Source organism: Anolis carolinensis, chromosome 1 (assembly GCF_035594765.1).
Source record: "Anolis carolinensis isolate JA03-04 chromosome 1, rAnoCar3.1.pri, whole genome shotgun sequence".
NCBI classification, from domain to species: domain Eukaryota; kingdom Metazoa; phylum Chordata; class Lepidosauria; order Squamata; family Dactyloidae; genus Anolis; species Anolis carolinensis.
In genome coordinates this window covers 350,276,741-350,420,919 of record NC_085841.1, presented here as the reverse complement: position 1 = coordinate 350,420,919, position 144,179 = coordinate 350,276,741, and the positions used below count along the sequence as shown (strand labels likewise).

Sequence of the window (144,179 nt, the reverse complement as noted above, 5' to 3'; positions counted from 1 at the left end):
TCCTCTTCAGACTGTTTCCTTTTCCAATTCAACTCTTTTCTCCACCCTCCAGAGAAACTCTGTGCAAAGTGCCATACTATTTTTTCATTTTAAGTGTTTTAACAACAAATAGAAAACGGAGGAGGAGTCCTTTAGCATTTTACCAGCACCACCTGAGAATGGAAACACGGTAAGAACTTGTCCTCACTTTCTCGATGGGAAGACCGAAGCTGCTAAGGAAATGTTGGAGACCTTTCAAATTCTGGCACTGGATGGATTATTCTGTGTTTAAGGCCACACATTCGGCTCATTCCAGGCTGAACATTTTGGACTGGCTATAAAGAATAAGCCACTTTCCCAACATCTGCAAAACCAAGATCCAAAGTTGTCTTCTTGACATATGTTACTGTGCCGAGAGTGGAAATGGGGTTTGCCATGAACGGGAATTGTTTTGACACAAGAAAGCAGCATTGGCCATTCTTTATAATCCACGTCTATGACACCTTGATTGCTGAAAACAACAATGCCGGAGGAAGCGTGGCATATTCTGCAATGTCCAGCACATTCAAGATGCTTTTCTGTTCACTGTAAGATAAGTTGCCCTTGATGTACAAGATAGAGGACAGATGCTTCTTGCTATAAAAGAGGTGGGAAAACAGTGTCAGAAACATGACAGTAAACTATACTAGTCTATAAACACACACAAAGACAATTGTGTACCAATGCTACTGTAGATAAACATGTTGCCACTTCGTTTATCTTTGTCTTGATAGTAAATTGCAGTACGGGTTCGTAAAGGTTTTCCTTTGACATTAAGTCCAGTCATGTCCAACTCTGGGAGTTGGTGCTCATCTCCATTTCTAAGCCGAAGAGCCGGCATTGTCTGTAGACACCTCCAAGTTCATGTGGCCGGCATGACTGCATGAAGCGCTGTTACCTTCCCGCTGGAGCGGTACCTATTGGTCTACTTATATTTGCATGTTTTCGAACTGCTAGGTTGGCAGAAGTTGGGGCTAACAGCAGGCGCTCGCTCCGCTCTCTGGATTCGAACCTGTGACCTTTCGGTCTACAAGCTCAGCAGCTCAGCGCTTTAACACGCTGAGCCACCAGGGGCTCCAGTACCTAGTTAGGAATTGTATAATTTTAGAAATATGTGTATAGAGAAACTATAAAGGGTGTCCCAAAAGTTGCCATACATAGGGAAAATGGGATATTGTGGCTAAATGTACCTTTATTTACAAAATTTTGCAAAATATTCTCTACCTGTTGTATATCTGAAAGTATAAAATAGTAAATATATTAAAATATAATATAAATATAAAATATAATAAGCTTGTTACTTCTTTTCTATGTATGGAGATGTTTGGTACATCCTATACTTCTTTTTAGATTACTATTATTCTTTTAGTATGCATTCTTGATTCTGTATAAAAGCTAATAATAATATAAAAGAAATATATCAGCAAAATGGAGAGAAAAGACATCACCAGGCCGAGACAGAAGGCAAAACTGGGAGTCTCAAGGTGGATCCACAGTGTAGATTTAATGCAGTTTGACACCATTTAACTGCTATGACTCAATGCTATGGAATCCTGGGAGTTGTAATTCCACAAGGTCTTTAGCCTTGTCTGCCAAAGAGTGCTGCTGCTGCACCAAACTACAACTCCCAATTATCCATAGCAGTGAGCCATGGCAGTGAAAATAATGTCAAACTGCATTAAATCTACAGTGGAGATACACCTTCAGCCTCCTACTAACTTATTTTTTTTAGTGTAATATAAATGGTAATGCATATTGAAAAATACTTCTGAAAGTAACCGTAGCATACAGCAAAAATGAATGAATCAGAAGACAGCCAATTCCTGTTTGGGAAATTTTAGAACTAACGCCAGTGTGTCATGATGGCAGTAGTATGACTGCTGTGCCCAGTATTCTTCATCCTATTCATTGGTATGTTGACTCTTTAATGCAACCAATTAAAGCTCTAATTTAGAATAAATTCCCTGACAAATGTTACATTGGGAACACATTTCCTCTATTGGAATAAGGCATAGCTAATAACCAAGTCCTTCCTTGTCTGCAAATGAAGAAGGAAGTGGTGAACTGCTAAAACAGGAAGCACAGGTTGGTTGAAGAACCTCTGCTTTGAATTTTGTACAGACGATGGGCATGTCATCATACCTACAATAGTAGTCTAACAACATTTTGAGCGTTAAGTGATTCTATCACTGGTGTAAGTGACAGAGCATTGGGTCACAGCCAATGTATAACTACACTTGGCAGGTAGCTTTGTGTTGATGTCTTTCCCCTTACCTGATATCGGGATATTTGTGAGCAAGGGCACCAACTTCAACCATGATGGCATTTATATCTTGGAGCCTGATGATTTCGGCTAGGCTTGGCAATGCAGCATTCAGCCAAGTGGCATTAGACCCCTACCAGGACAAAAAAGGCTTTTTTAAATCATATATCATCCAGATTCCTGAATATTCATAACATATATATTGCACTCTCATCTGTATACACTTGATAGGTGCTCTGAATACAGAATACGGAAGTGGAATAATTCAGAATGCCACTGGGGAAGCATTGTACTCCATTAAATTAATGTAGTTTGATACATTCATGGCTCAATGTTACAGAATCCTGGGAGTTGTAGTTTGGTAAGATACCAGGAGCCCCAGGTGGTACAGTGGGTTAAACCCTTTTGCCCTGCAGGACTGCTGACCGAAAGGTTGGCGGTTTAAATCCGGGGAGCGGGGTGAGCTCCCACCTGTCAGCTCCAGCTTCCCATGCGGGGACACGAGAAAAGCCTCCCACTGGATGATAACACATCTGGGATCCCCTGGGCAACGTCCTTGCACACGGCCAATTCTCTCACACCAGAAGCGACTTGCAGTTTCTCAAGTCGCTCCTGACACACATACAAAAAACCTCAGCACTATTTGGCAAATAAGGTTAAAGATCTTACAAAACTAGAACCCCAATTATGGTAATAATACTGAGCCAAGGCATTTAAAATGGTGCCAAACTGCACTAATTCTACAGTGTAGATGCACCCTTTCCTCAAGGCAAAGTCTTCTCTATTTTAGGCAGAGAAAATATGGCACATCAATGCCACTTTTGGTTAGGTAGTATGATTTGAATTCAGATTTCATTGGCAGGATTTTTATTACTTAGTAAAAGATCCATAATTCACTAGTGATCCATGGAACAGCTGGATTCAAATCATTTTGACATGTGTTTATCCAAAACTCAATCCTGGTCTTCTTGAACCCATCTTTTCGCAAAATCCAGTTCTTTCCCATTGCTGCATCAATCTCCCCATGTTTGTTAGGGATCACATAAGAATGTTTATTTAAACAAAAGTGTATGTGGACATACTTTTGGAATTATTTTTTCAGAATATGCCTTTATAAATGTGTTCTGTCTCATTGTTTACATTCCCAAATGTGTTTCTGGACATCATGTGTATTATGGAAAGCATTTTGGTACGATTTGTCTGCCAACACTTGTATCGAAAAAATCAGCAGTGTAAACTCTGATTGAGGATTACATTCTGGTATTCCCATTGGTTTGAGCAGTGCATATCAGATTAGTTTGCTTCAGGATTTCTGAAGGCAGAATTGCCTACACATCCCAAAACAATGCCTGGGTTTTGCAATGAGATGGACTCATGCTCAACACCTGGGCATCAGCAGGAGGACTTTCCAATGCCACAATTTTCGTTCAGTGATTCCACTTTAAATTCCATGGCTGCATCTGATGAAATCTTTGATTATCCAGTTTGTTGAAGAATTAGCTAGTGACTGCCAAACTCTAGTCCTCCAAGTGTATTAGACTTCAACTCCCAGACGACTCAGTCACCTTAGCCAAAGATCACAGCAGAATAAAATCCTACATTTTCTACTTTGAATTGGAATATATGACAGTATAGACTCAGATAACCCAGCTCGAAGCAGATATTGTGGGATTTTCTGCCTTGATATTCTGGGTCATATGTTGAAGGCCCTTACATGGACTAAAATAAAGGTGATTTCCTAGATGTTTTTGGATTTGTTGTTCTTCTTGATGGATGCTTTCAATTCATTTTTGACCTACAGTGAACGAATTATTTGGCAAAATTTATTTGCTTTGTGGCTCAGAGTATATGACTTGCTAAGGCCCCTTCTACACTGACATATAAAATCCAGATTATCTGCTTTGAAATTGATTATATGGCAGTGTAGAGTCATATAATCCAGGTCAAATAAGGTGGACTATCTGATTAAATTATCTGGATTATATGGCAGTAAAGAAGACACCTCAGAGTGATCCAGTTGGTTTCCAACTTTCCATAGATGACTGGGGATTTGAATCCTGGTCTCTCAAAGTCCCAGAGCAACACCCAACAATCTCAAAAATTGTAGGGTTTTTTGCTTATAACTTCTATCCTATACCTTAGCCAGCATAACCAGTGGTGGGTTATGGGACACGTAATCTAAAATATCTGGAAGGGTTTCATCTTCCACTTCTGGACTAAACAATGTTATACAAAACAAGGCACAGTCTGGTAGCCACAATGGCTGTAAGAAATCTGGTGCTGGTGTCCAAATAAAACACTTTTCCATGCTCTGGATCTAGACGGGTAGTCTATGGCAGTTTATGACAGAGTTTGGTGTAGTTCTACAATATCTGTTGGTCTTCTAAAATATTTTTCATGATTTCATTTGCAACAGCCTTCAAGACAGTTTGCTTTTCATTAGCAATCTTTCACCACAGAGTAATGCTGAGTGGGTTTTCCGAGTTCATTCTTAGTTCATGAAAACCCACGAAGAAGCCACAAAGGTTTGGCCTTTTCATAACATGTTTGAATGCGAGGACATATCTGTGTTGTGCAAGGAAAATTCCTTGGCCTTTGTGGGACACGCTCTATGAAGTTAAGTCTCCTTGGAACTACAGGATTTATGTTATTCCATTGAGTCTGGAAAGGGAACATTTGCAATCAAAATGTTGTCCTATGCTAAACTGCTCTTCAGGATTTCAGCTACACCACCCCATTCTTCTTTCACTCCTAGGTTTCCAGTTCTCTTTCCAATGGAAGGCGATGGAATTTCCTTTACTGAAAGTTATTTAAGATCAGGTTTGATGGCTTTAGACTGGAAATGCTTTAACTGTGGGTTGGACTAGATGACTGTTTAGTTCCTTTCTGAATATGATTCATGCTTCTCACTACTGATGTCCACATACAGTAGACTGAGTCCTCATGAGACTATTGTTTGGAAAACTACTACCCATGCAAAGTTTTCTTCCCTAAACATCTTTTTTGTACTTCCACAGAACTTGGAATTCTTTTGATTTTTCCTTGTGTATGGACAGTATTTTGGCTATTTTAACAACCACACTTGTGCATTTATTCAGGATGTTGCCTTATAATTCTAACCATCCCTTATTGGGAATCTTGAAATACTATAAAATCCAAAATTGTCTACATGGGTAGCTGAGATAGGACACCTTTGTTTTCTGATGGGTTCAGTGTCCACAAGCTTTCTTTCATGCACAACATTATTAAAATATTGTGTGAAATTACCTTTAGGCTAGGTGTGTAAGATGTACATGAAATATAAATGAATTCTGTGTTAAGACTTGGGTCCCATCTCTAAGATATCTCATTATGTATGTATATGAGAATACAGCCATTCCTAGACATGGAAACTTCTGGTCCTAAGCATTTCAGACAAAGAATAATCAATTTGTTCTTACAGCTTGTACTGTCTGTCATAACCAACAGAAAAGAATCCTTCAAACCAGCTTGTACTTGATCTTTTCAACTGGAGATGCCAAGGATTGAACCAGGACGCTTCAGCATATAATTCACTTACTCTATAGCATTAAGTTAAGACTGTTATTTATTTGTGCCTTCAACTTATGGAAACAGTAAGGAGTAACTCATTACGGGGCTCATGGTGTGTGTCCTGCCCAAGATCACCCAATAGGTTTCCATGACTGAGTGAAGAATCCAGCCCTAGTCTCCAGAGTCATAGTCCAAGGCTCAAACCACTACACCACGTTGGCCCTAAATCCATGAGGCAACAATGTAAGTGTTTCGCTTTAACTTCTCAATTACCGGAATATGCACAGAGTCACAGCACATTGCATACAGAAATGCTTCATAGCACCCCAATGGAACATGCAGGCATATTTTTTCCAAATGTCAATAAATCAGTGGTGAGAAATCAGACTTACGTTCAGTATGCAAAACGTTTGCAGAGTGAAAGCATTTTTCTGGACCAAATCAGACAAAGTGATTTGCTGCTCTGGTGACCTCAAGCTGACTTTCTTTTTCAGAAGCCTTGTAATGTGTTCTCGGACCAGGTGAAGGTGTATTTTTTCCATGACAGCCTGTAGCAAAAGAAGCAAGCAGTTAATCCTCACAGATCAAATGACGGGGAAAGGGAGAGAAAAAACACACACATCAGAGTTGTAAAAATGCCAGCTTAAAGACTTTCCTAACATGTTACTACAAAGTGGTTTCTATAGCAAGATAATCTTGAAACTAGACGGAGATCAAATAATCTTTCTCCTTGAAAAGGTTATTCTTTTAGGATAATGTTTTGGGGTAGCAGACAAGGTCAGACAAGCCAGAGCTCTGAAGTAATGGAGTCAGAGTGGAAGTTGGGAGCAATTTTGGGTGGAGTTGAAGTCACAGTCAGTAGAAATGTGCCAACTTCAGCTTCAAGATAAATCCTTGTAGTATTAAGTGACTAGTTTGTTGCATATTTATTTTCAAGGGAATTTAGGAAAGTTTTCTTGTTGAAAATTTAATCAAGTAAATATAGTTCCTGATCTATCCTCTATTCTAAACAGTCTAATGTTCCATGAAGTGGTAATGAAATGCCTTGTATGACAATTTTGTCTGTATGTGCAGACTCATATAATGCAGACTGAACACACATAGAACTGGATCATATGAATCTACACTGTCATCTAGTCCAGTTCAAAGTAGATAATCTGGATTGTATATGGCAGTGTAGAAGGGGCCTATAAGGCAGGAGGAAAAGAGGAAAACTGCATTCCATAGGGACTCTGTCAAGGAAGTCATGGCCCTGAGTTTGAAAGAACTGAATATGCAAGACTTGGAAGTCTCTTGTTCAAAGGGTTACCATAAGTCAAAGTTGATTTTATGGTAGTTAAAAGCAGCTAGTCTTGTTCTTTACTGGAACTGTGATAGAATAAGTCACTCACTCAGAAGAAAGTAACAGATGACCAGTTTGATGCCTGAGAGATAACCTAAACCTATGTCTGAAATGCACAGGTTGGTGAAAAAGTATAGCCCCTTCCACACTGCCCTATATCCCAGGATCTGATCCCAGATTATCTGCTTATACGAGATTATCTTCTTATTCCAGATTGTCTGGCAGTGTAGACTCATATAATCCAGTTCAAATCATATAATCTGGGATTAGATCCTGGTTCATAGGGCAGTGTAGATCCAGCCTATGTCATCCCATGAGGACTGATGGAAAGTTCTGGACTTGCTGACAATTATATGGCAGTGTACAGAGTGTTCATGGCTCTCATTCTACAGAGCAGACAGGCTGCATTTCTTTCAAATTTTGATTCATCAGCATTTTTTCTTGAGTGTGCTGGGAAACTCCTGATTGGAGCTCCAAGGTGACCTTCCTGGATACTGACAAGGCATATGAGATCTGCCTCATCATAGCTACCTCACATCAAGATAAAAGTTAGGAAAGCCCGATGAATCATAAGATGGCATATTGTTTGGGAAGTGAAAAAATAATAATCAACATTAAGAGGATTATGGCAATTATGATCATCAGCAATGAGAAATGTCAGACAGAAACAATAAATTTGCCCCATGAGCAAGTTCCTATTTCTCACCAGTTAAATCACATAAGTAATCTAATTAGCTTGCTGGATTATTTTAAGAATACAAAAGAAGGAAATTCAAACAAACGGCCCTTCACTTGTGAATTTACATAGGCTTTTTTTTGGAACAAGCACAAAGTAGTAGGCTTTCAAAGGAAAAGATACGGCTCCGGTGGCATTACTGAAAGGGCAGTCATAAAGATTCAGCCCAGCCCTTGCTTAGACTTTGAAACTCAAAAACCAAGAAAAACAGATGGAGATGAAAGATAATTTGTCTCTAGTGGTTTGGGAAGCCAAGAAAGAGATGTTGAGTCAAACCAGAAGTTCAGGAGAAAATCTAGTGATATACCTACAGCGTATAATTAATGCAGTTTAACACCACTGTATCTGTTGTGGCCCAATACTATGGAATGCTGGGCTTTGTAGTTAAAGACCTTGTAAAACTACAACTCCCATGATTCCATAGCATCAAGCCATTCATTTAAAGTGGTATCAAACTGCATTAATTCTACAGTGCAGATGCACCCCCATTCAGTAAAAATAAACACGTCTACTTAATCTTATTTTCCTCACATTGTCAGGTATGACCTTTTGCTGAAAATCTAGACTAGAATCCTGTTGGCGACATACAACTGTAAATTCTCTTACACATACAGTTGAATTTTTTCGGCTGTTGTGCAATGGCTGTTTTCAGTTCACTGTTAAATAAAGTTACATCAGTAGGTCTACATTCTATTGTTAGTCTCAGTTGAGAAGATCAATTTGATTTATTCATATGCTGAGTGAATCCGTGGGTGATTTGGTGATTTGAGCAGTTGTGACTAAACAACAGGATCCTAGTTGCATAGCTGTGCATTCTTGAATGGTGCAAAAAAGTGTCAATGCACTACTTTATTTATTGGGATTTCACTAACAGATACAGTAGAGTCTCACTTATCCAACATTCGCTTATCCAACATTCTGGATTATCCAACGCATTTTTGTAATCAATGTTTTCAATACATTGTGATATTTTGGTGCTAAATTCGTAAATACAGTAATTACTACATAGCATTACTGCCTATTGAACTACTTTTTCTGTCAAATTTGTTGTATAACATGATGTTTTGGTGCTTAATTTGTAAAATCATAACCTAATTTGATGTTTAATAGGCTTCTCCTTAATCTCTCTTTATTATCCAACATATTCACTTATCCAATGTTCTGCCGGCCCGTTTATGTTGGATAAGTGAGACTCTACTGTACTGTATTCCCCATTGCACATTGGGACACCAAGAAAACACATGGGTAGACACACATTCAGTTACACAATGTTGGCATTCAGCAAAAGGGTGGTGCAAGGCAATCATCAGGTAACAGAATAAGGACTGATTGACACAACACAGCAAGGCACTAAATGCCTTAGTCCCCAACTTCAGAGAAAGGCAGGGTGTTAAATAAACAGATGGTTTAGATCTTTGACGTCATGAAACTCAGCATCGAAACTCAAGAACATATAATGAGAGATTATGAGCTGTTGCGTGCACTACGACATTCACAAATATTACACCCCATCCTCATCCAACCTAACATTCTTGACCTTTGACCTGCCCCCAAACTGGAGCCAGAGCTGGGAAAAGTTACTTTTCTGAATCATGGCTCTCAATCCCTGTGGTTAGTTATCCTTCAGTTGCTGAAAAAGACTAGCTATCTCAGAAAATGGGTATGTACGTGATGAATACACCCTTGTGGTCAGGGTATGTATTTTTTGTTAATATTGCAAACACAAGTGGAACCTGTTTTTCAAGGGGTCAAGACAGAGGGAAAGTGTAGATATGTGCACGTACATGCATCAACTATTACTATAGAGACAGACACCATTTCATTTCAATTCTCTTATAAACAAACTATCTTTCTCTAGTCTTAGGGTGCCAGAATTCCACCAGAGCTTCTGCTCCAAAGACTAAGACACAGAACAAGGATTCAAACTACAAGTAAATAGACTCCACTTAAATAATAAAAAGAATTTCCTGATGATAACAGATCTTTGGCAATGGAATATTCTGCCCTGGAGTGTGGTGGAGTCTCCTTCTTTGGATGATTTTAAACAGAGGCTGGATGGCCATGTGTCTATTTAAAAATCTTCAAGAGGCTCCACTGCACTTCAAGGAGATGTATTCCACTGCTGAACAGCTCTTACTATTAGGAAGTTCTTCCAAATATTTAGGTGGAATCTCTTTTATATATACACACTTCTGAGCAACCTCTCCTCCTGCCCAGACCACAAAACCAAGACCGGAAATGACTTCAGGTTGATTCCATGTTAATTTTCAAGCTGAAGATGGCACGCAATACAGTCCACTATAAAGGCACGGGGTGATAATTGGGTCTTTGGATTCTGCACATGTGCCCACGCCAAGGAAGCCTTAAAGGGCATGGATTCAGCTCACCTGATAAAGCGGGTCCTTGAGAGTTCTGAATGTAGAAATGTAGCGGCTTGTGGTTGCTATGATCTCATCCATAACATCATCGCAGGAAATCCACTTCTTCTGGGTAAATGTTTTAAAAAGAGGCTGAAAAAAGTTTTGTAAAATTATTAAACAGATTAGACCAGATCTAATGAATTTAAATCAAGAGACTAGATTTCAACTGAACATCCATAGGAACTTAATGACAGTAAACACGGCAATGGAGCCCCCAGTGGCGCAATGGATTAAACCCTTCTGCTGGGAGACTGCCGACTCGAAGGTTGGGTTGCTGACCTGAAGGTTGCCGGTTTGAATACAACCCAGGGAGAGCAAGGATGAGCTCCCTTTGTCAGTTCCAGCTCCAGTCAGGACATGAGAGAAACCTCCCACAAGGATGGTAAAACATCAAACATCCGGGCATCCCCTGTGCAACGTCCTGGCAGACGGCCAATTCTTTCACACCAGAAGTGATTTGCAGTTTCTCAAGTCACTCCTGACATGAAAAAATGCGGCAATGCCCACATGCCCACTCTGCAATGGTTGCTATGTAGACTCAGCTCTGTCCTCTGGCCTAAGGCATGAATAAGCTGGAAATTAGGCTTGTGCAATTTGGCTGGAGGGCGATCCCTTTTGGGTATCAGAATTTTGGTATCCAGATCAATTTTCAGGAAATTGGCTAATAGAAAAATCTGTTTATGGCTAGGCAGCCAAAAGATTTGGGAAGATACGGCTAATTGACGGCAATGGGGAATCTTGACAATAAGAAGAGTTTGGCAATGCATTTAATTACTTGGTTGGGCTTCCTTCTCTGGACATCTTCAGAAAGGGACACATACCTCCTAGGGATGTTTTAGCTAAAGATCCTGCATTAAATGTAAAGATCCATGAAACCCTCTCCAACTCTATGATTCTATGCATGTGCATTGTGCACAGATGTGTATGCATGTATCGTTGTATATGCCATTTCACATGTTGTGTCTCAGTTGAGTTGTGCCATTCAACACAAAGATGGCATAACACAATCAATGCATAATTCCGCACATAGAGATGTATGTTACTTGACCCACTGCAAGTTCTTCACAGTAGACTATGGATAGTTAGACAGGTTACATTTTCCAACAGAGGTGGGTTCAAGGAATATAACAGGGAAGTTGGTATTACTGCAACTTAGCTTTTATCTCAGGCAGCAAAATGTTTTGAACAGAAATAGTTGGCACATTGGGAAGATTACCTCTAGTTGCTGAAACAAGCCTTGAAGGAGCACCGTGAACCCAATATTCTGGATTTCGTTAAGTGTGGTGAAAATCTTTGTTTTGATGTAATCCTGTGCTGATGTTGTGCTTTCTTTAGCATGAGTCCTGAAGTGGGTGAAAAAAACCAGAAAAGACATTGCAGTTTTGTTGTATAATTTTGTTTAAAATGCCTTTTACACTCAACTCACAAATGTCTGCAATGCTAAAATGGAAAATGATACAAATTATTGCCCAGATCCAATGTAGCGATATCTTTACTGAACCAACTAGAAGATACAATGTTTTGATGTGTATTGGATTCTTCATCAGGAAAAATTATTTTAAAGAAAAGTATCATAAAAATATGATAAAGTGTCACTAGGCTCTATGTTGTTTGCTTCAGATGTCAGAGAGAGACTCCAGTTTTTCTCTCTCACTCCAAATGCTTTTTTGGGTACTTAGAACCATATTATTTGACTTTTTGAATACTTGTATTGAAAAAAGTCAATATTATCCTTACCAAAAACTCAAGGAGTTGTTAATGTTTGCAATGATGGTTGCCTCAAAGTAAGGTTGCTGCTTGTTTTCCTTAATGAAACTGTCAAGCTCTTTCTTGTAGCTAGGAGGAGAGAAAGAAGTAGTAAGAATAATTCATACATTCATCCAACAGTCAGAGCTTGCCATAATAGGAAATTCAACAACTTGTTGCCTTACCTTTGCAGAAAAGTTGAGAATTCAGACATAAGTAAGTGTGAAATGTTTTTGCCCAGTTCCAGGGTAATTTCCTCAGCACGCTTTTGTGCTCCATGGATGGCCTAAAACACAAAAATGTAAAAGGATCAGCATTATATCGCCCAAGAACCCAAGACTCATAATTCCATTATTGCCTCTAGAATTGCCTCTAATAGCAAACTGAAGTGGTTGAGTTCAGAGACTGAAAAAAGTACCTTAAAAACAAAAACAAAAACACAGATCCTTGGATCTCACAGCTATAACTTTACCAAGCTTTGCTTTACAGTATATCAGTTTGGAAGTCAAATCTACAAAGTAGTAGTTTTCCAATACAAAAAGAATGTATGCATATTTATATTTTGCTTTGAATATGCAGAAATACATATATTTGCACATTAAAAGAGAAATTAAACCAAAGTCAAACAGCCAGAAAAAATAGAGCAAAATATAAAATAAATAAAATTCAAAAGAAACTGGATGGTAGGCAAGCTATGTAAAAGCATATTTTATTACCTGTATGACATCGATTGACAGTTCACTGTGAAAATAACCATGCAGTTTAACTGGTTCCATTCCTTCCGTCCACCTCAAGGCTTCTACTTTCAGGCACTGAGTCAACCAGCGTTTTAGAGAATCCTTTACAGGGCAAGGAGAAAACCCCAAAGCATAGATTAGCAGCTGAAATTACTATATATACTCATGTATATATGTATGCATAAGTCTAGAAATCTTATCCAAGAAAGAAAACCATTTAGGACCAGAGTAGGGAAAGGCAAGTTAGGTTCATCCTGGGAGAACCTAAAAGAAGCACCAGACCCCTCAACTTTCTCCATTGTGGTGACCCTCTTTGCAGAATATCTCTCAACTTATCCACGGGCCAGATCAAAATCCATAGTTTGGGCCACCAAACAAGCCCCGATTTATACATGAGGTTGACTTATACATGAGTTTATATGGTACATTAAAATCATTGTAATGCAAATAGAAGTCTGTTTGAAGAATCTGGTGGATCAGTGTTGTCATTTACAGTTACAGTAACATAATCTGAATGTGTCTCGTCACAGTTGTCTACACCCACTATGATTCAATATTTGTAGCACCTGCTGTTACCTGAAACAGTCCATCTGGTTTCACTTTAAGGTTTAGACAAACAAGTAGTTTATTTTGCCAGTGAAGGGAGACATCCATTTCGACAACATCCCCTTCACAGTTTCTTGCCCTGTGCTAATTTGATTAAATTACTTGTCAAGTCACAAATGTTTTTAAATTCATATTTTTTATTTTTTGCTATTTTATCATCTACAGTAGAGTCTCACTTATCCAACATTCGCTTATCCAGCATTCTGGATTATCCAACACATTTTTGTAGTCAATGTTTTCAATACATCGTGATATTTTGGTGCTAAATTCGTAAATACAGTAATTACTACATAGCATCACTGCGCATTGAACTACTTTTTCTGTCAAATTTGTTGTATAACATGATGTTTTGGTGCTTAATTTGTAAAATCATAACTTAATTGGATGTTTAATAGACTTCTCCTTAATTTCTCCTTATTATCCAACATATTCGCTCATTCAACGTTCTGCCGGCCCGTTTATGTTGGATAAGTGAGACTCTACTGTACGTTTTTCTATTTTGTTTCTTTTACTTCTTTTCTCTCTCTCTGTTATGATTTGATTCAAGTTCCTTGGAAGTTTTTAAGGCAAACATTTGAAATACTAGTTCAGAAATCCTGCTCGCCCAGTTACTACTAGTGAATGTCTGAGGGAGAGAGAATCAGTAGTTGCTAGCCTTTCGACATTCTTCCAGGCTCATTTGTGAGAAGCTTCTATGTGTTTAGGAGACTAGGTGGCTATGCAAACAATCTCTTGTCATAAACAACAGTCTTTTGTTGGAATGGGTGGAGTTCCCTGTGAGCTTGCAAAATATCATCTCACACCCTAAAATCCTTCTTTCTTCTATAGGAATTTTTGTTTTGCAACCTAAAGATCTTTACTAAAATCTGTATTTTTATAAAGGGGAAGAAACACCAGCCATATTGATTAAATACTGGATATTTAATGACAAAGCTTTTTCCGGTGGCATACGCCGGTTGAGCCCTTTTCTGGCCCACTACCCCTTTTAGGAGCCAACCCAGGATTTTATCAAAGTGTGCTTATTGTTTATTGGTATATGTGATTTTATTTGTTTATGATTTGTTTTTATTGTTGAATTTTATATTGCTTGTTGCCTGGGCTTGGCCCCATGTAAGCCGCCCCAAGTCCCCTCGGGGAGATGGGGCGGGGTATAAATAATAATAATAATAATAATAATAATATAGATGATCCATGGAGCCTGTTGGGTGATGCAGGGCATGGGATGACGGGTTTCCCATGCCCCCCAATGATGGTTGCCGAATTCGCCATGACACTTGGCAATTCTGGCGGCCCGTGTTATGAGGTAGTCAGTATAAATGTGTATGTGAATCTGACTGAACACATTATAAAGTTCTGGTGTAAAGAACAAATAAGTCTCTTACCACTTCGTTAGCCAGGTATGTAGCTTCGAGTTGTTTGATCTGTCTCGGTGGTAAAAGGCTTCCAAGATTGGCTCCTTCCAGCTCTTTCCCTAAATCAGGGTTATGTTTGATTTGACTGAAAAGGCCAAAAAAGAAGATTACAATTCTGTTCAAGATGGCCAATTCCAACTACCTCAGCTATTCCAGTTTCCCAGAGTTTCCAATAGAAACCAGATGTGTAATAAGACTAGCTGTAAAACCACAAAAATACTTGGATCCAGAATGAAAACCACCCAGATTTCATACTTGGGATTTTACACCTCTGGCCTGTTCGCAGCCTTAAAACGCATAGTTGATATTGGCATGTTCTTGTGGGAATTTAAGTACAGTGTTTTGTCTTAGCTGCTGAAACTGGCAGGAAAAGGATTTAAAAAGAATTTTTAAGATAACTAAATGAAAGGCATGAAATCTGATAGAACATTTGAGTTCAAGTAAAGGAAACTGTAAGTATGGATGTTTTAAAGTCAATGGGAAAAATGCTTCCCTTTGAATAATATCTTCATATCCTGCTAGTGTTTGCTTGTTAAAAAGTCACCCAAGTGTGGCAAACTTGTGTTCAGGTGCCATGAAATTAGCCATGCCTTCATGTTGCTGCCAGGCTTTTCTTAATGATTTCCCTTTGAATCAAAATAGGAAGAATTATTTTCACTACCAGGTATTGCTGCAGTGTTAGGCAGAGCAATCAGCAGAACAGCTCTGCACTGACCACTGGAACGTAGCAAACTATTTGTCATTCTTGCTCATTATTATCTATTGGCCAAAATCCTATTAGTATATTTTATCTATGGAGGTGAAGTCTGTACTTCATTCAAGGCTGTAGGAGTGAAGTTGTGTATCTTATGTCATAAGGCATGCAAGTGTGCATACAGAATCATGGGTACATAAGGTGCAAACTGCAAATGCATGCACACTGGGCTGTGGATTCACATGCACAATGTTTCCTTTTAAGATAAGGACCGTGTACCATAATAAATATGTAATTTCACTTTAGGATATTTATGCTATGGCATCCTAATGCAAATATAGCATTTTAAGCTGAAGTGTACTGTGCTTCACTTCTGCGTCAGTTTGTGGGTTGTTGTTGTCATTAGTATTTATACCCTGCTTTTATCTGACTAAGGAGACTCAAAGTGGCTAACATTAAAAACCATAAGACTGTGTGAACTAAACATATAAAAGACTGCATTCCGAACTCAGGAATGCTGTTCTCTTGGCAGAATCCAATTTTGTTATCTGCTCTTCTGACTAAGCAGAGAAAAGGTGGGTGATAAGGAGCTGAGTTACACCAGATCCAAACCTCCTTAACCCCTGGGACACAGCTTCAATGTTGGCACAAAGTTAGATCAAGATGAAGGTGGTCCTAAATAATTTCCAGCATTCCTTGGCTGGTAGAGGTTTGGATTCATCAAATCTCTGGCTGATCTAAGTGGCAGCTCAGTTGGCCCTTGGTCAACTGAGGCCCCTTCTACACTATGCTAAATCCAGGAGGAGGTGGGTTAAAATAACCCGCTTTCTCCTGGATTTGAGTCCCAACCCCTCACCCAAACCCCAGGCTTTCCCCCAGCGGGTGGCCAGATACCATCCTGGATCAACCAAAGGTTAATCCGGGATGGCATCCAGCCACCCCAGGCCCTCATTTGGGCCCCCAAAATTTAGCAGGCAGGCTTGCCAACAGTATAGGTGTCTCCCTACAGTTCTCCTGGGAAATCTCTCTGCCCTACCTCCTGGCACTCCATTTTATCACAGCAGGAAGACTGTAGGGAGAGGCCTGGGCTGCAGGGAAGCCTGTCTGGTAAGTTATGGGGCCAAAATGGGGGGCTGGAAGGGAGGAGGTGGGTGCCATCCCACTCCTCTGGGCATCTGGGAGCCCAAGGAAGCGATATGGCTGTAGGGACTCATCCCTGGGGATGTGGAAGCAGTACCGGTAGTAATTCCCCATAGGCCCAGCACTTCAGCAAACCTGGGCTTTTTAGTAAGGCCCAGATTTGTTGAGGTGTTTAATTAATGCAGAGTGAACGGGTAAAACCTGGGTTACTCCACATTAATTCACTTATACTGGAGGCTGTCTCTGCTAAAAAAGCAAGATAGGTCCCACGTTTTGGGCCTGTCTGGAAGGGCCCTAATATTGCAATTTCACAGTACAATGATCCAGACAAGACTTACAGTAGTATACAGATGAGGACAAGTGACTACTTACTTTGGATAAAAGTTCTGCACCCAGGAGAGGAGAAGATAAGTGTCCTTTTTCCCTAGTTCAAACTGAGCAATAGTCTCCAGCTGAGAAGAGAAACAGTTGTAGTAAAACTCGGCATAAGTGCTACACACTTGAAAATGCTCAGGGTAATGAGGTTTAATATTTTGCACCACTGTGATAAGATCCTTTTTCATTGTGTTCCCCATGTGAAGGAAACTGTTAGCTGTGGTAGAGAGTTTAGCATTCCCATCAAATGGGGGGACTTCCATTCGCTTGTTTACAGATACTTGGACTGAATTCCTCCAGTCCTCTTTCCATTTTCTGGGTCGGGAACAGACAGTTTTCTCCGGTGACTTTTCTTCTGACGCTGATTTCTCATCTTCCTTCACTTGGTCTACGATGGCTCTCACTGCATTCCGCAGCAATTCTGGCTGAGATTGTGCAATGCTGATGGAACACCGTACAATGGTCAGGACTTCTTGCTTCAAAAGCCCAAGCAGGTCTTCGATTTCATTCCAATCATCCATCTTTTCCTCCTCAGTTTTACCCTCTGAGTCACCACCATTAGCTCCTCTTTCCATGACTAGGAGATGTTGACTGGCTTCCATGAATTTTTGCTCCTGAATTAGCAATCTGATTTGGTCAGCTGGTGGAAAAAAGAAGGCCATAATAGAATTTCTTTTAATTCAGATGTTGATTCATTCACTATATATCTCACATTTGCAGCACAATAATTCTCAAAGCAGCTCACATTTTAAGCATCATTTTAAAATATATTATTACAGTAGTAAAACAGACAAACTAAACATAAATCAACAGTAGGATGCAGTGGCCAAAATAGGCAATGAAATTCTAGGATGCAACAGTGCTGTTCTGTCTTGCTTTGGTCTGAATATTGTGTCCAGAATACTGGACTATGGCACAATTCCTAGACTGTTCCTTCCCATTTAACGTATTAGTGCAATTTTCCTCAAGTGGAATAAACATGCAAAAGATTCCTTATCAATGGTTATCTGGCTGGCTAGGTTCTTCTACATGAATGGTGACTCAAACTCAACTTCAACATTCTTTAACAATCCAACTCTGATAAACTTTTAAACTGGTTTCCCACATGAAGAAGGTGTGGCTTTGAACCTACAGCCCTAGTGCACAATGATCAAAGTTGTGAACCACACCAACAGGTGTTTCCTTTCTTGGTTCCTGTTTCAAAACTAATATAACTATGAAATTGGTTGTCTTACTACACATTAAAAAGTCAACTGGTTCCTTGAGATTTCAGTGACTCAAATGCAGAAGGAAGAGTTTTTTGTTGTTGTTGCATAAATTGCCCTTCATAGAAGAAGGAAGGTTATGAAGTCTTTCACATAGTGTGAAATCATGTGCAGTCTGCTCTTTTACCAATAACACATTAGGAGCTTGTGGCTGGGCGTTAGGGCCCTTCCACAATGCCCTTTATTCCAGGATTTATCCCTCTGCATTAATCTGGAATATGAGTCCCCACTGCCAGATAACCTGGGATAAAAAGATAATCTGAGATCGGATCCTGGGATAAAGGAGCAGTGTGGAAGAGCACTTAGTGTTCACAGTATTGCTATGTGCCTTTAAGTTGTTTCCAATTTTACATGACGCTAAGATGAAGCTATCAAAAGTTTCTCCTGGCAAGATTGATTTGGAATGGGTTTACTCTTGCCTTCTTCTTAAACTAAGAGAATTTCAGTTCTTCTCACTTGCTCAACTGGTTTCCATGGTTGAATAGAGATTTGAAACCTGGTCTTCCAGTGTCTTAGCTCAACACTCCAATTATGCCGGCATTTTCTTTCATAGTGAGGCAGCCTTATTTTCAAATTATGAACCATGTCTGAGACTTTAATGCTATAACCCTGGTTCTAACTGCAAGGAGAATATATCCGAGGAGAACAAAATGCTACTACAAATGATCACTCCTTTCATGTCCTTTCTTCTTCCTGAAAACAAGCACGCGGTTTGCCCTATGGCCTGATTACGTATATGATATTGTGCACTTCTTCTGCCTTGTTGCCACAACACTGACTGCTGATGGACACGTGGAAACATATAGTGGAATGACAATGTGACACTGAAGTCATTTGTATTACAGTTCTCTCTAATTTATTCAGCAGGTTAATGATCAGGGCACTGTCAAAAACTGAAAATGGTTGACAAATGAAAGATAAATGCTAAATGGCACCAAGGGTGTGTGTGTGTGTTTGAAAGTGTGAACCAGGGCTTGAACATGTGTTACATGGATATAATTTATGATATGATATGATATTGTTTTATGTATCTCAGTGTTATTTTAATTATGTTTATTTCTTTCTGGACTTTAAGAGAGCTGACTTCCAAAAAATGAAGGAATTACTGAGCGGCATTCCATGGACGCCGATATTAAAAAACAAGGGAGTTAAGGATGGATGGGAGTTTTTCAAAAGTGAAATACTCAAGGCACAAATGCAAACAGTGCCAACAAAGAAGAAAAATAAGACAAGTGCAAAGAAGCCAGAATGGATGTCCAAAGAACTTCTAACTGAGCTAAAGCTCAAAAGTGACATGCACAAGAAGTGGAAAAGGGGAGAAATCACCAAAGAAGAATTCAAACATATAGCCAACACCTGTAGGGAAAAGGTTCGCAAGGCTAAAGCGCAAAATGAGCTCAGGCTTGCCAGGGACATAAAAAACAACAAAAAAGGCTTTTTTGCTTACGTTGGTAGAAAAAGGAAGAAAAGGGAGGCGATAGGGCCATTGCAAGGAGAAGATGGGGTGATGGCGACAGGGGACAGGGAAAAGGCAGAACTACTTAATGCCTTCTTTGCCTCGGTCTTCTCACAAAAAGAAAGCCATCTTCAACCTCAGCAACATGGAATGGACGAAGGATTGGGGGAAATCCAACCCCAAATAGGGAAACAAGTTGTCCAGGAACACCTGGCCACTCTAAACGAATTCAAGTCCCCAGGGCCAGACCAGCTACATCCAAGAATACTGAAGGAACTAGCGGAAGTTATTTCAGAACCACTGGCAATTATCTTCGAGAGTTCTTGGAGAACGGGAGAAGTCCCAGCAGATTGGAGGAGGGCGAATGTGGTCCCTATCTTCAAGAAGGGAAAAAAGAACGACCCAAACAATTACCGTCCGGTCAGCCTCACATCAATACCAGGCAAAATTCTGGAAAAGATCATTAAGGAAGTGGTCTGCGAACACTTAGAAACAAATGCGGTCATTGCTAATAGTCAACACAGATTTACCAAAAACAAGTCATGCCAGACTAATCTGATCTCTTTTTTCGATAGAGTTACGAGTTGGGTCGATACAGGGAATGCCGTGGATGTAGCGTACCTGGATTTCAGTAAGGCCTTCGACAAAGTCCCCCACGACCTTCTGGCAAACAAACTAGTAAAATGTGGGCTAGACAAAACTACGGTTAGGTGGATCTGTAATTGGCTAAGCGAACGAACCCAAAGGGTGCTCACCAATGCATCGTCTTCATCATGGAAAGAAGTGACAAGTGGAGTGCCGCAGGGCTCCGTCCTGGGCCCGGTTCTGTTCAACATCTTTATTAATGACTTAGACGAAGGGTTAGAAGGCACGATCATCAAGTTTGCAGACGAGACAAAACTGGGAGGGATAGCTAACACTCCAGAAGACAGGAGCAGAATTCAAAACGATCTTGACAGACTAGAGAGATGGGCCAAAACTAACAAAATGAAGTTCAACAGGGACAAATGCAAGATACTTCACTTCGGCAGAAAAAATGGAAATCAAAGATACAGAATGGGGGACGCCTGGCTTGACAGCAGTGTGTGCAAAAAAGACCTTGGAGTCCTTGTGGACAACAAGTTAAACATGAGCCAACAATGTGATGCAGCTGCTAAAAAAGCCAATGGGATTCTGGCCTGCATCAATAGGGGTATAGCATCTAGATCCAGGGAAGTTATGCTCCCCCTCTATTCTGCCTTGGTCAGACCACACCTGGAATACTGTGTCCAATTTTGGGCACCACAGTTGAAGGGAGATGTTGACAAGCTGGAAAGCGTCCAGAGGAGGGCGACTAAAATGATTAAGGGTCTGGAGAACAAGCCCTATGAGGAGCGGCTTAAAGAGCTGGGCATGTTTAGCCTGCAGAAGAGAAGGCTGAGAGGAGACATGAGAGCCATGTACAAATACGTGAAGGGAAGTCATAGGGAGGAGGGAGCAAGCTTGTTTTCTGCTGCCCTGCAGACTAGGACACGGAACAATGGCTTCAAACTACAGGAAAGGAGATTCCACCTGAACATCAGGAAGAACTTCCTCACTGTGAGGGCTGTTCGACAGTGGAACTCTCTCCCCGGGGCCGTGGTAGAGGCTCCTTCTTTGGAGGCTTTTAAGCAGAGGCTGGATGGCCATCTGTCGGGGGTGCTTTGAATGCGATTTCCTGCTTCTTAGCAGGGGGTTGGACTGGATGGCCCATGTGGTCTCTTCCAACTCTACTATTCTATGATTCTATGATTCTATGATTCTATGACTTGTCCCCATGTAAGCTGTCCCAAGTCCCTTCTTGGAGATGGAGGCAGGTACAAAAATAAAGGTATTAAAATAAAATAAAGGCAGGTACAAAAATAAAGGCTCGGGCTGTGGCACAGGCTGGAGAGCAGCTGCAATAAATCACTGCAATGAATCAATCTGACCAGGAGGTCATGAGTTCGAGGCCCGCTCGGAGCCATGTTTGTCTTGTCTTTGTTCTATGTTAAAAGGCATTGAATGTTTGCCTATATGTGTAATGTGATCCGCCCTGAGTCCCCTTCGGGGTGAGAAGGGCGGAATATAAATGCTGTAAATAAATAAATAAATAAATAAATATTATTATTATTATTATTATTATTATTATTATTATTATTATTATTATTATTATTTAGATCTTTAAAAAGCAATGCATTGGAAAGTCTAGCATTGAAAGGTGAAAGAATTCTGTTAACTTCAGTTATCAACCTAATATATTTATTTATATTATTATATGCACTGCAAAGCTTGGGAAAGGAATTTAAGGTGGGCACAAGCAGTAGTGGCTAGTGGCGTCCATGTTAACTGGGTGGTGAACATGCTCAGGTCTTGGTCTGAACTTTGAATAAGCAACCCCATATCTAAAATTGGTTCAGCACTTTGATTAAAAATAAAAAAGTAAAACCTAGAATGAATATGAAGCTAAAGTTCTTGGTAATAAGAATAGTTTTACAACTGAACCACCTACCTAGTTTGGATGGGAGAGTCTCCCTTACAAGGGATCTCCAACTGGAAGCAGATGGTCAGAACAGAGCTTAGAAACATTCTTGGGCTACAATTCTTAGAATCCACCTGCCAACATGACTAGTAGATATACTAGGAATTGTAGGCAAAGCATAAAAGCTCCCAAATTAACTTTCCATTTGATTGGGGATGTAAAGAATATTAAAAAAATATTTGGGAAATTGTCAAAAAGCATCTTTTTTATTATTGAGTAATGTAAACTGAGAAGAATACTGGACTGCGAAAAACAATTTCAGTTTCAGATTTATTCTGTGTAAAATTTGCAGACATATATCCTGTGCAGAAAATTCTGTAATTCTGGATTTATTCTGTACAAAATTTGTACAGGCTAATTTACATAGAAAACAACAATCTCTGGGCAGGAAACAAGACTTTGGTGCAAGAAATAAGATTTCTGTATATCTAGTTTTCTGTGCAAAATAACCACATGTAAACTTTTCACAGAATACATCCTGAATTGTGAATAGCATCAAAGGTGTGGTTTTTCAAAGACTTTCTTGCAACAGGAAGAAACTTGCTAAAAGTTCTTATTCCTTCCAGAAGAAACTGAGTGAAGAATTATATTCATAGTTCTGAGTCAGACAAAATTCTCTTTAATCAACACTTTCTATAAATGGATGATTCTAAGATTTGTTTTTGAATTTCAGCTAGTGGACAAATTTATCCAGGAAAAGCTGTTTTTTCTCCATACCTGTAATGGACTGGCTCTCTTCCTTCTGAGGTTCCTTAAATTTGGGTTTTTCTCTGCTTTTCATTCCAGTCATATCAAACAGAGCATTAACAAGTTTTTTCCGGAGTCCTTTATGCTTCTTTTTCATTCCACTGATTTCCAGGGGAGACACCTCAAACTCTTCCGAATCCCGTCCCTGGTTTCCAGATGTCATATTTCCTTTGTGCGGAGAGTCGTCTGTGGAAGATTCAAGTGACACAGAGTCAAGCTCTGATTCAGATGATGTTGATGCTTTGCTCCTGGTATCTTTGTTTTTGTCAGATTTTGGAGGAGGGCTATAGAAAAAAGGCATTGCTTTCATCATTTCCTTTCTCTGATCCTGCAAATCAAATGAAGAAGGATTTGCACTAAGTAAGCAGAAAGATATATAACTGAACAGCCAAAGAGGAGAAAACGTTCCACAAATACACAATACCAAAGCAAGGATATTTTCCTTTAAGAGGGTACTAATTATTACTATTGATAGAAGGATACCTTTTTGATATAGAACACCAATATACAAATTGGTTGTTTGCAGCTGGTTTTGAGGTGTCTGCATAGGCATTCCAAATTGAATTGGATTCCTGTGAACCACAGCCTGGATTGGATTAAATGGTTGGGTGGAAGCAACCCCCAGTCTTAAAACAACCAGGAAACATTAGTTTTCTTTAATTTGCAACCAAAATTCAGTAGTCTGTTTGGAAGGAGAGAGAGGATTTTGTCCATTCTGTTCAAAGAACGGTCTTTGTTGGTGTCAACTGAACTTTGGTCACAGATTTATTGGCGGAGCCTATTTTGAACTTTCCCAGTGAGGGGGGGAAACTAATAAATGATTCAGAGACATGTGGGTAAAGGCAGCCTCGCCAACAGAGTTGTCATTAGACTTGTCTTGGGATAATACTTTGCGTGTGTAGGGAGGGAAAAAACACACTCTTGTTTATTTCAAGAGTTACAAGGAAACAGGAAATCTTGATAGTCATGGGTCCCAGGGGAAGAATACATCTCTTAATGTCATACTAATTGCACTTCTCAAACAATAGTTCTATATTTTTCCGAAGTTCAAAATGTTACTGAAGATTTATGGGCAAGGGATGAAGTGTGTCTTTTCTCAGTCTCCAAGCCAGAATTCCCACATCACACACTTTTGGAGAAACGTTATCCGAGTATTTCATATTGGGTGTTTAATTTTAGAGGGCTAGGCAGTGCACACATCCTTGGAAAACAGCGTGAGTTGATTTAAATCACAACACTTTAACTCTATTTTAAACCATGTCAAGAAGTAGGAAATGCTGGTTTAAATCATTGGAAGAAGCTGATTGTCTCTCAATGGCATCTCACATATTTCTTCAGTTATTGTTCATACTAAATGTATAAATTTGCGATAGTCACAGCAGTCCTAAGATACAGACTAAGAACAGGAACCTCCCCACAACAAAGGCTTGTATTAAATTCCAAGCAAATGCGGAGGCGCCATGTCACTCAGTTGTTACTGAAGCAACAAAATGTTTTTTGACATTTTAAATCCTAACAAGCTTTGTTAGGCATAAACTTTCATGGACTGCAACCAACCATTTCATCAAATATGCATAGTCTTGCTTTAGTTGGGTTGGTTGGGTTGGGATACTTGGGTTGGTTGGGTTGGGATAGTGAGAGCACTGTGGGATGGAAATCAGCCGACACGGGGATAATAAAAATACAAAAAGGACCTGAGATAATGATCACCTTTCATATTTGCAAAGCAAAGTTAGGTAACAGACATTTTTGCAATGAAAAAACCTATTCACTATATATTGACTTTTAGAGCGTAAATAAGGCAATGAGAGGAAACAGTGTTCGACTAAGGTTTCATCTATATTGGAGCATTAAAACAGTTTGACACCACTTTAATTATCATGAATCAATTTTATGTAATCATGGGATTTAGAGTTTTTCAATGCCTTCAGCCTTCTCTGCCAAAGAGCATTGGTATCTCACCCAACTACAACTTCCAAGTTTCCACAACACTGAGCCCCGGGAGTTAAAGTGGTGTCAAACTGCATTAATTTTACAGTGTAGATCACCCTAGGACTCTGGGAAGCAAGGGCTCAAATACTGACTCAGCTTTGGCAAGTCACAAGCCATCTCTATTACATCAGTCACTTAATTTGAGGCTAGTCTGGAGCATTATGCTCCTGATTGGCCCCAAATTAACCATGATTGGGCCAGACCCTCCATGATGCTGTGTCGATGTCCAGCTGATCTAGCCAGGTCAAGAGAGCATCGGGACCACTGGCCTACGCCCTTGTACTCTGGGTCACCGCAGCCACAGAGCTTCAAGCAAGAGCCTGACCACTGCAGGCATGCCTGTTGGCATAATGGGGCACCTATGTAATCAGCATACAAGATGGAATGGCCCCATTTTTCCTGCTGATCACACAGACATCAAAAAATGGGCTCAGCAGATGAGATCTTAACAGCCAAGATCTTCTAGAAACACCATGGCCAGCAAGGATTAGCACAGTGGATCTCAACCTGTGGGCCATGGCCCAGCAGTGCTTTATGTGAACAAAAATTCCGTTTGCAAACCTTTCTCTTTATTTATTTATTTAATTTCCACTCCTTTCCGCAGAGCTGACCATTGCATTGGATAGACCACATCAGTTCTAGATTATTAAATATGATTTTCTGTGAGCGAGCAGGTGGCGACTACTGGATGACATATGTTCTGTATCAGAAACTCGAGCTGATGTGATCTATCCAATGCAATTTTCTGAATCAGCACCCCAAATAACCAAACCAAATTTAAATTTGACCAAAAACTGATTCGTAACCCTTTTGGTACTAATGTTGGAGAGTGGTCCCTGGTCAAGTGGTCCCTGGTCAAAATGGGCCCTGTTCAAGTGGGCTCTGGTCAAAAAAAGGTTGGAAATGTATTAGCAGGATCAATATGAGGCTAACCCAATGCAGGGTGATCTGCATGGACAATGGATCAAACTAAAACAGACCGAATCCAACCAGCTAGATGCCCTAAGGACACTCTGAAGCTGCCTGCACACTCTGGAGTATCTTCCTCCGACTTTGCTTTGTGTGAAGTAAAGTCAGGTTAAGGACTAAAAGCTGTATTATTCTATTGACATTAGCCATGGCATAGGAATTGTCCATTGGTCTCGACTGAAATTCAGGTTTGAGCAAATGAAGAAACCACAGATTGGTACTGGAAAGCATGTATAGCAGGTATGGGCAAACTGGCCCTCCAGATGTTTTGGACTTCAATTCCCACAATTCCTAATAGCCTCAGGCCCTTTCCTTTCCCCCCTCAGCCGCTTAAGCGGCTGAGGGGGAAAAGGAAGGGGTCTGAGGCTGTTAGGAATTGTGGGAGTTGAAGTCCAAAACACCTGGAGGGCCCAAGTTTGCCCATAGCTGATGTATAGAATCTGCTGGCAAAAGAAGAAACAGGTGTTCATGTGCTTAGTTATGGTTGATTTTTATTATTTAAACATTTCTGGTTATCTTGTTTGATTAAAAGATCAGTGAGTTTTGGCCCTTGTAATACTGACATTCTTCAAGGGCTACATGAGAATACAGATCAATACAACAAACAATAAATTAAAACTCAAAGTTTAGGAAAGGGAACACATATTTCTAGTTGTTTACATATAAAAGCTTGGGGAGTAGGAACTGAACATTTCCAAAAGCTTTAAATCAGCTGCTTATTTTACAAACATAGTTTGAGGGGACTTTTCAACCAGTATATTTTAAAATCTATTTCTTGACACAAGAGAGGATTTTCCCCAGGGATATATATTTGACCTTGGTATCTGCACCCAGTTACATCATAACCAAATATGCTGAGCTGTGGGAAAGATTTCCCAACGTTTCTGCATCATACTCTGTCCTTTGCGATGACATTTCAAACAATCCTATTGATCTGGTTTAACCAGAAATATTGAAACAGTATAATCCAGTTTCATTACAACCGATGGGACACGACTACGGTTAGTTCTAACTGGATTGTGCCTTTGGAAGGTGCTTTGCTTTAGTTTTGGATATTTTTTACATTTAAGAGCTTCCCCTCCTTTCTGTTTGTGCTCTGCATGGTGAAAAAGCAGTATTTTTTCAAACTTTAAAACACTGTAAGATGGGAGACCTTCTATTTTAAAGGTTTATGCTGAATTATTTAAAATTAAATCAGGTGCTCTAAATTTATAATTTATTTGAACTGCTTAGTGTCATAATTGTTTTCCAATTAATCTGGTTAATCTGAAGTGTGTTAAACTTGCACTCATAATCTCAGTAAATGATTCAATTGCATTTTGAAGTGGTCTGAATTAGCTGAGACAATCACAGTTCGTCATCTGTCACCCCTACTCTCTCAGCTTCTTTTAAAGTGTTCCAATTTCTCTCTCTTCCTCCCACTTTCCTCACATCATCCTTTATTCAGCTGCTGCAAACTGAGTTCAAAGTACAAAAGCAGATTTTGCCTAGACAGTGTAAGAAACCTCTTAATGGTAAAGATCTAGTTAACAGTGGAGAAGGCTGCCTTGGGAAGTGGCTGGCTCCCTCTTCTTAACTGGAAGCATTTGAGAAAATATTGGCTGGCTATCTCTTAGGAGACTGTAATTGCAAGATTCCTGTGTAAAGCATTAGGGTCGGGGTAGACAATGACTTGGCTTATGTTGTATTCTTCTGTTTTTACAGTCTTCAGTGGTCTTAGACATACAATTAGCTCAGTTCTCACAATATTCAAGTATTGTTGTTGTTGTAAGCACCTTCAATTCAACATTGAGACCAATTCTATTACCAGAGGAAGCTTAGAATGATAGAGTTGGAAGAGACCGCAAGGGCCATCTACTCCAACTCATTCTACCATGCAGGAACACATAATCAAAGCATCCCCTGCAGATAGCCATCCAGACTCTGCTTAGAAACCTCCAGAGAAGGAAACTCCACCACATTTTGAGGCAGCACATTTCTGTCCTGGTTTGCTCTAGAAACAGCCGTAGAACACGAGCAAAAATAACCCAAAAATTACTTCAGCATAATAATAATAATAATAATAATAATAATAATAATAATAATAATGCAAATAGCAGTAAAGGAAACAGAAAGTAGAGTTCAAAAGCAATGCAAGGCCTTATAGCAGATGTGAAACAAAAGTCTTTGGCAACAAGTCTTCACAGCAGACAGGAACAAAGAGTCTTTGGCAAAAGAAGCTTGCAGTATACAGGAAAAAGAGTCTTTGGCAAGAAGTCTTTTGCAAAGCCAACGCTGTAGCACGGAGACTGGAACACAAACACACCAAGTAGGTCAGTTGCTGCCAGCACTGACTACTGGTTTCACTGCTAATTTATAGCTCTGAGCTCCCAGCACAGATGTTTCTGGATGAGGTCTGATTGCTCAGCATTTTTGCTGTGATTCTAGCTGACTTTCTCATTTCTTATTTTGCCCTTCACCAATCTAAAAATGTAGGGATTTGTTGTGTGTCTTCCTCGTCTTCTCCTTCCTCCTCAAATCCCCAAGTGTTGCCTTTTCAGCCTCCTGTTCTACCTCCTCCTCAGAAACAGAAGAGTAGTTCACAACAATTTCACTGCCAGTCAGTTCTTTCCTTCTCTTCTCCCATGTTAACTGAACAAAAGAAATCCATATATACATATTTGCTGTTCTAATGTACTTTTTCTTCTGTATAGCATTGACATTACTAGGATTTTTAATTACCCAATATACTCATGTATAAGTATAGAGATTTTAGTTAAAAAGCAACACAGAAAACATGGTTTGACTTATCAATGGATCAATGTGAGTAGTGTATCTTAAATCTTATCAGTAAAGGAACCACCTCCTTCTCTGACCAGAGTGGTTAGTCCATCTGAAGAGAACCTAAAACAAGCATCAATTTTCTCTTCTTCCTCTGCTATGGCACCACTTGTGGTCTTTTAAAATGCCTGGATGGAGAAGTGGCAGTGGAGGCAAAGGGAATTTGGTTTTCTGAAATGACATTGCTGCTTTCTCTTCTCCATAGAATTATCAACTTATCCATGGATCGTGTAAGTAAAGGTACAGGTTTTGCTCTGACATTAAGTCTAGTCGAGTCCGATTCTGGGGGTTGGTGCTCATCTCCATTTCTAAGTCGAAGAGCCGGTGTTTTCGTAGACACCTCCAAGGTCATGTGGTCGGCATGACTGCATGGAGTGCCGTTACCTTCCCACCAGAGCAGTACCTATTGATATACCCACATTTGCATGTTTTCAAACTGCTAGGTTGGCAGAAGCTGGAGTTAACAGTGGGAGCTCACCCTGTTCCCCGGATTCAAACCACCAACCTTTTGGTCAGCAAATTCAGCTGCTCAGTGATTTAACCCACTGCGTCATGTAGAAAACCAAAATTTTGCCCCAAAAACCTGTACTCGAGTTATGTATGAAGTCAATTTATACTTGAATATATATGGTACGTGGCATGTAGCAACAAGGTTTTGCTGCCTGGAATTACAGGATGCAGTAAAAGATTTTACAGTCGGTTAAAACAGAATTTCTCCTGCCGAGTCACCCTCTCTCCCCCAACAAACTTCCCTTTCAGTTTCAAAATCCAGGAGAGTTGCTTGATCCTAGGGACAAATGCTGCAATACAAGACACAACATGTTGTGTGCTTTATTCCCCATACTATTTCTTCAGAGTTCATGATGCAGAGGCATTTTGCATCATTAGTAATGATTCCTACTTTGCATTTGATTTGTTATGTGTTTTCAAAAGTGACTCTGAATGCTTTCATAGAGGCCTTGTGGCAAGAGGCTAGATGAGAGTGTGATTTCCCAAGGATGGATTTCTATGGTAGGGATTCAAACCCTGGTCTCCCAGAGTTGGAATCCAAAACCCAATCCACTCCACTATGCCGGCCCCCGTGTACTGTACATATCAGTTATAACACCTTTTAGGATATTAACAAGCTGGAACATGTTCAGAGAAGGGCAGCCAAACTGGTCAAAGGTCTGGAAGGCATGCTTTATGAGGAGTGGCTTAGGGAGCTGATGCGTTTAGCCTGGACAAGAGAAAGTTAAGAGGTGATATAAAAGCCATGTTTAAATATTTGAAAGGATGCCATATTGGAGGTGGAAAAAGCTTGTTTTCTGTTGGTTCAAAGACTTAAGACACTGAGTAACAGATTCGAATGACAGAAAAAGAGATTCCACCTAAACATCAGGAAGAACTTAACAAGAACTGTTTGAAAGTGGAACTCACTGCCTTGGAGTATGAACGACTCTCCTTTTTTGGAAGAATTTGAACATAAGGCGGATGACCAGCTGTCAGGACTGCTTTAATTGTGTCTTCCTGCATGGTTTGGGATTAGACAGGATGACCCTTCAACTCCCTTCCAATTCTATGATTCTATCACCCGAAATATCTTGGAGCCAGAACTTGGGAAAAATTACTTCTTTGAACTATAGCTCTTAGAACCCCTCAAACAGTATAAGGCAATATTTTTATAAGGCTTTAATGTGTTACACTTTATTTTGGCGGTCAGACAGATTGGATATGGGGTGATGCAAGAGACTCAAAAGCGCTTGTTATTGTTTGTAAGAAAAGCTCTCCTGCTTTAATGTATAATCACATTAAAAGTGTATGAGAGGCTGCAAGGGATTCAGCTCTACACATTAAAACCCAAACATGCCCTAGACAATACTAAGCAATTATACTCTGGGTAGAAATTCCAAACTGGAAATTTGTTGATCTAACCCTGTGACATTATCCACATAATATCAAAATAAATGTCTTACAAGATTACAGTAATCAGGACCCCTGTGGTATCCGCTGGAGGCAGTGTTTATTTTATCTTGGTTTTGTTTTGCTTGGGGCTCTTTTTAAATTTGGGAGCAGAACAATTAAACTATTGGCTCATTTGAGACGCAGAAGTCTGATGTGGTCTTTTTTTTTTCTGAATGAGCCACCACCACAATCATTGAAGGTAGGAATGTCCTATTATCCAGTGTCACTGACAACACAATGAATTCTGCTCTATAAATTCTCCTGTTCCAATATAAACAAATCATGCACTCTCCTCCATATGTTAAAACACCAGCTGTCCCATGAGATACTTCAAAGATGGGAATCATGTTGTGCTCTAGCTTTCGTTCGATTGCAAATCTCAGCAATCCTAGCCAGTAGGATTGTGCAAAAAGTGCAGATGTCATTGGAACTTGGAAGTTATTCGGATGTCCAGCACTTCCGAAAAGAGTTCCGACGTGCACAGTAAGATAAAGTACAGTAGAATCTCACTTATCCAAAACTCGCTTATCCAACATTCTGGATTATCCAACGCATTTTTGTAGTCAATGTTTTCAATACATCGTGATATTTTGGTGCTAAATTTATAAATTCAGTAATTACTACATAACATTACTGTGTATTGAACTACTTTTTCTGTCAAATTTGTTGTATAACATGTTTTGGTGCTTAATTTGTAAAATCATAACCTAATTTGATGTTTAATAGGCTTTTCCTTAATCTCTCCTTATTATGCAACATATTTGCTTATCCAACATTCTGCCGGCCCATTTACGTTGGATAAGCGAGACTCTACTGTATTATCAAAGTGTTATAATTGTGCAGTATTATCCAAAGATAATGCTTCATATACTGTGGTTTACTGAAGGCTTCTTATGCTTCAAATTTTTAATGTTTAGTGGGCAACGCACAGACGTATTGGAAGGGTTAACACTTTCAAGACATTTGTTTTGCTGACTGTACCCATTTAGAAGATTCCACTTCACTTTCTGTCCCTGTGAAAATGGGATTTTGAAAAATTTGTCTTGTTGTGGAAACAAGGATTGGTGAGAAAGCTTCAGTGGAGACACCTTTTCTCTATAATAACTCTTACAGGAGTGAATTTTCCTTTTTAGGGGTAGATTTATGTCATTTCCTGATGTCTCACCCCCTTTCTTAACTGGGAGTCTTTATACGGTAATTTGGATGTTTGTGAATTGGAGACGGCCTGTATAAACATAGCAATGTACCTCCTATCTCTCCTCTCAGGCCTTGATGTAGCTCCTTTGAAACAGTGGTTTTTCTAACTCTGGTACTCCAGACATTTGGGATCTCCATTCCCAGATTTCGAAAATACCAGCCATATTGCTTGGGATTTCTGGGACCTAAAGTCCAAAATATCTGGAGGACCAGAATCTGACATCCACCATTTTTATATATACCCATGCTTTTCTTTTGGAAGGAGATGCACCTATAGTTGTCCTCCTATGGTGACCCCATGCTCCATTTCACCAGCCCCAATAGGTGCCAGTTAACAGATTTTTTCAAAGCAGATATTCCCACTGTGTAAATTCCGGTAATGTAAAAACAATGCCAAATGAACACAAAGTGTGTTTTGCGCCTTGCTTTCATCCTCCACTATTGCCAGATTCTCAACAGGAATTAGTAGCTCTTATCTACTTTACAGCAGCAATTCACTAACAACTCTGCCAAAACTAACAGAACATTTCAAAAGCTTATACAATAAAGCAATTTCTAACTTAAACTGTACCTACACTACAGAAGTAATACAGTCTGGCACCACTTTAACAGCCATGGCTCAATGTTACAGAATTATGGGATTTATAGTTTAGTAAGACAATCTGGCAAAGAAGGCTATAGGTCAAGTAGAACTACAACTCCCATAATTCTATGGCACTAAGCCATTGCAGTTAAAGTGGTGTCAGACTGTATTATTTCTGTAGTGTAGGTACAGTTTGAGTTAGAAATCGCTTTGGTTTATAATGCAAACTGCATTGATTCTACAATGTAGATCAGGCATGGGCAAACTTTGGTCCTCCGGGTGTTTTGGACTTCAACTCCCACAATCCCTAACAGCCTCAGGCCCTTTCCTTTTCCCCCTCAGCTGCTTAAGCAGGATTGTGGGAGTTGAAGTCCAAAACACCTGGAGGACCAAAGTTTGCCCATGCCTGGTGTAAATGCTGCTTGTACAGTGGAATCTCGCTTATCCAACGTAAACGGGCCGGCAGAATGTTGGATAAGCAAATATGTTGGATAATAAGGAGAGATTAAGGAAAAGCCAATTAAACGTCAAATTAGGTTATGATTTTACAAATTAAGCACCAAAACATTATGTTATACAACAAATTTGACAGAAAAAGTAGTTCAATGCACAGTAATGCTATGTAGTCATTATTGTATTTACGAATTTAGCACTAAAATATCACGATGTATTGAAAACACTGACTACAAAAATGCGTTGGATAATCCAGAACGTTGGATAAGTGAGTGTTGGATAAGTGAGACTCTACTGTATAACGTTTAAACCAGTCTAAGAGCCATTCCTCCTGCCTCATTGAATTAGCAGTGAAAAAACTGGTACCTCTCCAAAACCGGGCTCCTCTTTTTCCCCCACCACTGACAAAAGCTGTCACTTAAATGCCTCATACACACTATTAATTTGGCTTGTTTTTCTCCCACTTCCCAACTGCACATTTTGTTTCCAACTGCATCCCAAACAAACACAACTTAGCAAACACACACATTGGCCACAATAGATGCTGCCTTTGCTTTGCATATTTATCTGTGTCTGCAGTTGACGTTTCTCAAGCCGTGTCTGAACTTAATATGGGCGAAAGAACAAGTTCTGAGCAGATTTCTCCCCCAAGCAATATTCCAGAGAATTTGTTCTTTCTCAAGACTCCTTCAGCAACTGAGTAATTTACTTAAACCATCTTGATTAACTTACTTAAACCATTTTTTTGAGGTGTGCTTTCTTACAGGGCAGTCGGTAGAAAATAATAAGATTGGAAGATCAGAGGAGACTCCATCTGAAAGAGATACCCTCCCCATCCTTTCTTCTCTGCCTCCTTCCCTAAACCTAGCTCTACAGATAGTATTAGACAGCAACAGCTGAGCTACAAAATATACTGTATGCTTTAATTTTTAAATGTTATACTGTTAACACGATTTTTGTTCTTATGTTATTAATGTCATTTCCTAATTCGTTCTATCATTAAAAAATGGAAAAAGTTTATTAAACTGCAAAAACTTTGTGCTAAACATCCCACAGCATATTTTGATACTGTTTTTCAATGAATATCTCATAGAGCCTCAACCAATTCAAAATAGTTTGTGGCAGCCACAAAAATGAAGTTTCTGGAGTATAACAACTGCTTTCAAAGTATGTACTGCACAATTAAACAGGAAATAATACTTTCAAACCAGGAACAGAAAAAAAATCAAATTTTGTCACATAGTTCTATTTCAATGACAGTTTAGCCTGTTATATCCTTATTTATATAATTCTACCGGCTTACATTTGTAAATATCTCTTGAACCTGATCCTGGGATGAAAGGAAAGTGTAAATAAAGGAAGAATAGCTCCCATCATGCCAGTCAGCCCAAGGAAGCAATGCCAGCTGGGGACGATAGAGCAGGGGTCCCCAAACTTTTTAAACAGGGGGCCAGTTCACAATCCTTTGGACCATTGGAGGGCCGGACTATAGTTGGCCACCGAGCAATAATAATAATAATAATAATAATAATAAATAATAATAATAAAAACAGCAATAATAATAAAAAGAGGGTTGGAAGAGACCCTTTGGGCCATTGAGTCCAATCCCCTTCTGCCTTTGTGCACCGAAAGCACAAGCAAAGCACCTCTGACAGATGGCCACCCAGCCTCAATGTTAATAAATAAATAAATAAATAATAATAAAGAGGGTTGGAAGAGACCCTTTGAGCCATTGAGTCCAATCCCCTTCTGCCTTTGTGCACCGAAAGCACAAGCAAAGCACCCCTGACAGATGGCCACCCAGCCTTAATGTTAATAATAATAATAATAACAACAACACCAACAACAGCAATAATAATAATAAAGCGGGTTGGAAGAGACCCCTTTGGCCATTTTGTCCAACCCCCTTCTGCTCTGCGGACCAAAAGCACAAGCAAAGCACCTCTGACAGATGGCCACCCAGCCTCAATGTTAATAAATAAACAAATAAATAAATAAATAATAATAATAATAAAGAGGGTTGGAAGAGACCCTTTGAGCCATTGAGTCCAATCCCCTTCTGCCTTTGTGCACCGAAAGCACTAGCAAAGCACCCCTGACAGATAGCCACCCAGCCTCAATGTTAATAATAATAATAATAATAATAATAATAATAACAACAACAGCAATAATAATAATAAAGCGGGTTGGAAGAGACCCCTTTGGCCATTTTGTCCAACCCCCTTCTGCCTCTGCGGACCAAAAGCACAAGCAAAGCACCTCTGACAGATGGCCACCCAGCCTCAATGTTAATAAATAAACAAATAAATAAATAATAATAATAATAATAAAGAGGGTTGGAAGAGACCCTTTGAGCCATTGAGTCCAATCCCCTTCTGCCTTTGTGCACCGAAAGCACAAGCAAAGCACCCCTGACAGATGGCCACCCGGCCTTAATGTTATTATTATGATTATTATTATTAATAATAATTATTATTATTAATTTAGCCCAACCCCTCTCAGCCCTTGTGCCGTGGGGGCTGGATAAATGGCTTCGGTGGGCCGCATCCGGCCCCCGGGCCTTAGTTTGGGGACCCCTGCGATAGAGTCTTAGTCCTGGTGCATGGATGCTGTTGTTGTAGTATGCCTTACAGTCATTTCTGACTTACGGCAGCTAAAGTCAACCTATCATGGGGTTTCCTTGGTAGAATTTGTTCAGAGGAAGATTTGCCTTCCTCTGAGGGTGAGAGCATGTGACTTGCCCAAGATTAATCAATGGGTTTTCATGCCTGAAGGGAAATTTGAACCTTGGTCTCCTAGTGTTCAAGTCCAACACTCAAACCATTCCACCACAATGGATATAGCCTCTGATATTTCACAGATGAACATCATGACAAATGTCTAAGCAACATTACAGTGTGGTCAAGATAGCAAAGGTTTTCAATGAGGAAGAAGCCACAAGCTGAAAGATGCTGCAGCAGTTTGCAGTGACAGGAGGGGTAGCCACAAGATCTTCTTGGAAAGAAACTTGAGAACATACTGCAAGTTGGTTCTGTTGTGAGAGAATTGGCCATCGGAGCTCATCCTGTCTCCCAGATTTGAACCGACAAACATCAGGTCAGTAACCTGACCTTTGGGTCAGCAGCCCAACCTGCACAAGGGTTTAACTCACTGTTCCACCGCTGCTCTTTAGCTTACCAACCCAGCTATGTCTTTTGAATCTCTCTCTGCATTTTCTTTCCTTCTCCTGGGGTTGAAATTTGTTGTTTGTTTGGCTTAAAAAGTTGGGAAAAGTCTGAGCATCTCAAAGCAGGAGGAATTGGTGAAAGGATAGGGATGTCGAGGGGAAGGCAAACAGTGAACGAAAAGTTGCAGTAGCTTTCTCCAAAATGCTCCAGGAAATGCCAAAGAGATGTATCTCAGTATAAAGGTGCCTCTACGCCATAGAATGAATGCTATTTGACACCACTTTTAACTGTGATGGCTCAGTGCGATGGCATCTTGGGGTTTTTAGTTTGGTGAGGCAATAGGACTCTAGTGTTGGAAATAGCAACCTCCCAAGCCTCTCACTATTTGTTTGTTGATGTATATTTTTGCTAACCTATATCGATTTGCCTGTTTGATTGTACCTCTTTGATTTGGGAGGGATTACAGACATGAGATTGTACTGAGCATGTTCAGACTCAGGACTCCATTTTGTATTCAGTGTGATTATGGATCTCAATGTTAGCAGGTCACTTTAAACCTAAGTGGAGGTGGATGCATGTATGCTTATGAACTTCATTGAATAAAAATATATCTAAATACTATGGATTACTGATTAATAATGATACCCTGTGTACCCAACACACAGAGAAAAGCTACATCCTATCTGTAACTGAACTTCAATAAGAAATGTGTCTGGATGCTGAATTAGTACAAGATGTTTATGAATAAACAAGCTATGCTATTTTTCAAAGAAGACTCTGTTATTTATTTATGTATTTATTTATTTAATTTATCTCATTTCTATCCCACCTTTCTCTACCCCAGAAGGGACTCAAGGCAGCTTATAAACATTAAAATACATCTCAACAAAATATCAACAATCTAAACATGAGCTATTAAAACACATATCAATCAATTAAACAGATTAAAACCAAATAAAATACCAAGTCATGATCTTTTATCTCCGAGTGCATATTTCAAACTAAATTTTTTTAAAGGCAATGTATATGTTTTGGGCAAATGCAGCTACAATTTCAACTTTAAAGAAACAACCATCCTCTGCTAACCAAATATATATTTGTAGAAGCATGTCTTTGTCCCTGGGCAGTTCAAAGACATGGTTCTTCTAACACAGTGGTTCTCAACCTGTGGGTTCCCAGGTGTTTTGGCCCACAACTCCCAGAAATCCCAGACAGTTTACCAGCTGTTAGGATTACTGGGAGTTGAAGGCCAAAACATGTGGAGACCCACAGTTTGAGAACCACTGTTAACAGCTGAGTTACCTGTGTGCCATTACATGAATGCTTGTGACTATCACTTGTTCAAAGAGTTGACTTCTAACAAGGTCATGCTTTTCTTGACTAGTGTTTTTCAAAAGGTGGTCTCCACATATTCATGAAGATTCACATTTGCCGAAAGGATATGTGCCCAGAGTCTGGGTGCAGTTATTTCCAATAGGTTATGTCCAATCAGGAGCCCCCGGTGGCACAGTGGGTTAAACCACTGAACTGCTGAACTTGCTGACTGAATCTGGGGAGCGGAGTGAGCTTAAGCTATTAGCCCCAGCTTCTGCGAAATTAGCAGTTTGAAAACATGCAAATGTGAAAAGATCAATAGGTACTGCTTCTGCAAGAAAGTAACGGCGCCCCATGCAGTCATGCCGGCCACATGACCTTGGAGGTGTCTACAGACAACACCGGCTCTTCGGCTTAGAAATTGAGATGAGCACCAACCCCCAGAGTCAGATATGAGTAGACTTAATGTCAGGGGAAACCTCTACCTTTACCTTTATGTCCAATATAAAGGCCTTATGAAACTCCAACCCAGAGGACTCCATAGCACTGAGCCATCGCAGTTCTAAGTGCAGTACAACTCCATTCATTCAACCTTTAGACACACTACTATTACAGTGGAGTCTCACTTATTCAACATAAACGGGCCGGCAGAACGTTGGATAAGCGAAAATGTTGGATAATAAGGAGGAATTAAGGAAAAGCCTATTAAACATCAAATTACATTATGATTTTACAAATTAAGCACCAAAACATCATGTTTTACAACAAATGGACAGAAAAAGCAGTTCAATACACAGTGATTATTATGTTGTAATTACTGTATTGGGGCCCCTGGTGGTGGCGCAGTGTGTTAAAGTGCTGAGCTGCTGAACTTGCAGACTGAAAGGTCCCAGGTTCAAATCCCGGGAGCGGAATGAGCGCCCGCTGTTAGCCCCAGCTCCTGCCAACCTAGCAGTTCGAAAACATGCAAATGTGAGTAGATCAATAGGTACCGCTCCGGTGGGAAGGTAACGGCGATCCATGCAGTCATGCCGGCCACATGACCTTGGAGGTGTCTACGGACAACGCCGGCTCTTCAGCTTAGAAATGGAGATGAGCACCAACCCCCAGAGTCGGGCATGACTGGACTTAACGGCAGGGGAAAACCTTTACCTTTTTACCTTAATTACTGTATTTACGAATTTAGCACCAAAACTTCACAATGTATTGAAAAATTGACTGCAAAAACATTGACTACTAAAAGGCCAGCTGCGTTGGATAATACAGAACGTTGGATAAGTGAATGTTGGGTAAGCGAGATTCTACTGTATATCATAATGTTGGAAGGGCATGAAATTCCTTTCAAACAGGCATGGCCAAACTTGGGCCCTCCGGGTGTTTTGGACTTCAACTCCCACAATTCCTAACAGCCTGCCTGGAGGGCCCAAGTTTGCCCATGTCTGTTGTAGATCCAGCCATAGAGCTTTGGAGACTTTTAAACAGAGGCTGGGTGGCCATCTGTCGGGGGTGCTTTGAATGCGATTTCCTGCTTCTTGGCAGGGGGTTGGACTGGATGGTCCATGAGGTCTCTTCCAACTCTACTATTCTATGATTCTATGATTCTATGAGCATCTTCCGGGGAAAGCGTGGAGAGAGAAAGAAGAGCTGAAGGATCTTTTGGAGAGGCAGGAAAGGATGGACGCGGCAAAGGAGGAGGAAGAGTTGGTGAAGGCAAGGAAGGACTTACAGGGTCCGGCGGAGAGCGGCTCGGGGTTGGCAGGCTCCTCGGCTGGGTCCCGGCTTCTTATTTCTCCCGGGGACGATGACCTGGAGGATATATAGCAGGAAGGAGGAGAGCAGCCCCGCCTGCCCGCCTCCCTCGGCGTTGCCTCTTTTGGAAACTCCGCCTCGAAGGACACAACCCGCGGAGAGTGTTGCGCCACGGAATTTCCCGGCTGCGGTGCCAAAAAGGAGTGAGGAGGGTCGCCAGTTCGCCGCTTTCTCAGCCCCAACCCTTGAGAGGGTCTCCCACTCCCCAAAGCCCTCCTCCCCAGCCAGGGACTCTGAAGGCTAGTCCTGTTGAGAGCTTGGGTGCATCTCAACTGCAGAATTCATGCAGTTTGACACAACTACAGTAGAGTCTCACTTATCCAACATAAACGGGCCGGCAGAATGTTAGATGTGAATATGTTGGATAATAAGGAGAGATTAAGAAAAAGCCTATTAAACATCAAAATAGGTTATAATTTTACAAATTAAGCACCAAAACATATTATACAACACATTTGACAGAAAAAGTAGTTCATTACACATTAATGCTATGTAGTAATTACGAATTTAGCACCAAAATATCATGATATATTGAAAACATTGACTACAAAAATGTGTTGGATAATCCAGAACGTTGGATAAGCGAAACTCTACTGTACTTTCACAGCCATTCTGCTGAATCCTAGGAGCTGTAGCTGGACAAGGTCCTTAGCCTTCTCTGCCTAAGAGTGCCTCGTTAAACTACAACTCCCAGGACCCCATAGCACTAAGCATTCAAGTGTTGTCAAACGGCATCCGTTCAATAGTATAGATGCACCCTAGAAATCAATATTATTTGGCAGAGAAGGCTAAAGAGCAGGCATGGACAAACTTCGGCCCTTCAGATGTTTTGGACCTCAACTCCCAGGAGTCTCCGCCAGTTTACTGGCTGTTAGGAATTGTGGGTTCTGAAGTCCAAAACACCTGGAAGGCCAGAGTTTGCCCATGCCTGCTAAAGAACTTCTAAAGCTACATTGAACCTTTGCCGACTGATCTCTGTAGGATCGACCTGTTGCCTATTTAGCAATAGTCCCTTGTGTGTGCCTTCCCCAGCATTATAATGGCACTTTAATGGCTATGATAGCTTGGGTAACCACCCCTCCCTGATGACATCGACATATCTTGCACTTTTGGCCCAGATCCTTTGGATCCAATCCATGATTTTAACATTATATTTTTGTATGTGATTTTTTATGACTTGTTTTTATTGTTGATTGATCTGTTTTATTGCTTTGCTTTTATATTGTTGTGTCCGGGCTTGGCCCCATGTAAGCCGCTCCGAGTCCCTTTGGGGAGATGGGGTAGTGTATAAGAATAAAATTATTATTATTATTATTATTATTATTTTATTATGACACAGCAAACAAGATAGATATGCTGGATTTCATTTTTTTGGATTTTATTATTATTATTATTATTATTATTATTATTATTATTATTATTATTATTATTATTATTATAGTTCAAGTAGGGCCAAACTGCATTAATTGGACAATTGATGCTCTTCTCAAAAAGATTATGATTTCAAAAGCATATTACTATTATTAGGCCATTGTACTACTGATTATTGGTTTTTACTGAGTATGGTTTTTATTGAGTCCCAATGCTGCTGTTTTTTACCACTATGTTATATTTTAATTGTGTTATTATCTGGATTGTTATATTTTCCTGTGTTCTTATTTTAATCGTGTTTTGCATTAATTGATGTTTTGTATTTACGTCTTGCATTTTGTCCCATATATAAACTGCCCCAAGTCCCTTTGGGGAGATGATGGCGGGGTATAAGAATAACATCCTCATCCTCATTATGATTGTTATTATTATTATTATTATTATTATCATTAGTTATGTCCCACTTTCCCCCCCAAAGGGAATTCATGTGGGTAACAACCACACAATCTAATAGCAATTTAAAACAAAACATTTTTTTAAAAAACCCCAATTAAATATTAATGGATTAATGGATATAAAGTTAAAATACAATAAATACAGGATCCTGCAGGATGCACAACCATGACATTTAAATGAGACCAAGCCATTATAATTGCTGTAGTGTAAAATCTTTTAGGTGTTGTCTTCAAGGGCCGTGAAGAATAACTAATGAGCCGCCCTGAGTCCCATTGGGGAGATGGAGGAGGGATACAAAAAAGGTAAATATTATAATTATATTATTAGTACTACCAGCAGTTGTCAAACTTTTGTACTGCTCATATAGTGAGTTGTCCAAAGACACACAGAGTGTTATCTCAGCCTAGCCTGCTTCACCAGGCTGTTGTGATAATGAAGTTGGAGGGTCTGGGTGGGAGGGGGAGGAAAAGAACTAACTGCACTGCTTTGAACGCACTGCAGAGGTGTCAAAGTTGTGGCACTCTAGGTGTTTGGTCTTCCGGCTCCCAGCGGCCCTAGCCAGTTAGTCCAATGGTCAGGAATTCTGGGAATTGAAGTCCAAAACATCAGGAGGAATAACAAAACATCAGAGGTAAAGCAAGGGTTGCATCGAACTAAACAACAATACAAAATGCTCTCACTAAGAATATGCAAAGTTTTCAAGATGATATTTTACTGGACCAGGAGATCATTGGCTTATAATTTTTGAGACCAGGGTTCGATTCCCCACTCAGCCATAGAAATCCATTGGGTGACCTTGGGCGAGTCACATACTCTCATCCTGAGAAAATCCCATGATAGGGCCCCCTTAGGATTGTGATGAATCAGGAATAACTTCAAGGCACATACCAACATGTGTTGAGTGTGCAATTGATTGAACTGCACAGGATGTTTGATCCGACAGTTTGAATATTCCCTATCACTCCCTAATTCATAAAACAGATTTCAAAGCAGTAAAAAAGCATGACCTGACTCATAAATGCTTCTAATGGTTCTGGATGGCCACACACATATCAGACATTGCCCTCTGCAATCTCAGCTCCTAGTGAAGATAAGAAAAGAAACATGGAAGGAGAGGAAACCACAGTGGCATCTGCAATATCCCTGGCATTCATTCCCTGGCAACACCACTTGGAACAAATACAGCAAAATGCCACACCAAGCAGAAAACCCAGAGAGAGCAGAATAGCTCTTAAGCGGCTTGGACTCTGATTTTGCAGCAATGGTTCTTCTTATGGTTACGTGCATCTAGTTGGAGCATGGCATTATCCTGAGCTTCCTTTTGCCTGGCTGGAGACACCCACACAGGGTCTTCTATAAACATCACACAATCCTTGTGAGGCATGTAATTTTCTCCCCTCTTTCTTCTCTTTGGAATTCTTGCCTGCTCTGGCTTTGATTAGATTTCTCTTTCCTTGGTCCTTTCTGGGAACAAACAAGAGATGGACTTGCTAGCTAACTACACCTTATTTACCTGCCTTGTTGTTGAACCCAATTCTGCTGTATATAATCTTAACTCAATTATTTTAGTTGTAATTTAAGTGTTTTTAATGGATTAATATGTTAACTGTGTTAACTACATTATGTCGTGTTTATTTAAGCTGTTTTGGATTTGTTATATATTTCACTAGCATCAAATATTTGCCATTGTGTTTTATATTGTTGTGAGTCCCCTTGGGGAGATATAGTGAGCTATAAATAAAGATGAAGATGATGATGATGATGATGAGGAGGAGGAGCTCACAGCAATGTTCCTTCTGGTTTTATAAAACTTCACAAAACACAAGCTGCAGTTGCAATTCTGAATTATGAGACCCTATTCTCAATAGTTGAACTTTGGTCAGCTGAACATATTGCCTTGGGTGTTTTGAATACTCAGTAAATACCCTGCAAGCAACAGCAATCCCAAAATATTCATAGGGGTTTCTTAGGAAAGAAGTGGTTTTGCCCATTCCTTCCTGTTAAGTACAGTACTGTGATTGAAATGAGGTAATAATAATAACAAAAAAGCAGGGTAATAATAATAACAATAGTAATAACAACAATAATTTTCTGGGTAAGATATGTTCAGAAGAGGTTTGCCATTGCCTTTCTCTGAGGCCGAGAGAATGTAACTTGCCTAAACTCACCCAGTGAGTTTTATGGATAAGCAGGGATTTGTACAATGCTCAAGTTTATGCACTGGCTCAGTTTATGGTTTTATTATAGTTCTTTTATAATGGTTATTACAAGGCGTGCTTTGTAAGTGTGCCAGTTCTTCTCTTTCTCAAACAAAAGGCATCACATCAGACTATTCATGACATCCTAACAGCTTCTGTAAAAATGGTCATTATTGTAAGATGCTTTTCATATAATGGCTTTAGTGGGTTGCATTTTTAAGGCAAGTGGATATGTTTGAACTGTCCAGTGGAGAGTAGTTCTTTCCTATCTGGTGTATGTGTGTGTGTTGTGTTCCTTTGTAAATGGAAAAGCACCTTTCATCTCATGATAATTTTTTAGAACTGTACACTCTTTTAAAACTCAAATGAATCTTTGTGTGAACAAACAGAAAATACTTTTATTTAGGGAAGGAAGAGTATGAACACTTTTAAGGTGTATCTTAAGTGTTCAGTTTTTCTTCCCCATTTGGCATCAGAAAAATGTAAGTTTATAATCAGTGATTCTTTCAAAGGGGACACACCTTGAAATAATGTCTCCAGCAATGAAATGATCAATCTGCTTTTTTTTAAGGGGGGAAGAAAAAAAACTTTCCTGGGAAGACTGCACCTCTTGAATTCTAATGTTTCAAAAAATCACTAATTGATTTGTCTTGTTGGCTTCTAATGCATAATTCTAGGAAAATTACTCTGAACTAACTTCAGAAACGTAGCCTTTTCTAGCTCTGTTTAGGAGTCACTGTTATATATATGTTTAGTTTAAACCAAAATATACTGACCAACTTCCATGCAGTTCAGAAAGACTCGTGACAAAGGAATAGGAGAATATGAGCACATAGTTCAACCTCAAGTGGCAAGGGATGAGAGAGAGGGCCTCCTTGGCTCTGAAACTTTGAAACTCCCTCCCGAAGTCCACTTTCTGCAGGGACTTGAAAACTTGGATATTCCAGTGTGCATTTGAATGATGGTTATTTTATTTTTATATTTACAGTATTTATATTCTGTCCTTCTCACCCCGAAGGAGACTCAGGGTGGATAACAATGCACATACACATGGCAAACATTCAATGCCATTAGATATATGACATATAGATAGACAGACACAGAGGCGATTTAATATTCCAGCTTCTGGCTTCATGAGGGTATGTTCGATTCCGGCCACAGGGGGAGCTGCCACTTCACTGTCCACTTGTGACACCGAGTCCTTGATGGAGTACTTCCTCATTCCTTTCTGCATGCTGCTAGAAATTTTTATGGCGTCATAAATTAGTTAAATTAGCCTTCCCACATAAAGCAGTACCTAAATGTCCTACTCGACAGATGCAACTGTCTTTCAGGCTGCATAGGCCAACAGCAAGCTAGACTATTAGTGATCCAACCTGGGCTGGCTTCGAACTCATGACCTTTCGATCTGTAGTGATTTATTGCAGCTGGCTACTAACCACTTGTGCCACAGCCCAGTTAGTCCCTGTTCATGAATGCCCCGCCCTAATTTACTGATAAGGTTGTATTTAGCACTTTACCCTCAGCCCTGGCCCTATAGTCTGCTTTTTGCACAAGTCCATGCCCAGCCCACTCTAGTTTGATCATGCCCACCATATTCCTGGTTACTGGTTGGTGAGATTGGTTTGATATACAGTACTTTCACGATGTTTCCATACCTTTCTGTTTTTAATTGTTTCAATTAGATTGTTATATGTTATTATGTTTTTTTTTACTATGTTTTAGCTGGTAAATGTTGTATGCTCTGGGCTTGGTCTTGTGTGCAAGTCACCCTGAGTCCTTTCAGGGAGATGGTGATGGCGTATAAAATTGTTATTATTATTATTATTATTATTATTATTATTATTACTATTATTATTGAGGGCACAACTGTGGAGCTCATATTTTGCATGTAAAAGTTCTCTTGTTAAAAACATCTGGTGGGACTTGTAGTTCAACCCTTTCAAAAGTACTTCGTTGAAAGGGCTTTTCTTGAGCTTCACCACCTCCATCCTATGGATCATTTCAAACTATCTTTAGTACCTTTTCCTTTTTGGCAATGGACTGTCGCCAGAAATAGAACATTCCAAATGTCATAGCCTGATACAATGGGTCTGCAATATGTTTTTTCTGTTACAGATGACTTGTTCCATAATGATTCTTGGGTGTGGTGGATTGTGTTTCCAGACTGGATCTGCAATCCCAAGCTTGTCATTCCCCCTAACCCTTTCCCCACTTAATCCCTTCTTGGGGTCTTGTGCATCTGAATTACCTCTTATATGTAGACCAGTGGATATGATGGTTCATGGGTTCATTGTGGTCAGCATGATCTGACTCTTTATTCCACTTGATAGAGCCACCCAGAGATAGTTTTAAAACAAAAACAAACAAACAAACAAGTGGAAATGTTTTAAGATAACCAAGAGAATAGATTAACCTCTGAATATCCTATTCATTCCCAGCTCCATAAAACCAGAGCCAGTTGTCCCCTCTGACTGACTATCTTGGCTGTTAAAGGTCTTGAGAACTTGGGTTTTGTCATAAGAGGCTGATACAGCACACTTATGGCACCTTTGCTTGGGGCTTATTGCACAGCATTGTGTCTGTTCTGTAGTTGTATTGTGCTTGAATCATAATTAGGCCATTTCTTTTCATTGATGGGGAAAACTTATAACTGAATCCATTTTCATTTTCTGACTATTTATTTATTTATTTACAGTATTTATATTCCGCCCTTTTCACCCCGAAGGGGACTCAGGGCGGATTACAATGAACACATATATGGCAAACATTCAATGCCAACAGACAAACAACATATATAGACAGACACAGAGGCATTTAACATTTTTTCCCCAGCTTCACAGTTCCGGCCACAGGGGGAGCTGTTGCTTCACTGTCCACTAGTGGCTGTACTTCCTCATTCCTTTCCTCATGTTTTGCTGGCAGTTTTATGATGTTGTAAATTAGTTAAATTAGCCTCCCGCATAAAGCGTACCTAAATTTCCCTACTTGACAGATGCAACTGTCTTTCGGGGCTGCATAGGTCAACAGCAAGCCGGGCTATTTAATGGTCGGGGGCTTAACCCAACCCGGGCTTCGACTCATGACCTCTTGGTCAGTAGTGATTTATTGCAGCTGGTTACTAGCCGGCTGCGCCACAGCCCGGCCCTGACTATTTCTTTTGCAGAAGTCTCTTTTTGCTGCACAATATTGCAAAGTGAAGAAAGGTCTTGTGAGATGGGCAAAGCTGTGTGACAGTGCAGTTGTGGGAAAATAAAAGAAAACACAGCATACATGCACTATGTGGAGCAAACACTGGTAAGAAGAGATGCTGTACTGATTGTGGGATTTCACATCACCAAAGTGCCAGCATATGTAATTGGAGCAAATGTGAAAATGATTATTTTAAGTAGCAGTAGGCTTTCCATTTGCTTAAACAACACGATTGTGATGAGACTAGAGGCTGGTATAATACATTCGCTTTTCACTGTCTATCTGAAATCGAACCCTTATCTCTGACAAATCCAAACCCTTCTGGTTTCTGCAGAGATCGATCATTGTGTTTTGTAACATTTCTTCACTGCAGCTCTCCACTCTGCTAGTTCACAGGATCCCCCAAATTGTTATCAGTAACTTTCAGCTAAGGTTGTCTAGTTCCTATTTAACATTGGGTTTCCCATTTTTCGCCCTACTGTTATTTTTGTAAGACACTTCAAGGTTTTTTATTTGGCAGGGTAAGGGGGGAATTAGCTGGTTGAAATCTTCTAAGGTGGCTCAAGATAAGTAAATAAACAATAAATCTGTTCAAACAATTTAGATTAAGCACATGGAAGATGAGAACAATAAAACACTGCTCCAAAACAATAAAACAATGATAAGAGCAGTAAAGGAACAATAAAAGTGAAAACATTAAAAGGGATATGGTCAATTAAAAGCTTTGGCCAGCTATACTATTCTGTATAGAATACATTTATTAGGGTGACTGCCAAAACAGAACTACAGTAGAGTCTCATTTATCCAAGCTAAACGGGTCAGCAGAACCTTGGATAAGCAAATATCTTGGATATTAAGGAGGGATTAAGGAAAAGCCTATTAAACATCAAATTAGGTTATGATTTTACAAATTAAGCACCAAAACATCATGTTATACAACAAATTTGACCGAAAAAGTAGTTCAATACACAGTAATGTCATGTTGTAATTACTGTATTTACAAATTTAGCACCAAAATATCATGATATATTGAAAACATTGACTACAAAAATGCCTTGGATAATCTCTAGAATCTTGGATAAGGGAGTCTTGGATAAGTGAGACTCTACTGTATTTGAATATTAGTTTCCATCTTCTTCAGCTACTCTAAATAAATGTAAGCCATACATAAAATGGCAGTCATTAAATAGAGAGGATGGTATATTTCAAAGTGGATGGGTGCTGTTAGGGGACTGTGCTCTAAGCTGAGGCTCATATTAGTATTTGAAATAAATCATTCCAAAGTTCTCCCTTTCCCCCACTAATGTGTTTGTATCTGATTGATTGATTGCATTTATATGCCACCTTTCTCCCAGAGTGGGACCCATACTAGTTTCCAAGATAATCACCAACAAATCAAACAGGATATGGTGTTCTGAATTTAATGTTTGGCCACTGAGGGTTTGCATTTTGGGTCGGGATTGTGGACCTGTCTTGTGATTTCTGAAATTCATGTGCATGCTTATTGTCATTATACCTATTGATATTGTAGATGGGATCGTTGGTGACCACATTTCAATGACATAAATCTACAGAATTTATACAGGAAGATACCTAGGCAAAACTATATTCTTGGCATATATCACTTAAAGTAACATAATACAGCTGCAACATGGAATTCTTCTATTTTTCTTAGATGGCTCTTCAGGGTATATTTATTATTTATTTCCAATATTTCTATCCCGCCCTTCTCACCCGAAGGGACTCAGGGCGGCGTACAATTGGCAACAATTTGATGCCGACACATCATTAAAACAACAACATATAAAAATGTATTACAACCAGTTAAATACTGTATAAAATATAAAACATAAAACATATGCTTAAAATCCGTTTGTCCAATATCCTCCTACTTTATCCAAAGCCTGATCAGATACCCTGTTTCCCCAAAAATAAGACAGTGTCTTATATTAATTTTTGCTCCCAAAGATGTGCTAGGTCTTATTTTCAGGAGATGTCTTATTTTTCCACAAAAAAGAATTCACATTTATGGCTGAAATTTTTTAAAAATGAACATTTATTATCTACTGTAAAGTAGTTGTCATCACAAACCAGCATAACCAAACTGTAAATCCTTTCAAGAATTTCTATATTTTATTGCTATACTGTTTTTAAATTACTGTTTTAAATTTCTGTTCATATGCAAATTTATGTTGTTGTTGGGCTTGTCCCTGTGTAAGCTGCCCTGAGTCCCTTCTGGGAGATGGAGGTGGGATACAAGAATAAAGTTATTATAATATTATTATTATTTCTTGTTACTATCTTTATTTCCATGTACAACAATCTGTGGTATGTACATTTACTGATCCTGCATGCTTCCAAACAAAAACTTTGCTAGGTCTTACTTTCGGGGGAGGCCTTATATTTAGCAATTCAACAAAACTTCTACTAGGTCTTATTTTCTGGGGATGTCTTATTTTCAGGGAAACAGTAGTTTCAGTGACGTCATCCCCTTTTTTGCCATGTTACCATTTAGAAGCAACCCTATATCTTTATAATCAGGCTCTGATAAGAAGGATTGAAATTGAGAGATCATAGTTGAAATTGAGAGCAGGGAGAAAGGAATCCATAGGGTGAGGAGTTTGCTGAAGTGAGGAGGGAAATTACTGATCAGTAATAATGTAAGAAATCCTACTGAATTTCTTTCTGGTTCCCCATTTCTCATTTGTATTCAGTTCTTGATTTTGAGAGAAATAATGGTTCTTCCTCTACACAACACAATGGCATCAATAAACGCTTTGATTTTGTAGACAAAGTAGAAGTATATACATATGGAAGGGGAAGGTGGTGAGATGGGAATGGGAAGTAGATCATGTTGTATGGTGTACAGACAGGTTCTCCAGATCCTGTGTAAAAATTTACAAAGGTTTCTCAAAGTAAGAAGTTAATTTGAGAAATTCCCCCTTCCTCCTCTCAAGAGAAAAGTTCACATTGTTTGTGTGTATTTGTATGTATCTTCCTGTTGCCTGTGGATATACAGTGATCCCATGAATTTTATAGGGAAGTTATTCTAAACTAACATTAAAAAATATTACTTGACTACAACTCCCAGAATCGCTGGCCAGTATGATCATTGCAATTATAATCCTCAAAAAAGCCTTTAATGGGTCTTTTTAGGAGTCACTTTTATATAGTTAGTTTAAACCAAAATATATTGACCGGCTTCCATACAGTTCAGAAAGACTCATGACTGAGGAATATGAGAATATTAGCACATAGTTCAACCTTAAGTGGCAAGGGCACAATTGTGGAGCTCATATTTTGCATGCAAAAGCTCTCCTATTAAAAAATATTAGGTGGGAATTGTAGTTCAACTCTTTCAAAAGTACTTGGTTGGAAGGGCTTTTCTTGAGCTTCACCCTCCCCTCCATCCTATGTATCATTTCAAAATATCTTTAGTACCTTTTCTTTTTTGGCGATGAACCATAGCCAGAAATAGAATGTTCCAAATGTGAGAGTGCCATAGGCTGATACAATGGGTCTGCAGCATGTTTTTTCTCTGTTACAGATAACTTGTTCCATAATGACTCTTAGGTGTGGTGGATTATTTTTCCAAGTGGGCTCTGCAATCCCAAGCTTGTCATTCTCCCTACCTTATCCCCACTTAATCCCTTCTTGGGGACTTGGGCATCTGAGTGATCTCCTCCTATATATAGACCAGTAGATATGATGGTTCATGTCCACAGAAAAACATATTTAATAATCTAGAGCTGATTCGGTCTATCCAATGTAATGGTCAGCAGTGCGGAAAGGAGCGGACATAAAATAAATAAAATAAAATAAATGAATAAAGAGGCAGGAGGTTCGCAGACCAGATTTTTTATTCTCGCAGCCCACTGCTGGATCATGGCCCACAGGTTGGGAACCACTGTCCCCAACAGAACATCCAGAGGTGGTTTGCCATGCTTTCCTCTGAAATAAAGCCTTCAACACTTGCTATTTCTTGTTGGTCACCCATCCAAGTATGAACAAGGTCTGACCTTGCTTAGTTTCCAACAAGATGAGAAGGGATCTGGTACTTTCAAGGTGTTTAGACAGCTAAAACATACCTATGTCAAAATATGATTAAACTATTGTTATACCTGTTGTACCGAAATCCTCTGCACAGGAACTACTCATGATTTAGTTTGTTACCAGCAGCTGGCAGAACACCAGAACAGCATCTGAGAATGCTCTTATGTGAAATAAAATATTCTCTATGCTTACCCTCCAACATTTTACAGGGAAAGTTTACACTGACCGCTAGATCACCCCTCTCCTTGATGCTTGTGATCCATTTTTACATCAAGGGAGGTGAGAGTAGCGGCAGCAACCTGGGATGAGCCACCCCTTCCTCTAAGGGGAGGATTAAATCTCTAGTCTGCATGGCTCCCATTATACTATTTAACACACACACACATACAAAATTTAAAAGCAGAGGGTGACTTCTGGATTCTTTAACTCCAATCCTCACTTTGAGAAATCTGAAAGGTCTAAGGGACGAAAAATCTGGGCCCAGGACCTGCCCAAGTTGGTCATCCAACTGCCATAAATCAATGAACCCAGAAACACTTCCCAGTCACACAGCTTCCTGTACACAAAAACTATAATAGGGCAAAAATTCATTTAGATTCTTGACGTTTACTGCACAGTTGTTTTTTGTATCATGTCAGAAGCAACTTTAGAACATACTGCATACTTCTCTCATGTCCCTGGAAGCCAGAGTTGACAGATGGAAGCTCACCCCATCTCATGGATTTGAACCAGCAACCTTTAGCTCAGCTACCCAACCTTCAGATCAGCAGTCCAGCCAGCACAAAGGTTTAACTCATTGTGCCACTGTGGCTCCTTGCACTGCTGTTAAGGTCAGAACGTAAGACTTAAGAATGACCTTGCATGGCATTTTATGTGACATTCAGAAAAATGATGTATTGGTAACATGATACGGAACATCAACTACAGTTGCTCAAAACATGACATTCATATCCAAAATATCCAATCTAATGAACAAGAAAGGTGGACCTTTTCACCTTTCATGGCCACACCTTTAAGATAACATCTTCACACTAGGATTCCTTCCTCTCATCCTAAGGACTGACAAAAAGAATCCAGACTTGGAGATCTGGGAAGCTTAGCTGCCCTGTGCCGTCGCGCCTGGGGCTGTACTCTTAGTGAAAGAGGCATGGACGTGACATCTTTCCCCAGGGGATTGCTTCTTGCCCTCCTTTAGGGAAACTGGAACTCCCAAGGACCAAAACACTGTAGATAACTCAAAAACTGGGTTTATTGTTCACAAAGGGGGTAAAAGAAAATATACATTACAGTCTTTGATTGTTTAAGTCCGTGGAGCCTTCTAGATCCCTCTTTCTCTGGCTGTGAATGCCGGAGCAAACTCAGCCTCAGTCCAATGACCTATATCTGAAGACAAGAGTCTTCCTCTGTTGCCAAAGGACTGATGTGAAGGCGCTTGAGACTCCTCAACGTTGTTCAGGTTGGCCCTGTACATGAAGTGTGAGTTCCAAGGGTAAGAACCTCAGAATTGGTGCTGAGAGGTAACTTTTGAAGGGCTTTCAGAGCCAAGCCTCTCTTTCACGTCCATCCGATAGAGAGCTTGCTGGTGGAATGAAAAGTAGGAAACACTGTCCTACTCCAGGAAGAGGTGGAGCCAAACAGTTTTGCTGAGTGAGCAATATAACAGGTACAAACAACATTGATTGACAGATATAAATAACCAATCCAACTACATTTACAGGGTAAGGGCAAAATCAGGCATGATACAACAATTCAAATCTTGCAACTTATAGTTTGACATATAAATGGCGCCACTCGCGCCGTCACATGCCCCCTAATCTATCTTAGCATGAAGAACTGCCTAGTTTTTTTATGGATAAAGGATCCAACATGATTTGATCAGGACAGCAAAAGTAATTGTTTTCAAAACTAGTCTGCCAATTTGTTTCTGCCTTGCTTACCCTGCTCTCCATCAACCCAAGGACTGACTCCAAATGAAATTTAAAACCTTTGCTTTACCTGGTAGAGCTTCATTTTGTTGGTTTAATAATCTTACTAGGTGAGTATAAATGGAGGAACTGTACAAAAATGTCTTTCATTGCTAAGACAATGCCATCTATGTTCTTATAAAAAGCCCCTAGGCTACCTAGAATAGTCTGATGCTTCAGGGGTGTGGACTTCTGCTAACAATAGGAAAGGATTATTATTTTCTTCCTCCTCTTCGGAAGAAAAACGGATAATGATCTGCAAAGATGACATGGTTTTAACTGGAATGGAACAAAGCCCCGCTGTAGGACAAGGTATAAATTGTTGCCTTTTCACCTTGCATTTCTGACTGCTTGTCAGTCACTTAAAGAAGAAGGTTGTTTCAATTAGAGGTATCGGAGAGGCTGAGGCAGCATGGCATCACGGCTCTGGTGAACAGGGTTCAAATCCCCATTTGTCTCTGAAAACCCACTGGGTGACATTGCGCATGTAACATACTCTTAGCCTTGGAAAAGTGTGATAGGGTGGCCTTAGGATAACCATTAAGTCAGAAAAACCTTAAAGGCGCACCACAACAGCAACAATACAAACCTGAGTGGCATGATAGTCTGACATGGACTTCTGCAAGCAGTGTGGTGGCACCTTAAAATGTAACCATTCCACTTTGGCATAGACTTGGTGGGGACTTTTTCAACTCCAATATTTTTGTGTGTGCATATTTTCTGCTTCGTTTGTGCACTGATCACTTTATTTCTTTAATTTCATTTTATTTATCTAATTTATATCCCTCCTTTCTCCTGTCAAGTGGTCCAAGGTGGCTTATTTATCTATTTACAGTATTTATATTCCGCCCTTCTCACCCCGAAGGGGACTCAGGGCAGATCACATTATGTACATATAGGGCAAGCATTCAATGCCCATAAACACATCAAACAGAGACCGAGACAGACCTTCTCCTGAGGGGATGTTCGATTCTGGCCACAGGGGGGAGCAGCTGCTTCATCATCCACTCTGACCGCACTTCCTCATTCCAAGTCATAAATTAGTTAAACTTGCCTCCCCACTTTTATAAATGGTACCTTATTTCCTACTTGATAGATGCAACTATCTTTCGGGTTGCTAGGTCAGCAACGAGCAGGGGCTATTTTTTTATTTTTAATTGACGGGTGCTCACCCTGCCACAGGCTGGCCTCGAACTCATGACCTCATGGTCAGAGTGATTTATTGCAGCTGCTCAACAGCCTGTGCCACAGCGCAGTACTTTAAAATAGAATTTTAGTTAAAAATGTGTCAAGAAACAAGTAAACGTCACTTATGATAAAACCACATAGCTAAGAACTTAAAACACAAATACAAACATACATGGTATTTAAAATACAAAATAGACCAGAACATATAATTTGAAAGAATTTTCAGCCATGAGATTAAAATATGTCAAATTCTTTCATAAATAAAAAGGACTTAAGGAGTAATAACAGGACCTCATATCCACAGACTAGGAGCAGTTACTGAGACTCTTTTTTTGTTGGATGGGTATTTGCAGTTTCATTTATCCAAATCTGGCAATTCTGTCCTCTGTAGGCATATTTTAAGTGCTTCAGTGTGACTCTATGGTATTCTTGGGTCAGAAGTCCTTCATTTCAACAGGGTTTACTATTATTCATGGTTTCGCATACAAAGTCTGAGAATGTATGCCCTGTAGATGTGGAAACCATGCTGTAGTTTCTTTCATTTCTATCCCCAAAATAAGCAATGGATAAAAATACATGCACTTCAAATTCTGGATAATATACCTTGTACACCAAAGTGGACTCTATTAGGAAAGCTTATGCCATGATACATGTTTTAGTCTTAGAAGGGGACTTTATGGTTCATCTAAGCAACCAGTTCTTACATGGTTTCTCATTTGGAGAATAGTTCCTTCAATGGTCAGTGAAAATACTCAGTTCTCCTTGGGATGCCAGAAAGCCATCAGTCAATTGCACATGCCTGGAATATTTTGTGGACACATTTCAATCCCCTCCAAGGCATGTCAGAGTGGAACCATCTGCTTGCATCCTCCCAAGCGCAGAATGTGCAACTGTGATATAGAATGTGCAAATACCACAGTACAGCTCTTCCAAACTTGTTGCCTTCCTAGATGTGTTCAACTGCCACTTCCATCATCCTTGGCTTGTGTGAATGGGGTTGAGCAAATTTGTGGTGGATATATCTGGAGGACATTCAGCAGAGGAAGACTAGGTTAATGATGTCTATGAAATCACATATGAGGATATGTTTACCTTGGATACGTCAGGATACGTTTACCTTGTAGCAAAATAACATTGCTTTAAAAAGTATAGTTTTTTAGTCTTTATCAAATTTTTGTAGGAAATGAATCTCCTTGACTGTTATCAGCCCGTCAAATACATGGTTTGAAGGCAGACTACTGATGTGGTTTGCTAATAAAAATTAAACTATGTATTTAGGGTTATGAGAGTGAAAACTGGAAAGGGTTCCTGGTTGTATGTGGCAAGCAACAGCTCCTGAAATTCCTTCTTCTACAAGAGCATAAAAGCACTCTAACATTTTCAGTCTGGCAGCACCGTAACCAACATTAATACCAACAAAGCCCAAATCCAGTTGCTAGTTCTTCTGGAGTAGACCTGTTCTATTATTTATTTATTTACAGTATTTATATTCCGCCCTTCTCACCCCAAAGAGGACTCAGGGCGGATCACAATGTACATATACATGGCAAACATTCAATGCCATTAGACATACGACATACAGACAGAGGCAATTTAACATTTTCCAGCTCCCGGCTTCATGAGGATATGCTCGATGCCGGCTACAGGGGGAACTGCAACTTCATTGTCCACTTGTGATACCGAGTCCACGATAGAGTACTTCCTCATTCTTCTGCATGCTGCTGGACATTTTTATGGTGTCATAAATTAGTTGAATTAGCCTCCCCACATAAAGCCTACCCACTTTTGGGTACAAGATACCTAAATTTCCTACTGGACAGATGCAACTATCTTTTGGGTTGCTTAGGTCAACAACGAGCTAGGCTATTTAATGGTCGGGTGCTCAATCTGATCCGGGCTGGCTTCGAACTCATGACCTCTTGGTCAGTAGTGATTTATTACAGCTGGCTACTAACCAGCTATGCCATAGCCCGGTGTTTACATAATGGCTGACTCACCCATAGCCTTCAGTATTTCACAGATGATAATCTGGACATCTGTGGTCAAGCAACATCAGTATATGGTCAAGAAGGCTTAAATTATTAATAACGGAAGAATACTCAGATTAGGAGAGGCTGCAGCAGTTTGCTTTTGCGGTGCTTTTGCGGTGTGAAACTAGAATAATTCTATGGTGTAAATTATGGATCAGTAGTTCTCAGCCTATGTGTCTCCAGATGTTTTGGCCTTCAACAGCTGGTAAACTGACTGAGATTTCTGGGAGTTGTAGGTCAAAACACCTGGGGACTCACAGGTTGAGAACCACGGTTATGGATGGACCTAGTGTGGCCCTCCAGATGTTTCTGAATTGTACCGAACAATCCTCACCAGTGTCATTTCAGCAACATCTGGATGGCCATTTGATTCTCTTTCTGATTTAGGCCCAGGCCTTACTGCAATCTATTTTATTTACTGTATATAATGTATAGGTCGACTAAATGTATAAGTTGAGGGCAGGTTTTGGGGCCAAAATTAAGGGTTTTGATTTGATCCGTGGATAGATCGAGGGTCAGTCGGTGGAGAGGGGAAAGCACCAATGCTGCCTTAGAGAACAACCTCAGGGGCAAAACACCAGGCATTTAAAAGTGGTGTCACAGTAGAGAGAATAGAGGGAGTTGGTGCTTGTTCAAGTTCTTGAATTTTGCTACTTTACTCAGAGAAGGGGATCCTTCCTTCCTTCCTTCCTTCCTTCCTTCCTTCCTTCCTTCCTTCCTTCCTTCCTTCCTTCCTTCCTTCCTTCCTTCCTTCCTTCCTTCCGAGTATTAATGTACATACATTGACCTATGGATATACAATGATTCTGGTTTGGGGGATTTTTTGACTAACATTTCTAGACTTACATGAGTATGTAGGGTAAGTAGCCTGGTTTTGTGTGGGCAAGATGTTTTTTAAATTAATAAATGTTCGTTTTACAACTGTGAAATTTTTTCTCAATAGCTTCTCTTCCTTTTTTAAACACAGATACTTATCCGCTGGTGTACTGCTGTTTATGTAACTATCAAAGCTTGCTTGGCTTGCAAAGAGAGGAAACCTAAATTTAGAGCTGTCAGAATCAAAGCCTGGTTCAGAAAGGTCATCGTATCCTGTTTGGGCTACAACTAGGTTGGGGAAAACCTGCTGGAAAGACACTTGTACTCTGTGCAGAGGAGTGACAACAGTCACCGTAGAAACAAGCTAGAGGGTGGTAAATGATAATGAGAAGTGATAAAAGATTGTTGGCAAACATAAAATAACCCTTTAGTAAAGAAAGCGGACCTCAGAGCTTGATCAGAATATGCTTGTTTGCAGCGTTAAGTAGCAACTGCCCTTGGCATGCTGAGTGCAATGAATAGATTAATTACATTTGTATTCTGGAGACCTATGTGTGCTGAGAATGATAATGGAAAAATTCACCATCACATGTGAGGCAGCTGACTCCTAAAAGAATGGAATTGTTAGTCATAACTGGGCAAGGAGGGAATTATGAAGCCACTGTCCACTTAATCCAAGGCAGGTCTGGAGCATTATGCTGCAGTTCAGCCCCCGATCAATAGTGACAGTGGCCCATACATACCCTTTGTGACACTATCTCGGTGACCAGCCGTTTTAGTTGGGCCAAGACCACATTAGCCTTGCTGGCCTGTACCTTGTCCTCTGCAATACTTCTGCTGCTCCTCACTGGTCATTGTGGTCATGCATGCTGAAGTTATATAACAGTGACAATGCAATCAGCAAGGAGGCAGTAGAGAAAACCCCTAATTTCTGTTAATTGAACAGTACTAACTTCTGGCCACGTAAACGCATCCAAGGTAATGTGGCTGGCATGGCTACATGGAGTGCTGTTACCTTTCCACCAGAGCGGTAGCTATTGATCTGCTCACATTTGCATGTTTTCCAATTGCTAGATTGGCAGAAGCTGGGGCTAACAGTGGGAGCTTCCCAGGTTCAAATCACTGACCTTTCAATCAGCAAGTTCAAGTCTAGAAATTTTAGACAAAAAATTCAAGCCAAAAAACCTTGATCAACTTATTCAAAGGTCAATCTGTGTATCTTAATTCTTATCAAAAAAGGAACCATCTCCTTTTATGAGTTGAGTGGTAAAAGGCAAGCACTGAATCCATCCTGGGAGAACCTACAAGAAGCACTGTCCCCCTCTACTCTCTCCACCATGACACTATTTTTGGTCTTTTTGAATGTCTGGATGGAGAAATGGCAGCGGTGGGCATTGATTACTTGATAGATGGATAAAATAAATTTTAAAGAATATTGGCAGGAAGTTTGTTCATAGCATGAACAGAATTTGACATAGGTTAGAGTTACTGACAATTGACATTTAATGTGTGCCTTCAAGGTGTTTCCAACTTATGACAACCCTAAGATGACTCTATCACAGAGTTTCCTTGACATGATTTGTTCAGAGGAGCTTTTCCTTTGCCTTCAGCTGAGGCTGAGAGAGTGACTTGTCCCAGGTTGTCCAGTGAGTTTCCTGGATAAGCAGGAATTCATTCCCCAGTCTCCAAAGTCCTCGTCCCAATGTTCAAACCATTACAGCAGTGGTAAATGAATGAAAACCCCTAATAGCAGGAAAACACTTTTCGCACAAAGGTATCCTGCTCTTAGCTATAGATATAAACAGGAGACTTTACTTCTGAGACGTTTCTGTTCATCTTTTAGATATCTGTTTTTCTTGATAACATTCCAAGAGCTCTACAAAAGCTTGCCAGGAAATTCTGCAAACATATCGACGTTAGTCTCTGATTTCGCTTATATTTGTGTTTCCTTTAGATTACCGGGATGTTTGACTACATTGGTTCCTACGGTTAAGCGATGAACAATTTCCTCTACAGGATGCATTACTAGCTTAATCATCAATACTAACTAGGAACTGAAAGAATATTTTAAAATATTCAAGAAATTATTAAAAAATGCATTTTTATTGTAAAAAAAAACTAGATGAGAAAAATCCTGGAACAATAAGATTTTTTGTAGTTCAGCACGCTGAGGTTGTTTTGTGCAGGGAACCATGTTTTCTTAATTGGATACAACATTTTTTTTTATCCAGAAGAGCTGTTTCTGCTGTAAATTTGCATGTGGTTGATTTATAGAAGAAAGCATTCAATGTGCAAGAAATAGCATTTTCTGCTATTTTATATTACACAGAAAATGCTGTTTCTTGTGTAGAGCATGCTGTTTTCTGTGCAAAACAATGTGAGTTTTGTCCTGGATAAGTCCTGAATCGCAGATAAGTACGGGAGGAAAATTGTTAATATTACTCATTGCTTCCTTCAAGAAGAAACTTAGGCTGTCTCCACACTGTAGGATTAATGCAGTTTGACACCACTTTAACTACTGTGGCTCAAAGCTATGGAATTGTGGAAACATCAGCACTATTTTTTCAGAGAAGACTAAAGACCTTGTAAAAGTACAACTCCCATGATTCCATAGCATTGGGCTATGGCAGTTAAAGTGGTGTCAAATTGCTTTAATTCTACAGTGTTGATGCACTCATAGACACAGGCACATTGAGCAGTTAATTTGCGCCAATAATTCAATTCACCTACCAAAATTCTCTCTTACCATTAAAGGTACAGGTCAGGAGTCATGTCTAGTTTTCACCTGGGCAACCCAAAATCCTGTTGCTCCTTTGTCATTATCTACCTTTGGAAAATATCATTTGTGCTGGCATTGAGTTCAAGGAGAGATAGTCCAGAAGGAAATGTTTCCAAGCTCGTGACTGCTCTGCCCACGAGCCTACTGTAGCCGCGCTAGAGTCTTAAATGCCTTCTCTATTTAAAGTTCATATAATATCTTTTATTAATCTCCATAAATATCTAAAGCATCGAAACATTGTTCAGTATCTTGGTTCGGTTTCGGAAAATGGATACATTAAAATCTTCATGGAGCAGGTTATTATTATTATTATTATTATTATTATTATTATTATTAAACTTTATTTGTACCCCGCTAGCATCTCCCGAAGGATTTGATGCGGCTTACAAAGGCCAAGGCCTCAACACACAATATAACAATACAAAACAAAAGGCAAATTAAAAACAATTAAAACAGTATAAGCAACAAGCAATAAACAATATGCTAAAACACAATAAAACTGGGCCGGGCCAGAGTAATGGGTACAAGATTAAAAGTGCTGATGTGACAGGTGATATATAAGGCTTATAGGGCAAGTGCAGAGTGCGATATACGATCTTAGTTCTAATAAAGTGCTTATGGGACTTGGTATTGGAGATTTCCTATTAATCTGGGAAGGCACATTGGAACAGCCAGGTCTTCAAGTTCTTTCTGAAGACTGCCAATGTAGGGGCCTGTCTGAGATCCTTGGGGAGGGTGTTCCAGAGTCGGGGGGCCACCACAGAGAAGGCCCTGTCTCGTGTCCCCACCAACCGCGCTTGCGACGCAGGCGGGATCACGAGCAGGGCCTCTCCAGATGACCGAAGTGAACGCGTGGGTTCGTAGACGGAGATACGGTCACGGAGGTAGGATGGTCCCAAACCGTTCAGGGCTTTGTAGGTAAGCACCTGCACCTTAAATTGGGCTCGGAAGATAAATGGCAGCCAGTGGAGCTCCTTGAACAGGAGGGTTGACCTCTCTCTGTAAGGGGCCCCAGTTAACATTCTGGCTGCCGCTCGTTGGACCAGTTGGAACTTCCGAGCCGTTTTCAAGGGCAGCCCCACGTAGAGCGCATTACAGTAGTCCAGTCTGGAGGTGACCAAGGCATGGACCACCCTGGCCAGATCAGCCTTCGCGAGGTACAGTCGCAGTTGGCGCACGAGTCTCAATTGTGCGAAGGCCCTCCCAGACACCGCCGACGCCTGAGCCTCGAGTGTAAGCGATGAATCCAAGAGGACTCCCAGACTGCGGACCTGTGGCTTCAGGGGGAGTGTAACCCCGTCCAGCACAGGTTGCCACCCTATACCCCGGTCAGGATTACGATCGACCAGGAGGACCTCTGTCTTGTTGGGATTGATCTTCAGCTTGTTCCTCCTCATCCAGATAGACACAGCGGCCAGGCACTCGTCCAGAACCCGAGAGGCCTCCTTGGAATTAGGTGGAAAAGAGTAGTAGAGTTGTGCGTCATCTGCATAGAGGTGACACCCAACTCCAAAACTCCGGATGACCTCTCCCAGCGGTTTCATGTAGATGTTAAAGAGCATGGGAGACAGAATAGAGCCTTGCGGGACCCCACAGCTCAAGGCCAGGGGTCCGAGCAGGCGTCTCCCAGCTTCACCATCTGGGATCGACCCTCCAGGAAGGATCGGAGCCACGACAAAACCGTGCCCCCGAGACCCATCCCAGAGAGTCGTCCCAGAAGGATACCATGATCGATGGTATCGAAAGCCGCTGAGATGTCCAAGAGAACCAACAGGGCCACACTCCCCCTGTCCAGCTCTCTACGGAGTTCATCCACCAAGGCGACCAAGGCTGTCTCGGTGCCGTGACCAGGCCTGAAACCAGACTGTGACTGATCTAGGTAGTTGATGTCATCTAGAAAGCCCTGGAGCTGGGAGGCAACCACCCGCTCCAGCACCTTACCCAAGAAAGGGAGGTTGGAGATTGGTCTGAAATTGTTCAGCACCGTGGAGTCAAGCGAAACCTTTTTAAGGAGTGGACGAACCACAGCTTGTTTCAGGTAAGATGGAAAAACCCCCTGCTCCAACGATGCATTAATGATCAACACAAACCAATCAACCAGCCCCTCCCTGGCCGATTTAATTAGCCAAGACGGGCAAGGGTCCAGAACCGACGTGGTTGCCCTCACAGCCCCAAGGACCTCCACCACGGTCTCAGGAAGAACAAGCCTAAAAGAATCCCACAAAATCGGACAAGCAGATGCCTCAATCACCTCCCCTGGCACTGTGGTGGAATTGGAGTCGAGCTCAAGGCGTATCTGAGCGACTTTGTCTGCAAAATGGTGTGCGAAATCGCAACACCGAGTTGCTGGGTCGTCAAAAGTCTCCTCCACCACAGGTGGCTGAAGGAGTTCCCCAATGACCCGAAACAACTCCGATGATCTATTTGCTGCAGACGCTATACGGGTAGTCATATAGGACTCCTTGGCTGCCCGTATAGCCACGGTATACGCCCTAAGAAAGGCTGTAGCCCGTGCTCGGTCGGACATGTCCCGAGAACTCCTCCAAGTGCGCTCTAGCCCCCTCCTCGTATGCTTCATCACAGCCAGCTCCCCGGTGAACCAGGGAGACGGCTTGTCATGACGCAACGTGATGGGGCGTTCGGGAGCGATCGTATCTATCGCCCTGGTCACTTCCCTGTTATAGAGATCGACCAAGACATCGACAGGATCGCCAGGCTCCATGGCAGGAAGGACCCCAAGATTCCTCAGGAATCCCTCCGGATCCATCAGTCTCCTGGGGCGGACGATCTTAATTTGTCCTTCACCCCTGCGGAGGTTTAGGGTCGCCGAAAGTCTAAAACTGACCAGATAATGATCAGACCATGACACAGGAAGGGTGTTTTGTTCTTCCACTCTGATCATTCCACTGTCCGCCACAAAAACTAGGAGGTTTGTATTATTCTGGCATTGTTTTATGTAGGAGTCATGGAGAATAATTTCTCAAATCACTCCACTATTTTAAACTTATTATACTTAAATCAATATGCACATAATCCAGATGAGCAATTCACGCATATATTACTTGTTGAAGCAAGCATGTGTATCCACATTCTGGTGTAACTAGTGTCACATGAATACAAATTAGATCATGGTGCTAGACTTAAATGCTCAGACACAAGGCATCCATTTCTTATTGGTCTCGTATTCATTTTCTGGATGGAGCTGTCTATATTATATATTTCAAGAACATAGAGAAAATGCCTGCTATGTCTTCTAGAAGGTGTTTAAGGGGTATTTGGTGGCAATTTCTCACAGCTGGTATCAAGCCTTGACCTACATGGATGCAGCTGGTATCTCTGAATATCTGGTTCAGAGTTGTGTAAGGCTCTGTAGACTGAGGAAGAACCTTGAACGTGGGCTGGTATCTGACTTCAGTGGAGACCATCGCTCTGAAGAAATGAGTTCACTCCTCCAGCGGGAAAATCTGGACATTTTTCTGGAAAGAGTCATTCTTTCCCTGCTAACTCACTACAAACTCTCCCTTCATTAATTAGCCAGGGGGCCTCTGCAGACCAAAGAAGTGATTCATCAATTTCAGCTTTCTGTTTAATGATCGACAGCAAAATGCAAGCTGGTACTGAGAGGCAAATGGGCATTTTACAAGAGCAGTTTTTTCCCTTTCATTTGTAAATTCCCCAAGGTCAAATGTATTTCAGCCATGTTACTGGAGTCTTGCATAAGTAATCACTCGGAAGGAGGTTGTCATTACTTGATATAACTGGGAAACTTCTGCAATTCCGTAATACCAACTATTTCTCATTACTACTTCTCTTGATCATGTAATATATGTGTTGAAGTAAAAGGAAACATAAAAAACAATCAACTGTGTGAGCCCCGTTTTGGTTAGGGGTGAAATTGGCCTTACAACAGGCATAGGTATTATGTGAGAGATGAACTCCAGGACCCTTTATATTATACAATGTTTGTGTAACATGGAAATCTATTTTTCTTACTTGAAATGAAGGATGCTTTGAACTTCCAGCCAAAGCTTACCATAAACTCACTATGGAGGGTCTTGAAAATGCTTGGAAGAGTATTCTCTCTAGGTGTCCAGTGCAATTCTATGACAAATCTCTGGCAGAACTTCTGGCAATTTTGTTACCTTTCTTCTTTGGAAGTTTCTAAGCAGGCGCTGTACTTTGATTCCTGTATGGCATGGAGTTAGACTGGAATGCTCTTTTGCTCTCTTCCAACTAAGTTTCTGTGATTCTAACCAAGGCTTCTAAGAGATTTTAACATTTCAGATTAATTCCAAATTACATATGTATGTCATTTATGAACCGGGACTGAGCAGTCCATTAAGCAGAATGCTTTGCTCCAGAAGCACTTTTGTTGTTTGAGCAGATGGGTTGCCAAATCTCATATCCTAGGGTCACTTCTCCCATTCTCAAGACAAGGGGAGGAAATTCAGGATGAGAGTGAAGTCTTGAAAAGTGTGTATTTCCTGTTTGTTAATGTCACTGTTTGGATTTGAATGGCATACTATGTGCAGCTGTGGTTATGCTTATGCTATCATGCTCAATGGCATCACCAGGAACTGTGCCTTATGATATCAACCCTGTAACATTGCAGGGGGCTGCTGTGATATCCCAAGGGATTTTCCCTGGGTTTAGGTTTTTGGCCTCAAAATCTCGGGGCCTGGGATAATCCTGACGAAAAACTCTAGATGAAACACTGACTATCTTATTGCCATACCCTTCCTGGTTAATGAAAGGATATAGTATATTTATGCTCAAGTACTAAGGGAGGACATTTGGTTGCAAGGTCTGGTGATCCATTGGCTCTGCCTTTGGTGACACCACCTCTGTAACTTCAATGGGAATCAAGAGAACTTTGATCATAAACTAATATGATGGAAAAGAAGTATAATGACTAGTCTTTAAACACTAGTTGATAACAGAACCTCAACCCATTATTCAAAATTTCCTGTTAATTTCACAGTTAAGTTGTTCATTTGAGCTGAATTCACTTGTTGCATTTCTGATTACTGCACAGTGTGGGTGCTGTGGGATGTCTCCTTTACTATCTAGAACAGGCATGGGCTAACTTGGACCCTCCAGGTGTTTTGGACTTCAACTCCCACAATTCCTAACAGCCTCAGGCCCCTTCCTTTTCCCCCTCAGCTGCTTAAGCTAAGATGTAACCACCATAGTGACATAGAGACTCCCAACCTGACCAACCCAATCTTCACTTACTGGAGAGCAGCTGTTGTGATTGATAGGGGACCATTCTCTGTCGCTTGGAAGCAGTTGACTGATGTTCTCACCCCATCCACGAGCGATTTTCATTCGGACAGTCAGAAAACTAGTCCCTGATGGAATTCCCCTTTGACAGATGATGACTTGGCAACCTCTCATTCATTCGGTTTCCAAAAGTCACAGTCAATGTAACAGTTGACAAAATAACAAACCGGAGATTGCTTGGGGTGTATGTGTGGAAACACTAGTAAACTGCGCCAAGAGTGACATAGAAACATACACACACGGTTTCACACATTAATTGCTATTGCTGTTGCTAGTAAGTGGAGATTGGGGGATTTTCATAGTCCAAATGTATTCCTTGAATGAAGGCATACATAGGGATTGTAAATATAAAACAGCCAGAAATGTATACTTTTGGTTATGTATTTGTAATTGCTCAAGTGGATTCTGCCTGTTGCTTGGATATTAAAGAACCCTAAGAACAACAGCATCCAATGGTGTAAACTCCTGACACATTTGCCTCATCTGGAGGAGTATTCTGATAATGTGTTGTTGAAGGCTTTCATGGCCGGAATCACTGGGCTGCTGTGAGTTTTCCGGGCTGAATATCCAAGTTTCAGAAGCATTGTCTCCTGACGTTTAGCCCACATTTATGACAGGCATCCTCAGAGGTTATGAGGTCTGTTGGAAACTAGGCAAGTGCGGTTTATATATCTGTGGAAGGTCCAGGGTGGGAAAAAAAACTCTTGTCTGTTTGAGGCAAGTATGAATGTTGGAATTGGCCATCTTGATTAGCATTGAATAGCTTTGCAGCTTCAAACCCAGGCTGTTTCCTGCCTGAGATAATCGTTTGTTTGGAGGTGTTCACTGGCCCTGATTGTTTCCTGTCTGGAATTCCCTTGTCTTCTGAGTGTTGTTCTTTATTTACTACCCTGATTTTAGATGTGTTTTTTAATTCTACAAAATCCTGAAATCTGTAGGATTGCATTTAGAATTCCCATCTGGAAAGCTCTAGCATCTGAAATGATAAATCCCTGTCATAGCAGTTAGTCATGTGAAAGGGAAGCGTGTTGTGTGAAAGAATCCTCAAAATTAAATGAAATACTGGAGGAAAGGTTGGAGCACTTTCTTTTCTTACATTCTGTGAAAGAGGAACTCATACCACTTCCTCAGTATGCTTGTAAGCTTAAGCAGAAGTGCTTTACGTGATGTGGGAAAACACAAGCCTCACAAACACAGGAAAACAAGGGTGTTTTGATCTTTAGAACAAGGGCTGGAGTTTGTGACTGTGTTAATTATGTGTCTTTAATTTTTTTTAAAAAAAATACCTGTTTTCAAAGCATGTTTGCACCTGTTGTGCATCACCTCTGGAGCACTGAAAGTCTAAACAAATATGACGGGCCCTTGGTATCTGCTTTTGTTCCAGCCACCTGAATTATCAAGTTCCCTTTTTCTGGGTCATTGACAGAATTCATACATTTTAGGTTCAAAGCACCGGATTATTTTCACAGTTCTTCCTCCTCCCTCATGAAAAGGTCTTTTGTTAACTTGCATAAATTCCTTTTTCTTGAAACTTAGGTAATGTTTTGTCCAGTGTTTGAAAAGTGGAAATTACAACACAGTATGTTTTTGTGGGTGGTGGGGGTCTGCTTTGGGACTTTACAGACCCACCCAGAGATCATTGGAGGTTGGGTAGCCCAGCAGGGAGCTAAAAACAATGGTTCTTGCATCTACTGCATTTCCTGAAAAAGTCTTCCTGGAAGCGAGTTAAGCAATAGTTAAATCATGACAGCTGATCTATGAGGAAATTCTCTGATTGTCTAGGAAAGTGATTTAAAGCACTTTTTGCTTTAAAAAAAGACTGTTTATTATTGCAGTGAGCTAATAGGGAATTCCCTGTCAAAGTTGAGATTAGTCCTAACACTGATGGCATTTAGAAAGGCAGTTAAATTGCTTAGCTTTGAATGGTTTCTGATGTTTGATTGAAGGTTTTAAATATGTTACCTGTGATTTTAAAACTTTGATTTTACTATTTGATGCTTGCCTTGGTAGTCTTGGTTTGTCAAACACGTATGTGTGTGAGAGAGAAAGTTTTGTTGGATTTAAAAGGTCTTTGTAAATTAGTAAAAAAATAACTTCAAGCATAAATTTCTACTTAAATAAGTATTAACTATTTCTTACATATACTTGATCTAAACCTTCCATAGCCTAAAGATACAACTATAATGCTACTACAAAGTTAGGCAGAAGTGAAGGCATTCGTAAGTAATTTCCAAACCTCTAGCTGAGAGAGGGTGGACATAAGAATTGTAGTTCTTGTTTATAGCTATGCAGTAATCCTCAACCTTAATCCCATCTCCATTCCCATTTACTAGGAAGGCAGCTGCCGCAATGAACAAGAATCTGTTCCCTGTTGCTTTGAAGCAGCTGATTGATATTTCCATCTTTTTTCATGAGGAATTGGCAGAAGCAGAATTCCTGTGTGCATCTACATTGTAGAACTAATGCAGTTTGACACAACATTAACTACCATGGCTCAATGCTATGGGATCATGGAATTTGTGGTTTTACAGGGTCTATAGCCGGGCTGTGGCGCAGGCTGGTGAGCAGCCAGCTGCCAGCTGCAACAAATCACTCTGACCAAGAGGTCATGAGTTCGAGGCCAGCTCAGAACCTGCGTTTGTCTCTGTTTCTGTTTTATGTTAAGGCATTGAATGTTTGCCTTATATCTGTAATGTGATCAGCCCTGAGTCCCCTTCGGGGTGAGAAGGGCGGAATATAAATACTGTAAATAAATAAAATAAATAAATATAGCCTTCTCTGCCAAAGAGTGCTGGTGCCTCAGTAAACTACAACTCCAAGAATTCCCATTGATCCATGGCAGTTAAATTGAATTTATTCTACAGTGTGGATCAAAAGTGGGGAATGTCCAGCCAAGGGCCCCTGAGATCATTTGTACTGGCTCTTGGTTTCCCACCCAAATATAAACCCAGTACTAGCTCGCATGTGTTTTTTAATAATCCTTGCAAAAACTGGATCGTAGATCTAGATTAAGGAAATGAGAGTACACAGAAAAGACTTCAAGAGTCAGGTTAATTGTTCAATTAACATACCGTATTTCAATGATGTGGATATTATAGAAACACACACACACACACACACACGAAGACAAAATTAACGAATTAACAAAAGAACTGACTATGGGATATGTTAATAGATGGATATGATGAAAACTAGGGGAAATATAGGGCATTTATAAGTAAATGGATAAAACAATTAGAAGGAACACTTATTACGCAGACTTCAAACAAGCGTAAAAATACCCAGGTATTGTTTTTCTTCTAATTAGTTGGCAGCCGTGACTAGAAGAATGGGAATGAGGAACAGCAAGGATATCTCATCCAGGTAGCCTTCGTGACCCCACTCATAACTGTTGATATCTAGAAAGTTCATTTAATTTTTTCCCTTCTGAAGTCCTCAGTTAGATAACAAGCACTTGAAAAATTAAGGGGAAAAGTTCAATGTTCTTTAATCAAGTAATTATCAAACAGAACAAAACAAATACTTGTGACAATGGAGAGGAAGTTCGTCTTTACCCATTGCATAAGAATTGGATCAGAGATAGCCTAGAAGTTGACTTTTCCTTGCTCTAAAACTTTAATGCTTTTGACCTGTTTCTTCCCTTCTGAACACTAATTGCATTGCCAACAAGTGACATAAAATTCATTCGCTATTTAAATTTATTACGGCCATAGGAAGGGCAAGGTTACTCTGGTCTGGGAACAAGGTGTCCTGCATTTGGACCATTGGCTTTTGTTTTTAATGCATCTCTTCAACTTCACAAACATGTACTCTTGAGGGCAAGTTAGAGGGTTTTTGAAGACTTATTAAGAATCTGAGATCTTTCGCACAGATTAAAATGCATCCAACTGTTTGCTTGTTGCTTAGCTTTCTACTTACTGTTTCATAAATGTGGTATTATATGACTGCAGGAAAAAAATCAGTTTGGCTTTTCTGTGTTGGACAAAAGATATCCTTGACTTTTTCTTTCTTTCTGAGAATAAATCCACTCATCTATTACTTAATTTACATTCCACCTTTCTTCCAGACTAGGACTCAAGGTAACTTTTAAAAAGGGAGAATATGAAAAAAAAATACATTTAGTTATTCCAGTCAAGATTAACATTGAAACTATTAAATAATGGGAATTAATTGCTTTTTAAAAAGTAACTTGTTAGTTGGAGCCCCTGGTGGCGCAGGGTGTTAAAGCGCTGAGCTGCTGAACTTGCAGACCAAAAGGTCGCAGGTTCGAATCCTAGGAGCGGAGCGAGCACCCACTGTTAGCTCCAGCTTCTGCCAACCTAGCAGTTTGAAAACATGCCAATATGAGTAGATCAATAGGTACCGCTCCGGCGGGAGGGTAATGGCACTCCATGCAGTCATGCGGGCCACATGACCTTGGAGGTGTCTATGGACAATGCCGGCTCTTTGGCTTAGAAATGGAGATGAGCACCAACCCCCAGAGTCGGGCATGACTGGACTTAACGTCAGGGGAAACCTTTACATTTAACTTGTCAGTTGTGAGCAAATGAGAACAACACGAGTTTGCCTTCAGGAGCAAATCATTCTGTTCATGCCTTTTCACCAGCAAGTTTATAAACAGGTGTGGGTTTTTTTTAAAATGGGGCATCTTTTAACTGTTGTACGTTTTAATTGATTTAAAAATGTATGATATGATTTTTGGAAGTCGTCTTGTGTACTGTCTGAGTGAAAGGTGGCATATGAATAGGTAAAGGTAAAGGTTTTCCCCTGACATCAAGTCCAGTTGGCTCGGACTCTGGGGGTTGGTGCTCATCTACATTTCTAAGCCGAAGAGCCGGCATTGTCTGTAGACATCTCCAAGGTAATGACTGCATGAAGCGCTGTTACCTTCCCACCGGAGCAGTACCTATTGATCTACTCAGATTTATAAGTTTTCGAACTGCCATGTTGGCAGAAGCTGGGGCTAACCGTGGGAGCTCACCCCGCTCCCTGGATTTGAACCGGCAACCTTTCAGACAGCAAGTTTAGCAGCTCAGCGGTTTAACCTTCGGCACCATTGGTGGCTTAATATGAATAATAAATGGGTAAATAAAAATAAAATTCATCCTTTATAGGGTGTCTATGCTGCAAAAGCACAAGACTGCTGTTACATGGAACAGCAGAGAGAACATATTTTATCTAGGTTAGCTTAAAACCCAGCTCCTGATGTGGCTGAAATCCCTTTAATGCTACAAGCACCCTGTTCTGCCTCGTATCTGGTCACTATGGTAATGGACTTGTCTCCTGTCTTCATGAAAGAGCAGGAAATCCTACCTCAATTTATTACGAAAGATTTCAGGAAATCCCCCCCCCCCCCCGAGAAGAGCTCTTTTTCACTCTTTCTTTGTGACCATGTATAACATCTCTCAAAAACCCTTTGAAGCAAATTTGGAAATCACCACGGACTCGAAAAGGGAGGAAGGGAGAGCTGGTGACAGGAGGGACATCAAAACAAAATTATTCTCACTTTTTCTCATGAGATAACACCTCTAATTGATTGACTCAATAAAGGAAGCCATGACCTTCAGTTTGAAAACCCTGAGCAGACCAGTTCATAACAGGATCCTTCCTATTGTGAGAGCTGTTTGGCAGTGGAACTCTCTGCCTCAGAATGTGGTGGAAGCTCCTTCTTGGGAGGCTTTCAAGCGGAGGCTGCATGACCTTCAGTTTGAAAACCCTGAGCAGACCAGTTCATAACAGGATCCTTCCTATTGTGAGAGCTGTTTGGCAGTGGAACTCTCTGCCTCAGAATGTGGTGGAAGCTCCTTCTTGGGAGGCTTTCAAGCGGAGGCTGCATGGCCATCTGTCGGGAGTGCTTTGAATGTGATTTTCCTGCTTCTTGGCAGGGGGTTGGACTGGATGGCTCATGAGGTCTCTTCCAACTCTATGATTCAATGAGGTTTATTTTTCCTAGAATTGCTATATGGCTCATAACAACAGCAGTAACAACAATTTAAGATCCGACTCGTCCTATAGTTAAGATTACTCTTAGTACTCCAGGTTCATCAGATTCTAGGTATATGATACTCAATAACAAAGTTATTTTGTTCGTGAAGCAAAAAATATCTCTCAAGTATATCTCCTTGTAGCTGCCATTAAACATGCAAGAAATAACAAGGCATTTTCTAATTCTTTAAGGATACCTAGAATCTAATGCTTTAAGCAATCCATTCATATATTCTCATTAACTACAAGACCAATAATTATTATGGAAGAAGGAGCCTCCGGTGGCCTAGGGGATAAAAGCCTTGTGACTTGAAGGTTGGGTTGCTGACCTGAAGGCTGCCAGGTTCGAATCCTACCCGGGGAGAGTGCGGATGAGCTCCCTCTATCAGCTCCAGCTCCATGCGGGGACATGAGAGAATCCTCCCACAAGGATGGTAAAACATCAAAACATCCGGGCGTCCCCTGGGCAACGTCCTTGCGGACAGCCAATTCTCTCACTCCAGAAGCAACTCCGGTTGCTCCTGACACGAAAAAAAAATTATGGAAGAATATGTTGAATTTCCTTGGACTTTCTCTATGCTGACAATACTGTTCATTTATTAAGTTGATTACAGTCTCACTCTGATCAGAAAATATTTCTTAAGAAGAATCTTGGAATCTCTTCAACTCAAGAGAGTTGGCAGAGATTAGATGAGAGAAGGTGTGCTTGGAAACTGGAAATTTCATCTTACAGAAGGAAAAGCAAACACAAAGAGAGAACCATAAAATAGTTTAATACATATTGGGAATACTCAGGCTCTTTGAAGGATCTGATATGGTTTGTGTGGTCAGGTGCAAGATCTGCTCTGAATACAATACAAAAACCAGAATGAACCTCATGACTAGGAGAAAGAAGATCACAAACAATATTATGTGGTTACAGCTGTAGACAATGACTGGCCCACATGTGGGTCTGGATCCAGCACTTATGGTCTGGATGTGCTGCATTCAGACCCACGTGCTGGATCCAAACCCACTGATCCAGCCTGGTGCCTAATCCCATCGGGATAGCTGGGGAAAGGCCTGCTGGGTTGTCCCATAGCAGGTAACATTCTCTGCCATTGTTGGCTTTGAGTTTATTATTTCTCTCTCAGTTTCAGGGATCCCCAGCTGTAAATTTTGAGCATTTATTGCCTCTGAGCAGATCTTTTGGCTGTTATGGTGAGCAGTTTTGTTGTTTTGTGTTAAAATCTGTGTTCTGTAACTGAAATATGCATTTGCAGTGGCAAAACAGAAATAAAAGTTTATTATGCAAGTGTTGACCAGGCTCTTGTGCATACAACAGCAGCAGCTGCAGCAGCAAACAAAACCAAGCAAAACCATAATATGAAATAACGAGGGGAAAAAAAGTTTTCAGAAAATTTAATCTAAAAACTCTGAAAGATGATGCTGACTTTGGCAGCAATGTCCTTGTATAACAGAGTTGGAAGTTGTTTAACCTTCTGGGTGTTGGATCACAATCCATATCACACCTCTCTTGGCCACCCTTGCTAATTTTGATGGGAGATTCAAATCTCTCATCTGGATGGTATACATTTTCCATTTGCGTAGTATATTAAACTTATCCCCACTTAAGGCTTCTAGCAGTAGTAGTCACTTGACAGAGAATGGTGAGCTTTCTTTTTTACTCTTGGAACTTTTTAAGAGCCATTGTTTTGTATCTATCTATGATCTTTCCCCAACAGTTAGTCCTGGAGGCACTATTTGGAATCTGGCTCAGCTTGTTTAACTTTCAGAATGTGTTGTTTTTAAAAATCAGAATATGCTGTAAGATGGAAGTCTTCTCACTACATGCTGTTCTTGAATGCATTTTCTGTTTCTTCAAGGCCAAGCCAACTAAAGGAGCAGGTGTGTTGCTTGAAAGTACTTTAGAGCCAATTTTGTCAGAGTTGTCCACAGAACTCTGTGCAAGCTCTTCGCTGTCTTGGCCACCGAGTACTGACATTCGCAGAACAAGCACATGACCAGAAAGAAGAAATTCCAGTCTCTTAAAATATCATATTTTTGGAATAATTAGGTGTTGTGGTAATCTCTGAGCGGTTAGACTCAATTTAACCCTCTCTGGGGGAGATTCCACCAAAATCAGCAGAGTAGCAAAAACAAAGCTTTCAAATGCAACAGTTACTTACACTGGCGAGCAAGAGAAGCCTTTTTAGGATTGCAATGGACTGCAGAGTCTCAATAAAAGTTCAAAAAGTATTTATTCAGGTAAAAGGAACTCCATTGTAGATAGAAAGCCTTGGGAGCTGTCTAGATTACTATAGACTGGATTCTAAGGAAAAATAAGTAAGGAAAAATAACAAACATCTACATAGTTACATCTTGCCAGGAGAGATGGCAGGATGCTGCTTGTTAGTTTGAAGAACAAAGGGAGAAGAGAGAGAACCAAAATGGTTCCAACCTCATGGTCCAGTTTATTGGGGCCATAAAAGACACTCTGACCAATTGGAAGTTAGTGTCCCTAAAGATTCACATTTCTACCAACTTCAAAGTAAGGGACGTGACGTAAACAGGATAGAGTGAAACACAGTAAAGCCTGTCTAGGCATGCTTTGGAAACAGGGAAAGGATTCCCTCAATCTAACTCTATCATCTATCTAACTACATTTGGACTTGAGTAGTCCAGGATGATTTCCCAACAATCCCCTTCTTCAGCCTGGGCTGCTCATGTCCATCAGGTTCAACATCTTCTTCAACTTATCATGAGCATGTCTAGGCAGGGGTTTTGTCAGAATGTCGGCAATCATGTCTTCAGATCTGCAAAACTCCAACCTCATAAATCCTTCTTCGTGTGCATTCTTCACGATGTGGTATCTTGTGTCAATGTGCTTGAGCAATGTACTGATCTTCTCTGTTTGAGTATACTTCAGACAACCTTGATTGTCCTCAAAAACTTGTATTGGTGTTGGTTCTTCGATTCCAAAATCAAATAACATCATATGTAGCCATTTCAATTGTTTGCATGCTTCTGATGCGGAAACATATTCTGCTTCTGTTGAAGATGAAGCTACTACTTTTTGTTTCTGTGTTGTCCAGTCTATCAGTGCATCTCCGTAGAAGAATAGATAGCCGCTGGTAGACTTGCGATCTGTAATATCATTGGCCCAGTCAGCATCCACATACCCTGTCAGTGTAGGGTTGCTGGTGGCTTGTAGTCTCAACTTGAAGTTCAGTGTGCCTTTTAGGTATCTAGCAACTCTTTTGATTGCAATTAAGTCATATTTGGTTGGTTTACTAGTCTTCCTGCATAGTATCCCAACCGCTGCTGAAATATCTGGTCTTGTGATTCGAGAGATGTACAACATTTTCCCAATTGCCTCTCGATACAAGGTGTTGTCACTCAATGGTTCACTTTCTGAAGTGTTTTTCCAATAGTTCACTTCCATGGGTGTAGTCACTGTATTTGCTTCTAAGAGTCCAAGATGTTTTAGCAAGTCAATAATCTTTTGTCTCTGATTCAGGAGAAAGCTCCCATCTTCTTCTCTTTCAACCTGTATTCCCAAATAATGACTCAAATTGCCAAGTTGTTTGATTTCAATGGTACGGCTCAAATGTTGTACAAGATAATCAAAGTCAGATTTCTGTTGAAAGCAACACACTATGTCATCTACATAGGCTAGAACATATGTCCATCTGTTGTTTTTGAATCTAGAATAAAGGCAAGGATCAGCTTTCCCTTGTGCAAACCCCTTCTCAATTAACATTTGATTTAATTTCTGATTCCAGCATTTTGCTGCTTGTTTTAAACCATAGAGAGATCGTTGCAATTTGCATACATATCCTTTGTGTGCCTTGTCTTCAAATCCAGGTGGTTGTTGCATAAATATCTCTTCTTCTAATTCGCCATGAAGAAAAGCTGTAGCAACGTCAAGGTGTTCAACATTCATTTTTCTAGAGGCTGCAATTGCAAGCAATGTCCTCAAGGTGGTGTGTTTTACAACAGGTGCAAAAACTTCATCATAATCCTCTCCATATTGTTGTGAGTAGCCCTTAGCTACAAGTCTGGCTTTGTATCGCTGTATCTGTCCATTTTCATCACGTTTCAGTTTGAAAATCCATTTACAGCCAACTACATTCCTATTTTCTGGTGGTGGTACAAGTGTCCATGTCTTGTTTTTATGTAATGACTCTATTTCATCTGATGCAGCAGTAAGCCATTTTTCTTTTTCATCCTCTGGAAACTTCAGCATCTGATTCCAGGATGATGGTTCCTGTAGTTCAGCTTCATTGGTAAGATAAGCAAATCTCTGGGGAGGGACCCCACGATTTGTCCTTTGAGATCTGCGTGGTAATTGCTCATTTTGTCCATCGGGTGTCTCTGCACTTTCATCTGGTCCTTGAGGGTGCCATTGATGTTCTTCTGCCATGCCACTATGTGGGTCAATCCTTTCATCGGGTCCTTCGACCTCAGATGTCAGGGTCTCTCCACTGGGTGGCGTTGGCTCATTTCTTTGATCAGCCCTTCTGACCAGCGATGGCAGGACTTTTCCAGCAGATGGCGCAATTGGCTCATTTCCACTCTGCAGACCGCATGTTAAGTCATCAGAGTCATTTCTTAACAAAGGCTCATCAACAGGAGGCTGTAAATTTCTTCCAACTCTTTCATCTATGTAAACCGTCTTTCCTACAAAAATTATATTCTTTTCTGGATCATAAAGTCGGTAAGATTTATGTTCATCAGAATAACCAACCAGTAGGCATTCTTTAGAGCTGCAATCAAACTTCCCACTTCGCTTTTCTCTTGGGATGTACACATAGGCTTTGGATCCAAACACACGCAAATGCTTTACACTTGGAGAATGACCAAACCACAATTCATATGGAGTTACATGACTTTTTGCATTGGGCATTCTATTTTGCAAATAACAAGCAGTATTAATGGCCTCAGCCCAGAATTTACGCTGAATTCCTGCATGATAAATCATGGATTTTGCCATTATAATCAAACTTCTATTCTTTCTTTCTGCAATGCCATTCTGATGTGGAAAATAGGGAAGAGAATATTGGTGTCTAATCCCATATTTCCTCAATAGATCATCCACTGCTTTATTGCAAAATTCTCCTCCATTGTCTGTCCTCAGAGTTTCTGGCATCCTTTGAAATTGATTCTCAACCATGGCCAAATATTCCTTTAATTTGTTAAATAATTCATTTTTGTGCTTCATGAAATAGACTTTGGTATATCCAGAAAATGAATCTTTGAAAACCACAAAGTACAAAGACCCCCCCAATGATGTAGACATGGGGCCACATACATCACTGGATATGACCTGCAGAGGGCGTTGCGCTTCAAACTCTTTGTCTTTTGGAACATTTGGAGCACATGCCTTGGCCTTTATACAAGTTTCACATATCTCCTTACAACATGAATTTACTTCCATATCTCTACATACTTCTTTTGCATTCCAGACATATTTCTCATTTGCATGACCAAATCTTTCATGCCATAAACGAGCACAATTTCGTTTCTCACATTCTGGTAAGGCTAATCCTGAAAACTTTGGCTCAAACATAACTTTGAATATCCCATGATATTCCTCAGCCTTTAAAACAAGTTTTCCATCTTTCAGCACTTTACATAGTCCATTCTCAAAAACAATTTTACATCCATGACGCATCAGCTTTGCCACAGAAATCAAATTAGTTCCAATGTCTTTACTGTAGTAAACATTGCTGAGAGTTAGATTGATCCCAGAGTCTGCACATGCAAGATTCACTTTGCCTAGCCCTGTACAATTAACTTTTTGACATCCAATTCCTTTCACAGTAGATTTTTCTTTCTCGATTTCAATAAAATAATCCAAATGACAAAAATAATGGTCCGTCGCTCCAGAATCTAATAAGATATCTTTTTCATTAACAAGCTTATTGGTCACATGTAATGCAAGACTTCCAAAGAAATCATTAATTCCTTCTGACTCAGCTGTGTCACTTGGTAACACCAAATTTGCATGCTTTGCAGAGGTGTGCTGACCTAATCTCTCATTTGCATTTTCACTGGCAGAGGACTGGCTTTGTCTTCTGACCTGGGTATTGAAAGCCCTAGGCTTTGATCCTTGACTCCTGCTGTGAGAAGCTGTAGAACTAGTTTGATTGTTTTTAGCAAACCAGCAGTCCCTTTGCAGATGTCCTGCCTTTTGGCAGAGATTACAAATCACTTTATTCTTGAGTTTAAATTTGTGCCCAGCTTTCAGAGCCATGCTTTTTGACTGAGATTCAGATTGCATATTATTTTTGGGATCAGATCCATTTCTTTCGAGATATTCAGATTTCAACTCAGCCGTGATAGATTTAAGAGTAAGCTGTTCACTTTCAAGTCTGTGTGTATTACGTAAAATTGTAATAATACTTTTGTAAGATGGATGGATCCCACATGCAACTAATCCTATGCACATTCTCTCAGTAATTGGTTCTCCGCTAGATCTCAATTGATCAACTAGAGATCTTATCTGTTGCAGGTAATCATTCAAATCATCTTCTGAATGCATTTTTGAATTAAAGAGTCTTTTATATGCAAATATAATATCTGCCTCCGACCCTTTACTGTAATTAGTCTGCAAATAGTCCATCATCTCTTTTGCATTAGAAGCATCTCTTACAAATTGAAAAACTCTCTCTGATAGGGAATTTATTATTATGCATCTCACCAAACGATCATCTTCCCGCCACGTCTGGATAGCCTCCTCCCCGGCTCCTTCTGGTGGCCCGCCTTCTTGCAGCACTTTTAGTTGTGCTGGTTTGAGCATGGTTTCCAGTCTTCTTTTCCAGTTCAGGTAGTTCTCTCCATTATCCTGCAGCTTGGGTAGGCTCCAAGAGGTTTCTTTGTTTTGCTCCATCCTTTCAATTTCCAAAAAAGATTAAAAATCTCCAAAAATCAAAATATTTGGAATAATCCAGAAAAATCAAAAAAAAATTAAAAATCTTGAAATTAAGTCTCAAATCTTTTGAGAACTTTTCTCTGCTCCTTATTTCAATTCAATCCTTTTAAAAAACAGGCTATTTCCCTTTTGCTCAGCTCGCAGTGTCTGGGCCCATAACCCTTTGTTGTGGTAATCTCTGAGCGGTTAGACTCAATTTAACCCTCTCTGGGGGAGATTCCACCAAAATCAGCAGAGTAGCAAAAACAAAGCTTTCAAATGCAACAGTTACTTACACTGGCGAGCAAGAGAAGCCTTTTTAGGATTGCAATGGACTGCAGAGTCTCAATAAAAGTTCAAAAAGTATTTATTCAGGTAAAAGGAACTCCATTGTAGATAGAAAGCCTTGGGAGCTGTCTAGATTACTATAGACTGGATTCTAAGGAAAAATAAGTAAGGAAAAATAACAAACATCTACATAGTTACATCTTGCCAGGAGAGATGGCAGGATGCTGCTTGTTAGTTTGAAGAACAAAGGGAGAAGAGAGAGAACCAAAATGGTTCCAACCTCATGGTCCAGTTTATTGGGGCCATAAAAGACACTCTGACCAATTGGAAGTTAGTGTCCCTAAAGATTCACATTTCTACCAACTTCAAAGTAAGGGACGTGACGTAAACAGGATAGAGTGAAACACAGTAAAGCCTGTCTAGGCATGCTTTGGAAACAGGGAAAGGATTCCCTCAATCTAACTCTATCATCTATCTAACTACATTTGGACTTGAGTAGTCCAGGATGATTTCCCAACATTAGGTACCATGTGTGACTGCCCCACATGAGAGGACAAGGAGACATGTGGCTGCCAAGAGTGCTCTAGAGAGCTCTCAGTAGTGTTGGAGAGATAGGGACAGATGTGGACATTTTCTGCAACATGTTGATGGACTCTTAGAAAAAGCCAGGGAGATGCACTCAGAATCTTCTGTGAAAGAATTTCAAGAGATCTTTGGCACAGCAAGATCAGTGGTGGAGTCTATGGGTGGAGAAGTTAGGAGTGCTCGCATCTGTTCAAGACAGACTTGTTAATGCAACATCCAGCCACCTTCACCAACACCAATGGAATCTTATAGACTAAATGTGTACATTCAATTTCTTTTTTTTCAACCAGCTTCAAGAAAGCTTACAAGGCACGTGGAAGTTTTTCAGGAACTGCAAGTGTTCCTTCCTTTTAAATCTGGCCATATCAAATCCAGCTTAAATAAGTGCACAGAATTTTATAATGAATGCCTTCAGAATACTGGCCTTTATTGTTGCAGCACCTAAATTATGAGTTTAATTTCCCTGGAGACCTGATTGGCACCAGCATTGTTGTCATTCTGGTGCCAATCAGGTCTGTGGGATTGTTCACTAAAGCCGCTAAAGCATAACAAGCTTTACACAAGCCCTTATATGTAGATGATTTTAATTCATGTCAAACTATTTTATCCAGTTTTAATCTGTCTTTTTCATTTGTTAACTGGTTTAATGTGTTTTCAGCCTTTTAAACTCATTTTTTTTGTTATCATTATTGTGCTTTCAAGTTGTTTCTGACTTATGGTAACCCTAGAGCCAAGGGGATTTCCTAATACGGTATTTGTTAAGAAGAGACTTGTCATTGTCTTTTTCTGAAGCTGAGAGGGCGTGACTTGCCCAAGGAAGCTCTGTGGGATTCATGACTGAGGGATTTGTATCTGGTCTCCAAAATTGTAATCCAGTGCTCAAAGCACTTCACCAAGGTGGCTCCTATTATTTGTACAGTTTTAAATTATTCAGGCTGGTCTTATTTCATACAATCCTGTGATCTTTTGATAGAGGACAAAATACAAACAAAATTCTAAAAAACCAAAATAAGACTAAATAATTACTTGGTATTGACAATTAAGTCATTAATTTTTTTAAAAAACAATTGCTATTTCTCATATGGTACTCTCAAAATCTGGGCCACACCAAAACATGAGTCTTCCGTGCAACTAATTTCTTTTCTTTTCTTTCACTGCCTCTTTATGTCTGATCACATGTTCTTCCTCTTCCTCAAGGAAATCCCACTGTCATATGCTGTGCATTTATTTTAATCTTAATGATTTTGTCTTCCTCTGTCTTTGGAAATAACCTAGGTAATAAAGGCACCAAAGTCACTTTGTAGAAATGTTGGGGAATCAAATATTTGCACACAACTACTGCCAAAAAGGAGAGAATAACTGGAAGCATTTGATCAAGACCTATTTCTTTTACCTGATACCAACCTGTACTCCAACACGTGGGGAACTTCCCTATAAAGAAAGGGTTCAGGGTTTGTAGAATTGGAAGTTAGAGAAAAGATAAAAAATAAGACATATTGTTTCTACTTTACAGCAACCCTACAACTGTCCTCTTTGAAAGATTTGACACTGCTTCCTTCTGAGGTTGTGTGGCCTGTCCAAGGTTGACCACTGGGTCTCTATAGCTGAACATGGACTTGAACCCTGATCTCTTGTATCATAGTCACAACATAATCAAGCCAATATAGTGTACTGTGCTGGTTTCGGTAGGATATATGCATGTTATCCATGCATAATGTGGAGGAATTGGAAATAGATTTTTTCCCTTTTCTTTTTCATAATACTATAACTCTATCCATGAAACTGAATGATAGGAAATTGGAGTCAATCAAAGAGAGATGCATGGTTTAGCTTTGTAACTTGCTATTACTAAATGCAACTTTCATTGAGGATTAGACAAATATAAATAGCTAGTAATCCAAATGGGTATGGAGCTAAAGTCCCCGTGTTATTTGAGGACTTTACAGCCGAACCAATTGACCAAGTTGGGAGCAGAAGGCTGGGCTAAAACGTCCTTTGGTTTGAGTCTCCTCCTGGATTTTTATCAAAAACTGTTTCAAGCCTGAAGAAGTCTTGGACATGCTGAAGGTGATGTTCTTGCAGCTTAACTAGTTTCAGTGTTGAGCAATTGTATCAATTTTAATGGGTCCCAATATCATATTGTTTTTGTGTACCTCCCATCCTTTTTCATCCTATGGTGACTGTAAGGGCAATCCATTACTAATTTTTCTTGGCAAGGTTTGTTCAGACGAAGCTTCCCATTGCCTTCTTTGGGGCTGACTATGACTTGCACAAGGCTACCCAGTGGGTTTCATGGCAGAGCATGGATTTCAACCCTGGTCTTCAGAGTCATTGGCTAATGTTCAAACTACTTCATGATCCTGCAAGGCAATATTGAAGTGTAAAATGGCAACCTTGGGGGCCAGATGCCATTTACAGAACTGTGTGTCTGGGTAAATGCTAGCAGTTGGCCATTGCAGTTGCCCAAGGATGCCACAATCTGAAAGAGCATTTCCTGTGAAACAGGTGTAATGTAGAGCTTTGAAAACTGATTTTTGCGGGAACAAAACTATCATTTTCCTCAATCACCCTGTTTATTAAAAATATAGTTTTTGAAAGTCTGATGTGTGACCTGTTTTGTATGATTAATTAACAAATGACTCACTGGCTGACACTTTGAACTTCTTTTCCTGAAAAAGTATGCTATCTCAATGCATATGATCATGAGAAAGCTGTGGTTGCCTGGTCGACTGCACCATAGATTTTGCCCCACCTAACTGAAAGTACTAGTTAGTATGATGTTGTTTATCTGTTTAATAAAACCACATTAGAGAGTTCTTGCTGGTATGTAGCACTGCAGATAGAAAACACTACTACTGATTTCTTCACCACACAAACCAATACTTCTCGTAACTTACTTCATCTAGGGGACCAGCAACTACTGTTTGCAGTTTACCTGGAACTGGGACAAAATTTGTGCCCATTATGTAAAATTGTTTCTTTTTTCTTGGAAATGCATCAGGACTGCGCACAGAGCCAGTGTAATGTATTGGTTTGAGTGTTGGACTCTGGAGACCATGGTTCAAATCCCTGCTCAGCCATAAAATCCCTTTGGATGACCTTGGGTGAGTCCCACTCTTTCAGAGGAAGACAGAGACAACCACCTTCTGACCAAATCTTGCCACAAAAATCCCATGATAGGTTCACTGATACAGGGACCACTACAGGTGTAAATCAAGTTCTTGTTGGCTAGCTGAACAACTCTACCCACCACCCTTGTTCACATCTGGGGGTGCTATACTGGAAGGTTTTTGTCATAGTGTGCATCTACATTGTGGAATTAAAGCTATTTGGCCTCATTTTAGCTGCCATGGCTCAATGCTATGAAATCCTGGGATTTGTCGTTTGGTAAGGCACTAGCAATTTTTGGCCAAGAAGGCCCAAGGTCCTGCAAACTACAGCTCTCATAATTTCACAACCTTGAACCATGGCAGTTAAAGGATATCAAACCGCATTAATTCTGGAGATCAGTGGTTCCCAGCCTGTGCTAACGGAGCCCTAAGGGCTCCACTTGCATTTCCTAGGGCTCTACAGCCACTCCAGGAAAATAAAATATATAAAAATTGAATGAGGTTAACAAAGATAGTTAAACATTTTGTTGTTGTGTTTTATATTGCTATTGTTTTTATTCGGGCTTGGCCCCATGTAAGCCACCCTGAGTCCCCTTTGGGGAGATAGAGGCGGGGTATAAAAATAAAGTTGTTGTTGTTGTTGTTGTTGTTGTTGTTGTTATTATTATTATTATTATTATTATCTAAGTTCATTAATTAATCAAAATTAAGACATTATCTAATAAATCAGATGAAAACTAAGACTATGAAAGAACTGGAAAAGATCATCAAGTACAACAATATATTATTGCACACCAAGGTATGAGCATGAAATCTAGGCATTGAAGAAAGCCAGAAGTTTCACCAGAAGTTGATCAAAGAATTGCACTGGAGGCCTAGCAAAAGGACACTTTTCTAGCTCCTCCAGAGTGATTCTATGGGTTGGTTCAGCCAAATATGTAAGGCACCATTATTCAGAAAAAATGAGTTCTAAATTACACAAAAATCATATTAAGCAAAGGCTCTTCTACCTCCTTCTGCAACATTCCAAAATTATGACATAGGCTCATGTATAAGTCGACCTCATGTATAAATAGAAGGTGGGTTTGGGGGCCAAAATGATAGATTTTGATATGGCCCACAGATAAGTTGAGGGTCAATTCTCAGAGAAGGAGAAGAATCAATGACATGCCAGAAAGCCAACTGCCCTATGCCTTCACAAGACATTAAAAAAAGCCAGGTGAAGAAAGTGTTGGATGTGTTTCTTTTTTATATTAAGGTAGAGTATTTACATTGAGTCACAAATAGATTGATCCAGGTTTTCTGGATTAACATTTCTAGACTTATATATGGGTATATAGGGTACATACACCAGTAGAGCTGTCATTTACACAATTCCTGGCCTTTATATTCTATTCTTCTTCCAAAGAGCAAATGGTGATATACCTGTTCTTCTTCATTATATCATCACAGCAACTTTGTTGAGAGATATATTGAACAGCCTAAGGCAAAAAGCATACTTGCTGTGTAGAATGTGAACCAGTCTCGTGATTTTAAGAAAACTGTTATTTCACATAAAACGCTCTTCCCAACCACATAGACAAATTGAATTTCAACCCAAGTTAATCAACTTAGTTAGTTTCTCAATGAGGTAGTTTCATTTTTGTTTTTACAAATGCTATCAGTGTCTGACTCACACAAGACAAGCAAATGTATCTAGAAATTATTAGAATTACTAAATTCGAGAAGGACTACAGTTTCAGCAATAATATGTATGCTTTATTATGTATTTATCATTCCTGAAATCTTCTGCTAAAAGTGTGCTGCAAGGTAGAATGTAAATTCCCTTCCATCTGGGTGACTAAATCAACAAAAATCACAATTATTTGTGCCCCCTTCCCTTTGTCACTTTCTTTGCATTTCATATCTTTTAGACTGTAATCAGGCACTGATTATATATTTCAGTAAATTGTCTATTGGGAATCTTGCTGTTTGTTTTTAGCCTGAAGAGCAGGATAAAAGAGTTGAAATAATTTAATAATATATTAAATAAAAAATATTTACCAGAACGTAATGGAGTGCAGAGCCTATCATCCCTCTCCCTTGCCCATGCTTACTGGGAATAATAGGACATATAGTTCAAAACATACTGAGAGTATCCAGTTAGAGAAATTGAGGACAATATAAATTTCCTGTATTGACAGAGGAATTAAACATGTATTGATTTTGAGCAATTGATTTGTACTTATGTGCTACAGTCCCATACTGCCCAATAATCAAAGTTCTCCAGGTGAATCACAACATAAAAACATTGAGTCACATAATCTAACTGCGGTCAAGGACCACAAAGGCCATCTATTCCAACCTCTACCATGCAGTCCTGAAGATGATCATACAACTTTTGTTTGATCACTTCGAAAGAGAGTCCACCATAGTCTAATAAATAGCAGTATGGAGTACTTTAGTTCATGTTTATCTAGCTGGAGGCCTCACTGTACCAGGAAAATCTGTCAACATGTTATGATTTTCTTTGGGTAAGTTTGCATTTCATGTCAACTCAGTGTGCTTACCATTGATTTATTATGTGATACCTTTTTCCTCTTAAAGGATTTTTTCTTCTCAAAACTCTTCTAATATTTCTGAAAATCTCATCAGGGTTTCTCTGGGCCCTTTAATTTTTTTTTTCATGTGCAGGGAAGGTGTTGTTTCAGTTACATATAGAACATTTCTTGGATAACTGAAGTCCCTATTACCATATACTATGAAAAGAAAGATACAGTGATGTTAACTAGTTGTCTCTTTCAGATCTTTTTTGCAGCCAAAACAAAAAGGGTCCCTTTACATGTTATGCATTCATTGGAGTCACTCAGCATAAACTAACTAATAATAACCTTTGTTTAGTTTCTTCTGTTTCTTATCTACTCTAAAGGTACTATTCTGGTCATTTTATACCTTTCTATCATGATCTTGGGTTTGTACAATAAAATTATTTGTAGTTGAAAAGAAACTTAGTGATACATCTCACATACACAGATTTTTTAAAAGCAACAGGCAGTATTTTGAAGTTCAATTTCAGCAAAGAGTATTTTATCAGATCCGATTTCTAACTCTTCTGGAGGTCCATCCATTTGGTCAGTAATTGAGTTTCTTTTGTTTCGCCCCATTCCCTGAAGGGCCAGAATAGCTGAGATGTGTTCCTTTCTGCAAAGTGCACGGAAACAGAGTAAACTGTTAGAAGGGGAACTCCATTGTTTGCAAAAGTACAAAAGGAAACAAAACAGCTTAGTACAGACTCAATTTTTGCATCAACCATGTACATGCAAGTTTTTAGTACATGCAGCCTTTTAGAAGTTGCTCACAAGGAAACAAAATGGACATGGAAAACAACAAACTGGATAATACATGAGATACTCCCAACATTTCTTGACAAATATCGTCCAAATTATCATGGGACAAAAATGAGCATTGACCCTCAATCGTTTTCTTTTGCATGTCTAAAGAAAATCTTGCAAAGATTGTTTCTGTAGTCTCACATGCTTCTGAGATGAAAGATGTCTAGGAACTTTCAACAGAGTTCAAGAACGGATGATGTGTACAATATCAAGGGCTCTTAAGAAGTATCCTGAAGAAGAATGCAGCAACTTGCCTCCCAAAAAGGTGATTTGAGAGAAGTGTATGCAAACTGTAAAGCCATTCTCCCCCATCTGTGGTTATGACTTCATGGAATTGATTAACATGTTATCTCTAGAAATGTATAGGTTCTCCAGCACGACGTTATGACTTCCGTAGGTAATTCTGGAAGATCTACGGATTTCTAGAGAGAACGTGTGTTCCAGTGTGATTTTGAGATCAGCTTTCACTGGAAAGTGACCATACATGCTGAGAAGCCTAGAACTTTCTAAAAAAAAGGTGGTCTCCTGGGTAAAAAAGTTAGTAATTTTGTTATTTGCCTTTTTCATTTTCATGGGAGCGAATATGGAGGATGACTGCACTAACATACCCTCCAACTGCCCAGATTTGATAGAATAGTCCCAATTAATTCTCTGTTATCCCTTTTTTCTGATGCTTTTGAAATGTTATACAGTAGAGTCTCACTTATCCAACATTCACTTATCCAACGTTCTGGATTATCCAATGCATTTTTGTTGTCGATGTTTTCAATACACTGTGATATTTTGGTGCTAAATTTGTAAATATACTAATTACTACATAGCATTACTGCGTATTGAACTACTTTTTCTGTCAAATTTGTTGTCTAACATGATGTTTTGGTGCTTCATTTGTTAAATCACAATCTAACTTGATGTTTAATAGGCTTTTCCTTAATCCCTCTTTATTATCCAACATATTCGCTTATCCAACATTCTGCCGGCCCGTTTATGTTGGATAAGTGAGACTCTACTGTAGTTTCTTTCTCCCTCATATTATTTCAGTTATGTTTCAAACTGATTTTGAAGAGCAAAACTAGTTTGCACAGGGCTAATTCAGCAGAGAGAAGTAACAGTCTCTCCAAGTTTGCATGATCTTCCTAATTCATAACTTGCCCCATCCTTTTTTCATACCCCTTTGGAGTTGAACTACTTTTGTACTTTGAACTCAGTTTGTAGCAACTGAAACTATCCTGTCCATTTTCATTGGTGAACAATTGTAGGGTTTCCACTAATGTAGTTTGCATTACCCACACGCTGTCTACGGGGGCAAATGTCTGTCTATCTATCAATCTATCAATCTATCAATCTATCCATCCATCCATCTATTTATCTATATCTATCCAGATCAGTGGTTCCCAACCTTTGGGCCTCCATGTGCTTTGCACTTCAAATCCCAGAAATCTCAGCCAGCTTACCAGCTGTTAAGAACTGCGGCAGCCAAAGTCCAAAACATCTGGAGGCCCTAAGGCTGGAAACCACTGATCTAGGATAGATAGATCTAGATATGTTTTTGAGGATTTCAATCTAATATTTTTAACTCAAGCTGAAACTCACCCCTGAGGGTTTCAAGTTGCTTCAAAATATCAACCTTTTACACTTTTTTTTGGGGGGGGGGGGATCTGTTATTTTATGTCTGCAGTCCAAGTCAGCCTTGGTGTTGGATTGGGTGGTTTTTGGGTGGGTGGCACAAGTAAAGTTCCCTTATTTCTTCCTATCATGAAATGCTATTTATTTCCATTTTCCTGGGCTGAAATTGCATATATTTTGAAGGTACATTTGTGCAAAGAAGTACTTTGCACCCTACTTTCTGAGCAGAAATAGTGTAGTACTGTACGTATAATCTGTCACTAGCAAGACAGAAAACACACACTTCCAGCTATTCTAGGCATGGGCAAACTTCAGCCCTCCAGGTGTTTTGGACTTCAACTCCCACAATTCCTAACAGACTACCGGCTGTTGGGAATTGTGGGAGTTGAAGTCCAAGACACCTGGAGTCCTGAAGTCTACCCATGCCTGAGCTATTCACTTTGAACAAAGTTAGTACAACATACCTCATGTCTGGATAGTTCTGAGACAAGTCTTTAAGATAGTCTTTGATTTTCTGCATCTTCTTCTCTGCAATTATATTAGCAATGCATTGAATGGCAGGAAGGAGCCAATCAGCACTTGAACCCTAGGAAAATGAAATTAAATGGTTAGGGTATTTCATTAATGATGTATATTTCTGAGGAAGTGTTTAGGTCTCAAAGATACAAATATATTTCTGTGTATTTTTTTTAAAAAAAGAAACCCCATTATGATACACAATGTATGCAGGAGCACAAACAAAACATTCCTAATATTACTGCCAGGACATTTTCCCCTTCCAACATTCATTAGGCCAATACAAATGGTTATAAATTACAGCCTTCTCAATTAATGTCATCTTAATCTCAAAATAATTCAAGCCTGGATTACATTTCTAAATTTGAAACCATGTTATTAGCCATGGGGACAATCTAGCCAAAATTAAAGCAATTATATATCTGGCTGATTTCATCTTGGAGGGAATTGCAACATTCACCAATGGTTTAATTAGACAAGATGGTAGGTGTTTGTGAATGGTTTCCCCGTTATTTGCAGAGGTTCCCAAAAAGGAATAGTTAATTCCCCTGCAATTGTAGCAGCTCTGAGCAGTAGGCGGCAAAAGAGATGTGAAGAATACTTATTAGTGTTTGCCTCCTCTCAATTCTGGAAAACAATGACTGACATCCCATTCAGCAATTACAAGACCACATGCTGAAATTATTTGTTCTTGCATTAAGGAATGAAATTAACAAAGATTTACATATCTACACAAAAACCAGCTCTTCTTGGCACTTTTCTTCTGATGTCAACCACTCCAATGTTTTCATTTCAAGCATTTCTGCATTACCTTTCCACATACAGGTTAGAGGTGTGAAGTACAAACATAATAACTTTGAGAACAATCAAAATAGCAGCCTATACGGGAAAGGATTAATAAAAGCAAGCAATAAGATAAGCTGTTATTTGCAGTGGGATGGAAACCATATGGAAAGCATGTGATTTGGATCCCTTGGTTAGGCATCTTCCCTCATCTTCTTTAATCTCAGCATCTTTACTCAATTCTCAGTTTGCCCACGAGTATGAATACTATTCTTTGCCAAATGCTTCCTTCCCTTGTGCAAACTGGAGTGCAAACTGTTCTAGGCATTCAGAGGTTTCACATTCATTCAGCCATTCAATTGCATAGACTTTGCTGCTAGAATCAAAATGATCTAGACAGCTGGAAATTAAAATTGGTCTGAAGTGTCTCCTCCGATTTCTTGGGAAACATTCCATTTAAAAGGGTCATGCCTGGTAATAAAATTAACATGGACATTATAAAGCTGGAGTAATTTGAGGAAGTTGAGAAGAGTTGGCAGAGGTAGATCATGAACTGATTGTTCTGAAATATCAGAGGAGACACCCTCTTTTGGCTTGGTCCACAACTCACTGAAGGACCTCATCACATTAGCTTCTTGCACCATCCTAGGACATTTCCAGGACGGTGTTGCACCCCAAGGCAGCGTGAGCACTCGAAAACCAGGCAGGAGCCAATATAACACACAAGCTGTTATACACAAGAGTAAATATATAGGTCTATGCGCATTTAAGGTGGAAAGTCAAAATAAGAAATAGTCTATAATATATTGTCTATTGTAATTCAGAAAGAGTTCATCAATGTCCAATTTGTAATCCACAAGTGAAGCTCGATAGCTTCCCTTAGATATCAAAATTTGTCCATGAAACAATAGTGGAAAACAAACACTGCAAATCCACTTGGAAAATCCCGTAGCAAAGTCAAAGGAGCAAGGTAAACAAAGCGAAGTCAATCTCGATTCAGGAACAAGGAAGTCGCAGTAACAAGGCAAGGTCTTCTCGGGAGTCGCGGCTCGGCGCGGCTCTCCTGGAACTGGAAACTTGGCACGGATTCAGAAGTCAAGGCAAGGAGCTGGAAACTGGAACCTCTTCCGAGGAAAAGCAATGTTGACACCGCAATGAGAATACAGTGCAGAGTACTTTGAACAGAATCCCAAGACGGTAAGAATTAGGGAGTACAGGGCCCATGAAAATTTCTCAGGGGAAAACTAATCATTATCTAGTTTGAGAGCGAGTCTTTGACTTCTTCTCAGTCCCTGTTTTTTACTTCTATCTCTGGTAACAACATCTCTCCGATTAAAACTTCCATTCTCCCCCAAGTCTGTACCATCTGGTGTGGTTAATGCTGCAGAGGATCCGGAATGTTTGCCAATTCGCGGATCCCTGATTTCCGGCACCTGCAAGGCCATGGGGCCTGAATTCTGAGCAGGAATTTCGAATTCCGCCTCCTCATCCGTTTCTGACTCCAACCCTAGTTGAAAACTGCGCCATGATGGCTGAGCCACAACGGACGGAGACAGGAGGGAGACTGACGGAGCCCATCACATGATTCAGTGCTACTTGCAACTGAGCTCCGTCCTGGTAGTATCCTAAAACAGAACCCAGAGAACCTTTCCCCATGTGATCGGAAAAGCTGCAATGAAGGCGCTGCAGGGCGACAGTTTCTCCCATTGCCCCATGGGTTCACCATACTGCCTAGCACATCTCCACACTGTCACCCGCATTTAAGACCTCAATGTAATGAGGTCTTATGTGTATGGAAGAGGATGGTGGAGAATAAAGGGGTGAGATGCTTGTCTGATGCTTCCTCTCACTCCTCTGTTCTTCATCCTCTGCTTTCTTCCTAGAATGTACCCAGCCCTCCCTAAGCCTGGCTTAACTTTGGTATCAGAGCTACAGAACAAAACAGAGGGCCCATCTACATTGAAACTGCATTATATGGTCAGTGTAGACTCATATGATGCAGCCTAGCTGCACTGAACTGCGTTATATGAGTTTTCACTGACCACATGTGGCAGTTTCGAACTTCATTATATGGAAGAAACTATCACTGCTAACACTGGCAATTCCATTCTCCAGGAAATGGTGTTTACATAGCCAAAAACGTCACAAGAGTAAACTGTTAGAAGGGGAACTCCATTGTTTGCAAAAGTACAAAGGGAAACAAAACAGCTTAATATGGACTCAATTTTTGCATCAACCATGTACATGCTAGCTCATGGAAATCCTAAAGCTTTTAGGGCCCAAAAGAAAACCCTTGAAAAACTTTCAAGGCTTAGACCCACTTAATCTACAGGAAGTTTGGAAAGACAATATTTAACATAAACTGAATTGATTCACACAATTGGTCATTTACTGGTCGTTTACAAGGACGTTGCCCAGGGGACGCCTGGATGTTTTACCATCCTGTGGGAGGTTTCTCTCATGTCCCTACATGGGAAGCTGGAGCTGACAGACAGGAGCTCACCCCACTCACTGGATTCAAACTGCCTACCAGTCCTGCCAGCACAAGGTTTTAACCTATTGTCCACGCTAAAGTGGGCAAATTGTTTTATTGTGTTAATGTAAAATTATTATTTTTTGTTATTTGACCACATTTAGAAAACAAGAACAATTGTTTTAAGAACACACAAAGAGCAAGGCTGGATCAGGCTACATAACTAGAAAAAGACTGGAAGAAAGCTGTGGAATGTGAGACCACCCTTGATAGGTGGATTAATGTAGAACATCTGAAAGAAACAGAACATTCTGCCTTTACAAACTTCCTCACAGCAAAATTACACTTGAAAACTGAGACCTATAATCTCTATAATTCATGTATTTATTTCTTCTCATTTGCCCTGTTGTGCTCCCCGTTGCACTCCTCATCTCCGGAGTCCTTTCTTCGTGCTTGTATTTTGTAATGAAATGGAATGGAAAAGTAATAAAATTAATAAGGAAAAAAAGAAAAGTGAGACCTTATATCTTAAATGTCTCTCTGGCTATAAAATAATACAAAACAAATGCAAAAGTCAACACAAGATTTTTCTCTTTTCACTTTTGTTCATGTTATGTACAACTCTAATAAGATGTTACACTTTGCTTATTCATGCTTTTAAAGCCAAAGAATCTGTGGTTTCTTTTTCAATTAAATATGGGCTGACAGATTTATGACATGGAGGGATACCAAGCAGAACATTTGGACATAACAATTTATTTCTTATTTGCTTGATAGCACACAGTTGCATGGTACTCCACAATTAAACTAGATATGAAAGAATCCCTGCAAGTTTTATTGCCTTTAGCCAACATAGGCATTTAGATAGGAGTGAATTAGATGTTGTGGATTGCCAAAAAAGTAAAATAAATGGGTGTGAAAGAAACTCAAGCCAGAACTCTTTCTTACACTGAGACATACTATAAGAAAAGCAGGTGTATTTGCCTTCAAATAGTCTGTGGACTTGTGGCAACCCCATAAATTTTATTGGGTTTTCTTAGAACATGACTCACTAGAAAAGACAACAATGTTTGGCAAGATGGAAGGCAGTAGGAAAAGATGAAGAGCAAATTCTAGATGGATGGACTCAGTCATGGAAGTCATGGCCCTGAGCAGGGCTCCTGAAGATAGGGTGACCTGAAGGTCTGTCATTCATAGAGTTGTCACATGTCAAAGTTCACTTTATGGCAGTTAACGACACAGACACAGTCCCAATGTGCAAAAGTTCCAAAATGCCACCAGCCACAAATAGTTTTGTATAATTTTATGTGAAGCAAAGGATAGGGTCTGATGGGTATTAGTTATTTCTTTCCTTAGCTTTTGAAGCTTTAAGCTGTTTTTAGTTGCAAATTTGAGACCTTTTCTCTGAAGTCAGAGAGACAGATTATCCCTGGAGTATAGTGTATATTTTTCACTTTTGAAATAATCCTTTTTTGCTTTCCATCACCTCGTCTATACTTTCAGTACATTTTAAATATTCCACTTCTTTGTGTATTGTTTCAGGGGCTCAATCTCAAAGTTCAATGGAGCAAAATACAACAGTATTTTTATTTTATTTTAGATTACTTTACTTATTTGCTTCTGGTTGTGAGAGAATCAGCCGTCTACAAAGCTGTTGCCCAGGGGATGCCCGGATGTGTCACAATCCTGCGGAGAGGCTTCTCTCATATCCCCTCTCATGTCAAAAGGAACACCTCAGCAAGCGAGAGTCCAAAAGTGGCAGGTTAAAACCCAGAACCTCAATCAGTGGCTGACACCAGATGAGAGACTCCCTCCTGGGCACACAGAAGACCGGGTGGCTTGGAAAGCACTGAACAGACTGCACTCTGGCATCACGAGATGCAGAGCCAACCTTAAGAAATGAGGCTACAAAGTGGAGTCCACGGCATGTGAGTGTGGAGAAGAGTAAACCACAGACTACCTACTATAATGCAGTCTGAGCCCTGCCACATGCATTACGGAGGACCTTCTTATAGGCTCTCTAAGTGGGCAGCTACCGGTCAAAAGACATTTAGTATCATGCCAAGTTTTTTTTTAAACTTTGCTTGTGTTTTCAAACACATTACAACTTGTACCTTCGGTTTGCTTCTGACACAATAAATAATTACTTTACTTATTGAATGCATACCCTGTTTTTCTCCTGGGATGGGTTCAAAGGTGGCTTACAGAAATTTAAAACAAGATTACAGGCAGTCCCCAAGTTGCATAAATTGAATGCTGGTTGTGGCATTTGGGGAGGTGGAAAGTAGCCATGGGTTCCACTTTTGCCACCTCTGTGTTATGGTGACTGACATTGCACATTTCCTCTTAAAGTGTTCCATGTTTACACAGAGATTTCAATATACATTTCTGAAGTTACATAATCTTGATGACCACAAGTCCAGAGGGGGTTTATTTGTTGACACAATACTCTGTTAGCATTAGATACTTCGGAGATACAAATTTATAGAATTTACTCACCAGCTCTTGCATAGTGTTATTTATAGTTGCAGCTTCACAGTGCATTATGTTGCTGACTTCTTCCCTTTTTATTCTTCTCATTCTGCACCTTGGTTTGAGGATTTGTGTGATGTATTCCTTGACTACACACCTGTGAACTTCATTGAGAAAATCCTGTATACCCAAAACCAGGGGGGAAAAATCATAGAATGATTGATGGGTTGGCCACAAAAGGCAGAGATGAGAAACGAGTTAGCACACAGTTAAATCCAATCAATTCAGTGGATCTACCCCACCTTTCTGATGAATGGCATACAACCACAAACTGAATATATCCATTACGCATAGCCAGAAAAGGTAACTTTAATGTATTACAGAATGTATGTGTTTATATAGACAAGAAAATGATTCTAGCCAATGTGTTTCACAGAGAAAGATAGGAAGAGAAGGTGCATAGCAAAGCAGTTATTATAATCTATCTCAAATTTAATTACCCTTTGCATGGGATCCTTCAGATTTGTTAGATCTTTGGAAAAATCCTCAGCAATTAACAAAATTTTTGTGATGAATGAATCATAAGTTCCACCCTGTGAAATCCAGGCTCTGCTGAGAATCTTCTTCAGCATTGGCTGGAAAAACAATACAAACACATCTGATTGTTAAAGCACACTTTTTCACTTACAATATTCCCCCTTAAGATCAAAGGACCAAAGATCTATTGTAACTTTAATTAGCGATTGGCGGTTACCCTGGCCCGTTATCGATGTTGCGGGGTTTCCTGAACAGATTGTGTTAATATGTTTAATGCACTGTCCCCCTTAAAGATGACCCAGAATTTCAATTTGCATTGCCAATTTAGTTAATCTCATCCCAAACATGCAATAGCTATTCTGATTGTTTTTTTAATTCATGGCCTAATGCAAGGTGCAGATTCTGCTGTCGATTGCCATCAAGTTGGATTTGTCTTATGACAAATCTATGAATGAGAAAATTGGAAAGAACCTGAGAGATATTTAATGTAATGCCGGTAGACATTTTCCTCAATGCACCAGGGGCTGTCATCATATCTGTGCCCATTAGCTACAACTGGTTCTTTCTTTCTTGGAAACTTGAAATGGACTACCATTTTCCCTGTGCTATGATGAGTGTAGGGAAAAGGTGATGTGGTGATGTGGCGATGCTTCATGTGGATAGCAGACGGGTACAAATCGGACCCAATTCTGCGATCACTGCCCCGAACCTGTGGGATTCCCCAGAGTTTCAAGCAAACTCTGGAGCATCACCTGACTTTTACTAAAGTGAGGCAAAGCTGGATTAATTTGGTTTAACCCACAATGGAAGGGAGAAAGGCAATGTTATAGAGACAGCCAGGAGCTGAATTTGAGGTTTAATGCCTGTGTAAACAAGTCCTGAGATGGATATTCAAACTCCACCGCAAATTTCTCCAGCAATGGCAGCCTAATGCTGCCATTAAACAACATTGTTCAAGTGTATTTACATTCCTCACAAAGGTTAACTTTCCCCCCATTCACTGTGCCCAGTTAATCAACTGTGACATTACTCAACTGTAGATTTATGTTTCTTTTATGAAGCAGCAGAGAAGTATCTGGAATTCCCCACTGCTGTCAGCTGTGGTTGTGTGGGATGATGCAGGGTGTCCCAAAATGTTCATGTTTCTATCCCCAGGGTTGAGTCACTGCCCAGATATATAAGAGAAGAGGGAGACTCAGGGTTGCATGGGGTGCCTGTACTCCAGCAGCCATGGAAAACGGTTGCATTCAGCACTGTGGATTAATATTTCAAGGTGTATCTGGTAGGCAGAGTGGGGCAACTGTGTCTTGTCAGCTGAATTGGGGTGTCATGAAAGAGCTTAGTTATTTGATTTGTTAATGTGGTATTAACTCTCAAGGTAAGGGGCTTGTGGGATGTTCTCCCCCAAAAGAACTGGACTGGCATTTGGCATTATCCATCTTGACTTTGGGAGAGAAGCATTCTTTGCTGTTTGGCTTCAGGCCACAAAGTATCTCAGGCAGCCTTCATTGACACACTTATCAACAAAACCAAAGTTTACAAGCTGGCCCTGATTTTTATTAATCTTTTCAACACTGTCGAATTTCCCTGTTGTTTCAATAAAGCAAGTGTGGACAGAGGGCAGCCTGTTGTTGCATGGACTGATCTAGGGCTGCTTTTGTGAACCTTGGAAATCACATTTATTATGCTTGAAAATGCCCTAAAGACTATCCAGAGGGCATAAGAGAGCTCTTTCAGCATGTTTTTTGCTCCCTGGGCCATTTTAGGACATGACCTACCTTTAAAAAAAGACAGGAAGACTTGTGGTGATTTAAAAAGGGAGTTTATTGGACTTAAAATGTCATAAAACATGGTGAAATTGCTCTTTATTTTGGAACATTTTTTAAAAATTATTTTTGGAAGAATTGCAGCTGGGAATGTTGTTCTCCAAGGTCTCCTGGGAAGCCAATGTGCTTCCTAAGGGCTCTTCTGCACAGCCACATAACCAAGAATATCAAAGCAGATAATCCACAATACATGCTTTGAACTAGATGATCTGAGTCCACACTGCCATATAATCCAGTTCAGCGTAGATTTTATACAGTTAATCATCCTTGTTTTATAGGAAAACATACAAGAGAAAAGGGTGACTTGAAGTAGAAGAGGAAGCTAGTTGGGTGACTCAATGAAATTGGGTCAGTAATGGTTGAAATTTCTAGTTGACATGACTAGTTCACTGATCCCCAGCCTTTGATCCTCCAGTTTGTTTTGGACACCAGTGCCCTGAATTCCTGACAGTTGTTCAAGCTGGCTTGGGAGATGATCCCAAACACCTGGAGGATCTGTAATAGGAACAACTGTGACAAAGGGAAATTACATTTGACTCTTGGTTTCATCACTACATTGACATGAAAACCACTATACAGTATGTAATAGTTGCTGCTCTTGTACTCTCCATGTTCTTTCACTAACAAACAGCGATAATCAATGGAAGATGACTGATCCAAGAACCATTTGGAGTTCCAAATCACACTTTGGATTTTGGTCCATGTGTAACCAGGTAACCCGATAAAGTGGTTCCCACTGAATCTAACTGGGTCCAAACTGAACCCTGTATTTGACACATACTTATGTTATTGGCATATGCATGCTGATCTATGACTAGAGACTAGAGTTCAATTTCCTGGGTGACCTTGTGCAAGTTACACTTTCAAGCCCATAAAATCCCATGACAGGTTTGCCATAAATCAGAAATGACTTTAAGACACACAACCACATGCCCTCTATTGTTGCTGGGACTGTCCCATACTAACCACAAAAGTGGCACAACAAACATAATGTGTGCATATGTTTATATTCATGCAAGGAAGATCAAGGAAACAGGCCAGGAGTGCAGGAGGGGAAAAACTTAAACTGAAAGGACTGTAGATATTTCTGCTAATTGTCAAGGGTGGTATGTACACACATTTCCAGTTTATGCCTCACTTAATTAAGGGATTATGCATGGCTGGAAAAATGCTTTCCTGTATTCTACTTTCTTCTAATCCCCAAACTGCATTTCCCTAGATAAAAATAAACCCGTTCCACCAGTTGGCAACGGTATGAAGGAGGCAGGGACAAATTAAAATGTAAATCAAGGGGAAACTAAGTGGAATAGGAGAGGAGGTCAATGAGCTGTGGTAAAACACTTTGAGACACACACTGTTCTTGATATCCTGCCCGAGATCCTCAGATTTTTTAAACTAGTGAAAATCTGTTTCCACCATAATGACAAAGAAATTCTGATATATATTGCCAGGCCTGTGGTTCAGAAGTTCACGAGGGTGGAATAGGATACTTCAAATAAATCTTTTCCATTAATCTACATTTATCAAGAAAGAAATCAAGATGTGTTTCTGCAAAACCCTCCAAGAGAGAAGCATGTGACAAAGAGGGACAATGTTTTAAGGCAAGTATGCCACAGTGCCCACAATCCCTGGGCAGACTGGTTGTAGTTTGTGGAAGTTGAATTCCAACACATCTAGGGGCATTTTCATTTCACAATTAGTTTTATGATTCAGTTTGAATTAGAATGAGTTTAACACTGGCTGCATCCCATGGCTTTGCAGATCCAGAATTCCAATGAGTCCTCCCTAAACTGCAAATCCCAGGCTGCCATAGGATGAAACCATGGCATGTAACTGGAACCATAATGCTGGTCATCTATCTCTAAGAATACAAGCATAATGCAGCAATACAGCCCTAGGTAGATTCAGGACCATGCCATATGGTTTAATTTCCTTAAAATCTAAAACCTATCAAGGATATAGATGTTAATGTGAAAGTCTTCCACACCATGTAACACTAGACTGGATTTTCCCCCAGGATTTTAGGACCATTACTTAACAGCAGTATCCTCTTACTTTTTCTGTGAAAAGCTGGATATGCATTTTAGACGAACACAAAAATAAAAAAAATACCAACAATCATTATACAGTTTTTAACTTCAACTTATGTCAACCCCATGAATGAGGATCCCAAGGCAAGCACTGATCAATGTCACACCCCACAATCCCCCCACCCTGCCATTCCAATTTGGGCAGAGAGCACATATTGCAAAAAAGGTTTTTTCCCTTAGAAATGGCAGACTAAACAGTTTTCTTTTAAAAAACATTGCATAAAAGTCTTCAGGTGTCTAAAAGAAATGTTTCATTTGAGCATGTGTTGGCATCTAGCAGTTTCAACCTCAGTGGAGTAATGAACATGTTCTACTTTTCTGCCTCCTCTCCTCTTTGAGTGTTCAGTACGTAGTGAGAATAACTTTACCAAGAAAATCAGCAATGAACCACTGCTGCTGAAATCTCAGCAAGTGAATTCTACTGATCTTGCAGATGATCTTCTCTTACCTTTATTTTCAGCCTTAACGCATTGGAAAAATATTTCTTGTATCGCAACATGAGGCCAGCCAAGGTCTTCTCAATTTCTTCACAGCTGGCATTCCACCTTATTTGCAAATCTGTCCTACAGTGAAAAAGCCAACAATGTAATGCTGATTGTCAACCATATCTCCAATGAATCACATATTTATAGAAGAACGTGCTATTTTTCTTAACCTATGTCAGCTATAAAAACAAAGCTTGGAAAAGCTGCTTTATGGATGACAAGCTCGAGAACTGATCAACCACTGGGGGCTTCTGGAAGTTGTCATCTCAAATTACTTTTCCAAGCTCTTCATTAAGCATTGCTAAAATATGCAGATCACAATTCAGGCTGCATCTACATAGTAGAATTCATGCAGTTTGACACCACTTTGACTGGCATGACTCAATGCTGTGTATTCGTGGGTGTCGTAGTTTAGTGCAGTACCAACCCTTTGGCAGAGAAGGCGAAAGAACTTGTAAAATTACAACTCTCATAATTCTGTAACATTTAGCCATGGCAGTTACGGTGATGTCAATCTACATTAATTCTATGAATTGAGTAATTATTCCATTTCTTAAGGGGACCAAATATGAGTTTGCCATAATCCAGGTTTTTTTTCTCCTCTATTTCTCTATTGGCTGTCTTTCCACTTTTTTTACATGTTGCAAATAAATGGTTATATGTTATGTCTAGCAAGAGGGGCAACATGCCTCTGGATACAATTCCTTGGAAATAGAGTTGTTTCACCTTCAAGTCTTTCCATGAGCATTTCAAGAGGCATTTGTATGGCCATTGTGGGGACAAAATACAGAAAGATCCCCATATCTCAAGGAGATATGTTTCTGGGCTTACCATGTATTTGTGAAACTGTGGGAAACAGCAAACCCTATTGAGATGACCTTCTTCCAGTGGAAGCATACCATACATTTACACTGGAGGACCTAGAAAATGCCTAGATAGGGCCGGGCTGTGGCGCAGCTGGCTAGTAACCAGCTGCAATAAATCACTACTGACCGAGGGGTCATGAGTTCGAAGCCCGGGTTGGGTTAAGCCTCCGACCATTAAATAGCCCGGCTTGCTGTTGACCTATGCAGCCCCGAAAGACAGTTGCAGCTGTCAAGTAGGGAAATTTAGGTACGCTTTATGCGGGAGGCTAATTTAACTAATTTACAACATCATAAAAACTGCCAGCAAAACACGAGGAAAGGAATGAGGAAGTACAGCCACTAGTGGACAGTGAAGCAACAGCTCCCCCTGTGGCCGGTATCGTGAAGCTGGAAAAAAATGTTAAATGCCTCTGTGTCTGTCTATATATGTTGTTTGTCTGTTGGCATTGAATGTTTGCCATATATGTGTTCATTGTAATCCGCCCTGAGTCCCCTTCGGGGTGAGAAGGGTGGAATATAAATACTGTAAATAAATAAATAAATAAATAAATAGATAGAAACCTCTTGTATAACTATATCAACTTCCAATAGGAAGACTAGAAAATATCTGAAAAGAATGATTTTTTTTGCATTATTTTTGTTTGCTTTCCAGAGGCAGCTGGTTGGGAACAGGAACACTGGACCAAATGTGACTTTGGGTTGATACGGTACTTCTTACGTTTTTATGCAATGGATGATTCCCAAACATCCAAACTGATTTTACCACCTCTGCCTTCATTATAAGCTGCAACGTTCACTTAGGAACAGAACAGGAGGTGAAGTGAAAAGCTTTTAATTAAATTGTACATTTTCTTCTTGCAAATTGGCTACCCACCAGGATGATTACAGTACACCGGTACTAATTGGCACAAAGCAAGAAATAGGCGAGGCAGGGAAAACATTGCGGTGCACCAATTAAATAATACTCCTCAATTCATTATTTGGCTTTTCACAGATTAAAAAAACAACAGTGTGTGTGTGGGGAACTGAGACTTCAGCAAGGTGCACGTTAACATGCTATTTAGTAGTGGTTCTCACAGTTCCATTATTCAAATATTCCAGATTCTAGTCCAAGAAGTTCCAGATATCCTGACTAATAGTAAAGGCTTCTGGGAGCTGAGGTCCAACACATTTCAAGGCCAAAGACAAAGAGCCACTGAGATAGATTATACAGTTGGCCCTCCAAATCAACAGATTCAGCATCCATGGATTCAACCATCCATGTCTAAGATTGGTGGGGATTCATAGTGAGTACTGACAAATTCATGGATTGTGAAGAATGAGAATAACAAGTATAAGCCATCCAAGAACTGCTTGTATGAGGTAGATACAGGTTATTTATCCTTGATCCAAAATGCTTGGGAGCCAAAGTATTCCATATTTCAGATATTTTTGGGTTCTTGAATACTTGCATATACAGGGTGTTTGAAAAAGAACTCCCTAGTTTTAATGTAATTTACATTAAAACTAGGGAGTTCTTTTTCAAACACCCTGTATATTTAATGAGATATATTGGAAGTGGGACTCAAGTATAAATACAAAATTCCTTTAGCTTTCATATACACCTTATACACATAGCCTGAAATTAATCCTATACACAATATTTTAAAATAAGTTCGTACATGAAAAAAAAGTTTGTGTATATTGTGTATATTGAACCATCAGAAAGTCACAATCCCAGCCATGCACATGCACAATTTTGGAGTATTTTCAATTTCAGAATTCTAGATAAGGGATATCCAACCTACAGTGCTTTATTTTTTGAGAAGAGTTTCCATTTTTGAAGTAGAACACAAAACCACCAACAGTAGAAACTTCTACCAGTACAAGCCTTAGAAAGGCAGCAGCTTAATGTGACAAAGTCCTGAATTTGTAGCCTATTTTGATACATCATTCTATAAAACAAAAACTATTCACACAAGAATGAGGTGCTTCAGGTATAGTAATTTTGAGGGCTGGCTTTGGAAAGGACACAAAAATTACATTTAAAAATCAGCTTGCCTGTTGGTCAACCCAATTATCTGTTTAATATGTTAACCAAGCAGGTAAAGACATTTTTTGCCATCAGGCATTTGGGCGAAGGTGAGGGACATGTTGCTGGGGTGGTTGTGGGGCGGGTGGATGGATGGTGAGTTTTAAATGTAATTTTATTGTATTTTAACTTTATATCAACACACTAATATTTCATTGTTTTTAAATTTTGCCTTAATTTTTTTTTATTAGATTGTGTCGTCACCAGCTGCCTTGAGTCCCTATGCAGAGAAGGTTGGAATATGTGTTGTTGAAAGCTTTCATGGCTGGAATCACTAGGTTGCGGTGAGTTTCCTAAGCTGTATGGCCATGTTCCAGAAGCATTTTCTCCTGACATTTCACCCACATCTATGGCAGGCATCTTTGGAGGCTGTGAGGATGCCTGTCATAGATGTGGGCAAAATGTCAGGAGAGAATGCTTCTGGAACATGGCCATACAGCCCAGGAAACTCACAGAAACCCAAAGTTGGAACAGAAATAAAGTTGTTAGGAAGAAGAGGAAGTATAAAAAGATATACTTCAACTTTATTTTGTTTGCTCGCTTTATTTTGTTTCATATACAGTATTGGAAAGTAAACACACTGGTTTATTTAGTGATGCCTGAGCCCTTATCACTGAAACAATGAGAGATGTGGGCTAATGTTCAAACAGCTGCAAAAAAGAGTACAAAAATTCTTTGACTGTACCCTTTAAGACGGAAAGTGAGAGTGCTGCCAATCCTAAAGTCATTTCTCAAAGAATGCTGTCATGGCAGGGAGAAGTGTAGCTAATGAACTCATTTGGATGTATTAATAATATTTGCCCTTTCATTCCACACTATTAAGAATATAAAGGCAGAATAATTATCCTGTTGAATCAGCCCAAATTCCATCTAAATTGCCTCCTTCCTATTTTCTTTGTTCAAGTAGCATTTCACTTCAAGAATTAGGATAGAAAAATTAATTTCCAATGTCATGCTGTTTGTAATTTTATCATTATTTCCATCTGGAGGTTGTGTGTTTGTTGTTTTGTTTCCTACATGAAAGCATTCAGATTTGCACCTTATATCTAAACTGGTATTTCCTAACAATCTGTTTGTGCTGTTATCAGCATGCCAATGAGCGATGAAATGATTTAAATATTTCCTACAATCTTTTCCCTAAGTAACTCACCAGCCTTCTAGAAGGGCCCATAATCTTCAAAAACCCATAAACATACAGTCAGGAAACATACAGAATGAAACTAATCAGGCATGTCATGTGCACTTCAGGGGAAAATGCAATTGAAAAAGGAAGTATTACGGGAAAAGGTCTCTGTGAGTCTTGAAAGTAAAAACACAGGGATTTAGTCAATCTCCTAGAAAAAAAGGAGATTTCCAAGGAAAAAGATTCAGAAATGCTGGGGAGGTGCATAAGGCAGTAAATCAGGGATTACCAGTATTCCCGTTAATAGTTCAGAGTTCTGCAAATACAGGTATGTGATTGATTTAGGAATGGTGTAGAAGTAATTGCTAAGTTATGCCAAGACCAGATTCCCCATAGCACTTGAAACCTCCAACAGTTTACTACTGGCAGGAGATCTTTTTGTTCATGCTGCGTACTGGTAAACCATTTCTAATCATCTTGAAAACAATCCAAACAGGAATAAACAGTTTGGATAGATTGTGTATTAGAAATGATAAAGGTTTCGGTCAGTAACCATAGAGGCTTTAATTTATGTTCCACTGATCACAAGATACCAGACATTTCCTCTCTAACCTTTGTTATAGGCGTAGTTCCATAATTTCTTCACATGCAGAGACAGAGAGAGATGGGGTGGTGTGCATCTACACTATTGAATCTGACATTACTTTAACTGCCACGTAAAGTCATACAGAACTACCTTACATCTACAGTGTAGATGCAGCAATGCTTCTTGAATAAAAAGCAATAAGTAAAGGTAAAGGTTTATACCTGACATTAAGTCTAGTCGCGTTCATCTACATTTCTGAGCCAAGGAGTAAGTGTTGTCCGTAGAGATCTCCAAGGTCATGACTGCATGGAGTGCCGTTACCTTCTTGTTGGAGCGGTACCTATTAATCTACTCACATTTGCATGTTTTCAAACTGCTAGGTGGGCAGAAGCTGGGGCTAACAGCGAGAGTTCACCCCACTCACCGGATTCAAACCGCTGACCTTTCAGTCAGCAAGTTCAGCAGCTCAGCATTTCAATCTGCTGCCCCACCAGGGGCTCCTAAAAAGCAATACAATGTGTGTGTGTGTGTGTGTATACACAAACACACACACACACAGACAAACTTTTAGGTTCCTTTTCCTTATTCATTTCAGAACCTTTCAAAGGATGGTGGGAGCTGTAGTTCAACATTTTTGGGGGACCAGGCATGTCTTACATTTGTCAAAGGAAGGGAAAAAAAGCCAGGGATTTCATATTGCTTTGCCAACAGCAGCTACTGACATTTTACATCCACCTGAAGTTTTGGAGAAGGGAGCATATGCGGTCTGGGCCTGAATTGGCTAGTATGTCGAAACCAATTTCAAACTACAGAATCCATGACAATTAACACTAGACTTTAACTAAACTCAAAGAGGGAAATTGGCTCAAGGTGTAATGCTTTGCAAACAGATGTCCCAATGGGTTGGATAAACTTACAAATTTAGCTTTTATGCTGTACTTCTGTCAACATGTCTCTGGCCAAACTGCATTGTCCTGTATCAACCCATCTAAATGTTTCCTTCAAAGATGTAACAGCTCCGTTAAATTGGCATCACGCCAAGATCTTGTTCCCTGTCCTGTTTTCTCCTTCCTGGCCCATCCTGTTTCTTGCGCTAAATTTCTCCACCCTCTTATACCACAACTTAGCATTATGACTAACTTAAATTAACTGTGGTTGATTATGCTGTCTTTCACACTGCACAAATGTATCAAAATTTATCACAAGGAGGGGGCCAGTCTGGCTGGATTTCCAGAGTTGTTGGGCAGCCACCGAGAAGGAAGGCCCGTCCTCTCGTTTCCACCAACTGAGCATGAGACGTAGGTGGGACCAAGATAAGGGCGTCTTCTGAAGATCTCAGGGACCAGGCAGATTTCTACAATGGGATGCAATCATCCCAATAGCCTGGACCTGAACCATATAGGGCTTTAAAGGTCATAACCAGCACTTTGAATTGTGCCCAGAAAGAGACTGTCAGCCAGTGAATAGGGGGGTTGTCAATTACCACAAGGATCCCTGGTGGCTAAGTGTGTTAAAGCACTGAGCTGCTGATCTTGCAGACCAATAGGTCCCAGGTTCAAATCCCGGGAGCGGAGTGAGCGCCCGCTGCTAGCTCCAGCTTCTGCCAGCCTAGCAGTTCGAAAACATGCCAATGTGAGTAGATCAATAGGTACCGCTCCGGCGGGAAGGTAACGGCGCTCCATGCAGTCATGCCAGCCACATGACCTTGGAGGTGTCTACGGACAACGCCGGCTCTTTGGCTTAGAAATGGAGATGAGCACCAACCCCCAGAGTCAGACATGACTGGACTTAACGTCAGTAGAAACCTTTACCTTTACCTTTACCTTTACCATTACCTGTAGCCAGCCCGTTAGCAGCCTGGCTGCAGCTTTTTAGACCAGCTGAAGTTTACTAGCACTCTTCAGAGGCACCCCCACAAAGAGCACCATACAGTAATCCAGACAAGCTGTAACTAAGGCATTCCTATAGATAGGAATCTAGCTTTAGAAACACAAGTCCACACCCTTAAGTCTGCTTAAGTGGCACAATTGTACTAAATTTGCATCAGTCACACAACAATACAGGAAGAACAAAGAGGATATGAGCAAAATTCTTTGTTCTCTTATGACTTTTCATCTTACAGGTTTTATTTTAGGAAGTGAGTAACTCATCCATAGATTCTCGACTGGGATAAGCCAGAGTTTCTGCAGTGCCCTGCTCTCCAGCACCACAGACCTCTGTTATTTGGGATATTTGACTGGCTTTTAAGGTGGATTTCAGATCAGGAGTCAGATCCTCTGGTCCTTCCATCAACATAATTTCTTTGCTGATGTATGTCTCAACAATCAGACTGAAGCTGCAAGGCCATTCAATGCTAATCAAAGTGCCCAATTGCACCATTCACACATGCTTCAAGCAGACAAGAGTTCTTTCTCCCACTCTGGAGCTTCCACAGATATATAAACCCCACTTGCATGGTTTTCCAACAGACCTCACAACCTCTGAGGATGCCTGCCATAGATGTGGGAAAAATATTAGGAGAGAATGCTTCTGGAACATCACCATACAGCCTGGAAAACTCACAGCAACCCAGTGATTCTGGCCATGAAAACCTTTGACAACACACTAAGTTACAACTACCAGTAATAACCAATCATCTCACAAAAATAGTTAGGCCAGACAGATGTCTTTCCCTAATGAGGGAGGATCTGAAGTGGTGTAGAGCTCAGCTTATCTTCTAGTTTGATCCCCCAAATGAAACAACAGTCTGATTCAACATAAGGCAAGTTCCTCCATTCCTTAGCTATTCAGATAGTTCTAACCGAGACAATCCACAAGAGGCCACTAGAGTCTGTTCTGTGGCAGAGTGATTGATGCTGTCACGTTCAGCATCACTTTCCCTTTTTGAAGTACGCTAAAGACAGCCAGTTCCTTGGCCACTGCCCATGTAGGGACAGAAAACTATCATAAGTGTTTCCAGCTCTGATAAACGCAGCATGCACCCTAAACATCTGGCCTTTCCAGAGAACTCCATAGATTAAATGTGTATGATTCAACGATGTCAAAACAGCAAACTTAGAAGAAATAAAAACAGCTTTGACACAACAGTTACATGTTTATTTGAGGAAACCTATTTCTGCACAGTGTGAATTCTTAGTGTATATTTGATTAAATGTTTTTCTAACAACAACTGCTTAGATCTCATTATCAGGACAAATGTGTTATGAAAGAGTTGGATTTCTCAGCTACAGCCTTTCCTTTCTTGCTAATTACTTGATGTACCGTGCCATCTAGAGGTGATATAATGCCAGGACTTAAAATAAATTCTAAAAGCATAATCCCAGATTCTGCATTCAAGAATTCAGCCACTGTATAAAATAGGACTTGAGCATTCACACATTGTGTGTATGATATACAGTAGAGTCTCACTTATCCAACATAAACGGGCCGGCAGAATGTCGGATAAGTGAATATGTTGGATAATAAGGAGAGATGAAGAAAAAGCCCATTAAACATCAAAATAGGTTATGATTTTACAAATTAAGCACCAAAACATCATGTTATACAACAAATTTGACAGAAAAAGTAGTTCATTACACATTAATGCTATGTAGTAATTACTGTATTTACAAATTTAGCACCAAAATATCATGATATATTGAAAACATTGACTACAAAAATGCGTTGGATAATCCAGAACGTTGGATAAGTGAGACTCTACTGTGTGTGTGTGTGTGTGTGTGTATATATATATATATACACACACACACACACACACACACACCAGTAGAGTCTCACTTATCCAAGCCTCACTTATCCAAGCTTCTGGGTTGTCCAAGCCATTTTTGTAGTCAATGTTTTCAATATATCATGATATTTTGGTGCTAAATTCATAAATACAGTAATTACAACATAACATTACTGCGTATTGAACTACTTTTTCTGTCAAATTTGTTGTATAACATGATGTTTTGGTGCTTAATTTGTAAAATCATAACCTAATTTGATGTTTAATAGGCTTTTCCTTAATCCCTCCTTATTATCCAAGATATTCACTTATCCAAGCTTCTGCTGGCCCATTTAGCTTGGATAAGTGAGACTCTACTGTGTGTGTGTGTATATGTGTGTGTGTGTGTGTGTGTATATATATATATATATATATATATATATATATATATATATATATATATCCCCACTCTGGGTAGGTAGAGAAATGTATTTCCTGGTCAAGAGTTGTTGTAGAGATGAAATAATACCTACTGAAAGAGAGAGGGACTCAGAAATACATCTTCAGATATTTTTTGAAATTTTTTAATCGTGTCAGAAGCAACTTGAGAACTTACTGTAAGTCGCTTCTGGTGTGAGAGAATTGGCCGTCTACAGAGACATTGTTCAGGAAATGCGTTACCATCCTGCTGGGAGGGTTCTCTCATGTCCCCACAAGCTAGAGCTGACAGATGGGAGCTCACCCCATCTTGCAGATTTGAACCGGCAACCTTCAGGTCAGCAACCCAACCTTAAGGTCAGCTGTTCAGACGGCACAAGGATGTAACCCATTGCGCCACCGCGGTCCAAATAATAATACAAAGTAAGAACCATTCGATGAGATCAGACGAAAGAGTATCTCAGAGGTAGCCATCCTGGTACCCTGAGATATTTTGGACCAGTAGGACTATCATTATTGTCCATTGGGCATCCTGTTTGGCGTATTAGGAGTTGTTGCACAAACATCTGGAAGGCAGATGTTCCCCATGAACTGCCATGCAGAGGCATGCTGCTATGATGGCATGAGCCTGAACGTAACTTGCCATCTTATAACCATGCATTTATGAGCTTGTACGTGAATGGTGCACCAAAAAAGTGTTCCATAAATGTAAATTTGAAAAATGTAAATCAAAATATATACACATTTTAAAGGCATGAGCAAAAGAACATTAGTCTACAGAGGGAAATCCATGTTTTCGAAATGCACACAGAATGCATACTTTTAGAATGATGCACATGGTAAGCAATACAATTTAGTCTCCCTTATCCAGCAATTCAACATTTGAAAGACTCCAAAAACTGAAACTTTTTGCCACCAGCTGCCTATTTCTGCATTTGGGGAAAGTATGCAGACAACCCTCGAAGAAAAACTCAGCAAGTATTTGATGTGTTAGTAGTCATTCCCCCATCTCTCATTCTTTATGCACATATATTTATTCATAAACTGAAAAAAACCAACATCTGAAAATCTCTGACTGGAATAATTTCAGATAAGGGAGTGTCCATCTGTGTATATTTCTGTGCAAAAGAGGGGGGAAAGCCTTAAAGCTGGAATCCTGAGAACCATCGGGAACTGTAGTTTTGTTTGTTTGCACACTTCTGATAGCCTTAATCCTCTATACATTCATCTAATCCTCTTCTAAAACTTGTTCAGCTGGTGAAACAGAACCACGCCTAGTGGGAACATTTCAATTGTTTGAATTTGTAGTGTTTAGAGACACAAGTGAGAGCTGGAAACAGAGTCCAAACCAATATATCTTTTTCAGTGACATATACTGAAGAGTCCTGCTTATCCAACATAAACGGGCTGGCAGAACGTTGGATATGCAAAAATGTTGGATAATAAGGAGGGATTAAGGAAAAGCCTATTAAACGTCAAATTACATCATGATTTTACAAATTAAGCATGAAAACATAATGTTTTATAACAAATCGACAGAAAAAGCAGTTCAATATATGGTAACGTTATGTAGTAATTACTGTATTTACGAATTTAGCATCAAAACATCATAATGTATTGAAAACATTGACTATAAAAACATTGACTTCCAAAAGGCAAACTACGTTGGATAATACAGAATGTTGGATAAGCAAAGGTTGGATAAGTGAGACTCTACTGTATATGGAGGAGGCGTATCAGCATGGGGCAGCATTTACCAGCTGAAAGGACACTTTCCTCTGTTATTGTCTAGAAAGGAAGTCGGGCAACTTATTTTCAGTTGATGTATCTGTGTGCAGTGAGCGTCAGTGTGGAGTAGAGGTTGAGGATCAAACTAAGAGTACACTTACATAGCAGAATTAATGTCATTTGACATGACTTTAACTGCCGTGGCTCAATTCTACGCGATCCTGGGAGTTGTAGTTTGTTGAGGCACCAGAACTTTTTCGCAAGGAATGCTAAAGATCTTAGTAAAACTGCAAATCCCAGGGTTCCATAGCATTGAACCATGACAGTTTAGGTTGTCAAATTGCATTAACTCTGCAGTGTAGATGTACTCTAGGACTCCTCCTTCAGCCATGGAAACCTAGGTTCAGTCATATTCTCTTATCCTAAGAGAAAGCAATGGCAAAGTTACATCTTCTAAGGTGGAGCCCCAGGTGGCACAATGGGTTAAACCCTTGTGCCGGCAGAACTGCTGACTGATATGTCGGCTGTTTGAATCTGGGGAGAGCGGGTGAGCCCCCTCTATCAGCTCCAGCTCCATGCGGGGACATGAGAGAAGCCTCCCACAAGGATGGCAAAATATCAAACATTTGGGCATCCCCTGTGCAACATCCTTGCAGACGGCCAAATATCTCACACCAGAAGCGACTTGCAGTTTCTCAAGTTGCTCCTGACATGAAAAAATATCATCTAAGGTGGCAATTAGTCTACAGTTTTATGATTAATTTTTGAAAAAAATATTTTAAAATTAGTCTACTGTCTAGTTACTCACACTATAAAAAAACCCCAATTACCATATATACTCAAGTATAAGCCGACCCGAATATAAGCCGAGGCACTTAATTTTACCACAAAAAAACTGGGAAAACATTGACTCCACTATAAGCTGAGATACCAATAAAATTACATTAATTGAGGCATCAGTAGTTTAAATGTTTTTGAATCTTTACATCAAACTGTAATTTAAGATATGACTGTTCAACTCTGATTAAATTATTATTTTCATCTTCTTCAATGTAAATGTGCTTATGTATCCTTTTAATAATAATAGAGAAAAATAATAAACATATTAATAATAATAAGAATAGAGTAAAATAAATGTAAAAGTAACAACAATAATAGAGTAAAATAATAAATGTAATAATAATAATTGAGTAAAATAATAAATGTAACAATATCAATAATAATAGAGAAAAATAATAAATATACCATATATACTTGAGTATAAGCCGACCTGAATATAAGCCCACCAGGACCCTCACCCAAGTATGAGCTGAGGAGGTTTTTTTTCAGTCCTAAAAAAGGGCTGAAAAACTAGGCTTATACTCGAGTATATACAGTACTTTAAGCTTTGAACTGGATTATACAGCAGTGCGGATTCATATAATCCAGTTCAAAGAAAATGCGTACTGTATTTATTGTTTGCTTTAGCAACAATCTGTTGAGTTGGAAACAAGATTCAAACAGCAAATTTACCTCAAGTCATGGAAGTTGTTAATATGGGCCACCATCACTGATACAAACCGGGGACTATCTGTAAAGTTCTGCCATTCCAGAAATGTTCTCCCAAAACTGTAACAGAAACATTTATTTAAAATGACTCACAATCTATCATAAACAAAGCAAATTATGTATCACTATAGCACAGGCATGGGCAAACATGGGCAAACTTTGGCCCTACCGGCTGTTAGGAATTGTGGGAGTTGAAGTCCAAAACACCTGGAGGGCCCAAGTTTGCCTATGCCTGCTATAGCATCATTGTACTTTGCATTTAAATTTTTCACATTTCAGAGAAATGATATGCAATATGCATAAAACTAGAAAAAGGCAAAGTTTCCCAACCTAATATAACACAAAAATGAAGATACAATTCAGAGTTCATTAAAAAATACTATTTTTCAACATCTCTGAGAATTCTATAATTCAAAAGTGTAGTTACATGAACCATCTTTAGAAGGAAATGTCTCTTTTAAACATTAAGGTTTTATTATAGCTATTCAAAATATAATGTGTTTTAGATTTCTCTAAAGCTCTTTTAATATATCAGAGGTTAATCACACCAAAAATCCAAATTAAAAGTAGAATTCCAGACACGGAAATTCAGCCTGTTTCATTAATTCAATTGCGCCTTTGTAACCTCAGCCACATTTCAAAAACGATATGTTCATTGATTGCTCCAAGCTTTCCGGATTGTATGGCCATGTTCCAAAAGCATTTTCTCCTGACATTTAGCCCACATCTATGGCAGGCATCCTCAGAGGTTGTGAGGTCTGTTGGAAACTAGGCAAGTGGGGTTTATATATCTGTGGAATGTCTCGGGTGGGAGGAAGAACTCTTGTGTGTTGGAGGCAAGTGTGAATGTTGTAATTGGCCACCTTGATCAGCATTGAATATCCTTGCAGCTTCAAAGCCTGGCTGCTTCCTGCCTGGGGGATCCTTTGTTGGGAGATGTTAGTTGGCCCTGATCGTTTCCTGTCTGGAATTCCCCTGTTTTATTATTGTTGTTCTTTATTTACTGTCCTGGTAGCCAGATTTTTCTGACAGTTGTTCTTTATTTATTGTCCTGATTCTGGCCATGAAAGCCTTTGATAACACATCGATATGTTCATGATCCAGATGAGTAATTTCCTTTTATTCCACCATGCTTTATAAGGTAGAGTATTAACAGTAAAGTACATACTTCTCTCAGCTCTTTTGGGGCTATATTCCAAAGTTCAAGGCAAATTTATTTTGGTTTCATTTTGGATGGGATTATTATTATTATTATTATTATATTGCTTTTTTTCTAAAAGAGTCTCAAATTATGAACAGTGGCAAAAACAATACAATATACATTTTATCTGTAAACATAGAATTAAACTTACTACTATTTACTCTGAATATGCCTAAGCTTTCATGAGCATACCTCTTTCTATGTCTAAGTTCCATTTAGGGAAAACCAATAAAATGTAATAATTTAATTTAAAAAAGAATTTTTTTGAAAGAGATTGGAGAAAAATGGCAGGTGTTTAAAACAGATTTTTTTTAAAAAAAGAAATGGGTTAAGCAGTGCTGTGTGCTTTTAACTAAGTGGTTTTAATAGCTTTTATAGTTTAAAGGGCCACGGCTAGCACAGCAGGTTAAACTGCCAGCTACAGAAGATCTTGCCAAACTGAAGTTTAACAGTTCAAGCTGCGGGCGGGGTGAGCTCCCACCGTCAGCCTAGCTTCTGCCTATCTAACAGCTGGAAAACAGCAATGGGAGTAGATAAATAGGTACTGCTTTAGTGGGGAAGTTAAAGGCACCCCTTAAAAACATGCTGGTGGTTCAATCGACAGGCTCCTCAGCATGGAAGAATGGAACAATATCACCTCCCCATGGCCAAGTCAAGCACAGCCTCCAGATGCCAGAAATGAAAGGAGGGAAGCCTGGCTCTGTTTACGTATTGTCTGTCTCTGCCAATTGTATAATGGCATTGCATGTTTGTCATATATATGCACTCGAGGAGACAGAATGGAATATAAATAACGTATATTATAAAATTGCATTTTATTATTTTACTGAAGGGTGAATTGTTTTAATACGATAATTCTATTTAATATTCCCTTGTTATATGTTCTTGATTGTATTGTTCTTTTTAAATTGTGAGTCCCCTTGAGTTCCAATTGGAATAAAAGCAAGATACAACAACAACAACAACAACAACAACAACAACAACAACTGTAATAATAATAGTGGCAACAGTAATAATTACCCTGGTAAGAAATCTGTCACTTCTTTTACAGAGATTTCAAGAACTTCCCTTTCCAGCTTTTGGCAAATGCTTCCAGCCTCTTTCACATGTTCGCCAATGAACTGCAGAAAAGGGGGACAAAGAATTTAACAGATGCAAAAACAAGAATAGTGCTTACTACATTAATATAGTATTGGTTGATATGAGTACAAAAGATAGATCCACTTTCTGGAACACATTTTTGTAGGAAAAGTGGAGACTTGCATTGCAAGAGAACAGAACCTTCCTGCGTGAAACAAGCTATAGGTGAAGGACCTTTTCATGCCACACTTTAAATGTCATTGGCAACATCCTATAGAACCTGGGAGTTTGGTGAGACATTAGAAATTTTTGGCTGAGTATTCTAAATGCCTCTTCCTAAACTGTGTTTTATAGATTATAACAAAGCCTTTGACTGTATACATCAAGAAAAAATCTGGATAGCTCTTAAAGAAATTGGTGTGCTGAACATTTGATTATCCGGATGCATATCCTGTATTCTGGACCAGAGGCAATGGATAGGACTGAATATGGAGAAATGTAATAGTTTCCAGTTGGCAAGCAGGTCTGGCAAGACTGGATTTTAGCACCCAATTTAAAAAATTTGCATGCTAAACATATCATATGTAAAGCAGGATTAGACTCAGAGGAAGGAGGCATGAAATTGGAGGAAGGAGCATCAACTACAAGCAGAAAATAGGAAAGGCTTGGAATGATTAGTGAAGAAAAGTCAAGGAAGGAAGTGCAAAGGGAGGTTTACAGTTGAACACTAAGAAAACAGAAATAATGACCTTAGATCATTAACATCACTTTAAAGTAAATGATGAAGACATTGAAATAGTTCCAGATTTCCTCTACTTTGGCTCAATCATGAATCAGCCTGGAGATAGCAGGAGAAAATTAAAAAGAAGAAGAGAGGCACATCTACACTGACCACTTACATCAGTTGGGAACCAGTTTGGCAGAATCCTGTTTTGCTTTGCCAATGATTAGACAGAAACAAGTTTGTTGCATGCTTTGGTGGTGTGTGTATTTTGTAGATACTGCAGTTGGAAGTTGCTTTTCAACTGCATTATATAGTTAGCGTAGATATGCCTTAGGACTTGGAAGGGCAGCTATGAAGAAACTAGAACCAATACTGAAGTATCAAGCTATATCACTGAATGCTAAAGTTGTCCATGCCACAGTATTTCCAAGTTCTATGTATGTTTGTGAGAGACGGATAGCGACAAACGTTGATTGGAAGAAATTAATCTCCTTTCAAACATGACACTGGAGAAGAGTTCCTAGAGCATATCACACCTGAATTCTCCTGAAAAGTTGAGAATATCTTACTTTTGATATGTCATAAAAGACATGACTCACTAGAAAAGACAATAATACTTGCTAAAGTAGAAGACAGCAGTAGGAAGAAAGGAAAAAGGCATTCCAGATGGGTTGGATTCAGTCAAGGAATCAGCAAGACTAGAGCAGGGCTGTTGATGACAGGGTGGCTAAATGATCTTTCATTCAACCTATTTAAAAAGTGAGCAGCAATTCACTTTTTAAATAGGTTGCAAGCAGGTTGCAAACTGGAAACCCATTTCTTGTTTCAAAACAAGAAGTCATCTTCTGACCCATTCTGCCCCTCTTCTTCCGGCCATTCTTAGCATTTTTAGTGGCCCATGCAAATCCCGGGGCAGAAGATTGCCAAAGAATTCTGTCAGAATCACTCATGTCTTCTTTGGACAGATTTCTTTTAGTTTACTTTGTTTTGAGAACATCCTGTCTTTCTCCCAATGTGAGGATCCAATCAGCTTACTGTATGTTAAAACAAAATAGCTAAAATAATATTTAGTATACATGTTTTTAAAATTAAGCAATCAGGGAATGGAGATCCGAAACTGTAGCTTTTGGCAACTTGCTCCTTCTTGATGCAAAGCTTTGCTGAAATTAGAACTGAATTTTTGTAAAAGTAAGATTACTAATAGGCATAACTGAACTTGAAAAATAACACAATGACATCCATAACCTTTCGAACTGACATGAAAAGCAATTTGAACTGAATATTCAATGGGGAAGAGGTGTTCATTGCTATCTGTCTGACTGTCTATCAAAATGTGTATTATATATCAAAAACAAATTCTTTAGAACATAGGAAGATGTCTTATGTTTAGTCAGACCACAGGTCTAGTTAGCCTATAATGTCAAGTTTGACGGACAGGCTCTACACTGTAGAGTTAATGCAGTTTGAGACCACTTTAACTTCCATGGCCCAATGCTATGGAATCATGGGAGTCCTGGTTTTACTAGTCTTTATTATTCTCTATCAAAAAGTGCTTTGCTTCACTAAACTACAAATCCCAGGATTTCATAGTATTGAGCCATTGCAATTTAAGTGGTGTCTAACTGCATTAATTCTACAGAGTAGATGCATCTACTCATTCACTCTCTTTTGGATCCCCTCCTCTGTGTTAAATTAAATGGATCTGAGGAAATCAAGATACATTTTATGCTAAGTCACACTGGTTCTCTGGTAAACTGGCTGGGATTTCTGGGTGTTGTAGGCCAAAACATCTGGGGACCACTGTGCTAAGAACATTAGGAGAAGTCCTACTAGTTTAGGTTCAATCAGTCCACAGGTGGTGCGTCTGGAGACTAATAACCATCATTATTGGCCACCAAAATAAAGCGGAAAATCACACTGCCAATTGTTGGAAACAAATCACAAAAACCATTGAAAATTAGTAATTCTTTTAGTAACTTGGCAAATTGCTGTTGAAATTCAGTAGCATAATTTGCTACCAGATTTCAGTGGTATATATGGGTTTGAAGCCTTGGGAGCCCCGTAACGAGATCTGGGCCAAATGTAAAGAATAGATCACAATGTGCTTACCCCCAATTTTAACATATTTTCCCTCCAAATAATAAAGCTTCCAGGGAGCCCCACGACCAACACATGCAGACAATGATTGGGTGGCCCTATAAAGCATGCAACATACCTTCTAATACAATCTGCAACTGCTTTCTTGGTTATTGAAAATGTATTATAATTCCATGAAAGAGAAACAAAGTGTGTGCTGCTCACATATATAAATATACCTTCCCACCTAAACACTTTTTCTCTCTCCACTACCTTGAGATCCTTTTCTGGTGTTATTTAATTGAAATGACTCAGCCCCCTGAATACTGTGAAAATTAAGTCCTTCTGGCTTCATTATTTCTCAGTCCCTCCAACTAGCAGGCACTTTTGTTTCCTTCTTACTGTTTAAATGTGGGTGGCCTTCATTCTGGCTGTAGTCTCTTTTTCCTTCTTCTTTTTCTCTTTTTGAGGTTGCCATATAGGCCTGGAAGCAAGTGGATTTTACCCCCATTAAATACCTTTTCTAATAATCTGTTATTTTCTATCAAAAATGAAATGAAAAAAAAATCAAATGCCTATTATGTCTGTGACACAATTGACAGCAGGCTTAATTTGTACCTAGGAAGCAAGTGGTGGCACTGGTAAAAAGTGGTAATAAACTCCATTTTGCTAATACTCTCTACAAGTACGTGACTAACATAAATTAGCACAGTGGGTGACACCTACATACCAGAAGGTAATTTTTCCGTTTCCTTGGAATCAAAGAAAAGGCATGTACTATACACATACACACACACACACACACACACACACAGGCAAATACCTGCTGAATATCATAGGAGAGGAAAGACTCGTATGGGCTTTTCTGAGCTTCCGGCTGTTCTTTATTCCACTTTTCAGTCTCCAGGCGCTGAATATTCTCCAGATAGTCCTTTATTTTCCACTAAATGTTAAGATAAAAGCAAATGATGAAGCTCAGCATTATCACATACTGTATGCATATACAGTAGAGCAGGGGTCCCCAAACTAAGGTCCGGGGGCCGGATGCGGCCCTCCGAGGTCATTTACCTGGCCCCTGCCCTCAGTTTTATAATATAATATATTGTATATACATATAATATTGATAATATTATTATAATGTAATACAATATAACACTAATAATAATACCATATAATAATATTAATTATATATTCTATATTACATATAATAATATTACTAATAATATTACAGTACAGTGGTATAGTTCAATATAGTAATATATAATCTAATATTGTGCTATGCTAATAATATAATATATTGTATGTACATTTAATTTGTAAGCCACTCTGAATCCCCTTTGGGGTGAGAAGGGTGTGATACAAATGTAGTAAATAAATGCAGTAAATAAATAATTAATAAATAAATACATTTTAGACTTAGGCTCGCCCAAAGTCTGAAATGACTTGAAGGCACACAACAACAACAACAACAACAATCCTAATTAACTTGACTATCTCATTGGCCAGAAGCAGGTGCACACTTCCCATTGAAATTCTGATAAATGTATGTTGAGTTAAAATTGTTTTTATTTTTAAATATTGTATTGTTCTTTTATTGTTCTTGTTGTTGTTGTTTTTGCACTACAAATAAGATATGTGCAGTGTGCATCGGAATTTGTTTGCATTTTTTTTCAGATGATAATCTGGCCCCTCAACAGTCTGAAGGATTGTGGACCGGCCCTCGGATTAAAAAGTTTGAGGACCCCTGCAGTAGAGTCTCACTTATCCAACATAAACAGGTTGGCAGAACTTTGGATAAGCGAATATGTTGGATAATAAGGAGGGATTAAGGAAAAGTCTATTAAAAGTCAAATTAGATTATGATTTTACAAATTAAGCACCAAAACATCATGTTATACAACAAATCTGACAGAAAAAGCAGTTCAATGCGCAGTAATGCTATGTAGTAATTACTGTATTTACGAATTTAGCACCAAATATCACAATGTATTGAAAACATTGACTACAAAAATGCGTTGGATAATCCAGAATGTTGGATAAGCGAGTGTTGGATAAGTGAGACTCTACTGTATTTATGTCCTTAGTATGTATGCTTATCTTTGTTCCTATCTGTATTCAGTTTTTCTTCCACATTTGTGGTTTTGGCCTTTGTGGATGTGATCATTCATAAATTTGATTAAAGTATTCTCCTGAGGAATTTCTAGTCCTCCAGTGTGACTCTATAGAATTATGATGAAGGACCTTGAGATATTTAGTAAGAACACACCTCTAGAAATCTCTACATCCTCTATTGTTTTTCAGATTGCAGAAAAAGAAGCAATTATTTTTACCTCTGGCCACTGGTGTAAGAATGCTAATATGAGTTGAATTTATTTGAAATGCTTGGGACAAGCAATGCTTTGGATTTTTTTCTTATTTTGGAATACCAGTTTTTGCAATAATATACCGTTCATAAATGCCTGTTGGCAGCATTTGGCTCAAATGGCCTAGCTACTGGATGTAGTGGCCATTCCCAAATCAATGCATGAAAAGCATTTGTAGGAATACTACAAAGAATTGAAAAATAGTGGGGAAGATACAAAGAAAAGACATAAGTACAAAGTCTCAAGAGTGCGGTGTAGTGGTTTGAGCACTGGATTAGGATTTGAATCTCTGCTCCTATGATATATTCACTTTAGGGTCATCATAAATTGGAAATGACTTAAAGGCATACAACAAAAAGAAAGTCTCAACTGACCTTAATGGATAACTTTGGAACATGGACTTTTTTCAGGCTAACCAAATCTGGAGGAGGACTATAACTGTGTGTTTCTATTCATTGCATGTAGAATCCCCCTCACCACCACAAAGGATCAGGTTGACAAGGCATATATATCTGTTGCATCTTATTTTATTCCTTCAGTTGGAATAGTTCCCATGTTTACCTCATTTTTAGCCCCTTACCTATGATCATAGTCTCAGGTGCCTTTCTTGACTTCATTCCTCAATGTATGCACTTTATGGCCCAGTCATTTTTGTGTGTTTTTCATGCTTTTATTCAATCTATGTTTTATTGATACATTTTATTGATATGTTTTATTGATCTGTTTTACTTTGACGTGTTTTACTATGTCTGTTATTTTTGGGCTTGGCCCCATGTAAGCCGCCCCAAGTCCCTTCGGGGAGATGGTGGCGGGGTATAAAAATAAAGTTGTTGTTGTTGTTGTTGTTGTTGTTGTTGTTAGGCACTCTGGACTGCTAATCAAAGCAGACCAGGGCTGGAGAACCTCTGTCCCTTGAGATGATCTGGACTTCAGTTTTCTTATCTTTAGTCATGCTAGATGGACCTAATGGGAGTTGAAGTCCAAAGCATCGGGAGGTCCAAAGGTCTCCCACACCTACAGTGGATAGACTTATCAGAACTAAAGCCAGCACTGATCAAAAGGCAGCTTCTCATGTTTCTGTGTCTTAAGAGCTGTTGCTAGGAGACACGTTGAGAGAGAAATATTAATGAATGGAAACTATTCTAGCACAACCAAGAAGTAGAACCCAACTTGGAGCTTTCAAGAAAAAGAGAAAAGCTCAGTTTGCAACATTCTCTATGGAATTATATGCAGTGAAACTCCTGTTCAGGCATTCGGTATCTCTGGCTACTAATCACATGAAGGGGATTTTGAGAAGGCAACTGGCTCACCCTGTCTCCTGGAAAATGATGCACTTGACACCGTGCCTCTGGCCACACACAATCTGTATTGATCTAAAAAGTGTGTGCTTGCGTAGTTCTGTGCACATTAGCGAGGCAGTGAATCCACTATGGAATTTAGTCCAAACCTTAGAATAGTGATCCAAGGTTCTGAATCAACTGATGAAACAGAGTGCTGCATTTTGGACAAAACCTTTAAAATCAGACAGAGTAAAATTAGTGTCCTAGGATGCTTTTACCCTGTCTTGAGGATGGAGCCCCATGCTAGCTATTACACGACGATGTGTGACTTCTGGAGGAGGCCTTTTCCCCAACCAGGGTGAAAATGATGTTGGAGGCTTTCCCAACAATACGGGAGGTTTCCTAGGTCCTCTACAGAATAGTGATACTTCCCACGTCTGATGGGGAAAGCATCACCGAGAGGGAGATGCACAGAGGTAGACAGTTTTGCCCCACTGTCCTTCCCTTTTTGCTGCAATGCCAGGTGAAGCAGGATACTTCACCTGGCCTTTCTGATGAGGTCTTAAAACCTGAACACTCGCTAATATGGAATCCTCCAGCTGCCATTGAATTACATACTTACTGTGTGCTTGTCCGGAGGCATATGTATTGAAGTCCAGTAACTCAGACAAAAGGGAATACAGGGTCATGTATACAGTGCTTTATGGTACAAGACCAGTCCAGAGCATCATGCTCCAGACTTGTTTCAGATCAACCTCACACACTGGGCCCAAGACTGCATCAGCTTCACTGACTGTATCCGTGTCCTTGTGTTGCCGCCACACCGGACAAGAAACTACCTGCTCCTTTGGTTTGTGATCTTCTCCTTCTGGTTGGTTGCTTGGGCACCTATTCTAACCTGAGCAGATGTGGCTGTGATGGTTAGGCTCTTGCAGGGTGCAGCTTGGCTAGTGTAGTACAGTGGAAGGTGAGGACAACCCTGTATTGATCAATGCAGCAGAATGGTAGTAGCAGTGATGTGTGTGTAGACAACGGACTGAGCAAAATGGAACCCAATCCAGCTTTCCACACAGCCATATTGCATATGTACAATGGCATAGTAAAATTCTGTCCCTCATACAAAATGGCAAAATCAAGGTTTGTTTCGTGGAATTTTCAGGAATACTTTCAAGATTGAATCTATGGAAGCAGAATCATTGATATGGGGAAGCAAACTGTAAATGCATCTTTACATACATGAGAAAGGGCCAGATGAGGACACAGATCTTCGTCATTATAATTCCAACCAAAGTGGGTTCCACTTTTACTTCAAAACCAAATTCCTTCTGTATGCAAATGCTCATATTACCAAACAAAATTGCAGACAGCCCTGGTTTGGGTCTGCAAGAGTCATCAAAACTGAGGGAAGATGTGTTACTTGAGGTTACTATAGCTTTGAGAGGAAGCAAGTTCCGATCCTAAATGTGGAATTAAACCACACCTTCCCACCTGTTCCCATCATTAGCAGCCGCTTGAAGTGAAGGGATGGAGTCAGAAGCTTATTCCCCATTGTGAAGAGTACCTCGCTGTGAGTGGTCCCACTGAAATCAATTTAAATCTCAGAAACTACCATGTAGCTGTGTTATGCTTAGGAATGCAATGCATGGTGGGAACACACAGATGTGGTTAGGTTACAAGCCGATTTGCTTATGAATCAATAGTGTACGTTTAAGACTGGATCGGTTTGGTGTTCTCTGTTTCATAGAGAACACAAGTACAAACAGATTGTCCACGTTTTATGTTTCCATGCTTCTGATTTCTACATTTTGCCATGTTGTTTTAGATGCAATCATTTAATACAACTGGGAGTACAGGATAATCAGCTGGCCACATCCTGAGGACACAGAGCCTAAAACGTCCTTTTACTTTTCATGCTACCTAGCGGATTTCACTAGTATGCAACGGGGAAGAGAAGAGAAGCTGCGATGCTTACTTAAGAAATTTGCAGAAGTCAGATGGAGAGGAGAATAGTGGGTATGGGATCTATGTGCATGAGTTCACATGGGGACTCTATATAAGACAGACAAAAAGAGAAAGAGTTGTGGAATAAAATACTTGATGTGAGAGTGAGAGAGAAGTGAGGAGAGCATATGTGTGGGTCTGAAATCAAGAGAGAGGCAATTCTTGTGGGTCTGAGAGTGAAAGAGAGGTGGGGAGAGAATACTTGATGAGCTGAGATTGACAAGAAAGTGGGTAAAACTTACTTGTTGGATTGAAAGAGAGAAAAGTGGGCATTCACGTGGATCTGAAAGTGAGAAAGAAGTGGAAAGAGTGTGCTTATTGATCTAAGAGATGTGTGTACAATATATCCGGGGGGTCTGAGAGAAGAGAGAGACATGGAGAGAGCACATTTATGGTTCTGCCAGTAAAATGAAATTGAAATAGTGTGCTTGTTTCTCTGATGAGAGTATGGAGAGCATGCCTGTGGGTCTAAGAGCAAAGAAGAGCATGCCTGGCAATCTGAGGCCTCTTCTACACTTCTATATAATCCAGATTATCAAAGTAAATAATCCAAATTATCTGCTTTAACTGGATTAAATGGGTCTACACTGCCATATAATCCAGTTCATATCAAATAATCTGGATTTTATATGACAATGTAGAAGGGGCCTGAGAGTGAGAAAAGTGTGGTAGTGTTCTTGTGGGTCTGTGAGCAAGAGAGAAGTGGGGAGAATGTGCTTGTGGGTTTGAAAATGTGTGAGTGCCCCTTGTGGAGCCTGTGAGTGTGTGAGAGAGACGTTGTCCTAAGATTTACGGAAATATAGTCCAAGACTGGACTGGACTATACTGCCATATATGATATTGCAGTTTCAGAATGCAGATTGAATGCATTAAACTGGATTGTATCAGTCTACACTGCCACATAATCCTGTTCAGTGCAGGTAATCTTCATTCTGAAACTTCATTATATGGCACCAAACTAAAACTTCCTAAAAGGCTGTTGAAAATGCAATCATAACCCTTCCCTTTCCTGAACTAATTTATTTTCAATCATCTTTTCCATGTATCTTCTGGGACGAGTGGTCTTGCACATTGTTTGTCCCCACCCTACTATTACCCTAACAACAATCCTGTGTGATAGTTTAAGTTGAGAAGTTGCAATTGGCTTTTGGTGACATGAATTTATGGGGAAGTGGGATCTGAATATGGGATTGCCAGCCTGTGAACCTTTACCTTATCCTGTGAGTCTAGGATCCTAGAATTGTACAGATGGAAGGGGTCTTCAGGAGTCATCTCATCCAAGCCTTTGGCGGTGTAGGAATCCAGAGATATATGATGCATTTAGTGTTCCATTTTGTAACTCCAACTTAAATGGGATATTATGAGGCTGTGAAAACTGAAGAAGGGCTTCATTGTAGGGCAACTCAAAAGGGACTACCCATCAAGAACTGAGTGCTCCTGCTCCCTTCTTATTGGGTGCACCATCACATCATTTCTAACTTATGGAGACCCTAAAACAAACCTATCACAGGGGTATTTTTTTTGGCAAAAACTGTTTGTCTTGGCCTTCATATAAGGCTGAGAAAGTGTTGAAAGTGACCCAGTGGATTTCTATGGCAGAGTGGGGATTCCAGCGCTGTTCTTAGAATTGTAGTCCAGTGCTCAAAGCACACCATGCTCTTATGTGTTCGGCCACCTCATTTACAAATTCACTGAATTGCCACAAGTCAACAGGCGACTTGAAGGCATAGACACACAACTTTGTCTAGGCAAAGTACTTGTGTTGCTAGTGGAAAGAGTCTTGGATCAGGCATAATTCTGTTTCTCCTTTGCCTCACCCCTTCTCCACTAGCAGACCTTAACCAGCAGAGCAGTTCTGTTGACAGATTGTTGCATCAAAAGATCTTTGAGGTCAAGAAAGAGAAGTGGCACAAGGGCATTTCTGCCAATGTCATGCAGACACATTTTGTGCTATGTTTGCACTATAACTTCATTTTAAAGAGAGCTAGAAAATTCAGTGCACTGGGACAAATCAACAAGGAACATGCTGTTTAACAGATACAATTCCCCTTTCTTTGATTTACAGTAGCTAAGACTGAACATGAAGGAAAATGAAGTATTACCTTGAAAGAATTTATGTAGTCCTTTTTCAGTTTATCCAGAATGTCTGGAGGTAACAAACTGGACAGGCCTTCTGTTTTTATTTCTGGCTGAAGATCCGGGTGCTCCAATAAATCTTGGCTTCAATAAAAAAAAAATATATTTCTTGATGTACCTACATTAGGAAACTGGTAACTGTCATCCTACCACTTACAATCCCTTTTCCTGCTTAGGTTTGTTAAAAGTGAGTTAGAGAAGCCAAAAGTAGCCCTTGATTTTCTGTTTAAGGCTAAGGGAAAATCTACATGAACAAGAAAAAGTGGACTCGCCTAGAGTCTAGCACTTGACACACAATGACATTGCGGGCAAATCCCATATTTTCTTGCCTCTGGAAACTCTGGAGAATCCTGAGGCTTCACAGCAGCCTGGATAACTGGGTGGTTGTTATGATTTGGTCCAATCCCCTGTCCAGATGTGCTTATCCTTTCTCTGTGCTGATTAGTGCAGGGGAAGATGTGTCACCCCCACATCACCACTGCTACTCCTCTCCAGCCATAAAATGGTAGTGATTGGACCCTTGAGGCAGCACTGCCACATCCCCCTATTTGCAGGATGACCCACAATGTAACCACAGATCATATCAAAATGCATAATTTGAAGTCAACATTCATATGTACTTGTGTATAGGTTGACTAAATATACTTGTGTATAATAAGTCAAGGGCAGGTCTAAGAGCCAAAATTATGCATTTTGATATGACTCGTGAATAAGTCAAGGATTATTCCACAAAGAGGTGAAAGCAACAGCATCACCTTCTGGATAGTAATCATCCCTTGCTAACACCCATGTGTTTAAAAAGGTCAAAAGCAGTGCCAATGGTGGAGAGAGTAGAGGGGTTGCTGCATCTTCTAGGTTGTTCCAGGACAGATTAAGTTGTCATCTTTTGCCACTCTACTATAGTAAAGGTAAAGGTTTTCCCCTGACATTAAGCCTAGTCGTGTCCGACTCTGGGGGTTGGTGCTTATCTCCATTTCTAAGCAAAAGAGCCGGCGTTGTCCATAGACACCTCCAAGGTCATGTGGGCAGCATGACTATATGGAGCGCCGTTACCTTCCCGCTGGAGCGGTACTTATTGATCTACTCACATTTGCATGTTTTCAAACTGCTAGGTTGGCAGAAGTGGGGCTAACAGAAGGAGTTCATCCCATTCCTCGGATTCGAACCACCGACCTTTTGTCCACAAGTTCAGCAGCTCAGCGGTTTAGCCCGCTACGCCACCGGGGGGGTTTGTAAGTGTGTGTGTGTATATATACCCTGTTTCCCCTAAAATAAGACATCCCCAGAAAATAAGACCTAGTAGAGGTTTTGCTGAATTGCTAAATATAAGGCCTCCCCTGAAAGTAAGACCTAGCAAAGTTTTTGTTTGGAAGCATATCTGCCAAATAGAACACCAGAGCCTATAGGATTGGTAAATGTACGTACCATAGATTGTTGTACATGGAAATAATGGTAGTAACAAGAAATTCCTGATAGGATTCACAGTTTGTCTGATTATACTGATTTGTGATGACAACTACTGTACAGTATATAATAAATGTTCATTTTTTTGTTCAACAATAAATGTGAATTCTTCTTCATGGAAAAATAAGACATCCCCTGAAAATAAGACCTAGAGTATCTTTGGGAGCAAAAATTAATATAAGACACTGCTTATTTTCGGGGAAACACGGTATATATATGTATGTATGGGTGTGTGTGTGTGTGTGTGTATGAGTTAAGGTACAGAACTTATATTGATTCATGGATAAGTTAACCCAGGTTTTTTGTGTCCATTTTTTCACTAAACTTTCTAGACTTACTACCTTGTCACATGCTCCACAGAATTGCACATCTCAACGATCCTGACAGTGCCTACCCAGGAGGCATGGGGACCTATCACCCCGTGCCTTGCACCGTTCCGGCTTCCTCCCTCCCTCATCACATGGAAGGAAATGTCTGCTGATTGGCTTGCCCCATTGAGGGCAATGCAACACAGGAAGCATCCCGTGTTTCCGCCAACGGCTTTTTTTTGGCAGCAACTCCTCTTCCGCCACAATTCTGCCCTGGAGCTGCCCCAGAATTACTTCTCCCACATGTAGTGGGAACCAGCAGACTCCACGGCAAAGCTGCAGTAGAATTGGAGTTGCCCTAGAAATTTGCCACTTATGATGAGGTCGTTATACTGGTATATAAGTATATACAGTATATTTGTACTCCTTTTTTATTATTTGGGACAAACAAGAAGAGTATAATATAACCACTTTTCCTCATGAGGAAGTTTAGAAGATAACATAGGTGACTTTTATGGAACATATATTTTAACAATTTAACAAAAAAAGACATTAAAAATTCCTATGTAATCTCCCTTGTCCCCTACTTGTTTCCATCCCTTTTCCACTATTTTTCCCCTCCCCTCTCCCTCTCCTGTTCACCCCCTCCCTCCAGCAAGTCATAGATTTAATAATAATAATAACTTTATTTTTATATCCCACCACCATCTCCTCAAGGGGACTCGGGGGGGGGGGGTCTCACATGGGGAAAAGCCCAACAACACATTTCCTTTATCATTCATTTTGTTTGTTGGATTGTAAGGACAATCTGGTTTAATATCTTACATTTTCTCTTGCTCTTAGCCTTGGCTATCAGTTTTCCCCATTTCCCTTCCCATTTCCTTTCCCATTTCCCCCTGTGGTATCCATCACTCCAAAAGGTTTTCAATGCTCTGCTCTTGCTTGATCTGCAGCCCAGTGTTCGCAACTGATGGGCAACTTCTAGGCCCCCAAATGTCCCTTCTTATAATAGTTCATGATCATCAAATCGAACTTGGAATGGTGTGCCCTTCAAACAGAAGACTAGCCTCTGCAAAGTAGATTACTGACCATGTTAAGTTCGGGGCACCTTGTTCTGGTACATGTTTAGAATAAACCTGAAGCAGACTTAAACAATTTGTCTGACCCATCGGTTGAATGCAGCCCACACAAGTAATATTTCGGGACACAGTAACCTCTTGTTTGTGCTGCCTGGGAGAAAAAAAAATAGGTTGCTGTCTGTGTTATTTGGTCAGAAAGGGAAATTGCTACTGGTGCCAATAAACAATTTCCCTCCTGGGTAAAACAGTAATTAGTCAAAGGGGAGATTTTTACTGGGCTTTCATGGAAGGAAGGAAATGTTTAACATCCCTCAACAAGCACACTGACTATTCAATCCCTAATATCCCCAGAGCTCTTATTTTTAAGAAGATGCAGGAATATTTTAATATATAATGTCTGACTTCTTTTTTAGTTTGCTGCCTTCCCTAATAATTTTAAAGCACATTTCTGCAAATTTGATGCATTACATTGAACATTAGGTTCAATAGAACGTGATTTTGGTTCTGATTTAGATTTTGGTTCTACATTACTTTTTATATTCAGATGATGCCCAATTGAAAAAGGTACTTATTTCCCCAATCCACATGTCACAATTTGATAATTAAAATGGAGCAAAGCATTAAGCTGCACCGCATGCTTCTGATTTCTCCTGGAAATGTTTCCTAGCAGATGCTGAGCTTTGCAAAATGTCTTTTCTGTGTTGGGATGGGAGGGTGAATGGGGAGGATAAAGGTTCCTCAGAATCGAATTGGAAAGTGAGCCTTAACAATTTATCAGCAGAGCAATTCAATAAGGAAGGTGGGAAGGGGCTGCTGAACTCTGACATGGAATCATGTGGCCCTGGCGTTCTCTTAACTTCTTCCCTTTTTCCCTTTTCTGAATACAATGCATTTTGCTGACGCCCTGGCAATTTTCACTGGCTTCATTTCATATGGGAAACTGAAGATAACCAAGCCGTATCCAAAGCTTCCTGTCTCCTAACTCATGCCAAAAAAATTTTTTAAAGACAGGGGAAGAATGATGTTCAAACATTTGAAAGTGAGTTACTATATATATGTATGCTTATGCCTAGAAATTTCTGTCAAAAATTAACCTCCAAAAACTGGGCCAACGAATCCACAGGTCATGTAAGTATTTCTCCTTAACCGTTATCAAAGAGGGATCAGTCTCCTTCTCTGAACAAAGTGACAAAAGGTCAAGACCTTAGTCCGTCCCAGGAAAATCTAAAATAAACACTGACCTCTCTCCACTGTGGGTTCATCTACACTGAAGAATTGATGTAGTTTGATACTACTTTAATTGCCATGGCTCAAATGCTATGGGGTCCTGAGAATTGTATTGACAGGATAACAGGAAGGATTCTCATGATTCCATAACATTGAGACATGTCAATTAAAATAGTGTTAATCTGCATTAATTCTACAATGCAGATGCAGCCTAAGATACATGGAGACCCAGTATTTGTTTGGGTCTCCCCATGTCCTAGTCATCTTGCATCATTATGATTCCAGGTCATTGTAAAAATTGTATTCTAAAGGCATTTGATTCTATCTGAAGTTGAAAGCTAATTCAGTCCTGGTTAGTACTTGGATGGGAGACACCAGTGTAGATCAAGTGCTTTTGGCAATATTTCAGAGGAAGTAACTGGCGAAGCCACCTCTCATTATGACTTGCCTTAAGAAGATTGTATGGATTTCATGGGGTTGCGATGAGTCAATAGGGAACTTGAAGGCACAAACGCACAATATATAGAGATGGGTTCACACAAAAGTCCTGACTGTAGACATCCATGACAAATATAATGCAAGAATGAATATCTGAAGCACAGAATATCTGGAGCGTGGGAATTGAGCGAGAAGCTCTCTTATGCTCACACACATACTTCTGCATAACAATAGACAGCGTTTTGTAGGGATATCAAGATCCTTGTTTATAAAGCTATTGTCCTCCCAACTATTGTATGCTTGCAAAACATGGACCATTCACAAACATCACTATTGATTTCTGGAAAGATTCCATCAATTTTGTCTTTGAAAAAAATCTACAAATCTCTTGGGACAACAAGTAGACAAAGGTCTGCATTCTGGAAGAAGCAAAGACCATCACCACTGAAACCATGATTCTCCAACATCAACTTCTCTGTCTGGCCACATTGTCCAAATGCCAAATCAATGCCTCCCAAAGTGGTTACTTTATTCTCAATTTAAGAATGGAAAACAAAATGTAAGTAGACAGAAAAAGAATTGTAAAAATTCTTGATGGATAGCTATCCAGAAAGTAATGCCTGATAGCTCCCATTTCAGTAGGTCAATGAATCTGAATAAAGCTTTACAATCCTGGAAAAACAGGGTTCTGACTCATCATTGACACCAATTTGGTCAATGGAACTCCAGTTGAAACTAAACAATAGGATTCACACCAGAATGTATCAATGCAGCACAGTTATAGCCTTTTGCTTCCAGTTTAACTAGCATGACTTCATCCTACAGATTCTCAGAACTTGTAGATTGGTGAAATGATTTCAATGCCAGTGAGCTCTACTGCCTTAGTTCAAGGAAGAACTAGGCTTCTCTAGCAAAGATAAACCTAACTACCTCACCAAATTTCAAAACTTTAAGACTTCATAGGATGTAACCTTAGCAGTTAAAGTAGCATCACACTTTTGTAAAGATGCAGAGTAAAAATATTCATCATTAACATCTATGGGTAGAAGGTACATCAGGAGGGAAGCTACAAGGATTTGGAGGGGTGGGATGAGAGAATTACCTCCCAGTGAGGTTTGTGCCCCCCACAAATGAACTTTCCTTCGGTTTCCAAATTTCTGGCAATGCAACAATCTAGAACTTCAGTAGAGCATATACTGTGTTTCATTGATTCTAAGATGCACTTTTTTCATATACACATTTCAAAAAACAGAGTGCATCTTAGAATTGTGAGTGCCTATCTATATCTATATTTTTATTCTGTTAGTGGTATTGAAATCAGTGGAAGTCTCAGAATTGATTAAATACAGTAGAGTCTCACTGATCCAAGCTAAATGGGCCGGCAGAAGCTTGGATAAGCGAATATCTTGGATAATAAGGAGGGATTAAGGAAAAGCCTATGAAACATCAAATTAGGTTATGATTTTACAAACTAAGCTCCAAAATATCATGTTATACAACAAATTTGATAGAAAAAGTAGTTAAATACGCAGTAATGTTATGTTGTAATTACTGTATTTACGAATTTAGCACCAAAATATTACAATATATTGAAAACATTGACTGCAAAAATGGCTTGGATAATCCAGAGGCTTGGATAAGCGAGGCTTGGATAAGTGAGACTCTACTGTACAGTGCTTTAGGTATTCAAAGAAAAGGCACAAAGTGACCCCTTCAAACATCTGATTTCTAGAAGGGAATGGTTTTCATTGCCTCACATTCTACGATGTGAGAAATTTGGGGGCTGAAATATATTTTCAAGGGGGATGAGAATTCTTATTTCAAGGAGCAATGCCCAATTTTGCCTCTCCCCTTTCCCCAAGAGCAACACTCTTATAGGAGAACAGCAATGGAGAGAAGTACATCAAACTTGATTCACATTATACTAGCTTTTCTAAACATAGAATGATTGTAGAGAGCTATAGAGTTTAAAGAATAGAAAACTCACCTGTAGTATATGTTAATGACCCAATCGAGCAAAGCATGGAATTGCCTTAACTCTAGGCAGCTTGCTTCCTTTTCCAGAATGCTTTGTAAGCACAAAGAGACAGTTTCATGGAAAACCTTCAGGTATGTATCACATACATGGTAATCATGTGGATAGAATTTTTGTATGTAGTGTTTGATATTTAACAGGTCATCTCTTATGACTGTTTTGAGAAACCCTAAATATACAGACAGCCAAGATGGATTGTCTTCTTTCAGTGGTATGGGCAGTTTATGGATTCTCATTTTCACACTGTCTTTGACAGCTGTTTCCCAAAGGTTTCTCCAATTTCTGGCTAACCCAAGTTGCTTCACAGGGTCAAGAGGCACAGGGATAGTTATCACTCCAGAATGAATCTTTTCCTCCTCTTCAATTAAAGCCACCATCTCTGGGATTAATTTCTTCATCTCCACACTGGGAAGGTCCAATGTTTTTTCCACAATCTGTTGGATTTTTTTAGAGAGGGAATCATAGAGTAAATTAACATCTTTCATTCTTCTGATGTCTTCTTTGGAGTCATCTTCATATTTCTTGGCATCTCTTTCAGACAGGAGTTGTATTTCCAAAACTCTGATATTTTTCAATGCCTCCAAAAGCTGATTTTCCTGGATAATTCCAAGTATTTCCAGCACTAAGAAAACAAGAGGGGGCAGAGAGAAAAGGACCGTGAGAGCATGGAAGACTTGGAATGGTATCATGTTCATTCAGAGAACAAAAGTCTGGGGACACCATAAAAAAGAAATAAAAATTAATTTAAAAGACTAAAGCAATGAACTTGAGGTGTTTTCCTTTGGAAGGCTCCTTAGATGGCTCTTTGATTGTGTTTTCTTTGACATGTAATGGAGCATATAAACAGATATCAAGTGTCTGTACCAGACAGAAGTTAAGAATGGAGAACCAGGACCGAGCTTTAGCATAGCAGGAGACAAGAAAGGAGAACCAGGGCTGGGCTTTAGCACAGCAGGTTAAACCACCAGCTAAAGTAAATCTTGTCGACTAAGAGGTTGACAGTTGAAAGCCCAGGTCAGGGTGAGCTCCTGGCCTTTAGCCCAGCTTCCGCCTACCTAGCAGTTCAAAAGCAAAATGTTAGTAGATAAATAGGTACCGCCTAAAAGCGAGGAGGTATTTTAAGGCACCCATAAGGAAATGCCAGAAAAATGCTGGTGATTTGATCAAGGAGGAAGTTTACGAACTGTGATGTCTCATGGGCCATGGAGTCCTGATCCCAGCGCCATTGTGGCTGATGAGGACGAAAACAGGGGATTTTTGCCGGCTCAGCAAGAGCCGGAATCTTTCCAGATGCCTGTCGTTGATGATTCTACCCGAGAGCCCATTAAGGAAGACCTTGAACAGGCCTGTCCCACTGCCTCCCCTCCTTTTCCTAGGAAACAGTTCTATGCGGCGGGCAGGGGTGAGAAAGAGCAGGTTCGGAGAAGCTTGAGATTAGCAACTAAACAAGACGTTAATTAGCCATGTTCCCCTGGGAAATTCTAGGGAGGAACGCATCTGGAGGGAGATGTGTTTCGCTCTCCTTTTCCTTGGGAAAGGAAACTCAGGACACCTGCTTTGTAGAGAAATGAGACTGAGTTAAAAGTGCCCGACATGAAGAATTCTGTGCGGAGTCAACAGATCAACTTCGAGAGTGATTTCGTGTTTCCAGCCAAGTGTGGACTTCGCAAAGTCCGCAACTCCAGTTCCTTTGCCTTGCCTTGTCTAGCCAAGTATTCAAGAACTATCTTGCCTTGTTTTCAGCCTTGGACCTTGTCCTAGTATCAAGCCTTATTTCCAGTTCTTGCTGTGGACTTACTTTGAACTTTGGAGAGAATTTGGACGCTTCCCCACTCTATTGCTTGCAAATAGAGTGTGTTTCGGTTTTGATTTGCAACTTTGGACTCTAATATAAAATATTGGACAATATAATTTTGGACTATTTCTGACCTTTCCTGAAAGGTTTTTTATTGGACTATATTTCCTACTTGTTTTTATTATTCTTACATATTTTCTTAATAAAGATATTAGATAGTTTTTGGCCTCCGTGTGTCGGTTCTTAGTGCTCTTGTTGCCCCGGGCGCGACACGAACAAAGCTCTTCAACAGGGAGATGGAGCAACAGCATCCCCTCATGGCCAGAACCGAGCACAAGCCTCCAAGATGCTGAAGACAGGAAAAGTCTATATATACCTCTATCTATGTACAATTGTCTGTTTTGTCAGTGTATAAGCAGCATTGAAAGTTTGCCGCATATGTATGTTTTGTGATCCAGCCTGAGTTCCCTTCGGGGTGAGAAGGGTGGAATATAAATTTTGTAAATAAATTAATACATAAAACAAACAATGACAATGCAGCCAATAAACAGGTAGACTTTGAACTAGAGTAACCTAGAGCTTATCATAATGATAAAAAGCATGCCCAGGGAAGAGATGTTAATATGTCAATTATTATATCATGTGACTACTAATATGCATGCACAAAGATATATGAGCTTTTAGCAATGATGTAATGTGATGCAGATGCAAATAGTGATGACTATTCTGCTAATTTTCGTAAGAAATATATATAGAGATATCTACTTCCTGTTCCGCTGGCTATTTGCCTATTTTGGAAAATATTCCTTAGCATCTTTCTCTCATATAGAGAGAAATAAAAGAGAGTTGGATTTCCTCTCTAATGTGTTTGCTAAAATGCAACCTCCAGAAGCTGGAGTATTCATAGAAGTACATGACATTTGTGCATTAGTGAATAGCAACTGGTCAACCAGATGTGCAAAGGTGAAATGTTGTGTGTTTTACTATCTGATGGACATCACTCTGTTCCCCCAAACAGACCTCTCAACTTACCATTTGGGGCATTTCGTGGGGCAGATGGGGGAATTGAGTTGGGGCTGGCCATGTGCACAACCTGAAAACAATTTGGCTCAAGTGGCCAAGCATGGAGCAGTTGTAATGGGAGATATTGGCAGCAGTCAATGAGATCAAGCCATAGGGGTTAGGTGCCATTTCCCTTTGGGGAGGCTGACCTGAGTGAAAGCACCCCAGTGGGTAAGTCTTCAGATTATTTAACCTTCTGCTGAGTTCTCTGCAGGGCATTTGACTTCTTCCTAGCCTATGTAGTCAGGTCACATACAATGTTCAGGGTTTATGTTTTACTACTATCATGGCTTAGGGGGTGGTTAGCATGAACCTGGATCCAGGAAGTGGAATGGCTATGCCTGGGAGAAATAAGTGGCATCTTAGGTGGGGACTCAAGGAGTATACAGTGGCCAGACTACTTTATGGCATATCCTTGTGGCAAGGGAGGTCATATGATAGGCGGTTTGTCTCTTAAACTGTAGCTTCCCTTGTCATTCCAAGGCTCTGGCTCAGACCTTCCATTAATCAACAGGCAGGTTGGTTGATGCCTCGGAACCCATGTGGTGATGCCAACCATATTACAGCTGTAAACAATAAAGTTGTGGCTTTTTATGTTCCGAAAGGATGGTTTGATGTGTATTTTGTTATTTACTGAGGGGCCTCACTCAACCCATGCAAGCTACCGTCATCCCTAAAAAGGCCTTGTATATGCCCTCTCAGCAACATTCAGCAATTAATGTCCCATAAATGTAAACTCTTTACTTGATTTATAGTGTTGACGTTATCTAGAACAATGGCAACATTGTTCAACCCAGTTTCACAGACTTGTCCTGTTATGGTAAATATAGCATGCTTTGGGATACAAATTGTGCATCCCTTATCCTGAATGCCAAAATCTGAAATACTCCAAGATCCAAAATTATCAACATGGGTGGATGAGATAGTGATGCCTTTGCTTTCTGATGATTCAATGTACACAAATTTTGTTTCATACACATTTTTTTTGAAAAAATTATATAAAATCACCTCCAAGCTATGCATATAAGGTATACATGAAACATAAATGAATTCTGGGTTTAGCCTTGGGTTGTCTCCAAGATATCTTATTATATACCGTGTGTATAGGTATGCCAAAATCTGGAAAAATCTGAAATATGAAATGCTTTTAATCCCAAACATTTTGGATAAGGGATACTCAACCTGTACTCACAAAGGAATGCTTACTCAAAGTTGAGGTTCCAGCATCCAGGTTTTCTTATGTAGGTTGGAACAACGTAAAAAATATGTAAAAGAAACGTCGATTTCTTACCAGACAGTGGTTCCTCCAAAACACCTTCTTCTCCTTCAAGCTCCTCATCCTTTTTGGGAATGTTGTTGCTTTCTTTCTTGGCCTGGTTATTACCTTTTTTCATTGTCATGTATCTGAATGAGAAACGGTTATTCTTTTTTGTAGAGACCGCTGCACGTTCTGTTTTCACACTGGCAGAACTAAAAATCATAAAGGTCGACCTTCTTTGAATGCTGTTGTTGGAATTGTTCAAGGGTGGAGATGCTGTAGGAAGACAATTGTCATTCTCACTCTGCTTGGATTTTACCAGAAGTTCTTGTTTGGGTGGCAGCTCTGTTTTTCCATTGTTCCCCATTATTTCTGTCTTATTCTCATCCATCTCCACTTTAGATGATTCATCTTTGGAAGATGATAGCATATTCTTCCTGGAGTTGAAAATTGGATTGTGATCCTTGGAAGGCGTCTTTGGCTCATTTTCCTCTTCATTATGAAAAGGCAGAGAAGTTTTGGTATGATCACTACTATCTTCACTTTTTGCTGGTGATGGTGACTCCAACAATAACTCAGTTTTCCCTTCTGCCTCTTTCTTCTTTTCATCCATCTTAGTTTCAGTTGAGTTCTCCTTGACAGATGTTACTGAACCCTTTCTGAAACTCAATATGAATTCGAAAGTCCTGGTGAATGGTTTTGACTCATTTGTCAATTGGTTATTGAAAGGTTGAGAATTTGGGGGAAGACCAAAACCATTTTCACTCTGTATGTGTTTTGCTGGAAATTCTGGCCCTGATGACAACTCTGGTTTCCCATCAACCACTTCCTTTTCTATTTTATTTTCATCCATTTTAGCTTCACAAATGACAACATGGATGTAGTCACTGTAGTTATTGGGAGGGGGGGGGGGGAGGAGAGAGAGAATCAAAGTTATGAAATGAAATGTTACAGAGGGTGAGACTGAAGAGCATAACAATAAGAAGGAGACTCAAGAACATACTGAAAGCGGACCTAGAAAACAAAGAAAAGGGCAACTGCATGAATGTATTGCTCCCAAGATTGTTTTATGAGTATCCTGGATAAAGCAGAAGTTGCATATCCCTCTGTAGCTTTATTTTTATTTTCCCTTTGTAAAGGGTTAGAACCAAATTGGGGGTGGGGATCCCTTGATAAAGAGACACGTGTTGAAATATATTGTAAATAATAAACTTTATATTTAATAAACTGACTCCACTTTATATAACAATACCATTAAATATTGTTTTTCATTATAAAATAAAGATATTGTAAACGATAATCCAATGCAGTTGTTTTTTTACCTTCTTGTGGAGACACAGAACATCTCTTCTTCTCAGGGTCAATGGCTAAAAAAGAATGGATAGCTATGCACCACAAAATTTAGATGTGAAACATAAGCTGCATCTCACAAGAGGAACTGCATGGTCTTTATGCTGTTTGTTGTAGAAGGAGTGATCATGTGTCAGAGATCAAGAAGGAAACAAAAAATATTATTAAAGCTTCATGAAGTACAATATGACCCACCTCTCTTAAATACAGATTTAATTTCCATGGTATCATTAGCCTTCACTCCAAAAATACCCTCAAAAATTTGGTCACAAGGCTCATGACCCCAAAGAGTTTCTGGGATTCTCTAAGTCAGGAGTCCTCAAACATTTTAAACAGAGGGCCACTTCACAGGCCCTCAGACTGTTGGGACACACACACACACACACACACACACACACACACACACTATAGCTTTAAAAAACCGAATTCATGTGCACACTGCACACCTCTTATTTGTAGTGCAAAAAACATGAAAGAATACAATATTTAAAATGAAGAACAATTTTAACCGACATAAACTTACCAGTATTTCAATGGACCTTCATTTGGTTGATGAGATAGTTAAGTTAACTAGGATTGTTGTTGTCTGCCTTCATGTTGTTTCAGACTTAGGGCAACCCGAAGTCAAGTTTACAACAGGAGTTGGGTAAATAACCTTGGAGGGCCTTGGTTCAGGGACCCCTGCTCTAAATCCTCTAATGTTATTTTATGGTATAGTTCTGACTCAAGTATAGTTAAAATAGAGAGTTCACTGTTATCCACAGTTTTATGTATCTTGGGGCTTTTTTTGTACATATCCCCTTCAGATAATGGGGTTGTATTGTATGATATGAAAAGGAGAATGGGTCTGACAATTTGTTCAGAAGGCTCAAATTAGGAACGGGGAAGAACAGATAAGCCGGAGAGCAGAAGCTTGTCTTTAAAATGTCTCAGTTTCTATCTTCTTTCCACTCACCCCTGCTCCAGTTTTCACCTGTGAAATGTCTGAGGGTATATATTACTGGTTAGTACCCTTCTAAAAGACTGATAGGAAGGGCCCCAACATGCGAGGGCCAAATTAACAGTTTTCTTCTATTCTGTTTGAATGAAACATCATGGAGAGACGAAAAGGATACCACAGAGGGTTACTGATTTATTTTTAATTTTAAAAAGTGATCAGTATAAGAATGACCATTTTCCTTTATATTCCTTTCATAAGGTGTATCTTAAATCAGAGTGCAGATTTAGAAAACACTTCATTTTATTCATTTTCTATTTATTGAATTTCTCTCATTTTAGCTAGATATACAGAACATAATGGGGATTTAGAAAAATAAAAAACCCCTCCTTAAATAAGAAACCCTGCATTTTTTTTCTTAAGGGAAAGGATTATGACTTTCACTTTCCACTCTATGAAATGACAGGAAATAAGACTCCCTTTGTCTCTGTCAATTTCTTGAGTGGGGATGATGATAGAAAATCTTCCAGGGTATCAAGCAGGTTAAGGCAAGTCCAGGATAGATTTGTACCACCTCCTGTATGGCTCTGTTCTCTTGGGTCGAGTCAGTACTTGTGCCTGACCTCATAATACAAACCTTCATTTGCAAGCTCTGCTTGGGTTAAAGAGAGTCCACAGGTGTTACTCTATTGCTTTTCGGAATTGAGTTTTATTGAGGCATTCATGCTTGAATTGCCATGGTTACCACTCTGTAGATTGAAAACATACATTTCCATTGATGTTCAGAAGGCAATGTTTGCTGGACCAGCCATATATGCAAAGGCAGAGGAGGCTCCCACGCTTTTAATAATTTTGCAGAAGAAGGCATTGCAAAAGATCTTAGAGTTGGAAGGGACTACATAATTGTATTTTAATTGAATTGCCTTATGATTACAATTACTTAAAAACTCATGGACAACTATAGAAATTTTAATTAAAAGGCCTCCAAAAACCTGGTCAATTTATCTGTAAATCAATGCAAATATGTGTCTTATATCTTATTTCTTAAAAAAAAAGAAACAACTCTTATTCTACATAGAGTGGCAAAAGGTGTAACGCTAGTCCATCCTGGGAAAACCTAAAAGAAGCAACATGGTCATATCAAAATCCATCATTTTAGTTCCCACCTGCCTTAGACTTATACATAAGGATATATTAATATATTAGGATATATTAGACTTACAGGGCCGGGCTGTGGAGCAGCTGGTTAATAGCCAGTAGAAATAGATCTCTGCTGACTGAAAGGTCATCAGTTCGAAGCCCACATTGGATTGAGCTCCCGACTGTTTAATAGCCTAGCTTACTGTCCATCTAAGCAGTTTGAAAACAGTTACAGCTGTGAGCAGAGAATTTAGGGACTGCTTAATGCAAGCAGGTTAATTTAATTTAATTTAATTTAATTTAATTTACGACACCATAAAACTGCAGGCGAGCAAAGAGCAAGGAGGAAGTACTACGATCAAAAGGACTCAGTGTCACAGTGGATGAAGCGGCAGCTCCCCCTGTGGCTGGGATGAAGCATAACCTCATGAAGCCGGAAGTTGGAAAATGTTAGATTACCTCTACTATCTGCCTGTATGTGTTGTATGCCTAATAATGGCATTGAATGTTTGCCATATATATGTGCACTGTGATCCGCCCTGAGTCCCCTTCAGAATGAGAAGGGCCGAATATAAATACTGTAAATAAATAAATACATAATACATGAGGTTTAATTCTATTTTAATACTGTATTTTCTTTTTGTGTGTTTTTAATTGCATTGTGCTTTCAATCTTTGTTCGAAGACCCCCAGAGAAGTCTACCGCCTCTGTATCCTATTGCCAAACAGTTCTTAGAGCAAAAGAGTTCTTCCTAATGTTTAGGAAGGTGATGCAGATCTGTACCTACTGACGTTTCTTGTAAAAATAAGTATGCAAAACTCACTCTCTTTTTAAAACTCCATCTGCTCACCCTGCAACTTTATCCTCCAGTTGTCAATACCATTCCCAATGTTTTCCTGGCAGGTTATCTGCGCTTTCAACAGTGCCATGACAGTAGAAATCCAAAAGAGGAAACTTCCCAACTGCCAGTGCCATTCATCGCTGCCAAGAAAAGCTCTACCCCTAAATATCTGCAAGTCCAACAGCTGTTACAGGCACAGAAGCCTTGCCAGAAAAATAATTGGCAACTATAGTCACAAAATTGACCATAGGAGAAGAGGGGGAAAGGAGCAAAACTACTACTTTTAGAAGCCCTCCTGGTTGCAAAATACATTTGGAAGGGTGGAGATGGAGAAGAGGAATAGAAGGAAGTGAAAGAAAATATAGTGAAGCAAGGGCATTTACATTCTCAATAAAACACGGACTCTATATAGGAAATATTAGACAGTATATCCATGCATCCATGGGAGATTATCCCTTGGAGATGGTGTATATTTTGCTCAATACAAGGGTTTCCACAAGTAGAAAAACTATTAAACAATCAGATAAGTTTATGTTTTAAGAATACAAAGTTATAAATTTATTTGCTTTCACATTAATGGTCATTGCAAATCTTGGTTCTTTGTCCCTCTTTGCTTTCAAATTAAAGGTCACAACAAACCTTGGTTCCTATGTAGCTTGAAAATGAGTCTAATATGTGAGAGTAAGAACAGGCTAAATGAAGGGGTGGAAAGCATAACCCTGTGGTCCATTGTTGTTATTTACTGCCAAATCAATTTTAACAAGTGGCAACCCCAAGAATGCGAAACCTCCAAGAACCCTAGTCACTTAGGAATTGAAGTTGGATCAAGAGTGTTACATCTGCATCAAGATCATATACAACACAACCTCCATATCCACGGTACTCATACCTGCGGTTTCATTTACCCACGTCTGATGAAATGTATCCTCCCTGGGCATTTTCTAGGTCCTCCAGGTGATTGTACAGTATGCTTCTGTGGGAAGAGTTCCACTGGAGGATCTAGTGATGCCTAGATCAGAACTTCTTAAACTGTGGGTTGGGACCACAAATGGGGTTGCCACAGCTGTATTTGGGGTCACTTTTCCTTCTTTACTGCATGTGTCTTTCTCCCTGCCTTCTGCTCTCTCCTTTGTGCAACACATATCTCTGTGCTACCTGTCTCTCTCCCCTTCATCTATATATATAAAAGAGTGATGGCATCAGGGCAGCGGACAAAACAACTAAACTACAGGCCCCCCAACCTCGAAATTTGACAATACAACCCATCATCCATGGCTCTAGGTTGATACAACAAAAAGAAAAGAAAAATAAAGTCCTAATTACAGGGAGAGCAATAATTGTTTTTATCCAGTTGCTGCCAGTTACAAAGCTAAGTTCCACCCACTTGGTCTCCTAGCAACCCACTTAGCCCAGGGGACAGGCACAAGAGTTTGGAGAGACTCCTAAGGGCCATCCAGCCCAGCAGAACACAATCCAAGCATTCACAACACATGGACAACGTATAAATACTATACAATGCTACACAGGGACATAGACCCCCCTCTACCCTCACCACTTTCACAGTACACAAACAACCAAATGCTTACTAAACATAAGGACAACCATACAACAGACATTCAATACCACCACTACCTCAACAAGTTCTCACCAACACCACCAGACAACGCCATAGCAACGCGTGGCCGGGCACAGCTAGTCCTTTATATACCTGGAATTGCATAAAAATCTCCAGGGTAAAAAGGGATTGCAAGTTGAGAAAGGTTAAGAAGCCCTGGTCTAGATCACATCAACATCGTCACCATCTTCATCGTCGTCATCATCATCATCATCATCAATAGCAACAGTGAACCAAGATCAAGATCCTATTTGACACTAGTTAAAGGTTTTCCCCTGATGTTAAGTTCAGTCATGACCGACTCTGGAGGTTGGTGCTCATCTCCATTTCTAAGCCGAAGAGCCGGCGTTGTCTGTAGACACCTCCAAGGTCATGTGGACGGCATGACTGCATGGAGCACTGTTACCTTCCCGCCAGAGCAGTACCTATTGATCTACTCACATTTGCATGTTTTCGAACTGCTAGGTTGGCAGGAGCTGGGGCTAACAGCGGGCGCTTATTCCGCTCCTGGTATTAGAACCTGGCACCTTTTGACACTAGCAGAGAATAAATTTCCACCAGCATGTTTGTACAGAAATCCTGGAGTCTAGTGACTATTAGAGAGGTGTTAGTTTGGGGGTTCTCCAGATGCATCCTGATAACCAGTCAGTAGGTGTTTGGGTCCAGAGGCAGAGTTGTATCTGCGTATTCTCTAGCTGGCACTGCATAGTCTGGTAAAAACTGTGTTGTACAAGGAAGTACTAAATAATTCCTTATGCAACATTGGAAAAAGGAATCATGATACATTGATGACCTTAGAATAATCGGTGACTATAATGGTATATATTTATTGTCAAATAAATATCATTTTGTGCCTTTAGATCAAATTTTGGAGACACTTACCTGGATTTAACTGGCGATTTCATGAAGACTCCTTAGGGCAAATACACGCCTCTTTAAGGGCAGAAGGACAAGATCACGTTTTTCCCGTCTTTTAAAAAGCCTTACTGAAGCCTTTGAGAAGTGTAGCAGTGGCAGTTAAATTATATTAGGAGAAAGCTGAAACTTTTGCCACAAAACGCCTTGTTTATTGTTTGCAGAATGAAGGGACAAAAGTTGAAAATGCTCTGATTTCACTTTCTGTTTCTAGTTCTGCAACAGCAAACAAAGAACTAGGGAATGAGTGCAAAGGTTCTCCTGGGGAAATTCCAATAACTACTGATTAATAATTTACTTAGGACAGAAGAAGAAACCTCAGAACTCCCTTCCTCCAATGCTCATAACATCTGCCCTTCTTTTATCCAAATTCCACATGGAAGTGCTATCAAGTGATATTACAGGGTTGGCTCTCCCTGAGGCAGAATGAGGTGGTTGATTCAGGCAAATAATTTACTGGTAGAGAGATCTGCTTGCCATGTATATACTATTACTATACTTGGTCACACTCTAAATCCAATCTGTTGCTTGTTGTCAAAGATTGTTTGGAAAGCCATTATGGTATAATGCTACGTTAGCATAGCCCTGTGCAATTGCAAAGCAAATAGCAACGAGAACAAGAACAGGGACAAGGTCTTGGCTGGACTGCGATTACCTGAAACCACCTGTATGACTGAATGCTATTAAATTATTTTAATTCCAGTCCCAGCATACCATAGAGTTTCACTGGAGGGCCTAGAGACGATATCTAGATACAGTAGATTCTCAAACAACTGGCAAAAATATGTCAAAGAATAAATAAATAAACCTGAAATAAAAAGTTGTTTTTATAATACAGTAAAACTATGTTATATGAAGTTAATGTTGTCTTTGTCTTAATTTGCTTTTAATTATTGCATTTCAATATTAATATGTCAATACAGAGTGTATGGTATGGTATGGTACAGTATGGGGTATAGTATTAGTTAAGCTTTTTTTATAATAATAACTCTCAAACAAGAAGAAACTACATTTATCCGGCATCTACCAAGGTCCACAAGTGACAGTTAAGTGAGAGTCTACTGTATTTGCTTTGTCCTCCAATGCAAATTTATGGCAATGTCTGGAGCAAGTATACCATAGAATCACTTGGATAATCTAGCAGATTCCTACACATCATTTCTCCCCGAGGTCCTGAAGATGCTGTGGATTGCTCAAAAACACATAAATGGGTCCTAGAACAGATCAGTCCTGAACTTTCCCTAGAAGCCAACATGACTAAACTAAGGCTATCATACTTTGGACATATCACGAGAAGAGATGTTTCACTAGGAAGACATGATAATGCTTGGTGGAAGACAGTAGAAAAGGTCTACATTCCAGACAGATAGACTCATTCAAGGGAGCCACAGCTCTGAATGTGCAGGACCTGAGCAGGATTGTTGGGGGCAACATGATTTATAAGTCTCTCATTTATAGGGCTGCCATAACTCAAAGTCAATGTGAAGAAAGTTAACAACAAGGGCCAAATTTATCATAATAAGGGAGGCTGACTATGGACAATTTCAGTGATGCCTGCTATAATCCGTTTGAGCATGCCAATGAATCAGTTTGAGCATGCCAGTTTTCCTGAGCAAGAGACCTGCTCATCACATGCACGAGGTGTATGGGAGATGCAGGATGCTGCAACTGCTGACGCACATGGAGGCAGGGCTGTGGATGATGTAGGCGTCGATGGATGACATGTTCCATGTGCTACTGCAAAGCGGGAGAGTGCTCTTTACCCACAAGCCCCTTTGTCATCTGCACTCATGTAGGCGGGAGAATTTGGCAAAGGAAGTAGATGGTAGCTACTGTTTTTGACGGCAGGATGCCTGGCATTCTGCATTTTCTTATCCATGGGGTGGGTTAACCTATAGTTCTTCTTCCATTTCTGTGTCTTCAAGGGGATATTTCAGCTTCCTTCTTTCCCTATCTCCCTCCCTCTTTGCTATGGGTAGGAAGCTCAACATGCTGTGGAAATGGCCTTGTAGAGTTTCCATAGAGACTGTGCCTGTATCCAGATCAAAAAGGTTCATTTTCAAAGAGGATTTATTTCATATTTCTTAAAATAAAGTCTTCCTAGATGTAGATTGGCCCTCTGAGAGAGGATGAGTTCTCTTTCTATCTTATGTTATCATCACTGCAGGAAAGATTTAGTAAACTACATATTATCTTCCATTATCCCACCACAATGCCACTGGTTCACCGGTCCTCTCTGCAAGCTCTCAGTGTGGGCTTTTGCAGGTCAAATGTATCTACGCTCCTGGTAAACAAGCGCTTTTGATAGCCTGCCATTGTAGGACTTCCTGCCTCCCACTTAAATATCATTATTTTTGTAAAACTATATCTGCAGTGAAGAAAGCGGGTAGGAAGAAAACAAGCTTGTTTGAAATGTGGTGCTGGAGGAGAGTTCTGCAGATACCATGGACTGCAAAAAAGAAAGAAAGAAAGAAAGAAAAGTCCAGGTGGAAATCAAGCCCATGATGACTAAACTTGTGCATTGAGTATATCATGAGACAACATGACTCATTAGAAAAAAAAATAATGCTTGGGAAGCTAGCAGGAAGACCACGTTCCAAATGGACAGTCCTGAATCTATAGCATTGATTTTTGAAGATAGGATGGCTTGGATGGAGGTCTTTTATTCATAAGTTGAAGTTGACTTCATGACAGTTAACTCCAATCTGGTTCTTCACTGGGCCTTTCTGATAGGAAAACAATAGACAGCCAGTCTTAGCTTAATAAACAATTACCTAATTGAAGGTTTTGCAACCCCATGGTGACCCCGTGAATTATATAGGATTTTCTTAGGCAAGGAATACTCAGACTCATTAGAAAAGATAATAATGCTTTCCTTGATTGAGTCTATCTACCTGTAATGTGAGCCTCCTTTTTTCCTACAGTCTTCTACTTTGCACTGTTGACATCCTTATTAACATCATCTTCTAACATCAACAAGGTCCACCTCCTATGATATAATAAGGAGTTGTTCCAAGGTTTCTGGCTCAGTCCTGACCTGGTAAACTTAGACATATCACACTAGATTACATTCAATGACCCATTCATTCTCCTTCTTCCTTTTTCTCATGAACATCTAACCCAGATGTGAAAACTGGTGATAGCTCCTGCACTTTTAATAGTTGTATAAAAGAGGGATTTTCAGAAGCTATTACTTGTTACCTGGTTGCATGACAAGATATTCGCTTATCCAAGCTTCTGCCGGCCCGTTTAGCTTGTATAAGTGAGACTCTACTGTATATACTGAAAGTACCCTTAGATGGAAGGCTAATGCAACCTGAAAAAAAGAAATGAATGTGACATAAAGGTTTAAAACACAACTTAATTCTAATAACACCATTGTCTATGATACAATTCCATTTGAGATGAACATTAATCACAGTCGCTATTTTAAAATCTTGTGTAGGGATATCTGATCGAGTAAGCAGAGCATAGCAAGTCTGGTGGTGTATTAGTGATTACTTTGGATGCCCTTGTAAAGTTAAAAAATGTTTATTGTCTCAGGAAATCCATGATAGTAAAAGAAGTTGACCTATACTTAGTTAGAAGGCTTAGTTAGAAAGTTAATGACTAAGATGAAGGGTTAGGAGGCATGATCATCAGGTTTGCAGATGACACCAAATTGGGAATAGCTAATATTCCAGAAGAAAGGAGCAGAATTCAAAATGATTTTAACAGATTAGAGAGATGGGCTGAAACTAACAAAATGAAGTTTAACAAGGACAAATGCAAGATACTCCACTTAGGCAGAAGAAATGAAATACAAAGACACAGAATGGGGGATGCCTGGCTCGACAGTAGTACGTGTGAAAAAGATCTTGGAGTCCTTGTGGACAACAAGTTAAATATGAGTCTACAATGTGATGCAACAGCTAAAAAAAGCCAATGGGATTTTGGCCTGCATAAATAGGAGTCTAGTGTCTAGATCCAGGGAAGTCATGCTACCCCTCTATTCTGCCTTGGTCAGACCACACCTGGAATCACACTGTGTCCAATTCTGGGCACCGCAATTGAAGGGAGATGTTGACAAGCTGGAAAGTGTTCCAGAGAAGGGTGACTAAAATGATCAAGGGTCTGGAGAACAAGCTCTATGAGGAGTGGC

At 39.8% G+C, this 144,179-nt stretch overlaps 2 protein-coding genes across 7 annotated transcripts in view; both read right to left on the bottom strand.

Moving 5' to 3' along the window:
* Positions 1-39,335, bottom strand: part of tnfaip2 (TNF alpha induced protein 2) — a 39,811-nt gene extending 476 nt beyond the window's left edge. Inside the window, exons 1-12 of one of the 3 annotated variants that reach the window (XM_062968516.1) lie at positions 39,193-39,335; positions 22,998-23,355; positions 17,018-17,660; positions 14,782-14,896; positions 12,773-12,895; positions 12,242-12,342; positions 12,048-12,146; positions 11,527-11,653; positions 10,278-10,400; positions 6,205-6,360; positions 2,293-2,414; positions 1-615 (exon numbers count right to left, since the gene is read on the bottom strand). The exon at positions 1-615 is cut by the window's left edge and continues 476 nt beyond it. In XM_062968516.1, the coding sequence (XP_062824586.1) occupies positions 474-615; positions 2,293-2,414; positions 6,205-6,360; positions 10,278-10,400; positions 11,527-11,653; positions 12,048-12,146; positions 12,242-12,342; positions 12,773-12,895; positions 14,782-14,896; positions 17,018-17,660; positions 22,998-23,340 (2,094 nt within the window). In that variant the 5' untranslated portion in view covers positions 23,341-23,355; positions 39,193-39,335 and the 3' untranslated portion in view covers positions 1-473. Of the gene's footprint in view, positions 616-2,292; positions 2,415-6,204; positions 6,361-10,277; positions 10,401-11,526; positions 11,654-12,047; positions 12,147-12,241; positions 12,343-12,772; positions 12,896-14,781; positions 14,897-17,017; positions 17,661-22,997; positions 23,356-23,510; positions 24,563-39,192 lie in introns of those variants that run through there. The other 2 variants (XM_062968517.1, XM_008115738.2) reach the window with 2 other exon arrangements.
* Positions 39,336-82,699: 43,364 nt separating this feature from the next.
* Positions 82,700-140,261, bottom strand: exoc3l4 (exocyst complex component 3 like 4). Of its 4 annotated transcripts, XM_008115740.2 has the most exons (13): positions 140,006-140,258; positions 134,563-134,694; positions 133,274-134,127; positions 129,078-129,747; positions 122,541-122,658; positions 115,618-115,737; positions 111,935-112,035; positions 109,678-109,773; positions 97,611-97,725; positions 93,210-93,344; positions 92,737-92,889; positions 86,930-87,051; positions 82,700-84,648 (listed from the first exon to the last, which is right to left on the bottom strand). In XM_008115740.2, exons 2-13 carry the CDS (start codon positions 134,583-134,585, stop codon positions 84,486-84,488), a joined length of 2,670 nt encoding a protein of 889 aa, XP_008113947.2. In that variant the 5' UTR covers positions 134,586-134,694; positions 140,006-140,258; the 3' UTR covers positions 82,700-84,485. The 4 variants fall into 4 exon arrangements, with proteins under 4 accessions (XP_008113947.2, XP_008113946.2, XP_016850997.2 ...); XM_008115739.2 differs by lacking the exon at positions 134,563-134,694; XM_016995508.2 differs by lacking the exon at positions 140,006-140,258 and having other exon boundaries at positions 134,563-134,982.
* Between the last annotated feature and the right edge of the window lie 3,918 nt (positions 140,262-144,179).

Bases quoted from the DNA above. Each gene is read 5' to 3' on its own strand.
- exoc3l4 (XM_008115740.2), bottom strand. From the start codon at position 134,585: ATGTTCTGTGTCTCCACAAGAAG. The intron at 129,748-133,273 runs GTAAGAAATCGA...TTGTTTTCTTAG, and splicing joins TTTGGAGGAACCACTGTCTG to TGCTGGAAATACTTGGAATT. The intron at 93,345-97,610 runs GTAAGAGAAGAT...TTGTTTTTCCAG, and splicing joins CGTTAAGGCTGAAAATAAAG to CCAATGCTGAAGAAGATTCT.